Source organism: Hemicordylus capensis, chromosome 1, assembly GCF_027244095.1.
Source record: "Hemicordylus capensis ecotype Gifberg chromosome 1, rHemCap1.1.pri, whole genome shotgun sequence".
Classification (NCBI taxonomy): domain Eukaryota; kingdom Metazoa; phylum Chordata; class Lepidosauria; order Squamata; family Cordylidae; genus Hemicordylus; species Hemicordylus capensis.
The window spans coordinates 99212499-99356677 of record NC_069657.1 but is presented as its reverse complement, the minus strand read 5'-3'; the positions used below and the strand labels follow the sequence as shown (position 1 = coordinate 99356677).

Genomic DNA, 144179 nt, shown 5'->3' with positions numbered 1-144179 from the left:
CAGGGGTGTAGCAAGCTTCCCAGGGAATGGGAGACTCATCACACTGCAAAGCTGGGGGCTGTGTAGCTGGGGGCTCCATCGCACTGCAAAGCGTGTGCACCCCAGCACCCCAAGAGCTTTTATCACAAATAAAAGAGCTCAAACGGTGGGAAGAGGTGGAGGCATGGGCTCTTGCTGCGGGGTGAGAGAGGCTGTGAAGGGGGGAGCCCAGAAGGGCTGTGAGGATGGCAGGGCAGGGGGAGGAAGGGATGCCCCCATTGCAGCAGCTGGTTCAGCATGCCCTCCTGCTTTGCACTGACCCAGCCCACACACCAGTCAAAGCTGCCCAAATGGTGGGGGGAGGTGGAGGTGTGGGCTTTTGCCAGGGCAAGATTGCTTTTGCTCTGGCAGAGCCCACCTACAGGTGGAGGCAGCAAATGGGACTGGGAGGGAGCCAACTCAGCCAAGCTGATTCCGATCCCCGTACAAGAGCCCAAGCGGCGGGGAATGGAGGAGGCGGAGGGGGTGGGTGGGAACTTGGGAAGCCACTGAGAGACAGCCAAGCCAACCAAGGAGCAATACCAGGCAAGAAGGAAAGCCGGCAGGGGGGATCCACCACCGCAGAGGAAGCGGCACTTTCTGGGAGGAGGGGAGCAGCAGCCAGCGGCGGCAAGAGGGCGAGTGAGTGTGCGATCGTGAGGGCGATTCGTGAGGGAAAGTGGGGACTGGCCTTGGGGGCCCCTCAGACCCTGTGGGCCAGGGGACAGTTGTCCAATGGATGCTACGCCTTGTCCAATGGATGCTATGCCTATGATAGGAGGGGTATACTCTGCAGGGCCATGTAAGGGAAGGTCCCAGAGAGATCACTTCCTATTGCCATCACCATACTCCAACACCTCTTTGTCAGGAATGAGCACTCATTCTCAAAGTGTCTGCTAATTTCCTTATTTTTGCCCATTCCCCATTCCTTTTGTTTCTTATGCATTTGTTTAGATTGCAAACTTATTTGGATGAAGAACTATTTAGTTTACCTTCTGTAAAACACACAATAGATTTGAGGTGATAAATGAATAGCAAACATAAAAATAACCATTGTATGCTTGTTCTTGGCTCCTTCTCCACATTATTCACCTTCTGTCTCTAGCCACTGCTATTTTGTCCATGTTGACAATTCTTCATCTCATACCTATATGACCACTTCCTTTCCAATATTCTATTGCAATCTGTACAGTGTGCAAAGAGTAGTCCCTTGATGAGTCAGACTCTCTTTGTGTGTCAGCTTTGGAACACCCTTCCCCTAGATGCCTGCCAAAACCCTACTGGAGTGTTTCTGGAAGCAACACAAGCCTTTTTTAAAAAATCAATTAAAAAGCATTTGGTAGCCAGGAACAAGCAGATCATTATTTTCAGAAGCCATTTTCAATATATGTATACATTTTATCATGCTAAATCATTTAACTACCTCTAAAGGCACAAGACAGGGGAATCTGTTTAGATTTAAAAAATGAAACTCCCCCATTCCAGATCATGATCTTCCTGGGTTCTGTCTTTGGTCCTCTGCTTTTCTCAGACTGTGCTTTTTCTCTGCATGGTCTTATTCAGATCTCCGTTCAGCCTTTTGCGGACTTCCAAAAAAGTAGACAGCAAAAGATGCTATGAAAGAGCTGTTTCATTCAATTATTTAATTGTCTGTCCAATTCTCCTAGTGTAAGCTAGAAAAGTCACTGAAATAGTTATGATCAATATTTAAATATTAGGGGGGGAAAGATTTACAGAGAAATATTACAGTGAAACAAATCAAGTGAAAGAGGGTGGTGGGAAGAAAAAGAGAGAGAGAAAACACTTAATGTTGCCTTGCTCCAAAATACCTTTGACTTATATAAAAAGAGGGTTAATAGCAGAATTTACATTTTTAGCCTAAGGCTTATGAGATTATAACGTCTATGTGTGTGTGTGTGTGTGTGTGTGTGTGTGCGTGTGTGTGTCTCCCACTTTCTTTTGTGTTTACAGTTCAATACTGGCCAAATTCATAGAACATGGCAGAGGTCTCAGGATCATTTTTTGGAGCTTGACAGGAACATTTTTTGCCAACCTGCCATCTTGTTTCAAGATGGCAACCAGCACATCCAACAATGTACTGGCAGTTGGATGAAAACCAAGTTTACAGAACATGGGAGGGTGCCAAAGGAGGGATTCCACCCCCCTAATCTGTCATGTTGGTTCAAGATGGCAGCTACTCAACTTCTAGGCAACATCTTTTTGTAACTCACATGCTGACAGCTGCATACAAATAAAATCCACCGCAGCACATGGGAGGGGATTCTAGGGGACCTTGATGAAAGTTTTATTTATTGCTGATCCACCATCTTGGTTCAAAATGGCAGCTGTTCAAATGATAGGCAACAACCCTTTGTAATTCACAGTTGACTACAAACCAGATTCACAGCACCATGGAGGGGGCCCAAGGTAAGAGCAACTGTGTTAAAAAGAAGTGGAAAGTAGGCCTCATACATCCTAATTTGAACTACCTATTAGGTCAGGACATTTGCACTAAGTGTTCAGCTGCAGGCTTCTTTGCTAGTTTTACTTTTGTTGAGCTAGCATACAGTTTTCTATTAAGAATAAAAGAAAGTTATGATTTATTTTTTTAATAGAGAATTTCAAAAGAGATGCGCCATAAAGCACCAACAAATATGAAGAATGTGCTGTGGAGTGAATAAGCAGTTTCTGACAACTGGTTAACTAGAGACACTAATGTTTCTAAAGAACAAAAAGAAGGATATTTTTATATTTATGATGAGAATATAGGTTCAGTGTTTGCTGATTAGAGATCATAGCTTTGGGTAACCTATGACAAAATCTATTGTGTCTTTCATTCCATCCCATTTCCTCTATCTGTTCACATTTTTCAGCCATTTGCAAACTTTTGTTATTGTTAAGCAGTTCTGGACCCTAACCATCCTGGCATTGATTTCTGAGAGGATGGGAAAAAGTGATCCAGCCATTTCCTATTGGCTCAGGAATCTAGAAACACCTGCTCAAATCATGAGTGGCCAGTTGGCTGTGTTGTGCTCTGAAAAAATTCTCTGACCTGCACCTTAATGGAACTAAACACAGATTTACAATGAAAAGTATCAAACTACATGGGAAAAATGCAGTCTCTTAAAATATAGTCATATGAACAGGCCTAATGAGACCTATATAGTTGCAGACTTAAAACTCTTGGAGAAAGAGTAGAAAGAAAGCATAGGAAAAATCTTTAGCTGTGTATCTGGGAAAGCCTTCTGAAGACTATGTGAAAATTTTTATACAGACCACTGAGACCAGGTCTTTTGGTTCTGGTAAGAATCTTTGACATGGTTCGTACAGTCAGTGGCAAATGCACAGACAGGATAAGGATACGCCTTGCAATTCTCTGTATTCCCACACTTCTCATTGCATTGCATGAGAACTATGCAATGCAACTCTACACAATCACTGGGTATGTGACTGCAGCCAATTTCTACAATGGCAACTTTGCTATAAAGGAGTTTCATGAGGCAGAAGCCAGCTACATTTGTGTATACAATGGTTACATATAGGAAAAGTCACATGGCCTGACTTCCATGCAAGCAGCAGGTATGCAGATGCCCCAAGAAACACAATGGACTCTGCCACCGTGCAAAATCTGGCAACGTGTGATTATTTGATTCTGGTCTGACAGAAAAAAAGAAACTTAAAAATCTTCAGAACCTGGAAACTTCGATATAAAAGGAGAAATAAAATTTTCACAAAATTCCTTATAAAATAGGTAGTATAATAAAACATGCTTTACTGTCTCAACTTCTCCTGAACTTCAGGGACACACACACGCCAGGTATGGAATTTTAAGAAACCTCTAATACCGCAGAGGGAAGTGCATCAATATGTGCCAGGGATCACATTCTCCAGTGTTTTAATACCATGAGCGAATTAAGGTAGTGGTGTGGCTGGTCATAGATGTGGCCATCTATAACCATTCTGCCATTCTACATCAAGAATGTGCTGTTCCATGTGCAACCTAGCTTTCTCATACTCCAAGGAAAGGACAGCAAGTGGATGGCTCTAACCCTTGGCCAGAAGCCAAGTGAGATTGCTTGGGTGGGGCAGTAGGAAGGAAGACCAGGGTAACACAACCCCTTTCCACAATTCTGAGACCAAAGGGAAGAGTAACTAGGACTGGGGGCTGATAGAGAGGTTTGACAACGTAAAATAGGGGTTTTCAGTGAAAAATATTTTAAAAGCTAGAAAGATGTAGAAAATCAGTCACATTAACTTTCGCCTTGTTTTAAAATGCAAAATAATGCAAAATAAGTGTCTCTGGGAGCTTGTTGGCATTCCTGGAATCATGCATAATCATTGCTGTCTGATATCCTACATAGCATTACACATATGTAATGCTATGCTACTGCTGAAGCCTTCAAAGGCAGTGGTGGAGCAGCACAAAACAGGCTGTTGCATAAGCAGTGCATTTGCAGATTTCCCTGTTCCTTTGAAGGGCACAGCCCTGCAGCACAGCCTTACAGACAGATAATACTGCACTGGATGTCTGCAACTTAGTTTTAAAAGATACTTTTTAAAATTTAAGGAAAAGGTTGCCAGAAGCATTTTTGATATACAAGAGACCATAGATCATCTCGCTAAATGTCCAGTACTATATACTGAAAATGCAGACTCTTGCAGATGGGGGAGGACATTAATATTCATAAGAGAACATAAGAACAGCCCTGCTGGATGAGGCCCAAGGTTCATCTAGTCCAGCATCCTGTTTCACACAGTGGCCCATCAGATGCCTCTGGGGAGCCTACAGGCACGAAGTATGTGCATGCCCTCTCTCCTGCTGTTACTCCCTGCAACTGGTACTCAGAGGCAGGCTAGCCTGCCTTTGAGACTGGAGGTGGCCCACAGCCCTCCAACTAGTAGCTGTCGATAGACCTCTCCTCCATGAAGTTATCCAAACCCTTCTTAAAGCCATCCAGGTTGTTGGCTGTCACCACATCCTGTGGCAGAGAGTTCCACAAGTGGATCACACGTTGTGTGAAAAAGTACTTCCGTTTGTTGGTCCTAGACCTCCTGGCAATCAATTTCATGGAGTGACCCCTGCTTCTAGTGTTGTGTGAGAGGGAGAAGAATTTCTCTCTATCCACCTTCTCCACAGCACGCATGATGTTATAGACCTCTATCATGTCTCCCCGCAGTCATCTTTTTTCTAAACTAAAAAGCCCCTGGTGTAGTCTTGCCTCATAAGTAAGGTGCTCTAGGCCCCGATCATCTTAGTTGCCCTTTTCTTCACCTTTTCCAGTTCAGAAGAGGGCAATTCACAATGTGGGTCTCATTTGACTTACACATCATTTTAGACGTTTGTCTTTTCAAAATACATGTGACAAGAATGCCAGCTACACGTTATGTTAAATGCATAGTTTGGCCGTGTGTGCAATTTTAAAATACAATTAAATAGCAGGTGCAGGGATGGGAGCTGATCAGGACCACAGGCAGTGGAGCAAAGGTATTTAACCCTTTCCTCTTGTATCACAGTACTGATGAAAATCACCTGCCCACTGCCGATATTTTCCTCAGGAAAGAAGGTGCAATTGGCTTTCTGTGGCTATTTAAGCTTTAAATAATCACACATAAATACCATATCTGCCCAACATATCCCTGTTCTCCCATTCGCCTGAGAGGGAAAATAGGAACATGTTGGCAGGTATGAAATACCTGCAGATCAGTTCCAATGAGATTGACAGTTCTAGTGAAGTGATTCATGGCCCTAAATGCCAGCCTATGGCAAATGGCTCTATATTTTAAGGCTGTATGTTACACAGGTCACAGGACCCTGACTTACAACAGGAATGGGAGGAGAAGAGGCTTGTGCAATTATTTATTTATTATGTATTTATCATATTTCTATACCACCTGATATATACATCTCTAGGCGGTACAAATTAGAAAATACAACAAATATTTTTAAAAAACAGGAGAAGAGTGGTGGGCTAGACTGTCTTCCAGGAGACGCTCTAGCCTACCAATCCTTTCCTCCCAACCACCTTTCCCACTTTGTTCTCTTCTTCCTATTTAAATCCAGGGAATACAGGAGGAGGAAAAGGAGGGACAGGGGCAGAGGGTGGTGGTCCCTCTGTCCCTGCATCAATCATCATTAATAATCTCTTGAATAATGTTGGCTAAAGATCTCCAAGTCTTGTTCAGTTATTCACTGAATGAATGTGTTCGCCTAATGCAGGGATGTGGAGGGATGGTGCATTCTGCAGCATGCATGAAAAAGGCCTTTATATCTATGCAGTTGTAGATGCATAGTCATTTCCATGCAATCAAGTTCTGCAGATTCATGCATGGAAGCCCTGGCATATATACATAGAACTGTATGTATGTAGAAGCATTTTTCTGGCATTTTGCTGAACGTGTGGTGGTTAGGGACAGGTCTGCAATTGCAGTGATGACTGTGACCTGGGGTGCAATCCTGCTTCCCTCTCCTTGTGTTCAGAATACACGTGGGGAATAGCTGAAAATGTGTCCTTTGCTGCAAATAGGTTTGCTGCAAATAATTTGTAATGGAAAGCTTTGAAATTTTAAACCAAAGATGGTTTAAAAGCTACATGATATCTTTCCTAACATACAGTCTCATCAGGACTGGCCCGTCCATGAGGTTGATTGGTACAGTTGCCTTAGCAGCATATTAGTGGTAGCACCTCTGCAAGGACCACCACCCTCTGCCCCTGCCCCTCCTTTTCCTCCTCTTGTGTTCTCTGGATCTAAACAGGAGGAGGAGGAGAACAAAGGAGGTTTGAAAGCAAGGAGTGGTAGGCTAGAGTGTCTCCTGGAAGATAGTCTGGCCCACCACTCTTCTCCTCCACACTTCTCCTCTGTTTCCCTCTTCCTTTTTAACTGTAGGGATCCTGGAAGGAGGGGAAGGAACAGCAGTGGCACTGGATGAAGGAGGGTGGCATTTGGGGTTGGTTGTGTGGCAATACTGCCAGCTGTAGAGGGGCAGATGGTACAATAGTGCCCCCCTCATATGCTAAACAGAACCACTTATTGCTTGTGAAGTACCTTTGGAATTAGTCATGGAAAAGCCAAGCACAAGAGGTTTAGAGGTTCACTCTTCTTTTGAGACATTGTACAACAGAGAGGGAGAGTTAAGTCACTTGATCCAAGGGTGATATATCCTCCTCCTCTTTGGTCACAGGAAACATACTGTGACTAATGTGGGAAGGCTGGCATCTCTACAAAGAAAATTTTTGGGGAAGCTTCAACTCCAATAGTGTATCCATCATTTTTGGTTTTCTGTTCCAAATGTGCTTGACAGGGGTCACTTCCTTGTTGTACGTGACATTATAACTGGGAATTCAGAGCTGGAGATAAGGTGTCCAGTTGATACACAGGGCCAGTGGTGAACTGAAGTCAACAAAATTATTCCAGTTTACTCTAGCCAAGGGTCTGATCAAAAAATGAGAACACATTCATAGTGTTTTTTCCCTAACATCATTTCAGTTGGAAAAGAAGTGATGTAAAACCCCACTCAAGAGGTCTGCAGTTTAAGCCTCACATTTCAGTATAATAAGTTGGTTCCTTTAAGTGAAGCAACCTCTACAGATCTGATCTTGTTTCACACCAATTCAGAAAATGATGTATGCAAGAAGGTACAATCCATATTGACTGCATGCATCCAACACAGCAGGGCTGAAATGATGCCATTTTCAAGTAATCCTATTAGAACCTTTTCCTTTGCAGACATATTCCTTAATAAACATGACCACCCTGGGCACCTTTGGAAAAGTCTGTTCAAAGTTTATTTAACACTGACTTTGGTCAGATTTACAGCTTTTTGGCTTGTTAGCCAGCAAATAACATAAGGGCTTTCAGTGTACAGCTTTTAACATGGTGACATTGCCTTTCATTTAGCATAAGTGATTGTATATGTTAGACTGTCAAATCACTGTATGTAGTTTTTTGTGGTCGGAGACTTGTTTTATCGTAGAATTCTCCTGAACCACTTCCAAACCAGAACTCCCATGTGCCTAATTATATTGTATTTCCATTATATAAACTTTATTTTTTAAAGACCAAAAACAGATGAAATAATGATGGGAATCAGTCTTTCCTACACCACCACCTCTTATTTTGTGGGAAGAAAGGTTTACAAAAAGGACTCAAAGTTGCCATTAAGGCACAGGTAAGATTGCACATCTATCATGTGCCAGGAACTTGGAAGACCTCCTTGACAAAGGGATGAGGCAGAGGCAGAGGCAGAAGCAGATGCAGACAGTATGAGCAAAAGCCAGGAAAAGCTTGCCTGAAATCATTCACTTTCAGCATTTAGCATGATCAACATCTATGCAGGAAATAAATATTTAGGTCAGAACAAGCTCCAGAGCATCATTTTGCAATTATGTGATGACGACAGGAGAAATGTCAACAGAAAAGTTCTATATGTATAAAGTCATATTCATCAAGAGAAAGATGGTGTTCAGCTATGTCTGCATAGACTTTTCTCCTGCTCCCATGCCAATACATTAACACTAAACTGGAAGCCTGGCAGAAGATACCTGTAGAGCAGGCCTGCACAACATACGGCCCGGGGGCCACATGCGGCCCGTGAGGCCTTTTTTCCTGGCTCCCGGGGCCAGGGCCGGCTCTGGGGGATCTGGTGCCCTGATGCAACATTCTGTTGAGCGCCCCCCCCCCCCGCAAGCTATAGTAAAAAATGAAAATTCAAAATAAATACAATTAGTGTGTATTCAAAATTTTACTTAATTATGTACATAATATGTATATAATATAATTATAATTATATTACTCTTATACTTAAAGAGTTATTTGGCTACCAGTATGCTTCTGGGCAAAATACAAGGTGCTGGTTATAACCTATAAAGCCCTACACAGCTTAAGCCCTGGGTATTTAAGATAATGGAGCAGTCTTGGTGAGAGAGAGAGAGAGAGAGCGCGAGAGAGAGAATGAGAATGGAGCAGTCTTGGCGAGAAAAAGAGAGTCCGTTCCCCGTCGTTCCAGAGGTCCCCGTCCTCCTCCTGTCACAGGCAGCCCCCCCCCGCAGAAGTTTCTCTCCCCACCGGGCTCCCTCCTCCCTGCCGTTTTTGCCCGCCTACCGCAGAGCTCCTTGTGGGGCTGCTGGCCACCTCCTCTGTCATCACTGTGTCTGGTGCCATTTTCTTCTCACCGCCTCCCGCCAATTCAAGCTGCCGCATGGCCGAGGGGATAGCTGTGGGGGTGCATGTGTGTCCTTCTACACCCCCGCCCCCGGTAGCGGCAGAAGATATCAGAGCAATGCTGTGGCCTGCTGCTTGGCCTGGTGTCGCTACCTAACTGCGAGATACTTAATAGACTTCACTGCACAGGTGCACCTTGCAACTGGGAAGCGACGCCGGGCCAAACAGCAGGCCATAGCATTGCTCTTGTTCAGTCGCTCCCGCCGCTGGTGGGGAGGTGTAGGTGGTAGCCATCTCCTCAGCCATGCGGTGGCTGGAATTTTATTTTTTTTAAAGGAGATATCATCAGCTCAACGCCCTCCTGCAGACTGCGCCCCGATGTGGCGCATCTTCTGCTTACTGGTAAGAGCCAGACCCCCCTGGGGCTATTTCCCCTCCCCCTGCTGCTTAAACCCCACCCCCACAAATTCCAGCCGCTGCGCGGCTGAGGAGATGGCTGCGAGAGTTCTTCCTTACCCTCCCCCATAGCAGCAGTGGCGCACAGCAGCAGAAATCAGAGTGACACTCGGGCCTGCCATTTGGCCCAGTGTTGCTTCCCAACTGCGAGGTGTGCCTGTGCAGTTAAGTCTCTTAACTGCGCAGGCGTGCCTCGCAGTTGGAAAGCGATGCCAGGCCAAATAGCAGGCCCAAGTGTTGCTCTGAATTCTGTCGCCGTGAGCCTCTGCCACCACTGTGGGGGAGGGTAGGGAAGGACACCCTCACCCCCGCAGCCATCTCCTCGGCCACATGGTGGCTGGAATTTTGGAGGGGGGATTTAAGCACCAGGGGGAGGAAGGGGAAAGAGCCCCAGGGGCATCTCCTCAGCTGCGCGGTGACTGGAATTGGGGGGGGGCAGCGGTGGACAGTGGCCCCACAAGGGAGTCCAGTGGCAGGGGTGGGCAAAAATGGCAGGGATGGAGGGAGCCCAGCAGGGAGAGAAAGCGTTGCTGAGGGATGGGGAGGGAAAGCTGTTAGTGGCGGGAGGAGAATGGGGACCTCCGGAACAACGGGAAACGGACTCTCTCTCACCAAGATTGCTCCATTCATTCTCTCTCTCTCTCTGTACCGTTTCCCCGAAAGTAAGACCTACCCCGAAAGTAAGACCTAGCAGTAATTTCTGATGTACCGCTAATTGCCCTAATGCATTTTTGGGGGCTAAAATTAATATAAGACACTGTCTTATTTTGGGGGAAACACGGTATTTTGTATAGATTGTATAATATTTATATTATTAGAATGAATTTTAATTCAACTTATTTCATATTAATTTAATCAATCTTGGCCTGCCAGAACATCAAAAGTTAAATATTGATTAAATTCATTTTAATTCATTTTTAATTCATGTCACTTTAATTTGTTTGATTGATTATTAAGTGTTACTGTAATAATCAGCACCCTAAGAATTGACCTCGGCCCCAATGAAACAACTCACTGTTGGTTTTGACCCGCCAGGTCATTTGAGTTGTGCAGGCCTGCTGTAGAGGAAGGAAACTGCCTCAACAGCATCACACTTTTGTGGGTACAAAAGTGTTCGCCCTTACTGTGGTACCATTTTGCTGTGCATATTGGGAAGAGGAGCAAGAAAGCGCAGACTCAGGTCAGGATAAAAAACAACAACATCTGATTCAGATGGGCTGAACAAGCCCTGAACAAAATCCTGTGTGGACACAGGAAAAAGACACAGCAGTCTTGGATTTGAGGCCTATCTGGCACCAGTGAGTTAGCCCTCCTGCCCCAAAGGGCAGATATTTTCCTAATTAGATTGTTACAGCTTATATAAATACATTTGATTAAATTAAATTGGTATGTTTCTTTTAGAACATTCTGAACAATATAATCTACCATTGGATTATAATGGTATAACTCGGTCACAATGGTATAACTCGGAACAAAAATGAGCATAAAATTAATGGGATTTCAATGCATAATTTAAAAATAAAGGGCACACTGATGACCCCCCTCCAAAAAAAATCATGGGGTGTGTGTTGCACTAAATTTCATAAGGGAATTAGTTTCACAGGAAGCACATCCTCAAAGGACAAGCTACTTTCTTGACCACCTCCCTGCAAATCTTTAAACTACAAGGGTGGGGGGAGATAGCCTCACAGGTTAAAGGATCCTGGATGGGGGAGAATTGGTTTAGAGGAGGTGCATTCTCTACAACAAATATCCCTCCCTACCAGGATCCTTTAAGTTGAGAGACTTATTCCCCACTCAGTCCTTTAAAGGCAAAGGGTGCTTGGAGGTTGTGTGCCTGAGGACCAATTAAACTCTTCCCAGTCTTTTAAAACTATGTAGGGAAAGTCTGCCTCACATTTAAATGTTTCAGGGGCATTTCTCCTCATAACTTGAATTACTGGGAGGTGAGGGTTCAGACTTGGGCTCAGAGAATTTGTGCTATTTGATCTGGGAAACTGTGGTTTAGGTTTGCAACCCTGGTTTTTTTGCAGGGATTGCTTAAACCATTGTTTCCCAATTTCGACATCATAGGAGAATGAGATTTAACAGACCAAGAATCTTTGATACAACAGAGTAGGCAAGGGGAGAAGGAAATGTAAGAGAGAAGCAAATAGGCACATGGCTGATTTTGCAATCCAACAAGTTGTAGTTTGGTGGATCACCTGAATTGGACCATTCGTTAATTCACATTCTTAGTCCTTTTGAAGCAGGGGCGTAACAAGGTTGGAGTGGGCCCAGAGACAAAATTTTAAAATGGGCTCCCCCATCACTGCCTTTCTCTAAACAAAAAGGGAAAAAAATTCAAGGAAGCTCAGGCGGGCATTGGGTGTGGGATACATGTCTCAGCCCCAAGACAATGGTCTCCCCTTGCTCTATTATAGTTACGCCCCTGCTTTGAAGTCAACCAGACTAAACAGGCTTACATCTGAATAGTTTAGCTTAACTGGTTTAAGGATCAAGCTGCCAAGGATTTAAACAGCATTTCACACACTATTTTTTTCTTATATTGATATCACATGGCAAAAACATAATATGTGCACTTGTCTCCTGTTATGGTGGACAAATAGACACTCATTTATCCATTTGATGGACACTCATGGACACTCAGTTTTGCTACCTGAAAACTCTTGCATGAAGCATCTTTTCGGCATCTCAAGAATGTTTTGTAGATGCAGTGTGGCAAATTTCTATATAACATATTTAGAGCCCTAAGTCTTCAAACTCAACTGCCCTCCATCACAGTTTAGGAACTGATGAATCACCAATGAACACTCCATGTGTTTTTATAACTTGCATTCTGAAGGCTGTCCATTCAATAGGCTCTGCAAACAACCATAGGATAAAGGATCAACTAGAATGCAAATTTCCACATCTGGAGACAGAATGTGATGAAGATGCTTCTTAAGTGTGTTTATGTTTTGGGGAGTTTTATTATGCATGCTGTCTCTCTCTCTCCAAAGTGGCGTGTTTAATGCCACCTTCAGAGGAGCAAAGAGAGAAAGACAAATAAGGAAAGAGAGCCGACAGAGAGTTATACCTCTGAAGATGGAAATATCTGTAAGTGAGAAATTAAGTGGGATCTGTTGAAAAAAATTCAGCAAAACTTGAAAATGGAGGTGAAGGGACAGAATAATGAAATGTCATGCTGCAGCTTGCTTGCCTACTCTCAAAAAGTGTGCATTTCCTTCATTACTTTCCAAAAAGCAGTGTTTTGTAAAGCCATATACACATGTACAAAACGTTAATATTAACCAACAATTCACCTATAGGTCAATATATTAATCATGCTTTGGAGAGATTCTCACAATCGCTAAGAGCCGGGGAGGGGGGGAGGGCTCCAAAAAGCGTACCTTCCCTGCAGATGATTGAGGGCTTGGAGGCGGGAGCATGCTCCATGCTCCCATACCAGCATCCCTGTTCTGTGAAGCACGGAGCAGGACAGAGGGATCCGGGCTGGAACTTGTTGTTCCAGCCTCCGTGAATCCTACAAACATTCTCGTTGAGTGTGGGGGATTTCCCCAAGAGACGGGCACACTAGGCGCCCATCTCTGTGTCCGCTGGAGCTAAACATAGCCCCAGCAAACACAGGAGTAGTTAGCCCGGGGTAAGGGAGAGCTTGGCTAATAGCTGGGGTAAACAGTGGGGCATGATCCTGGTGTTTCTCACGTGCAGCCTAACCCAGGCTGGGTCTCCCTAGCCTGGATTAGACTGTGTGAGAGAACAGCCTCTTTATATTTATAGTGTGATCCTGATGGAATTCATTTCACACTTTCACTATGTTTGCAATGGCTGGATTAAAGAAACCAAATGGTAAACATAAATATTTGACAGCATTTCCATCAAATTTGAGGAAAATTCCATCCTAACTGGATGTGGGACTAGATTATCAAGTTCCAGTTCAGAGAAGCTTGTCTTCAGCCCAGACCTGAACTGATGACCAGTGCACTCTGAGTCTGGTTGGGAAACTACATACAAGGCAAGGTCTGCTACAGTTACATGTTTCCAAGATACTGTACATAATGCATTTAATGCAAAACACTGGGGCACCATAGCATGTAAGACAAGGGCTACCATGGACTGTGGATGTCCACAAGATTTGTTAGTCCCTGCTACATGTGGCTGGAGGCCTCCAATGTATTATTGCAAGATTGAAGATAGTCAATACCACACCAGAGCAAGGTCTTAATGAATGCACAAGGAAGCCTTAAAAGACCTGGGAATATTACCAGGCTATATTAGATCACACTGCTAATGTTTTTAAACATAAGAACAGCCCAGCTGGATCAGGCCCAAGGTCCATCTAGTCCAGCATCCTGTTTCACACAGTTGCCCACCAGGTGCTACTGGGAGCCTACAGGCAGGAATTGAGGGCATGCCCTCTCTCCTGCTGTTACTCCCCTGCAACTGGTACTCAGAGGCATCCTGTCTTTGAGACTGGAGGTGGCCCACAGCCCTCCAACTAGTAGCCATCGATAGACCTCTCCTCCATGAAGTTATCCAAACCCCTTTTAAGGCTTTCCAGGTTGTTGGCTGTCACCACATCTCATGGCAGAGAATTCCATGTTGATTATGCGTTGTGTGAAAAAGTACTTACATTAGCTGGTCCTAAATTTCCTGGCAATCAATTTCATGGGATGACCTCTGGTTCTTATGTGAGAGGGAGAAGAATTTCTCTCTATCCACTTTCTCCACACTATGCATGATTTTATAGACCTCTATCATGTTTCCCCCAGTCGTCTTTTTTCTAAACTAAATAGCCCCAGGTGTTGTAGCCTTGCCTCATAGGAAAGGTTATCTGGGCCCCTAATCATCTTGGTTGCCCTCTTCTGCACCTTTTCCAGTTCTACAATGTTCTTTTTTAGATGTGGTGAGCAGAATTGTATGCAGCTTGGACAGAATTACAATTAGGCAAGGGGAGACAGTTGTCTGGGGGCCCCACTGCCTGGAGGGGGGCCCCCAGAGATAGTTCACATGACTCCCCAGAGATACCTCACATGACTCCCCATTGCCCTCTGCCCAGCCCCAAGGCCCCTCAGCCACTTGCCCTGTTCGCCTGCTCTCCTGCTTGTTCTCCTGGCCAGCAATCTAAGCAGCCTGCAAGCTGCTATAGCTCTTCCACCTCTCAGCTGATCGGCGGGTAGGCGGGGCTTCCAGAGATGCCTCTGTGTAGGCCTTGCTGAAGCCTGAACTTGAGTAGGCCGGCAGGCCCCAAGCAAGCATGGAAGGAGGCAGGCAGAGTGGCCACCACAGTTCTCTGCAGCAGACCCTCTGCCCAGGCCAGCCAGCCCAGCCTTTGCCAGGTAGAATGTGAATTCCTTTTTGTGGTTACCCCACCCCTGCCCGGATATATAGGGAACTGCTTGCCATAGGGCTTTGGTGGCGCAGGGGGGAGACTGAGAAGTCTCTGAATATTTAATTTAAAACAAATTGGAAAATTTGCTGGCTTAAAAAAAACCTATCTAAAAAGTCCTACAAGTAGCTTGTTTCATGGCAGAAAATACAGAAACTTCTGGAACAAACAATATTATATTTATTTATTTATTCACTCATTCATTCACACATTCATTTATAAATGCACTTATGTTCAAGTTGTTTTGCAACCCAGAAGGTCTGAGTGAGAACTGTGAAGCATATGTTGTGCTTTTATTTTATTTTATTTTATTTTATTTTATTTTTCTTGTGTGTGAACTGCTCCCCAATAACTCACAGGGACTTCAGGGTAAGTCTGGCCAACATGTGAATGCAGCTCCTCCGTTCCAGAGATGTGTGTTAAAGGGCTTTAAAAGCCCCGTGTAAAAAAGCACCTGGAATCAAACATTACTGAATTTGTTCAGAATTCTGAGAAAACAAACATAGGCGCACACTGCATGGTTGAAAGTCTCCTTTGCTAATCGTAGCGAGGGGGCCATTTTAATAATTAATGTTTCTAGTGTGTTCTAGGCATTAAAAGTAGCACAAATATATAGTATTCAATGTATATCATTATATATTGTGAAGTGTGTGTGTGTGTATTCAGTGAAATGTATTTCCAGGCAGCATGCTTATTTTGAAATATCAGACTTAAATCCTTGGGGGCCTGGGGTGTGTGGAGGCCCTGAACTTTGGGGGAGGGGGGCCATTTTAAAATCTCATCTCTGGGCCCACTCCAACCTTGCTACACCCCTGGTATGCAGTACTCCAGGTGTGGCCACACCATAGTTTTGAATAAGGGCATTATAATATTAGCAGTTTTATTCTCAGTCCCCTTCCTAATGATCCCTAGCATGGAATTGGCCTTTTTCACAGCTGCTGCACATTGAGTCGACACTTTCAATGAGCTATCCACCATGACACCAAGATCCCTCCCCTGGTCAGTCATCAACAGCTCAGATCCCATCAATGTGTACTTGAAGCTGGGGCTTTTCTTCCCTATGTGCATCATTTTACACTTGCCAACATTGAACTGCATTTGCGATTTTGCCGCCCACTCACCCAGTTTGGAGCTCCTCACAATCTTTTGTGAGGAGCTCCTTTTGGAGCTCCTCACAATCTGTTCTGTATTTTGCTATGTAAAAGAGAGCAAAGACAAATCATCATAAAAACAATTTAAAACCAATCATTTTTCATGATGAAAAGCCTCATTTTTCAAATTAATTACATCAGTAAGGAAACAATATCTAGAACAAGATAAAGCAAAAGAAATTCAGACTCTTAAAATTGTAAAATCTAATCTGATCCGCTTCTTGTAAATTACATATCAAAAACACTATAAGTCAAATCCAGAAAATGGGAACAAAGTTTGACCATAGCAGATATTATAATTTATAAAGGGTTCCCAAACAGACATGAATGATTCAGTAGACATACCATGTACATAAGCCGAGACTTTCGAAATTGAAGCATAATCCCACACTTTCAAAAACCAATCGTTTAAGGAAGGAATTTCCAAACTACCCCAATTAGATGCATATATAATCCTAGCCGCTGTAAGAATAAATAAACACAATTCGTTTGACTTGGCAGGAATATAAGGTTTTATTATACTTAAAAGAAAAATTTCTGGAAAAAAGGGAATCTTAACTTCTAAGCTTTGTTCAATTTTCATATGAATTTGTTTCCAAAACTGTTGAGCTTTATCGCAACATATGGTAGAATGAACCTGAATGTGAATTACATTTTCAACATTTCTTAGAGAAAGAATCATCTATTTTGTTAATAGTCAAAGGAGTTATATACCATCTGAAGAACATCTTATACCAATTTTCCCTTAGATTGGTACACAAAGTAAATTTCACATTCTTTTTCCATTGGTATTCCCAATCAGAGAGATAGATCGATCTTTTAAAGTTCTGCATCCATTTTAACATACATTCTTTTATTTGCTCAGTCTCCGTTTCATACTTCAGTAATAGCTTATAAATTCTGCCTAATAAATTATCAGTGTTTTGGGTGATTAATTCTTCAAATTCAGTCAGATCTCTAAGTTTCCCACCCTGTAACTGTAACTCTTTCCGAACTGTTGAGCTGATCTGAGCTTGTTGGAGCCAGGATGCTTGTTGAGTTATTTGCCCGGAAGAAACTGATTTGTCCAGAGCTAAATATTGGGCCAAACTTTGTAGGGAGTATAGACTACCTCGCCAAAAATTATACTTAGAAGAAAATTCTTCTTCATGGAAATAAACATTCAGTATTGAGGCCAAAGGTGATAATCTAGGACTTATTCTTTTCTGGTATTTATCCCAGACATAAAAAAGACTATGTCGAATAGTATGTTGTTGTATCTCCAGATCTTTCATCGAACCAGAAATCCATAAGTAATTATGCAATCCTCTAGTAAGACCCTCCATTCGAGTAAAACTTCAGTAAGGGGATAAAATCCAATTCAAAATCCAAGTCAAGCTACTAGCATGATAGTAAAGTTTCAAGTTAGGAACTCCAAGACCACTTCTTTCTTTGGAATCTTGCATCCCCTTAAATCTAATCCTGGGTTTTTTATAATTCTCTTCTCCTCTTCTCCCTTTCTGAAAGGAAGTTTAGTTCAACTCCCACTGAATCTCTGTAGCCAGTCAGTGCTTGGAAGGTCCAGCTTTTTAATTACTCTTTGGTCTAGTTCTGCTGTATCACATCACCTGATGTGGATTAGATCAACGTTAATGGTGCTGTTGTTGATTTAAAACAGTGCTTTTTGGGAAAGATGCCTACTGTCAAGGTGTGCAAGAGAACAGCCTCCCCCACCATAATAAGACATCCTGGGGCAGGACAGTTCTGCTGAATCATGTAAGAATGGAACCACAATGAAGGATAGATAAAACTGTCATAGTTTCTAGACTAAAGCGAATCAGTCTTTAACCAGTTTAGTGTCATTTGAGAGTTACAGTTTGCAGTTCTTCAACATGTAGTGGGTTTACAAGATATGCTCCATCACATGCTTGTTGTCAGTCATCCAAGGTTTTAATTCTAGACATTCCCAAGAAATACAAAGCAACTCCCCCCCCCCATTCTCTGGCCAGCTTTAGTGGTTGTTCAGAGCTATGGGAATGAAATATTGAGCAGCATGTCCATGATTAAGAATGCTTTCATGCATCTCCACCTGCTGGTTGGCATTTCATTAATTTTCAGTGATCTGGAGAGATGATAACCATACTGTTTTGAAGTACAGCACTTGTATGGAACGCAAAGATCTGTTAAATAAGGCAGGGAAATAATAATACCATGAAGAGTAGCATTTTAAATTACCACACACAAAAGAATGTAAACACAGTGGACTCTATTTTACTCATAATGGCCATGGCCAAAGTGGACAACCAAATATACTGGACAAAAATCAGAAACCAAACCAAATCCTGAGAATCCTTGTTACAGCTGACTTCTAAAGCAGATCACAGAATGCCTTGCATGCTATCCTGTTTTCCAAGTATTCAGTACACCAGACAGCTGCTCCTATGTCTACTTTTGCAAACTGCATGTTTATTAACAATCTGAAATGCATTTTTTTAGAATCCTTCAATTGAAAGAGCAGGGATGTAACTTTTACTGCAGAGCACACCAGTACAAATTTGTTTACAATATAATTTGTACTTATTTCAGTAAGCAACATTACTATAGGACCACAGATAGATGACCCAGGTCAAATTGGGGACCTCCTCCTGCAACCCTCAAATTCCATCAGTACTAACAATACTTTAGGGTCCTCAACCTTATGGGGGCTCTGGGAAATTTGTCTCCTTTGCCCCTCCTTCCCTGTATTCATCTGTTATTAGAGCTTGTCAACATCAACAATTTTTTATAATGCCCATTTGTTGATGGCAACCATCTAAAGCTATTGCTTACATGTTCTATCTCTTATCCTGAACAAATAGTATGAATAATACTCAGGAAGCATGAGCAGAATTAAGAGTTATTATCTGAACCAGCCCTCAGTATTAAACTGTTAACACCGAATGGGTAGCAAAATCAGGATTGTTGATATAAATATGATTATTTGTGATGTTTATGGTTGCTGGGGAGTATGGAAGAGATTTATTAATGGCCAACCATAAGTCAATGGGTTACACTTTCTAGAAATGTTTTCTTGGCCAATACGACTGAATAAACTATGAACGCTGTAATAAATTCCATCTCTAGAACAGTTTTCTATTGTGAAAGGCTTAACATGGTTACACAGTAGGTAGTTACAAACACCAATAAGAAATATGTACCATTACATGGGTTTTTTTTCCTTATCAAAGAAGAAAGGAGGCAAGCAACTAAACACACAAACATGTTTAACTATTTAACACTGAGCAAATTTGGTCTCATTTGGACACTAAACTGACAGTGACTAACCTGGAAACAGATCTTGGGGTCATGGCAAACAGCTCAATGAAGATGACATCAGCTCAGTGTGTGCCATCATAAAGACAAATTTTATACTAGGACTTATTGGGATTGTGATAGGAAATGAAATTCTAGCATGGTAACCAATGGTGTGACCATATTTGGATTACTTTGTGCCATTCTGGCTGCCTCATCACAATAAGGATAGCGTCAAATTGAAATGGTGCAGAACAGGACAATCCAAAATTCTGGGGGCTGCAGCACCTTTCCTGTGATGATAGACTAATACAGGTGCGGAGCCTGACTGCCAGCAGCCCATGTGCGGCTGCGGTGGCGGCCCCGCTCACCCTGCCCCCCGCGCCTGACATCAGACATGGGGGCTAGCCATGCTTAAAGGCAGGGAATAGCTGCTTCTGGCCATGGTGCAAATGCAGCAGCCATTTAACTCCTGAATCGGGGCCACATGGCCCCTGCTCGGGAGCTAAACCAGCACCCTCGCATCTGATGTCAGACGCGGGGGTGTGTGTTGGGGCTGTGAGGTGTGGCCCCTGATTGGGCGTGGCCCAGGTTCTTTGAACCAGTTCACCCAATGGTGGCTCTGCCCCTGGACTAATAGCATTTGGGGCATTTTAGTTTAGAAAAATGATAGAGATTTATAAAAATTATGGTGCAGGGAAAGTGGATAAAAGGAAGTAGGGGTTGCTTTCTTTCATGCAACACTATATGACTAAAGATGACTGAGAGAAGAGGATGCTGGACCAGGTGGAACAGCATAGCTCTTATGTTTTTATGAATTATATACAGAAGTTTAAAACACAGGGAGCTGCTTTATACAGAGCCACACCATTCATCCATCTAGCTGAGTAACGTCTCTACAATGATTGGCAGCAGTTCTCCAAGGTTTCAGGCAGCAGTCTCTCCCAACCCTACCTGGCAACCATACCTGGAGATGCCAGGGGTTGCACCTGGGGCCTTCTGCATGCAAAGCCGATACTCTGCCACTGAGCTACAGCCCCAACCCAGGCTTGCATGGCTGCAATCATATAGGCATTTAATATAACTGTCTATTCTGACTGTAGTGGAATTTCTTTTTTCAGTAGGTAAAGTGTTACTTTATAGTATTCAGAGTTGTGGTTGAAAGCCTGAAAATGTGCAGTAGTTAAAAGATCAGAAACCAAAAGGGTTTGTGTGGATCTTCTACCAATTACAAGCTCATGGCTTCCTTGGGCTTCCCCTATTTGACAGGCACAAAACTCTCAGTCTTACTAGAGAAAAAGGATCCCACAACTTTCAGTGTCCTTGCTTTGTTCTCTTCACATGTTTTCCTCTGTCAAATGCTGGAAAGAGAGCATGGCCCAATTTCCTTTCACATGCCCCATGTACTTTCTATTCCAACATGTCCTTCCACTTTCATCAGCTCAGTTTCTTCCAAAGCCCCTGTAATTCTGCAGCTCTTCAGTTGTGGACCTGGAATAAATTGAAACGCTTTAGGGAAAGTTATCTTCATTTATTTTATGGTACAATTTATTCTCTCAGACCTCTTGCCAGGCCATGTCCCCCCATCAGGCGTACAACAGTGGCATTCAGCTGTGTTTTTAAGCACATGGCATTTTTTACGTTAGCTTAGTATTTAGTCACCATCCACCACAGAGTTAAGCTGCTTAACTGATTGCAGTAGGACTTAAGTATATAGAACTGTTTGCTGTATTGTAGCATTTGTACTTTTCTTTACAAGGGGAGGTAGATGGCTACACAAAAAGTCATGCTGTATTACTATATTGACCATTAGTAATATAATCAAAAGTAACCTTTAAGCTCTATTGAGATAAAAAGATTAATTCTTGATAGATTACACTTTGATCTCACAAATGTTTACACTGAAGTATAACCAAATAAGTGTGCGTAGGTTGATTATTTTAGAAGATATGTCATTACTATATTGGTAACTTATACCCAAACTAGACATGACATAAGAGATCCATGTACAATACCTCTTACAATTAAAAAGAGAGCTCAAACCAGCCAGAGGTGGGAAGGGCTTATCTAAACAATAGTGTTGGGAGAGGTTTTATAAATGAAATCTATAACCCCTGGTTCACTGTTTTATGGGTGAAATTGCTGCCTTCCTAGAGGCTGCTACTTGGTCTGCATGACAAACATAAGGTATGGTACCTGTAAGTGGCGGATGAATGAAGTAGGACAAGCCCATATGGCCACTTGACAGATGATGGAGAGAGATAGGTTCCTTTTGAAGGTAGTCGAGGTCGAAATAGCTCGAGAGGAGTGAACATGGACTAGATTTTGCATGGGTTTGTCTGCCAACTGACGCAACCTTCAGGAGGAATGCAATATCAGGCTGGAGCCGAACCTTGTCCTTATGGAAAACCAAAAAGGGCAGGTCCACACAGTGCTCGCAACTCCCTTACCCACCTGGCTGATGTGACAGCCACTAGAAAGATAATCTTCCAGGACAGATAATCTTTGAAGCCACAAGTTGCCATGGGTTCAATTGTGCATCAATTGGGAGAGTACAAGAGGTAAGTCCTAAGAAGGTGCCAGGGGAGTCTTGTCCGGGTAAGCATGAGCCAGGTCCTTTAAAACTTGTTTTACAGCCGGGTCTCGCAAGAGTGAGTGGACTGACAAAAGTGAAAGCACCAATGTGATCCATATGGACTCACAAAGTGGAAATGGAAAAGCCTGATTTCTTTAAGCGCAAGAAGTGAGATAGTAGTAATGATGTGGAAGGAGATTTCGGGTCCTGACGGTAGAGATTGCAAAAAGTGTAAACCTTTTCCACTTCAGCCCATATGACTGTTGTGTTGCAGGTTTCCTGACCACCTGCAGAACATTCAGGAGTTCAGCATTCATGGAGGAATGATCAGCCATGCCTTGAGACAAAGCAACCATATGTCCGGATGGAGAATCGATCCATCCTGCTGAAACAGTAGGTGGGGAGACAGAGGTATGTGATTCAAATTGCTGGATGCCACAGAGAGGAGTAGCAGGCAGGAACTAAGGCCCCCTTGGCCACCATGGGGCCATCAGGATCACTCTCACCTTCTCCCTCCAAATCTTCTGGAGGACCTGGGGGAGAAGTGGAATTGGTGGGGAAATGTACATGTAATGGGCACCCCAGTTGAGAGCAAAGGCATCCCCAAGAGAGTGTCTGCCTCTTCCCTCTCTCGAGCACTAAAGAAGGCACTGACAGTTCTCCTCTGTGGTGAAAATGTCGACCTTCATGTGATCCCATATGTGGAATACTTCACGGAGGTAAATTATCCCAAGCTGCCATTCATGGGATGCTACAGCCCTGAGATTGAGAGAATCAGCAACAGAGTTTTTGCTACCCTGGATGTGGTTCTATGTTGTGTACGATTGCCCAGATAGTGAGAGTCAGGAGGGGTCAAGAGCCCATCTCACCCTGTCTGTTCAGGTAGGACTTCATAGTAATGTTGTCTGTCTGGATCCAAATGTGACAACCTGAAATGTGTGGGAGGAAAGCTCTGAGAGCCTTGAAGACTGCCAACAGTGTGAGATATTCTATTCTATTCTATTCTATTCTATTCTATTCTATTCTATTCTATCTATCAAATTTATATACCATCCAAACTTTCATCTCTGGGCGGTTAACATAAAACAATTAAAACACATATAAAAAGTTAAAACAATTCAACAATTGAAAATCAATCACAAAATTAAAACCAACAAATTTTAAAAAGCTGAGAAAGCTGTCAGGCCTTAGGCCTGATCCGGCAGGGTTGTTCTTATGTTCCATGGTCAAGGCCATGAGGCCCAAAATTCTCTGGTGGGTCTTGGCGGAGTGGTCCGTGCAGGCCAGAAGGTGACAGGCCAGAGAAGATAGATTTTGAGCCCGCTCTCTTGGTATGTAAATCTGGTTTGTGACAGAGTTGAATACTATACCGATGAAGTGGATTATCCGAGAGGGGACCAAGTTTGACTTCTTTGACTCAGAGGTCAATGTCCTCGAGAAGCAACAGGGTAGTGTGGAGGTTGTTGGCTAGGGTCTCTGGAGTTTCTGCCACTAGCAGAAATCATCCAGAAACCTTGATATTGTGCTTGTGAAAGAAAGTGATGACTATAGCCATGCACTTTGTAAACACCCTCAGGGCGGAGAAGAGGCCGAAGGGGAGAGTCTTGAATTGGTACTGTTGGGAAGCCAACTTGAAAACACAGGTACTTTTGCTGTTGTGGGCGAATAGTGTCCTTTAGGTCTATCAATGCGAACCAAATTCCCTCTGATAAAAGCTGAGTACTGTTGTTGACAGTGAGCATCCTGAAATGTCTGTATTTGATGAACATGTTGAGGGCTCAGAGATCGAGTTTGGGGTGCAACCCACCAACCAATTTTGGAATCACAAAGTACTGGGAGAATAAACCATCCTTTGACTGAGGGTGAACGGGTTCTATAGCATCATTGTCCAGAAGGGCTCTTACTTCCTCCTACTTACTTCCTACACAGACGTAGGACGTGTGATATGTAGAAGGGACATAGTTATTTATTTATTACATTTATAAACCACCCCATCCAAAGGCTCTGGGCAGTGTACAAGTTTAAAAAGACATAAAACACACACCATTTAAAACACAGTGCTTAAAACAATATAAAAACAATTTTAAAACAATTCAAAATAATTTAAAACCAATTACAATACTTTAAAAAAAATTTTTAAATCCTTGGAAGGCCAGGCCAAACAAGTAAGTTTTTAGGGCTCTCTTAAAGGCCGACAGCAAGCCTAAACTGCTGATATCTGCTGGGAGTGCATTCCATAGGCCAGGAGCAGCTACAGAAAAAGCCCAGTTCTGAGTTGCCACCAGACATACTGGTGGTAACTGGAGATGGATCTCTCCAGATGACCTCAACGTGCGATGGGGAACATACAGAAGAAGGCGCTCTCTAATGTAGCAGGGAGAGTTACCAATTATGTTGTGTATCCTATGTGACTAATAGTGAGTACCCACAAGTCCCATGTAATGGCTCTCCAAGTTGGTAAGAACGGCCTTGGGCAAGTACCACTCAGGCTGATGAAGTCATGTGCATTTTGGAAAAGCCAATGGCTTAGGCTTGGATTGGGTAGGCCGCTGGAGTGAGGGGCTTCTTATAGTGCAATGGCTTCTGTGTATGAAAAGAATGTTTCAAGCCTCGAGATTGCAAGGACAATCTATTTGATGATGGCTTATTCCACTTATACAGCTTGGACAGTTTAGATTGGGTGGAAGTCAGGTTCATTGGGAGTGCAGTGTTCCTTAACTTATGAACACACTCCATTGTCTCATTAGTTTTTGATACAAAGAGTGCCTCGCCATCAAATGGGAGTCTTCAATGAGAGTTTTGGCCTCAGGGATCAATCTAGAAAGACCTCAGATTAGGGCAACAGAGGTTGCCATAGTATGGGCAGCACAACGTCTTGTCCATAGTATGGACAGCACATCTTCCTGATGGCAGAAAGAGTGAAGCTGTTGTTTAGCCAAATGGAAAGCCTCCTTCCTGATGACATAGGCAAGATCCTTCTGAACTTGAGGTAGAAGGTCAATATAGGGACAGTTTTCCTTAGAGAAAATGGTTGTAGGCTTGATAGGCCTGATAGTTAGCCACTTTCAACTGCTGGGCCAAAGTGGAATAGAGTCTACAACCAATAGAGTCTAACTTACATCCTTTCCTGTCAATCAGAGTGGACAGGCACTGGTGCTTGGAATGAGACTGTGCAGCTTCCACCACAATGGAGTTGGGTGTAGGATGTTTTTCCCAAAAGGAGCATTCTTCCAATTGCTCATGGTAAAAGGATTCCGAACATTTGAAGGTCGGTTGGGTAAAAGATGGTTTTCCCCCAACAGGACTTGGTAATGTCCAGGAGAGGCTTAAACATTGGAAGAGCCACTGGAGCATTCACACCTGCCTCAATAAACCCAAAGATGGGATCCTCTGCGGGTTGTACTCGTTGCTTCACTGGGAGCCTAAAGGGAATCACCATGTGTAGGACGTACACTGACTCCACAGGAAAATCAGCTTCCTGAGGTGGGGCAGATGGATGGTCAGTCGGTACAGGCAATGAAGGAACAGGGCCTGATAGTGTCACAGAAGGCTGGGTAGCAGGATGGAGCACAGTTGGAGACTGATGCTAACATTGCATCTATTGGTTGGGGTCCTTAGGCATCTGCAATGGTTGCAGCCCTTCCTCATGAGATGGGGAGTGCAAGCAGTGTCTGTAACATCCCCTTGTATGGCTTCAATGCTGGGATAGTGAAATGTTTCATACTCAAGCACGGGTTCGAAATGGGACTGGGATCACGATCATCCCTGGGTCCAAGAAAGGGACCTGGAACGCCTGGAACAGTCCAGGGATGAGCAGGTATAGTAGACGTAGTGTGGTTGGGAATGAGAAGGATTGTCCCAAGCATGATCATCTCTGTAGTGTGGTGATGGAGACCTCTATCAATGCTGGGATAGTGAAATGTTTCATACTCAAGCACGGGTTCGAAATGGGACTGGGATCACGATCATCCCTGGGTCCAAGAAAGGGACCTGGAATGCCTGGAACAGTCCAGGGATGAGCGGGTATAGTAGACGTAGTGTGGTTGGGAATGAGAAGGATTGTCCCAAGCATGATCATCTCTGTAGTGTGGTGATGAAGACCTCTATTAATGCTGGGATAGTGAAATGTTTCATACTCAAGCACGGGTTCGAAATGGGACTGGGATCACGATCATCCCTGGGTCCAAGAAAGGGACCTGGAATGCCTGGAACAGTCCAGGGATGAGCGGGTATAGTAGACGTAGTGTGGTTGGGAATGAGAAGGATTGTCCCAAGCATGATCATCTCTGTAGTGTGGTGATGGAGACCTCGAATAGACTACATATCTGTCATCCCATGCAGAGTATGGAGAATGGTGTCTGGTATGGGTCCTGCCATAAGAAATAGGGGTGTACTTCAAAGTGCTAGAAGTCACCCTCTGAGCATCACCAGAATAGGCTGAGATCTCCTTGGCTTCTGAACCCAACCAGCCCACACCCGTGGGCATACAGTGTCGTAATCTGCTTAGTCCCAATGTAATGCTTGGTGCTGACAGGGCCGTGGAAGCTGCATGCGCCGGGGAGGCTGATCCTTCCAAGATAGTAATGATCTCCTCCTGAGATGAGAGGATGAGACGTGGCCAATATATGGGATGTCATTTCCTGTCTCACGGGCTGGCCTTGAAAAGATGGCAGCAAGACTGTCGGCTTCTTTTTAGGAATCTTGTAATGGCAGAAGGTGTTGACCGACACTTGCCCCGGTTTTGAAGTGTCAGAAGCAGCCGCTTCTTTTTCTTCTTTTTCTTTTTCTCCTCCTCCTCCTCCTCCTCCTCTTTGGTTTGTGCCAGCGGTTGTGGCTTTATCAAAGACTTTGGGTTCAAGATCGAAGTTGAGGGTTTTCAGCGTCGAGGAAGTCCCCAAAGTAGGTGGTGTGTGCAGAGGTGGAACTTCGTTATTGATAGCTAGGACTGAATGGTCCTTAGGCTGTGAACCAGGCTATGGCATCTACATCAGGGCAAGATCCGACACAGGAGTGCACAGTTCTGAAATGGTTGACATCGAAGCAGGTGCCTCGATGCAGGTCTATTCTCCCAAAGAACAGACCAAAATCGTAGAGCTCTATTTTTTTGAGCCTGCTTTGTGAAGCTAAGGCAACAGTGATAGGAGTCCACTCTATGGGACTCTCCAAGTCACAAGAGACTGCAGGAGTGGCTGTCGATAGATGGTATATTAGCTCGGCAAACTGTGCACCACTTAAAAGTAACCTTGCCAGCCATACAAATACAGACTACGACCGAGAGAGAAAGTCTATGAAGTCCTCTCCTTATCCCACAGTACAACAATCAGAAAGAATTATTGTCCAAAACCCTACAAAAAGGGGAGACAAAAATGGGGGAAAGGGGGGGACCTGAGAAGAAAAACAAAACGCAGAAGGCGGAAGAGAAAAGCAACAATAGAACCCAAGAAAATAATGAGCAATGGAGAAAAGCACAAAAGATAATATCAGGGTTTTGTTTTTTTAATCAGACAATGAAAGCTACCTCACCAAAGAGCTGTTCTTCCATCAACAAAGAACTGAGGGGAAACAGTGGCAATACTGTAGAGAGGGCTGGGCTCTTGCAAAAAAGAAGGGGATACAACTTTGGAAGGTTCCCAAACCAGCTTCTGCACAGGCACGAAACTCATTGGTGTGATAGACAAGAGACCACGCTGAAGAACTAAAAGTAACTTGTGGGGTTTAGAATGAAGATTCATCTTCATTGTCATGCTTCACTTCTCAAAGGTGACAATTTAACAAGTCCTCACTTCCCCCCCCCAACAATAATGACGACTTAGTACATTTTAAGTGCTTCAGATAAGCTCTCTCCTCAGTCCTTGAAAGAACCCTGTAAGGGATCTCAGTATTATATTATTATATTACCGCTGACCTTGCAGTAGCACACATGAATTGTCTCCTTTGCTAAGCAAGGTTCACCTTGGTTTGTATTTGGATGGGTAATTACTTATATCTGTTATAAGATGTATCCCTTAGGACTTAGGCGATGGGGCCATAGCTCTGTGGTAGAGCAGCTGCTTTCTTTGCAGATGGTTCCAGGTTCAATCCCTGGCTTCTCTAGCTAGGGCTGGGAGAGACTCCTGCCTAAAACCTTGGTGAGCCACTGACAGTCAGCACAGACAAACCTAAGCTAGATGGACTGATGGTCTGATTCATTATAAGGCAGCTTCCTATGTTCCTATTATTGATGCCACAGCAAGGAAAGGCTGAGAGAATAAGTGACTTGGCTAGGAGGTGAGATTTGACCAGGGATTTCCTGGTTCACATTCTTGGCCAGTGTGCATCTTTCCTAAACTTAGCAGCCTGCTTCTTGAAAGGATTGCAAGACTCCAAGAAATGCAAGGATCTTGCCGAATCAGACCAAGGATCCTGCTATTCCAGCATCCTATTTCTAACAGTGACCAGCCAGCTGACCATGCAGCTCCACAAGGCAACAGCCCTTCCCTGCTTTGCATAAGCAGAGGAATATTGCCTTTGATAGAAGTACTCAGTCAGCTATCATGACCAATAGCCACTGATATATTTATATTACAGGTATATGAAGAATGCTGGTCTTGTGGTAGCAAGCATGACTTGTCCCCTTAGTTAAGCAGGGTCCAAACTGGTTGCATATGAATAGGAGACTTGATGTGTGAGCACTGTAAGATATTCCCCTTAGGGATGGAGCCGCTCTGGGAAGAGCATATAGGTTCGAAGTTCCCTCCCTGGCATCTCCAAGATAGGGCTGAGAGAGATTCCTGCCTACAACCTTGGAGAAGATGCTTCCAGTCTGTAGGGATATGCGAACTGGTTCGGGGGTTCAGTTTGGGGGTTTGGGGTCAAACCACCCCCCCTCCCCCCAGTTCCGTCCAGACCGGAACCAAACCCCTGCACCAGTTCACAATTTATTTATTTAATTTTTTTTTTTTAAAAAATTAGTACCTCCTAGCCACTTCAGATAACTTCCTAAAGGCTGTGGGTGTGGGTGTGTGTGTTCTACAAAGCTCCCCCCACCAGCCTCATTTTTCACCATCGCAGCCCGTAAAATAATCCTTTTTGGCTGTTTAGGCCTCTGTTATTTGGCGCGGTGATCATTTTGCCTGCTGCCGTGCATGCTCAAATGGCCTCTGTGAGGCCTGGCATGGGCCTCACAGAGGCCATTTGAGCATGCGTGGCAGCAGGCAAAATGACCACTGCGCCAAATAACAGAGGTCTGAATGGGCCAAAAAGGATTATTTTATGGGCCGCGGTGGTGATAAATGAGGCCAGTGTGGTGAGTGGGAACCTTCGTGGAATACCCCCCCTCCCGCTACCATGGCCTTTAGGAAGCTCCCCGAAGGGGCTGGGAGGTACTAATTTTTTTTTTTTTTTAATTAAAAATCCATAAACACACACACACACCCAGACCGGACCAGGGGTGGGTTCGATGGGGGCCGGACTGAACTGGCCCTGTTAGGTTTGAGTGCAATTTGCACTCAAACTGAACCAGGCTAGCCGGATCCGTGCACACCCTTACCAGTCTGTGTAGACAACACCTATGGTCTGACTCAGTATGTGGCAGCTTCCTATGTGCCTATGTAATCTATCTTCCAATAAGATGTGTTCCAGCATGCTAAAGTCTGATTTACAACAAGGCTTTATCAGCTTCCTGACTCCTTCTTCTCTGCTGGCAATATATCACACTTTTGAGATTAGAACTATAAAGTTATTCTGCCATTATTTCACCAGCCTACACCCCCCAATTAAGTAGACTACACCCCACAATTAAGTAGACTGATCAAAGGATCAGTCCTCACTACAATTCAACTCTGTGATGTTAAGAAAGAAAGGGGAGATGTTGTTGTTGTTGATGATGATGATTTATATATCAACAAAAAGAGTTCTCAAAGCAGTTTACAAAACAAGAGGAACAAAAATAAGAAAATGGTTCCCTGTTCCAAAGGGGCTCTCAATCTAAAAAGAAATACTAGATAAGCACCAGTAAAATTCACTGGATGAATGCTGTGCTAGGGTTGAATAGTGACAATTGGTCTCCCCCTGCTAAATATAAGAGAGCCACAGTTTTAAAAAGGTCCCTCTAAGCCCAGTTAGCTTTAAATGTTTATTATGTATAGTTTATTATTATACAGGCAAATCTCGCTATCCATGGATTCTTTCAGCATCCATGGTTTCGCATATCCATGTTTGGGTAATTGAAATCTGACCTCAACATATGCGGGGTAATAATAATCTTTATTTGTTAGCAACCCTATAACAAACTGTTCTCTGGGTGGCTCACAACACAGCATTAAAACATGAAATAAAAACACATAACACATTAAACCATAACAGACCAAAGGGGAGGGGGATACAAAATACAATACAAAGCAATTTAAAAACTCTTTTAAAATCAGCTTTGAAAGTCAAAATTTAAAAGGCCTGAGTGAACCAAAAGGACTTAACCTGGCATCCAAAAGAACACAGCAATGAAGCCAGGTGAACTTCACTGAGGAGGCTAGTCCATAAATGGGGTGCAACCACCGAAAAGGCCCTCTCCCTAGTTGCCACCCACCTCACCTCGTTTGGCAGGGCCCTTTGGAGGAGGGCCTCCGCAGGAGATCTTATATGTTTTTTTAAAACATCCAGATGACAGTAAGAATGGAAAGTGCTTTCATTCCAGAGGGAAGCTTCCCACCCACCAGCCCCACCACCAGTGACACCACAAAACATGGTTTGGAGTTAGTGCTCCATTACAGTAGCTGGAGTTTCCCATGATTAGAAAGTTACATTGTGAGGTCTCCGCAGGCATCACTTGTGCACACACGTACTTCCCTATTCTCTTTACTACCTGTGCACAGTGAAATGGACCAATTAGAACCATGAGGCAGGTTCCCCACTGTCCAGAAATGGGTGGGATGGATCAGGGGGAGCTGGCTGTATGAACAAACCAACATTTGAAAAACTGTAATGAAATGTGATCAATTGTAATTAAAAGCAACTATGTGAATGGCCCTGGTTTACTTTGATTTATGCTTATTTACACTTGTACACACTTATACATGCTTTATATACTCTTGTCCTAGCTTACAGCACTTCCTCCTGCAGTAAAACCCCCATTTTGGGAAATCTCATGGGAAGTCTTGATATGACGACAAAATACTGCCACTGAGAAGGTAAGGCATACCTCTCTTGAAAGGGAATTCTGTTATCTGGGCATGGTCACATAAGGTCCTCTCCCCACCAAATGGACATTAGACACTGGTGGAACATGTAGAAGAGCCTCTTGGGCAGGTTCATATGAGAGAAAGCAGTCCTTTGGGTATCCTGATTCTAGGTCCTTTAGAGCTCTAAATTTGTGCTTCCATTCCCAGAAATGGACTGGAAGCGGCCAATTATTTTTCTCTGCAAATGCACACATTAATTTTACAAGAGATAGTGTAGTGTAGCTTTTATCTGATTGTCCTGGGAGGAATATCCATGATTGGGAGCTGAGTGAAACAAGCAATTGGGGTGGAGAGGCTGAGTAGAGGGGCCTCCTACTGCACAGGTATAATGGTCATTTCATGCGCCTCCAGCTTTGGAGCTGCAGATCTTAATGACAGACCCCAGGAAAAAAGAAAAAATGTGCCACAACCATTACTATATGCCACAACCATTCTTAGTAAAAATGGTTCACCATCAACCAAAGACAAGAGAGAAAGTTTTAGATGATAGCCAGTGCTTTGTAAGTGGCTAGAATGCTGAGTTAGAATTTGAACCTGAATTTCATAATGCCACGCTTTGTTATAGGGTTCCCTGGGTGGTTGTGGACCAGTCATTCAGCCTAACCTCATAGCCTTTCCTAAGATGCTTAGAGGAAAGGTGGAATACAAATGAAATAAATAATTTTTAAAATGTATTGTGCATGTCTGAAAATAATATTAAAGAAAAAATTTAAGGTTATAATATTCTAATGAAATGTAGCATGTGTTCACTGAAGATGACCGAAAAGTGTTGAGCAATATGTTCTATATTCTTTTTTTTTTTAAGCCCACCAAAAGACCTTTAAAGTGTCTTAAGCAGACAGGGAAACAATGAAAGCATTCCAGGCCACCAGTCACTTTTAACTATCTTGGGTTAGTATCGTTACTAAAGAAAGGCTTCAGTTGCATTTTCACTTTATCCACAATAAGCTCTGATTACAATATCGCCCATGGCCATTTGAGTCATTACTGCACACTTCATGAGAAATCGAAGTACTAGTGCTATGGAAATTAAACTCCTTGACCTGTACAACATTTTTCCTCTTTGATGTCAGTCTGAATTGAGTCTATATTCCAGTTTTGACTGGAATATAATGTTATTTTTTAGACACACAAACTCTCATACCCGCTACAACACTTGTCAGAAGAAATCTTATAGCCACATTCACTTTCATGAATGACAGCAAAGTCAGAATATTTATAAACAAGCATTTCATAAAGCTGAGGTTCCTAAAAGCTATTCTTCTCTTATTCTGATCATATTTGTTCCTTAGAGGCAGACAATACTTCCTGTCAATAGCAAGATTTGCCCATCTGTTGCAATAAGGATATTATTATTGTCACTATTAATACAATAAAAGCCATGTCAGAATTGCCTTTGAGGAACAGAATGGTCAAATGTTTCAACCGTTTGTTCCCCTCGGTTTTGACCAGGGTCCTCACACAGGAAGTGTTTTCAGGGCAGATGGGGATGTTTCTGGCAATCTGGATAGGAAGTGGAAACAAACTTGCTTATCAGATCCCTCATGCCACCTGTGGCAGCTGTCACAGACCCCATGAACCTGACAAACAGCAACACAGTTATATTCTCTCTACATGGACTGAAGGGATTGCAATATCCAAGAGTTAAAATAACATGTTTAAGTCTTTCTTAAGGAGCTAAAGAGCTGCCTTATACTGAGCTAGATCACTGATCCATCTACTCAGACTGACAATAGCTCTCAAACATTATCTCTCTTAGCCTTGTGACTGAATTCCTTTAATTTCTTTAAGTGATTTAAAATCTCCTTAAGCGGAGATGCCAGAGACTGAATCAGGTACCTCATGCATCAGAAGGGTGTGTTCCATTCCCACTGAACTATGACCTTCTCAATAAATATACATGGAACTCATGTGTCCTGTGTTGGATGCTATCTAGCTAGTCTCAATGTCTGTGCCAGACATCCACTTCACACTAATAAAGCTGCTGTGGCCTAATACAGATGAAGCTCTCCAAAGTGCCCCCTACCATCATGCTCTCCACAAGTAATATATCAGAGGTACTGATTGAACTTGGAACCTTGGACATGCAGACCATGTCCTCTACCATGTCTTTTCTCTGTCTTCTGGCATATTGTGAACTAACAGAGCAAACAATTCAATCGATCATAAAAATTAAGATGCCAGTTTCCCTTGGAATAGGGTCAGTCTTCCACTGTCCACACACTTTGACATTAAATAGTCAGTCCATGGCACAAGGATGGGCAGCAGCTTTGGCAGCACAATTTCCATCCCACCACCTGGAAAACAGCAAGTTGTATTGCTGTGGATGGGAAACATTTTTGTAAGCAAATAAACGTAGAAAATGTGCACTCCAGAGTCACATAGGATGAGTGAACATTCTCTGAAGGCCCCTGATCCCCCCAGCCCCTGTCGGCTCCATAACGGAGCCGGCAGTCATGTGGGCAGCCAATCCGGCTGCCCAGGGCTGCCTCCCTGCTCATGTGCAGGGACAGTGAGCTAAGCCCACTTTCACCGCTAACGTTTTACGTGTCCTTCAACAAGTGCCCTGCTTCTAACCCATTCTCCCAACTAAGCAGAAGAATTCCAACTCAAGAGACTAGTTCCTTGTGAATGAAAGAACAGACCATTTGGGATCTAAAGACATTCAGATGAAATTGGCAAGACTGGGATATGAATCTTTGGAGGCACTCAACAAAAGCAAATGAAGCTGGCAGCAAAATCATAGGGGGGGGGGAGAAAGAAAAACCCTAAGAGGATATATGGAGCATCAGCACAAATATATGAAGAGTTTAAAAGTATATGTTTATATTGCCTTGTTTTTGCACTATTTCTTGTAAGCTGCTTGGAGTCTCTATGAGAAAAGCAGAGTAAAACCCTTCTAAATAAATAAGTGTGCCATTCATGGTTAAAGCTATGTATTTGCTACCACAAAATGCACGCTTTTAAGAACCACAAAAGATATAATATCCATTTAGGAATTTGCACTTACAGTAATTATCATGGAATCATCATACTACTACTACTTGCATGAGTCACAATTTTTCTTCATTTACTTATAAATCAACACCGCCAAATAAATTAAATGTTGGTGTGCCTAAAGGGTTGTTGAGAAAATAATGTATATTCACAGCAAGTTATTTCCCTCATTCGTCAAGGTGAATCTTTATTTTGATTGTACAGATGATTTGGTGAGGAAACTAAAGTTGTTATTACTTCACAGGGGTGCAGACAGAGGGACAGCTTGATGAACCTGCTTAAATTTTGTGTAGAGAGGGGAAAAACTTTTGGGGGGATTTAGTGAAATGCGGGGGAACTTCTCAATTGCTTAAGAGGGGATCTGTACTCTGTTATTTCAGGCCAGGTTTCTAATATTTATTTATTCTATGTGTGGCCAGTTCAGAGATTTCTATTGCCTGCAAAATATAGAAGCTATTGTTACATACCCCTAATCCTTTCTGTGTCTAGAGTTGCAGCTCCTGAAATAAATAATTCTAGTACCTGGTCTTTTGGGGAGGTGTGGGAGCCCCTAGGGGCAGAACCCAGATGGATCAAGCAGTGGTGCCCAAAATAGTCAGAGGTAGAACCCAATGGGATCTTGAAATGTAGTCCAATGGCAAAGGAATAGAGCCTGCTTTCCCAAGAGCACAGTCACGTCATAAGGGGGTGCGCACCAGCAGTATGAGGCAAACCCCATTCACACAGGTCAGAATCCAGCAATGTAAGTTTGAAACTCACCCCCACCCCAAAAGCTCATGTTAACTTTTCTATTGATGTACAAAACCAGTTCGCCCGGTTCGGTTCAAATTTGAACCGGGAGGGGGAAGTTCAGTTTTGGTTTTGCTCGAAACCTCCCCCACCCCGCCCCGCCTCAGTTCGGTTTGAATTCAAACCTGCAGCTCGAACCTGATGGCTGGTTTGGTTCAAATTTGAACTGGTTCAAATTCAAACCGGTTTGCACATCCCTAGTACAGGTCCTCTCCCCATCAAACAATATATCTATACAAGCAACTAAAAGGGCATAACAAGCAGACTGAGCCCAGATATAGATTACACATTAGCCCTGTTCAGGCATTCAAAAAAAAAGGAAAAAAGGAAAAAAACCCACCTGGATCGCCTAAGGCTGCAAATCACAGAAGTGCCTGCTGCCACCAAAGTAAGGAGCTTCCCTCTCCACAGAAACACTGCTCTTTCCCTAAGCAGTGAAAGGAGGGAAATAGTTGGCATGAGGGGGTGGGACTTTCCAACCACTTTAGGCAGCTGTAATTGCGTTCTTTTGAATGTCTGAACAGGGCTATTATCACATGTGTAACACCCATATGTGCAGCATAATATTGAGAAACTAAACATACAAATGGGGAAACAGTACAGCAGCTGAAAATGTCTAATCTGAAGAGCAATCAATGAATCTGTGGCAGAGAATTCAAAATCCATTTAAAGCTTTTCACTGAAGGAAGTGAGCTAATTTAGCCAGATACTTCAGAGTGATTCATAGCATGTGTGCATGTTCCAGGACGCATTAACCCATTGCACACTCCTGCCCAGGGACAGCGCCCCAAGCCATTTTGCTCCCTGAAGCAAAGGACAACATGACCTCCATCTACCGGGAGGTGCACAGCAATCTCAGGCCATGCTGTTGAGGCAACAGTGGTGGCAAGCGAGGACTCGTAGACTAGGCCACCAAGCCAAGCAGTGGTGGCAAAGGCATTCCTAGATGGCATCAAGGTGGGAGGGGGGACAGGGAGAGGTGCACCCCAGCAGGGCAAGGAAGGGGAAATGAACAGCATCCTCCAGCATAATAACAGTGGGAGCAGGGAGGCCGATGAGGTGGCTGTTGCCTCTGCTCCTCCTTGTGTCCGAGGTGACTGTCTCACCCTGCCGCATGTATGGACCATCCCTACTGTCTCACCTCATATTATCTCTTTTTCTTTCTTTCTTTCTTTCTTTCTTTCTTTCTTTCTTTCTTTCTTTCTTTCTTTCTTTCTTTCTTTCTTTCTTTCTCTCTCTCTCTCTCTTACCCCTGGACTTCAGGGCCAAGGTCCAAGGCCTCCACCAGTGTTCTCTCTAATTTTTCCCATCTGTGTGCGGAATGAATTTGGTTCTGAGCAGAAGTATCAAGGCAGTGTGTGCGCATGTGCATTCAGAATGGGGCCTTCCTGATTCAACCTGAGCAGGAACTAAAATTAACTGAGTGGACAAAAAACTTGTGAGCGTACGCATGTGTACATGTCTTAGAGGGAACACTGGTCTCTACACCTCCTGCCCCCACATCCTCTTTAGACTGTTCTGGGTGTTGTTGTTTGTGCCTACATGTTGTGTCAAGAACCTACATGTTTAAAAATGATGCTTAACTTGTAGTGGGGGGGCCTCCAAAGGCCTTTAGCTCCAGACTCCAAAATTACCTAGGTGCACCTCTGCGCGTGCACACACACACACACACACACACTGTTCTCCTGCTTGCTACAATTGGCAGCTACCTCCTCTCCTCTGGGTTGCATGGCAATCACTTCGAACAAGCAGCTTGGAGACAGGCAGCTGCTGCTACTGCCATAGCTCCTTCCTGAAGAGAGCTCCAAGCCCTGACCAACAACCCTAGGTAGCTTACTAGGTTAGGACCCTACTCAAGCCATGAAGTTCAGAGTTCAAGCCCTGGAAATCCTGAGCATTCTAACCACAAAAAGGTGGGAATCCAGATTGCAGTCAGCCCCCAGACTATGCCCTCTGCCCCGGATGCCCACTCCACTACTCTCAGATTGATATTATACTCAGTTGCTGGAAAGGTACTTTGCATATGTTCAGAAGCACTTTGTTCTTGAACACCAAGTTTAATTTTGCATAGTTCAGACTAACTGTGTTTGTCTTAACCCTGTTTTATGCAATATTCATTTCTCTTCAGAAAGAAAACACATACCTGAGTGAGATACAAACCATCATTCATAACATTTATGTTCCCAAGAACCCTCTGCTTTAATGTTGCCTCAAAGTTACATGTTTTTCAAAAATGTGTCATTTTCCCAGTCCACAAACAACTCGGCAACCTCGAAAGCACAAGGAGACATTACAGCCCTCTAATGCAGATATTCCAAGTAAATGAAACCTTTTTTCAGTGTGGTTGCCTTTGTAATAATAGCCTTCTTATATGGTCAATACTTATATAACAGAAGATGAAAAGGCATTTTATAGCTTTTTGGCGAAAGGACTGAAAATTAACAGCATACCTGTGGCTATTCAAAGCCAGGCAGGGAGTCATTTTCAGGCCATGGGAAACACCAGAAGTTTTGCATCTTCATTCCTGCTTCTTGACTAGTTTCCACTATTTGTATATAGACTTTTTTTTTTCATGAAGCAAGATAAAATTAAAAGCAACAGAAACCCCAAATGTTCAGTTTGGATAATAACATAAAGCTTGAAAAAAACATGACAATCATTTTAATGAATGAACATTCCTCCTAAGTAATGGTGACTTTATTCATTGCTAATTATTCACTGTTAAACGAGTTGCTAATGCCTTTATGGCTTGATAAGATTTCAGTACCTTTGTGGTCTCTATTATACTTTATTTAAATTTATTCACATTTTCTATCATGGACCCTAGGTGATTCACAAGTTAGCCAAAAAAAAAAATGCTGATGAAATAAGCCCCTATTCTCATTGAATGTCTGTCCAAACAAAATGAATCTTAGATCACTGTTGTGAGCCCAGAAAGCACTTCCATGTAGGAAATGGCACAAGATCCACATTTAAATTGTCATGTGTAATGAATCCATATACATGTATTTTACTGCTGCACATTTATACAATCTTAAGTGCTAATAATTATTTTCTAGCATGTGTACACGCAAGTAGAATACATGTATGTGCAATCAATCACACATGATCCTCTACATGCAGTTTGGTTGGGGAAGAGCTGTAAGTTCCAGGTTCAAGACACAGAAAACCCAGTTGCAGATCTCTGCCATTCTTCCACTTTTCCCCACCCTGGTAATGTTTATTAAACCCAAATGTGCGATATGTCATTGCACTGCGAATTTCAACACCTATCTCCACTTCATTGGCTGACATTTGTGAGCATGGAAAAACTCACAATACAGTGACGTCACACTACACATTTGGCATTACTTAACTTTACTAGCGGGGAGAGGAGGCGATGCATGGCTGCCACTTTTTGTGGCAGCCATACACTGACTGTGATGTCTACCTTTGACTTTATTATTATTATTACATTTTATATCCCACTCTTCCTCCAAGGAGCCCAGAGCGGTGTACTACATACTTAAGTTTCTCCTCACAACAACCCTGTAAAGTAGGTTAGGCTGAGAGAGAAGTGACTGGCCCAGAGTCACCCAGCAAGTATCATGACTGAATGGGGATTTGAACTTGGGTCTCCCCGGTCCTAGTCCAGCACTCTAACCACTACACCACGCTGGGTCTCTTTAGGAATGGGAATATTGAGCATTCAGCTTTCAGAGTTTAGCAATTACCTATAAGCAGTTGCACTCTGACCTGGAAAGTAAAGAGATTCTTCTCTGAAAACAATCACCAGTGACCAAGCCCTTCATTTCAAACCTAGAAAAAATTAAAAAAGACTAGTAAGTAAATTGCATCTTCCAATGGCATCAGACTTCTCATTATAATAGTCTCTTGTCACTTCAGTCTGTTCAGACCTTCTTCTCAGGGTCCTAACAATCCTTCTGTGCTACTGTTTAAATTGCTGTTTTAATAGTTTTGTTGTTTTTGATTTTGTGCTGTTAACCGTAAGTTGCTTTGAGCACTTTTTGGCAGGAAAGTGGCCTACAGATATTATAGATAAAACAAACAAACAGCTCTGGAGACTATAGTGATACTGGGGTCAGAAAGACTCACCATTAGGCCAGTTTTCCCAAACAAGAGAAATGCAGTTTAGTGGAGCCTAATCTGTTTCTGTTTGCATTTTCAGTTTCCTTAGGGCAGCAGTTGTATTGGAGTCTATATAACCACATTATCCCCAGTAATGTGACAACCTAATGTGTTTTGCCTTTTGAAAGAAGCATTAGTAAACAGAATTTTAATACTTACCTGTCCACTCTCTGTTTGGGACTATTTTGTTGTTGATTTTGAGTCCTGATGAGCAGATGGCACCATATGACTTAGCAGAATTAAGGAATCCAGCCGTTCTGTCTATCCCTTTATCATGGTTATTTAGGTGTTGCCCATTGTCAGGTATGCAAGGGTCATTGATTCCGCCTTCATTTGAATTCTTTCTCTTTGCTCTACTGGTTCTCTAAAAAATAGAAATGAAATAATATTTATTATTGAAATTTGTTACTGTCTTTCCATCCCAAATGGCTTGCTCAAGGCAGATTACATAATCCAACAAAAAAACAAAGCCGCCTAAAATAAAAAATAGTTCAAGTATGAAAACTGAATATTGACAACGCTAATGCCAGATCTGCAGACAACCTTTCCCAATCCTTTGATGTAGACGTTAAGTAGCATGGGGGACCAAGATGCAGCTCTGCAGGATGCCATAGTAGGAAGGCCATGATGCTTAATGGGTATCCCCAGCACCATCTTCTGAGACCTGCCCTCCAGAAAGGACCATTGCCATTGCAAGTAGCTCCCAAATTCTCCATTTTAGAAGATAGCTTAACATTTTCTTTGCAAGATATTTGTGTTAATTATTTCATTTCCTTAATCTGCATATACAGTAAAAAAAAAAAAAAAAACCTGCACTAGGCAGAATAAGCATGTAATTTTAACTGTTCAGGATGTGTCTCTGGGCAGGGGGATATTTTCATATTAAAATGTGTATCTTATTTTAAAGGTATATACCACATTTGCCCAAATCAAAGATGGCTCTGAATTTAAGATAACCACCTTAAAAAGTAGGAGTTAAATACAGGTTATACCCACATTTACTCAAAAGGAACAGGACTCTGAATTTAAGACAACCTCATGATTCCTAATGTAAAAAAACTGGGCGGAAACATAATCTTGAATTCAAATAAATACAGTAAGTCCTAACAAATGACTATACCTTCCATCTTTCTTGGCCATTCTCCAATACTTCCTCCTCCATTAATGGAGTTTCTGAGGCTATTCCCATGACCAGCCAAAACTGAGCTAAGGGAGCCCAGCCCTGTTTTGGCTGGTCATGAGCTGCCACAGGAGCTGTGCAGCTCCTGATGGCCAGCCCGCTAAAATGCCCCCCCCTTAAATGAGTTTAGTGGAGCAAGCGCTCCGCTAACCCTGTTTTTGTGATTCTGAGTCACCATGAAGTGACTCTGCACTGCACTGACTCATGAGGAGACCCCCGACTGGGAGGCTACAAGCCTCCCGGCATCAGAGGGCCCCCCAGAATGCCTCCCACATTTGTGGGGGGCATTCTTGGATTTCCAGGGGCCAGGAAGCCCCCAATCCCCACCACCCCAACAGGCTCCGTGATGGAGCCGGTAATCATGTGGACGGCTGATCTTGCTGCCCAGGGCAAGCTCCCTGCTCATATTCAGGGAGAGCGGGTCAAGCCCGATCCCCCCGCACAAGCCTTCATGGTACTTCACACTGCAAGTGTGAAGCACCTCTGTTTTTCCCTCTTTCCTTTCCCCGTTTCTTTATCATTTATGCTGAATTTTCTATTTTCATCTGGGTACCCATTCACTACATTTCTTTTAGCAAAGATTAAACATGAATATGTATGGGAAATGTTCAAAAATTAACAATGAGACAGAGAGGGACAAAAATAAAAACAGTGAAAATGCCAAGAGGGTTAGTCTGAATACGGCCTGAGGGCTCCCTTCAGACCATGTGGGTAGGGACTGTATATGTCATCAACCTTTATTGGAAAACAACTCTCATGAGTTTTGTGCAATGTATGATTATGATAGCTTCTGAAAGACTGTATCAGCATCTTGATTTCAAGTTCCACAAAGTCATCAGAGGGTGCAATACATGCAAGTCAGGTGGAGAATCACATTCTGGGATAAATGCATCACTTTTTGATAGGGCGACGAGGCTAAGATAGCAGGCAGGCAAAGAGAGGCACAAGGACACAGTGGGCTCTTACCACTAATCTTCCCCACAGTCTCCATTATTGTTCGGTTGAGTTAGACTGCCTTGGTAGGTTGACACAGATTTATTTAGAAAGGAGATAAGGAACTCTGTTCACATTTGGCTCCCATTTCAACACGTCTGCTGTTTCACTGGTAGTTGAAAATTTTTGCTTAGCCTTTTGGCTCTCCTCAAAAATGTTGCTGCTGTTAGGAGGTAAAGTATGCAAAGGTGTTTAACTGACCCTGATAAACTAAGCTGCGAGAGTGTCTAATCTTCCTCCACTCAATAGTTCCACAGCTAGGAATGTGCCTGCATGACCTCTCAAACCACTTCCACCCCCACCCCATTTGTCTGCTGTTAATCCCATTTGGTGCATTGAAGTTGGGGGGGGGGGGCGTGCATTTTATTTTTCTTTCCCCTGATCTGTCAGAAGGAAAAACAGGAGCTTACAACAGATAAGGAAACAATTCCCCTTCCCATATCTAGGTTCTGCTATACATAAACAAACGGCATCACAAAATTAGCCACGTGTATCGGGAGGGAACTCTTCTCCCCTGAAGCATCATCAGGCTCTAATAGGACCACTTAACCACTCATCTGCTATCCCCCACACCAGAAAGCTCAGGTCACAGTCTAGAAGGATGACATTCTGCAGAGCCAGAGCCATTAGTGAGCCATAGGGGAGATATGAGAGGAGCTCTAGTCAGGTACATGTTTATGAAAGGGCGTAAAGAATTAAATGAATTACTGGAGTTTTTTCATATTAGAGGGAGGTTGGTAGCAGGTGGGACAATGCCTTAATTTGGGCACAATGAAGACAAGGAAAGGGGAGCTCATCATTTGCCACCACTGAACTGACATGGCACGAATTAGTACGTTGGGACACATAGCACTGCATGTCCATAACATTGCCATTTCAAGCTACCCTCACTCCATATCCTATGGAGCTGCAGGTTTGACTGCATTGTCTGGGCCAGCCTTCCCAACTAATCACTCTTGGAGAGGACAACAAGCTTGACTTGATGGAGCTGAGCTGATTTGACAAACGCTTTGGCACTCTTTGCACACACACCATTTTAAATAGTGGGCAGCACACGGATTGACACCTGGGGCATTGCAGCCCACCAGTCCTGGGCTCAGAGCCCCCCCCCCCCTTTATTATTAAACTAAATCATGTACCCACAAGAATAATTAAATCTGACTCCTTCTCAAAGGGAAACTGGATGAGACAAGTACTGTATTGGGGGCTAAAGCATCTGTTTTGTCCCCAGCACAGCACCTCTTAGGGAGGTGACAGAGATGAGACGTGATCATTGCTGATCGAGGAAATCAGCAGCAGCAGAGCACCCAGCCCCCCATTTGAGAAGGAAGTGGCCAATGATATTCAGGGCTCTGAATCAGCTTCCTATGTTCCTATGGCACAGCGAGAATGCCTCTGCTACATAAAATGTAAAGCATAAACACAGTGCGCACACTGCCATACATGGGAGACGTAATGTGTGATGTACATGGGACACATAATGGCCCTTAGACTAAATGCCTTTAATACTCTAGTACTGCTGAATTAAATTTAGGGGGTAGGGGAACAGAGTCAAGTTTTCAATTTTCATACAGAAATGTGAATATGTAAATTTAAGTCCTAAGTAAATGTTTCAGGTTAGAGATGGATTTAGTCTTTTGGATTAACTGTGTGCATATCCAAACTTAAAATAGGACATCAAGAAATCACTTTGTTGAAAAGTGGTATACAATTGTGGAGATGGAATTTTGTTCCAGCATTCTATTATATCCTTTTTTCCTACTATGTCTTTTTCTATGTGCAAATAATACTTCAGGGGTGATATCAAAGTTTCATTTCCCCATATCCATTATATAATGCATTGTTTCTTCCTGCATAATAATAAACCTATATTTGTAATGGTTTTTTGAGTTCCTGCCGAGAAACTGTACAGTACTGCCCAAAAGGGATGTGCCCGAAGCACAGTTCAAGCACTTTGTAGAAAACAAGATTGGGAACTTTATGGAAAAGGCGAGCAGGTGCTGACCTGCTCACCACTGCCCTTTCCAGCTTCCTGCTGAGGCAGCACACATCCCAAAAAGCCCTGCATGCTGCCAGCACGCACATGGCATCCACGCATATGTGGGCACCATTTGCATGGTCAGCAACATGGTGACCACACACATAGTGCCCGTGCATGCGTGGATGCCATGTGCATGCTGACAGTGCGCAGGCCTTTTGAGAGTGTGCGCCGCCCCAGCAGGGAGCTGGAAGGGGTGGCAGTGACCTGTTCTCCTTTTCCTTAAAGTTCCCAATCTTGTTTTCTACAAAGTTCTCAAACTGTGCTTCGAATCCATCCCTACTGCCCAAGATGAGCAGTTAGGATCTAGGATTTGCAAATCCTATAGTTCATGGTTTGCGTGTGATGGAGTTTCAGTAGGCATAAGTGAATGCTATAGAAAGGAAAATAACAGACGTGAAAGTCATTTAGTGAAATATTACACTGAAAAGCATGCTCTCAGCTCCACTTTTCTTTAAAGCATATCAGACACTGGAAGTTAAAGTTTGCACAAACATAACCACACATATACTTCATTTTAAAGTGCAATAAGCAATTATATTCAGAATAAATTGGTGTAATCTTTTCCTTTGTGTACAGAGATGAAGGAAATTTAATCAAACAAGCCTAATTGTATATCAAAGAAAGAGAAAGAAAGAACACACTTTGTTGGAAATGAATTCCACTGAAACAATGATTCTACAAAACACTATGATTCCACAGATATGCCCAACTGACCTGGTAGCAAACAGAAAGGCATCAAACTGCACAGAAAGAGAGGAAGGGTGATAATCCAAATCCAATAATACAAGTATGATAGCCACTTTAATGGCGCAGCGGGGAAATGACTTGACTAGCAAGCCAGAGTTTGCTGGTTCAAATCCCCACCGGTATGTTTCCCATATCGGGCAGCAACAATATAGGAAGATGCTGAAAAGCATCATCTCATACTGCGTGGGAGATGACAATGATAAACTGCCCCTGTATTCTACCAAAAACAACCACAGGGCTCTGTGGGCGCCAAGAGTTGTAAAGGAGTTTACCTTTACAAGTACGATAATATTGATTGGGAAAAGTCTAATGCGTGAATACATATATACACATACACTTATTCATATGCTTTTCTTCATGGAAACGGAAGACTTCAACAAGGCAAAGTGAAAGTTCAGATCTCCTTTTTTAAGTAAAGGTGAAAAGATAAAGTGTGCCATCAATTTGATTTCAACTCCTGGCACTCACAGAGCCCTCTGGTTTTCTTTTGGTAGAATACAGGAGGGGTTTACCATTGCCATCTCCCGCGTTGTATGAGATTATGCTTTTCGGCATCTTCCTATATCGCTGCTGCCCGATATAGTACCAGCGGGGATTCAAACCGGCAACCTTCTGCTTGTTAGTCAAGCATGTTCCTGCTGAGCCTTTAAATAGCAGCACACAAAGCTTCACGCTAGCCTGCCAGTTTAAAACATATACACATTGGACATTTTACAACAAATGCCATTGCTCATACTTGTTACACCCTTGGATTTTCATACTTATATTCTGTTTAAAGCTATGACACTGCAAGTGCCCACACAACACGCGGGAGCATGACATAGCATCAGACTGTGCAGGGCAAGTGATACAAACTCATCATGCTATGCTACTTGTCAACTTCAATCTCTTCATAAAAGTTTGCTTCAGTTTGTTAAACACATAGATTCTGTATTCCTGCCCCACAGTGGCTGGGTGGTACCCAGTGCTTCCCCTAAACTACAGTGCTAGTACTCTTATGGATACACAAGTACTCATCTGCAAAGCCTCAAGAAAAGTCCTGGTCTAACCTCCTTACATAGTCCATGTTTCGAGAGCTGAGGTTACAGGCAACAGCACTAAGCAAGTGTTTGCACTGCGAGGCATGTGCAAAAAATTCTAATTAGTGGCGATCTTCTGTGCCTTCCTGCTTTCATTGCAACAGCAGAAGGCAAAACCAAACCAGCCCGTTTCAGACCATAAATAAAGCCACAGCAAAATCTTACCTCATACTTCAGAGCAAATAATTCCTTTGGGGAAACAAGCTTAAAGCATACGCTGATATCAGAAAGTACAACACCTTGGAGTCCCTTTGTAATAAACTCTCACACTGTAGCTTTAAACCTTAATGGTCTGTGAAAATTATTATTGGATGTTTGGAGCATGACGTTCTATTCTAACTGAAGTTTATGAAGTGTATTAGAGCTCCTTCAAAAGTGACAAAGTTCTATGGAAAGCACTTCTGTGTAGGAATTCGTGGGCAAGCTGGGTATAGAGGTTTGATGGCTGGATATGTGCATATTTTTATTTCTCTTCTTTTAAACTGGAATGAAAACACTGCATGGGCTAAAATTGAGCAACTTTAGTTTTTTTTAGAAAGTCAATGGAGTAGTTTTCTTCACAAAAGTGTATGCATTTACATCTGTGGAAATCCAAGCCTATTAATGTCCGATCTTAAAAACACAGTAGCTCTTCCTCCAATGTTTTGCACAAATTTTACTTGTCCAAAACATATACATTGAAACACCTTTTAAAAGTAATTTCCTCCTGCTGATTCCTCACAGAGATGCATCCAGACCCCCTGAGATATGGGGACAGAAACACCTTTCTGCAGAAGAGACATCCTTGGTTCAGGGGACAGCCATGCTTTTAAAATGGGGAGATTTGTGCACTCAAGCACTTGGGAGGTGAAACATTAAATCATCAATCAATCAATCCTTTATTACAGTCACATACCAGCACAGTTTACAAACAGAAGCCCAGCAAAATAAACCAACAAAGTTATGATATATCTTCTTCTTGTTCTTCTTCTTCTTCTTCTGTCTTTAAGGGAGCTTTGACAATTTCACTTCTTCTACAAACAGGGAAGTGAAACTGGCTCGTGTTTGTAGTTATTTTTGCTGATCTCTGGCTGATGTCTCAGGGCAGTCTTGAGAAGTACCTTAGTGAGACTTTGGGGAGGTGAAACTGGCAAAAAGATTAGAAAAACAGCAACATCAATTTCGCTTTCACTGACCTAGGTGCTCAAGGTGAAACTGAAAGAGGGCTGATACAAATATTACATGGAGGCTGCTGTGAAAGCCTCTGTACTGTAGTCTCCCCACTCTCAGGACTGTAGCACTGAAAGCCACAATAACTTAAATGTGTTAAAATTTATTTAATAGGGGGAAGAGTAACTGGCCCTATCCATCCCCAGGACAGCATCCTTCCAGTGGCTGTTGCTGGTGTCTCTCTTATGTTTCTTTTTTTAGATTATGAACCATTTGGGGACAGGGATCCATCTTTACTCATTCATTCATTCATATCTATGTAAACCACTTTGGGAACTTTTGTTGAAAAGCATTATATAAATATTCATCATATTTGTATTCCACATCCAGCACATTCCCAACAACCTTTAGCCCTATCCAGACATTACGTTGTACGTGTGTTCAGGTGTCTATATAGATGTACATATTTTTGTGTGAATGACTGTACATGTGCTTCTTTTAGAAGTAGTGCCTCCAATGCAGGGCACAGATAGGAAGTGTACTATCATTCATGCCTTGAATATGTGTGAATTACTGTACATGTATACAGATCGACCCTGTGTACATTGTATACAGATTGTATGTGTGTTGAATGTGTTAATAGGGCAATTGTCATTTACCATCATAACAGCCACATGCAGTGTGCTGGTTAGAGCACTGGGACTAGGGAGACCTGTCAAATCTCCATTTCGCCATGACGCTCACTGAGTGACCTTGGGCCAATCACCATCTCTCAACATAGGCTACCGCACAGGTTGGCTGGGAGGATACAATAGCAATAGCAATAGCACTTACATTTATATACCGCTGTATAGCCGGAGCTCTCTAAGCGGTTTACAATGATTTAGCATATTGCCCCCAACATTTCTGGGTACTCATTTTACCGACCTCGGAAGGATGGAAGGCTGAGTCAACCTTGAGCCCCTGGTCAGGATTGAACTTGTAACCTTCTGGTTACAGGGCGGCAGTTTTACCACTGCGCCACCAGGGGCTCCCACCAATGGAGGGAGAATGCCCTGAGCTCCTTGGAGGAAGGGCAGAATAAACATGCAATTACGTGTTTAATAGGTTCCACTGTTCCACTAAGAACCACTCTGTTCTTTTTAACAACACTGACCTTGTTGAGTGACCTTGTTGTTGAGTTGCTGTTGATCTTGTTGTTGACCCTCCTTGATGACCTTGTCGTTGTTGACCACGACCTTGTTGTTGTTGACCTTGTTGTTGTTGTGGTTGACGTTGTCATTGTTGACCTTGTTGTTGGTCTTTGTGGCTTCTTACCCACCACACTGGCCTTTGTGGCTTCTTAACCAATGCTACCCTTCAGCCTGGACACGTTTTCCAGAACAATTAACAAGAATATAGGCTGGTTCTCCCAACCCTAAACTGCATAGGACAAGTGTCCTACCCAGCTTCAGGAGTTGTGTGTGCTCCTGATTTTTGATCATATGTGAGTAAGAACCTCGGTGGAAGGTAGGGGAAGGAATCACATGGAAGCCTCACACTGGGTAGGACAGCTTTTCCTCCTAACTCATTAAATAGCTGAGTACAGGTACTGGGAAGGACAGTGCCATCCTACCCTGTATGAGGCTCCTACGTGTTAACTTCCCCCTCCTCCTACCTAAGGTTTGACTCACATGTGATCAAAAACTAGGAGTGCACAGCTTGTGAAGCTAGGTAGGACACTTGTCCTGCACAATTAATGCTCATGAGAAACAGCCATTTGAAGTTGAAAAGGTATATCCAGACAGAGACAGAACTGTTTAATGTGGCTAGACTCCATGCAATCCAAACCATTTGGACCCACATCACACTTTAAGTGCACATCCGCAAAGCAACCAGTTTCCGTGGGGCGGGGAGGGGGGAGAGACAGAACACAACCTACCTTTCCCCCCACAATCCTCACCAAGATCACTTAAGGGGGAGGGGGAAGTAGGCTACGGCTTTCCTCATCCCACAATGCATCCCTGCTACCAGGTGCTCCTTCCGCCCCACTCAGTGGAAGCTTGGGGTGGAAGCTTGGGCTGCCAGCAGGACAGCTTTTGCTCTGTCTGGGCACAGGCACTGGGTAGGATAGCTACAAAACCCAAGCTACCCAGTTGAGGAGCACCGGGATCAGGACCAATCCCAGAGGTTCTCACAACTAGCCCTATCTAGGCTAGTGCTGCCCTACTTGGGTAGGGCTGGTCATGAGCATGACATCATTGTCTAATCAGACAACATTCAAGTCCCTTCCCTGCCCCTCCTCCCAATATATTGACCCAATATCCTTATTGGCTGAACAATCTGCTCTGGTTATAAAATGGGAATAGCAGCAACCTACCCCTTAGGATTGTTGCACATTATCAGGCAAACAGAAAACGCTGCAGATTTATTATTATTTTAAAAATAGTAACATTTTGTGCATCTCATACACATGTACATCAAAAGTGTTAAGTTGTAATCCATGGAAAACTAGTGAAGAATACCTGTAAAAGGGGATCAGTAATGAGGTTTTTTTTAAATGCACAGTTACATCTGAAAATTAACTGAATTTGAGGACTGTACTGTATGTTGATCTGCCTTTGAGTCAGAAACAGGAGCAAATTCTTTCCAACTTTCCCAGACTATAGCAGTGGCCTTGACAATCAGATAACCCATAGTCCACAAAATCTGAAATATGACATCAAGACTTTATTTTACTGCCTGATGTTCCTTGGCCCTGTTGCTTCTCTCAGACTCCGTTCACCCACACAAAGCTTGCTAGACTACACAAGCAGAACCAAAGCCAATGAGCATAAGGGGTGGGCTAAAGAGCAGGCACATCAAAAGCAGATTTGATGAAGGGGGAAGGCTGCATGGAACAGAACTGAGCCATACAAAACAGAGAAGTAAAGCAAGCAGTAGCAGTTCCCTCCCAATTCCCTGACTGGTGGAAGGTTCAGGGCCAGAAAGTCTGAAGAACGAGAGAGCAGTTGGAGATTGACAGTGGCTTTGTTAAGAATAAAAAATCCATTTATTCACAAAATGACCAGGTTGAGAAAGAATTATAGGAGGTACAGCAGCAAGAATAGGTAGTGCTGGTCTCAGACTACCACCCCCATACCCAGCACTGGCCAAACACTCAAGGATAGCCAGCTCTCTTCAAGCCTCCTTTGCCTGCAGCTTCTGCAGCCAGAACCAAACTACCTCCCAATACACCAGAGGTGGGCATAACTTCCATCAAAGCTCCATGCAATTCATTAGGCTAGTCCAGGGGTTCCCAAAAAGGATGATGGACTACAACTACCATCATCCTTTGCCACAATGGCCAAGGATACTTGGACTTGTAGTCCAACAACATATGGGGGGCTCAGGTTTGGGCATTCCTGGTCGAGCCAGACAATTCAGAAGCCTTTCTGCTTCAATTAATGGCCTGCCTAAATTGTATTGCAACTATTAAGCAATGGATTGACCCTATTCCAGGGAAATGGCAATTGCCCAACATTTTGCATGGTGGATACAGCTTGGCCAGTACAGCATTTTTAATTTCACTTATCAACAGTAAAATTCATCGGCAAAACCATAATCCAAGTATACAGTTAAAGTAACAAATTAACAGGAGCTAGAAATCCCAAATATTATTATTATTATTATTATTATTATCATCAGCAGCAGCAGCAGCAATTTCTTCACTCCTTGGAGCTCACATTGAGCATTATATGGAATCATGCAATTATATATCAGGAGGAAGTTGAAGAATGTCACTTTGTCATCAACTTTTAATTGACAAACTGAAAATCACCCTCTTCCCCACTCCTGATTGCTGTCTCCCTTGACATTGTGATACCAAGGAATTAATGTCCTTGTGCTGAAACTCACAGGAAAGACCTTAGAAGCCTTAACATATTGAAAACTCCTTTACAGATCCTTTCTGAAGTGTGCATATTATAACGACAAGTTATGTCTTAATTACCAACCCGTGCACAGGCAACATATAGCATGTAGATCCTCCAACCAAGACAACCTTGTGCCACTTACAAAGATTTGTCAGACTCATAGGCTGCCACCTTTATACCTAGTCACACCATTTGCCCATCTAGCTCAGGACTGTTACAGGGGCATATCTAGGGAAAATAGCGCCTAGGGCAAGCACTGAAATTGCACCCCTGTCCAAACATCTGACACCCATCTTTCAGATAATTTTACCATAGTATCAGCTCAAAAATACAAGTCTACCCCCACCAGCTTCATGAGAGTCTCTTCCCCTCAGAAGAGGGCTTTGGGAGCATAGGAAGCTGCTGCGGAGAGGAAAGGGCAGGACAATCCCTTGCACAAGCTCTGTCCCACACTTACAGGTTATGATCTAACCCTTTGATGTTAGCATAAAGGGGAATTCTCCAAAACATCTCTGACATAGTAGAGCCTTCATAAGCCAAAGTGGCAGCTGTTGATGCCATGATTAAGCTGGTTATATGAAGACTGTGGCATGCACAGAACTACTAGCAAGTTTGGCCTTTCTAAATAGGCAAAATAAACCAAAACGAACATGTACTAGTATCATCATTCATAGCAATAACAGCAATTTCAATGCGGTTTGTACAGGAAAGTGTTCAGGTGGACTAAACCAGAGAGCTGGTAGGAGGAGAGCTGGTCTTGTGGTAGCAAGCATGACTTGTCCCCTTAGCTAAGCACAATCTGCCCAACCAGAACAAGATGAGCCAAAGAAGGAAGGATGGGTTAGTTAGATCACTGTGAGGAATTACAGCCGTGAGAGAGGGGGCAATTATAGAGGCATTAGCAATTGTAGAAAATGAGAACACGGGAGCCAACAAGGAGCTGTCCCACCATCCAAATGGGCATCAGATGGTTGTGCAGGCGATGGGGGAAGACATATGCTTGGTACTCCTCCAAAGAACAAAAGGGATTTGTTTGGGGGTAGCATAGTATCAAGGGCACACTATATTTCCAAATCCAAATAAGTGCATGTTAAGGTTGCTGCCAGTCAGAATTTGACTATAGGATCTTTTATCCTATAGATAATACCACAAACAAATCCTAGCAAATGGTGCACAGCCAACTCTCTATGTAATAGGCAGCACCCCTTCCTCTGAGCTTCTGCAGTATGTAAAGATCAGCACTGAACACAGCTAGTTTTCCTTTCATTCTAGTGGAAAAGATAGGCTGGCTTCCTCCCTGATAGCAACACACTGCATGAAAGGCAGTCTAACAGCATTGGTGGCTGCTGCCAAGTACAGTGGGGCAAGACCCAGCCTTGGGACAAGACCAACTCTTGTAGCCTCACATTCATCAAAGGTTTCTCAAGCACAATCAATCCTATGAGCATCTGCACCTACACAGTAACTCAAAGGATTCAGCCATTACAGGGTATACAGCTAACACAAATAAAATCAAAAAGTGGGTTGCTAAATTTAAAAAAGGATACATTGTTCAACTTCACATATAATACCAGAACCAGAGGGCACTCAATAAATCCCCACAAAACAAGTTTAAGACCAACGAATTCCCCCCCCCCAGTTCCAAACACCATACAGTGAGTTGATTTATGGAACTGTCTGCTGCTCAGAGTTGCAATGCCCATTAATACAGCAGAGCTGAATAAAGGGCTAGATAATGTCATTGAAGATGGAAATAGCAACAGCTATTACTCACTGTACCCATCCTTACAACTGAAGGCTCCCCTCATGCGTTAGGACCAAACTACACATCACCACACACACATATATGTAAAAATGGTTCTCGTACAGTCTTTTCACCTTTTCAGAACACTCTCAGAAGGGGGGCATTTTGCAGCAGAGAAAATATGGGACGGGGGGAGTTTCTCTTTTTCCACACACATTTATTTTCTCCTGAAATTTCCCACTACCAATCTGCTTTTACTCATGCCTTGGTTCTGGGCCCATCTTTATTTTGACCAGAGATTATTGCTGACACATAACACCCTCGGGAGGCGGGGGCAACCTTAGAATGCAACTCACTTCTCCCTGAAGTCTGCTGCCAAACTCCTTAAACTATTTCCAATTTAAATCACTCTAGAATGCATCCTTATTATCCTGCATTTAATACCACTTCATCTTGAAGCATGTACATTTCATCACTTAACAGGTTTACCAAAACAAAGTCAATATAACATATGTTAAAGCTTTAGTGTAAAAATCAGAAAGAACCCTTTTGCCCTACTTACATTAAAACTGCGGGGGGGGGGAACCCCAAACGATTCAGACTTTCAGGGAATTGAGGGAAAGTGTGTGCTGGCGCTCTGGTGCTCAGCTCGCCAGCGAAGGGGAGGTCGGGGACCGGGGTTCAGTTCTTGGTCACACCGCTCACACTGGTCAGTCTTTTGCTACTTAGTTCTGCCGTCGCCAAAATAGAGCATGTGACGTGCACACGCGTGCTAGGAAAAATCAAACCAGCAGCGTGGGCCTCATAGCTAGTCAGGGCGCTCCATTCTGCCTCCACCACCGGCTGGGAGCTCAGCAGAGCATTCGCACACATAACAGGGAGTTGGGGACGGAGACATACCGACCACACTTCAAAAAGCAAAATAATCCCCTCAAACGGTGGCTGTTTTAATTAACTGTCTGTATCCCTGACTAAATCTATTACAAGGTACAAAGTGAAAAAGGCTTCTGAATTTTGGTTTTATAAATTGGCTGGTGGGGAGAGGCGGAGGGCAAGCTGCTTCGCTTTTCTCATGACAGTGATTGCGACGGACTGGGGCGATATAGGCAGAGCACGCACCCTTCCCGTGGGATGTGTGGCGCTGTCATGCTGAGCAATGAAGACCTTCCTCACAGGAACAGAGTGAGCCCGTGACTGCTTAGAGTTCCTCACCGAGCAGGACAAGGAGCCTTTTCCAACCTGAGGGGAAAGCTGAGCAGAAACCTCCGCAGCCCTCCTTTGCTCTCCGGCAGGCGCTTGGCATGAACAACCAGCCTGAGCCTGCCCACCGTACAGAGTGGAGAGGATCTCGGGGCAGCAACAGGTGCCGGCGCTGAAAAAGTAAACCACGCCTGCCTGCCACCAAGGTGGGAAAGAGCACGGGGGCTCTGCCGAGGCCATGGCTCAGGAGCATAGGGTGTGCCTGGCCCAGAGGGACAGCGGTGAGCAGTGCGGGGTGCCCAGGTCCTGGAGGCAGCGGCGGTGAGTGGCGCAGGGGGGGCACCGGCGGCACCAAGGAAGAAGCAGGCACTGGTGTGGTGCCCCCCTCAAGTGGTGCCCAGGGCACGTGCCATGGCTGCCCCACCTTTGTTACACCACTGACTGCCTACAATGACTTGCAGCAGCTCTCCCAGATTTCAGGCAGGAGTCTTTCCCAGCCCCACCTGAAGATGTCAGAGAGTGAACCTGGGACCTTCTGCATGCAAGCAGATGCTCTGCCACTGAGCTACTACAGTCCCATCCCCTAAAGAGAGTATCTTACAACAGTTGTGCTCACATGTAGTCACCCATTCAAATGCAAACCCTGCTTAGTAAAGGGGGCAAGTAACAGTACTGCAAGATGAGCTCTCCATCCTGTATAGCCCTATAATTCTTCAGTCCTAAGAATCCCCAATTTATTTTAAAGAGTTTCTAGACCTTCTAGTTGCAGAGAAAAATGATTTTAAAGAAAGTATATGCATTATTCCATGCTTGCTATTTCCTTCATCCTAGATATAGGATACAGTTTCTGTCAAATCAAATGACATCAATCCCATTCATGACGAGGGAAGCCTATAAAGAGTGTGTGCCCTTTGGAAGAGGTAGCACTGGTGACATTATGGTACAGAATATTGTGTTCCGAAGGCTATAGGCTGAACAATCATTAGCAAACATAATGATAGCCTGTAGGGGTCACAAACCTATATCCGTCCAACCCTGCAAAATCCTAAACCATCTTTCCCAGGATGTCTGAAAACTGCTTTCTTCTCCAACTCCTTTCAGTTTCTGCCAGACCAGACAAACTTGGTTTGCATTCATGGTGCAACTCAGGGTGCATTCTAAATGCTTAAAACAGTGTAGGGCTAGTTTACACATTCAGATAAACTATCAATTTCTTGGAACCAGGGGGGAATCATGTGCTTTAAATGTTACCCCACCTTAAAAAAATCACCCTGTGCATGGAGAACTAGCATTTCAAAGGTATTTTTAAAGGAGGGGGAGTACATAAAAGTATGCAGCCTCTCCCCCCCCCCCAGTTTGAAATGATACATTCCCAGGAACTCTATATCTTGTAATTTATCGACATGTGCGGATCAGATTCAGGTAGAACCATAGTGCCCCACACCACTAGCAACAGCGCCTTGCCAAGCATAGGGAGACATTTTTCTACTTTGCCCAGCATAACTCAAAGCTGTATGCAAATCAGCTAAATGAGCTTCCCACCTATGTCCTAAAATAATTCTGTGACCAGAATGACTTGGCCAGTCCCAATATACATTTGAGAAACTGCAACATGTTATCAACTCCTAGAAGGCCCATGGGGAATGACTTTGATGCTCTCTTGTGTAGGAGAAAAAGGGTTTAACTACATTCCTCCTACCCATTACGATGTGTCTAGTAAAGGTCTTTGCCTTGCCAGAACCTAGTGTGCCTAACTCTTGGTAACACATTCACAGAGGTCATATCTTGTGCATGGAGAGAGAACTTTTGTGCATGGAAAATGCATGTACCAATAGTTGTGGCTATAGGATAATGCCTCTAAATACCAGCTGGCAGCTGCAGGGGAGCAACAGCAGGAGAGAGGCCAGGCCAGGCCCGTAGTCAGCTGGTGGCATGGTGTGGACCTGCCACACCAAAAAATTCTCTTTCCTCCCCAGCCTCACTGTTTTCACTGAACATTTTATAGCCTGCCTCCCCTGACTTCTGCAATCCCCCACAAAGTTTTTTGAGTCTGGTTGCAGGCCTGGGGCAGGCCACTGTAGGAAACAAGATGCTGGACTAGTAGGCCTGATCCAGCAAGGTGGTTCTTAACATACCTACAGCTGCTTTATTCCTAGTCAGTTGACCCATCTAGGCAAGTGCCACCTTGGGATAATTTTATGAAAGGAGAGAGAGAGAGAGAGAGAGAGAGAGAGAGAGAGAGAGAGATCTAAGAATAAGCAAGAATAAACAAATATTAATTAAGGTTGTCCACACAACTGTGCTGGGAAGTACTGGCAGGGAGATGTGCTCCTACCTGCCTCCCCACGCACAATCTCCCTTCCTCTCAAAGCTCTGTTTGGAGCCAGAAGAGGAAGTCGTCAGTATCCCACAATGCACTGCACCAGAAGCGTGGTGCGCTGGGGGATTTGCCACTTCCGAGCGCTCTTGCCACCCATCCACATAACTAGGGAGTGGGATAGAAGGGCATGCTTGCACCCGTCTACCTCACTATAAGTCCAGGCGCAAAACCCAGGCTACTCTGGTGAAGAGTGCTGGGACTGGGACTGATCCTGGAGCTCCACATGAGCAACTCTAGCCAAGTAGGGCCATGCAAGCCCAGATAGGGCTGCTCATGTGATCAACCTTAAAGTATGGCCTATACTGGCAGAGGCTCTACAAGATTTCAAACAGGGGTGTTTCCCAGCTTTCCCTGGAGGTGATAGTGATTGAACCAGAGACCTTCTGCACACAAAGCAAGTATACTACCACTGAGCTATAGCCCTTGCCTCATGATAAGTCTAAATGTTCAATTTACTTACACATAAACAGTGACACCACCACCCCATGACAACACACATTAGGTTCCTGTGAGCACCTGGTTTTCCCTCTTAGTTTTCTCCAGTAGCGCCTATGCGTTTGGCCAAACTAATCTTTATATCCAAAGCCTTAATGGACGGAGAAGTACATACAGCCAGATGCTGTTATGATGCTGGGCCTTGGACAGCTTCAGGGTATTTTGCCCAATACAGGCTGTTCAAGGGGTTAAGTAACTGTGGAAGTACACATACCATAATGAATTCAGATGTATAGGCCTCTGTACACTGAGCTCAAGGGAAACCAGTTCTGCCAGTTAACAGCAAAAATTGTTTTTGCACGGTACTGACTAGCTAGCACTTGTGATGTCACAAACCCACTTCTCCACCTCCAGAGCAGTTTTGTAGTCACTTTAAAATAGATCTTGCTTTTTAAATATAACTAGTGAATCAACATCTAATATTTGTGCAATGCTTTACTAAAAATGGCGACCGCCACCTGAAAACTGGTGGAAGGAGCAAGACAGAAATTGGGCTGAGATCATTGTGCTGATAAAGTACATCTGTTGAATGTGTTGTGAAAGCAGAGGGAGGGGAGGCAGGCACACTGAGGACTCACAAAAAGACGTTGTGAGTCCTGTATAAAAGGTATTGCATGTATCCTTAGAGAGCAAACAATACGGAGAGCAGGACGGATAAGTCCCCACAACCAGGGTACGGGGTAATCCAGCAAGTGGGCAGGCTAAGAGCCAGAGTTAGAAGCCAGGCAGAGCCAGCGTGGTGTAGTGGTTAGAGTGCTGGACTAGGACCGGGGAGACCCGAGTTCAAATCCCCATTCAGCCATGAAACTAGCTGGGTGACTCTGGGCCAGTCACTTCTCTCTCAGCATAATCTACTTCACAGGGTTGTTGTGAAAGAGAAACTCAAGCATGTAGTACACTGCTCTGGGCTCCTTAGAGGAAGAGCAGGATATAAATGTTAAAAAAAAAAAAATACATACGTAGTTAGGGAAAACCAGTGGACTGGCTGGTGTAGTTTCTCTGGAGCCTGGAAGCTGCCCAGCCTGCAGCATCCTATGGTTCAGCTCATGAAAGTTCTTGGTTCTAGACCTAGAGGCCCAGACCTTTCAAAGCTTTAAGAAGAAATTATCAGCCCATTAAAATGACCCAATACAACTGCTGTCATATGCTCTCTGCTCATCCCATCATTATTAACTGTTGAGCTGCAGTGTGCCACAACATTTTCAACGGTAACCCAATATAAAGTGTATTGCAGTTGCCCTTATCTAGAAACAGTCAATGAAGAGGCAAGACACTTCCACGGGATGACTAAAAGGCCAGTTTCATTGGGTCATATAACATGGGATTTGCAACAAGATTGATGAAGATTGGTGAATCTAAACCTGGGCTGCTCAACTTCGGCCCTCCTGCAGATGTTGGCCTACAACTCCCATAATCCCTGGTTATTGGCCACTGTGGTTTGAGGATTATGGGAGTTGTAGTCCAAAAACAGCTGGGGAGCCTAAGTTGCGAAGGCCTGATCTAAATCCAACCTGGGGAGGGCAGCCAGTTGGGCTGTGATGGCACTACTTGTTGATGCTGTCAACTGCACAAAGCTGAAGGTCCACTCTGGCTCTGGTGGTCAATTACTGCCCTCATCACTAAGTTTCCTGGCCTCATCACTAAGGTGCTTCAAGAGAGTCAGGCCCTCTTCACTCTAGGACCCTCGCCGACAAACTGAGGAAAATCACTCAAAGCAATCCATTAACTTAACTTGTCCTTTTAATTTGAAATGGGACTACTTTGAGTATTTTTCCTCAGTCTGTCAGTCCCTGAATAGGTGAGTCTGATATTCCTCAAGGGACTCCCTTCCAATGGCCTTGAGAGGCTAGGTCTAGGGAAACCATCAAGCAATGCCGCAGAGTGCTTGCCAATTCTGCTGAACCTACGTCCACACTATCCAGCCATTGTGACCTGATTCATTGTCCCTTTGCAGCATACAACACTGCTTCTTGATGGGAAGCCTGCATATTTCTCATTGCTGGCATGGGCCAATGGGCCAAGCCTCCCATCTTTACCACAGCACTGGCCACAGACTTGCCTCTTACAGGAGTGTAAAGGTAAAGTGTGCCATCAAGTCGGTATTGACTCCTGGCGACCACAGAGCCCTATGGTTGTCTTTGGTAGAATACAGGAAGGGTTTACCATTGCCTCCTCCCATGCAGTGTGAGATGATGCCTTTCAGCATCTTCCTATATCTCTGCTGCCCGATATAGGTGCTTCCCATAGTCTGGTAAACATACCAGCGGGGATTCAAACCGGCAACCTCTGGCTTGCTAATCAAGACATTTCTCTGCTGTGCATAGTGATAAAAATGTAAAAAGGCATTAGCAAAGTGCATGTGACAGTGGTCAGTCATGATAACGGAAGGGCCACCACAGCCGAGTCTTATGATAAATGCCAGTAAACAATATTTCAGGTCACTGCTGCGAATACCACCTTCTAAAACTAGCTGCAAAGTGAGACCCAGAAGCAGTCCCAGAATGCACTTTTCATTTGATGATGTGGTCTCTAGTCCATCCAAGCTTCTGCTACATGTGTTAGTCTTTGTGGTTCCAAGAAATTCTGTTTTCACCTCTCAGGGAGAGTGGGATCTCATCCCAGGGTGGGCAGTCCTAACATTTATTTCCTTGCCTAGGACCATTCCTCTTCCAGCCCTACCACCCACAGCAGCCATAAGGTTACTTGACATTCAAAATGACTCTCCCACATTCTTGCTATCCCATTCCTCAACCTTCCTCTACAGTGCTTGCATCAGAAATGGCCAATATGAAACTCAACTCCTGTCACCCCCAGCCATAATTTATTGCTGCTATGGATGATGGGAACTGCAGTCCAACAAAAGCTAGCGAGCATCAGGTTGGCCACTTCTGACTTACATGGCTGTAGCTTCTTGGCCACTTCTGACTTACATGGCTGTAGCTGCCCTTGGTGCTGCCACTCCAGCTCTCCCTTGGTTCTCAGCACAGCACAGAAATAATAATGTCCTATGAATTCAGGATTTACAAAAGGAAGCAATCTAGAGTCTGAAAACATTTATTTAATTCATATATATACTACCTATACCAACAGTCTCAAGGCGGTTCTCAATCAGAGAAAACCACCATGAAAATTTAAAACCAAACATTTAAAACATATATGCAATCTAATTTCAAACAATAAAATTCAGCTAAAGGCTTAACTGAACAGGTGTGTTTTCAGTAACTTCCTAAAAGCCATCAGAGATGGAACACCTCAGTCTAACCAACAGGAAGTCCGTGCTCTAAACTTCAACAGAAACAAACACGAGGGGCACTGTCTAGCTAGTGTACAGCACCTTTAATTCTGCTTGATTTCAGTGGTAGAGATTTAGATGTGCTTAACTGTCCCATTGAACTTTTAAATGTTCTCAACTGTGGCTGGATTGCATCCAATAGATTTGGTTTAGTTAATTCATATTTTTAAAAAACCATGTACTTTGCATGATTAAGTGCTGTTTTCCAGATCAGTTCCATGTACTAATCAGTTTCATTTGTGTTTCTCTGCAGAGTGCATTTATGTACTCACGATTGGGAAATTCAGGTCATTCTACCCTTGGGATCCCATCTGACTCTGTTATCTGTATTCCCTGCCCTCATCAAAGAAAACAGTTGCATTACAAACATATTTAAACAAGTTGTCTGAACTCTAGATGACTGACATTCCATTATAAGGGTAAAGACAGGTCTAGCACTTACCTGAAACTATTTAAAACCCCTCATAAGTTAGTTCAAGAGGAACCTGACCTACATCAAATCTGAGGGAGGGCAATACAGGATTATTCCATTGACTCACTTGGCTTTGAACATATCTGGCTAGGAGGAGAGAGAGAAATCTGATTCAATATCCTCTTGGAAATACCAATTTTCTTATAGATAACTATGACTAGTATATCTGGCCCTTTAAAAATGTTTTGAAAGTAAATGCCACCATCTTGATTTACTTTGGATCAGAAGATAATCAAAACCAACCCTCTTCTTCAGTAGATTTCTCACCCAACAAAGACAATTCACATAAAGATGTTGTGGAACATATTTTTCTTTCTAAAGGAACCATGCTCTAATTCCAGTGACATTTAACATCTGGGGGATGGTGTCTAGCATGTGTTTTGTAGATGTACAAACTTTTAACGCATGTCATCAAAATGGGCAATCCATACAACTTGCTGCTAGGTAACCTTATGACCCATAACAATCCACAAATTGACTCTTAGCTTGTGGAGTGAGTTGCCAGCAAAGAGTTTGATAACAGATGCCAAGAAAGTGTTTTCATATGTATACAGCTATACCAAAGAAACATTTAACATAAAAAGTGGCTCTTGGACAATACTATATAGGTTTAATATTAAAGTCTATTTTGTTTTGCCTTTTGCAAGTACTCAGCCACACCCAACCAGAACCAGAGATTGCAAGATGCTTTGCTTTCTTACTATACCCTTGCTTTCCGCATTTTTGTGCTTAATACATTGCTTCTGTGAAAGAAACCCGGGTAAGACCAACCATGTTTATTCTAGTAAATGCAATCTGTTCCCTCCCTCCCAGGCTGGCTCTACAATTTTATGGGCCTGGTGTGAAAAATGCCCTTGAATCCTTCAAAGTCCACCAAAGGAAAGGGAAGTGCTCTCAGGATAGTAACTGGCATAATAATAGTGTGTCCCTCTAGATAGCATCCTAGAGTAACTGTTGTGTGGTGTGACAAAGATGGAGCCCTCCCCAAGCATCAGCTCTAGGACACTTGCATGCAACACATGTACAGCACCATCTTGGACTCAGAGGGGCAGCCCCTCTGCAAAAACAGAAGATCAGGGATGCAAGGGCAGAGCACAGCTCAAGAGTGGACATATGCAGCTGCCCGGATCTGCCAACAAAGCTGTGATCAATTTTTGTGAACAAAAAGCTGAGAGTTCTCAGGTTGAGAGGATCCAGAAAGAGCTGGGGATGTGCTGATATTTTGCCACACATTCACCTCCTAACTTATGTTTGTCATATCACTACAAAGTGGTCAAAAGAAGATTAAGCCTTAGTCTGGAGAGTGGAGGTTGAGAGGTGAGCTGGAAACACAGAGAAGTGACTGCATGACCTTCGCCATGCACCAGACAATTCCCAGATCCACTTGACCCACATTCTCAACACAGCAGCTTGATGGCTTAAATTTGCGGGCCCCCCCCCGAGTTATCTGTCTGGTCATGTCATATAATATATTTATTTATATTTAAAGGCATTCTATCATAACATTTCACTTGAAAACTTGTTTTGGGTGCCTGGTTAGTCCAATAAAGAAAAGATAACATTTGAATTTGTTTGGAAGCAGCTCCTGGGAAGACAAGGCCCAGACTGGGGGAAGCAGCAAACTTTTGCTTTCTTTCCTAAAGAAGCAAGCAAGCAAGCAAATAAATCAACGAGAAAACAAGGGGGAAATGATAATAAGTCTATTCAGGCTAGTCTTTTGTAAGATCTAGGGGTTTGTTTTTAACAGGGCAGTTTCTGTCTCTCAGTTGTGCCTAGAGAGACAGTGGGTGGGGATTAGCTGCAGGTGAGTCATACAGCTTGTGGGAGGGCCCACATTCCTGAGGCAGCTCAGTTTGGAAGCAGCTCTTGAAAAGACAAGGCTAAGACCAAAAGAGCTTTATGAACAGGAGTTTGCTAACAGATATTAAAGGAGTTTTGTGTGGAGTATAGAGGGGAAATGTGTGGGGAGGTGCACAAGTGGTCCCCCTTCATCACAAAGAAGACACCCAGCATGAGGAGAAGGTGAGTATTACCCCCACTTTTGTAATTTTTTTTTTGGATGACAGAGCTTAAAATCTTTGATTAGCTGACAACTGCAGCTAAGACCTAGCTTTCAAGTTAACAAGCTCTATATATTCTAAACAGCCAATAAAACTAGTTATGAAAGTAGAATGCCAGCAGGGGAGAGGGTGCTTCCCAGTGTATTGCATGGAGTCTTGTATTTCTTTATCATATTTCTATACTGCCTGATATGTACATCTCTAGGCAGTGTACACAATTTAAAATATTTAAAAGCTACGAATTAAAATACATGACAATAAAAACAACAGAATAAAATAGATATTTACATAAGTTTTAAAAATTATTAACATTCATTCTAATTAAAAGTCTGCAAAAACAAGAGAGTCTTGAGGTTCTTCCTGCAAGAAAGACAGGTCTCCACCTCTCTTCCAAGCCCACTTGGCAGAGTGTTGTAATTCACTGGAACAAGTTCTGGATTGCTTGGAGTATTGAGTTTGTATGAAACATCACCAATGGTAACTGTATCACCTTCGGCCGTCCCGGCGCCATGCAATACCCACCCAAGCATGATACCGCAGCAACCGCCCCCCTTCTCCACCGAGAGCTGCTCTTTGCCACGCCATTACCTACGGTAGCAGGAGTTGGACCCTCGTGGCTGCCCCAGTGGCCCCACAAGCACCCCTGTCACTGCTGAGCCATATCACCCTGGATTGCATGACCCAGACTACAGGCAAAGGCAAAGAGGAAGGAAGAGAGCAGCAGTTCACACAGTGTACAACTATCTGGCTAAGGGGCCAGATGTCGTGGGTATGTATGACTATCTGGCTAAGGGACCGACGTCGCGGGTGTGTGCTCAGTGCAGAGAGCTCCTGGCTCTCAGGGAACAAGTTGGTTCCCTTGAAGTCAAAGTGAATAACCTGGAGAAGCTCAGGGAAGTAGATAGGTATGTGGGTGAGACCCTCAGGGATATGATAGAGCAGGGCTGCTCAACTTCGGACATCCTGCAGATGTTGGCCTACAACTCCCATAATCCCTGACTGTTGACCACTGTGGCTGGGGATTATGGGAATTGTAGTCCAAAAACAGCTGGGGAGCCTAAACTGTACAGGCCTGTGCTAGAGGCATCCCACTTCCAAGCTGACCGCTCCTCTGCTGTCATGAAGAATAAAGGTCTCAGGGAAGGAAGATATCCATCTGAGGAAGAGGGGAATGCTACCTTAGAAGGGGCTCCTTCCTTGGGTGATGCGCCCATATCCTCTCTCACAAAGGATACTCCTCTGGGACTTGGGGGCCTCCTAATAGTGGGTGATTCGATATCTAGGGGCATAGAGAGATTATGTATTATTTCTTGTTATCAACATAATCATCATCATCTATATTTTATATCCCACTCTTCCTCCAAGGAGCCCAGAGCGTAAGTTTCTCCTTACAACAACCCTGTGAAGTAGGTTACGCTGAGAGAGAAGTGACTGGCCCAGAGTCACCCAGCAAGTATCATGGCTGAATGGGGTTCTGAACTCTGGTCTCCCCGGTCCTAGTCCAGCACTGTAACATTTCTGTCCTGTATGTTCTGTCCTTTATGTAGGCCGCACAGTGACTTGCCTGCCTGATGCAAAGGTTGCAGATGTCACACAGTATCTAGATAAGCTGTTAGGCAGTGCTGGGGAGGATTCAGCTGTTGTGGTGCATGTTGGCACCAACGATGTGGGGAAATGTAGTCAGGAGGTCCTGGAAGCCAAATTTAGGCTGCTAGGTAGCATATTGAAGTCCAGGACCTCCAGGGTAGCATTCTCTGAGGTGCTACCTGTTCCACGCACAGGGCCAGTGAGACAGGCGGAGCTGAGGGATCTCAATGCGTGGATGAGACAGTGTCTCATGCATGGATGAGACAGTGGTGCCAGGGGAAAGAGTTTAGATTTGTTAGGCAAGCTAAGCATGTACAAAAGGGATGGGCTCCATTTGAGCCAAGATGGAACCAGACTATTGGCACTTAAAATAAAGAAGATCACAGAGCAGCTTTTAATATGATCCCTGGAGGATTGCTAACAGAAACTGGGTGGTGTCTGGTTTGGCAAGCAAAATCCCCTAAGGTGTGAGGGTGCAAACTTTTCAGATAAACTAGAAGGGGACTAAGTAGAACCAAGAGTCAAGCAGACGGAAACACATGACAGCTGGTCAGAAAGGTCAAATGGTGGTAAGGGAGATAGCACACGCCAACACTAGATAAGAGAGACAGCATATAGGAGTTTATATGCCAATGCCAGAAGCCTCCAAGCCAAGATGGGCAAGCTAGAGTGCTTGGTTACTAATGAAAACTGATACAGTGGGCATCACAGAAACCTGGTGAAGTGGTGAAAACCAGTGGAACACTGTTAGTCCTGGATACAAACTGTACAGAAAGGACAGGGAGGGTGGATTGGGGGTGGAGTAGCTTGTATATTAAAGGAGGGATAGAATCCAATCAGCTAGAAAACCTAGGAGGACCAGAATCCTCCACATAATCATTATGGGTAAAAATATGAGGACTGAAAGGAAATGTGTTACTGTGGTCATGCTATCACCCTCTGGATCAAAATGCTAGGAGTGGATTTGGAGAACCAAATCAGAGAGGCTTCAAAGAGAGACAGAGGTGTAATGACTTTGAAAGGGCGACTTTGACTACCCTCATATGGACAAGGCAAATTCACATGCAGGTATTGACAGAGAGGCCAAATTACTAGATATGCTAAATAACTGTGCCTTACAACAGTGGGTCACAGAACCAACTAGAGAGAAGGTGGCCTTGGACTTAATCCTGAGTGGTGTGAGATGTCCGACTTGTAGATCCACTGGGGAACAGAGATCATAATGTGATCTAATTCAGTGTGTGTGTGTGTGTGTGTGTGTGTGTGTGTGTGTGTGTGTGTATGGAACATTGCTAAGGAAGCCAGACACAGATGTGTTAGATTTCAGTAGAAGGAACTACTAAAAAATGAGGGGACAGCTAAAAAGGAAGCTGAAAGGGAAAGTCAGGAGGGTCAAACCACTCCAAAAAGCATGAGATTTATTTAAAACCAGAACAGTAGAAGCTCAGTTGGAATGTATACCAGAAGTAAGAAAGGTATCCCTAAGTTCAGGAGGACACCAGCGTGGTTAACTTCCTTCAGAAATGGGAATCCTGCCCAAATGAAGAGAACAGAGAGGAACTAACTCTGGCAAAAGAAATGCAAGGAGACAATAAGGATGCAAAAAGAGTTTGAGAAGCATCTATCTATCTATCTATCATTTTTTAATACCACCTGATATGTACATCTCTAGGCTACAAGTGTCAAGGGGAATAACAAAAAGCTTCTTTAAATATATCAGTAGCAGAAAACCTGCCAAGGAGGCGGTTGGACCCTTAGGGCGTGAAAGTGATTATTAAGGAGGATAAGGAGATTGCAGAGAAGCTGAATGAGTTCTTTGCATCTGTCTTCACAGCAGAAGATACTGACCATATACCCTCTCCAGAATTGAGCTTCTCAGGCTTGGAGGCTGAAGAACTGTGCAAGTTTGAGGTGATGCGAGAAGATGTTCTAAACTGTCTTTAAAAAATTTTTAAAAATCGCCAGGGCCAGATGACATCCACCCAAGAGTTCTGAAGGAACTCAGATGTTAAATTTCTAATCTCCTAGCAAAAACATGTAACTTGTCCCTGCAATCAGGCTCTGTCCCAGAGGACTGGAAAGTAGCTAATGTAACTTCATTTTTCAAAAAGGGATCCAGTGGGGATCCAGGAAGCTACATCTTAGCTTAACTTCTGTGCTGGGTAAGTTGATGGAAAGCATACTTAAGGACAAAATTGCTAAATATATAGAAGAAAAGGCCTTGCTGAAGGAGAACCAGGATGGCTTCTGCAAGGGCAAATCTTGCCTCACTAACCTTTTGCAGTTCTTTGAGAGTGTCAACAGGCATGTGGATAAAGGTGATCTGGTTGACAGTACACTTGGACGTCCAAAAAGCTTTTGACAAAGTTCCCCACTGAAGGCCTTTGAGTAAACTTAGCAGTCATGGGATAAGAGGACAGGTTCGTGTGTGGATTAGTAACTGGTTGAAGGACAGGAAAGAGAGAGGGGCAGGAAAAAATGGACAGTTTTCCCAATGGAGGAAAATAAGAAGTGGGGTCCCCCAAGGATCTGTACTGGAACCAGTGCTATTGAACGTGTTCATAAATGATCTAGAAGTTGAGGTAGGCAGCAAAGTGGCCAAATTTGCAGATGACATTAACTATTTAGGTTATTGAAATCCACAACAGATTGTGAGGAGCTCCCAAAGGATCTCTCCAAACTGGGTGAGTGGGCGACAAAATGACAAAATGTGGTTAATTGTAAGCAAGTGTAAAGTGATGTATATTGGGGCTAAAAAACCCAACTTCACATATATGCGGATGGGATCTGAGCTGCCAATGACTAACCAGGAAGGAGATTTGGGGTCATTATGGACAGCTTGCTGCAAGTGTTGACTCAGTGTGTGGCTGCTGTGAAAAAGACAAATTCCATACTAAGGATCATTAGGAAGGGGGTTGAAAATAAAAATACTAATACCATGACGCCCTATACAAATCTATGGTGTGGCCTCATTTGGAGTACTGCTTGTCGTTCTAGTCACTGTATCTTAAAAAGGACATTGTAGAACTGGAAAAGGTGCAGAAGAGGGCTACCAAGATTACCAGAGGCTTGGAGCACCTTCCTTATGAGGCTAGACCAGGGATTCTCAACGTTGGGTCCCCAGACGTTTTTTGACTTCAACTCCCATAATCCCCAGCCCCAGTGGCCTCTGGTTGGGGATTCTGGGAACTGAAGTCCAATAACATCTGGGGACCCAACGTTGAGAATCCTTGGGCTAGACTACATTTTCTGGGCCTCTTTACCTTGGAAAAGAGGCGATTAAGGGGAGACATGATAGAGGTGTATACAATGATGCATGGATTAGAGTGAGTAGACAGAGAGAAATTTTTCTCCGTTACTCACAACACTAGACTCAGGTGCCACCCCATGAAACTGAAGGCCAGAAAATTTAGGACCAACAAAAGGAAGTACTTTTTCACACAGCGCATAATTAATGATGGCCACTAGCTTGGAAGGCTTTAAAAAGGGCTTAGACAAATTCATGGAAGACAGGTCTATTAATGGCTACTAGCCTGGCCACCTCCAGCCTCAGAGGCAAGACGTCTCTAAATACCAGTTGCCTCTAAATACCAACTCAGGGGAGCAAGAGCGGAAGAGAGGGCATGCTCAGAAACATCTGGTGGGCCACTGTGTGTAACAGGATGCTGGACCTGATACAGGATGCCTTGGGCCTGATCCAGCAGGGCTGTTCTTTTGTATTGCAATAAATTTCACATATATTCCCATACACTTCCCTTGTGACTCTAAAGAATCTAACCATTCTTTAATGCAGATGTTAATCAAGACTGACACACTCTTTTTCTTCTGACTTTCAGAAATATCCTCTTTTCCTCCCTGCTTTGTCTCCTTAACTGTGCGTTCATTAAGCTCACTGAGAAGTGCCAAGCAAGCAAAAAAGTGTTTCCCTAATTTCCCCCCAGCAAGAAATACCCACAGTTTCAGACTGTAGATCTGACCAATTCAGTAAACAATATAATCCCAAATGAAAATTACTCAACGAAAGAAATTCAATTAGGTCAAATAGGAGGCCATTATCATACCTTACATTCTCTGCTGTCACAAGCTATAGTTCCATGGGCAAATGAGCAGGTAAAACACCCTGGATTGGGAAACAAGGCACATCTTCCAGGCTTGTATTGGAAAACGTGCACAACAGCAAGAGATGAAACAAGAAACAGAATGGAATGCACTTTCTTTGGCTGATGTATAGTTACCAACACACACACACACACACACACACACACACACACACACACTTCACCAAAAACTAACTTCAGTAAAAAATATATATATATTGACCATGGAAAAGGCGGGGCGAGAAGTAACTTAGATGTAAATGCTTCTAGTCCTCCCCAAGACTGCATGTTATCATTTTGTTTTTAGTACACGTTTTCAAAGTTAATTTATTTCATGTGTATCTCACTTTTATTTCATGGTAGCAGGCATGGGGTTCTCAGACAATTAAACCCAAACCAGCTTTGCTTCAGCAAGATTGCTGCATTATATGCCTTCAGACCATGTTCTAGACCTAGAGCAGTGGTTCCCAACCTGTGCTCCACCAACCACTGGTGGTACACAAGCATACTGCAGGTGGCCTTCAGTGGTGGTGCTTTTTTTAAAAGCTGAACACATTTCTACAGGTAGCTTTCCCTTCCATCTAAAATAAAGGTCTATGTAAGAAATAAAGAAAGACAGTCAAAATGTATTGATTACAAAAATAGTACATGCAACCAATCAACATAACCAGATAGATGTGGAAATGCTTAGAGAATATTTTAACCTGCCTTCTAAAAGTCAAAGGGGATGCTGGCAGATCAGTCCAAGAAGAGAGCTTCATGAATGCGGAGCCAGAATAGAAGCAGCCAACAAGAACAACTGGAGGGGAGGTGTCATATTGGCATGGGTAACGTTGGCTTAGGCTGTTTGGAGCTTTAAGAGAGGATAGCCAGAACCTTGAATTTTGCCCAGAAACAAACTGATAAACAATGTAATTGAGCAAGAACCATGTTCTCTATGCTCCAGCCCCGATATCAGTCATTCTGAACAGTCTTCAAGGACAGCCACACAGAGAGTACATTACACTGATCAGTCGAAGAGATTGCTATACCATGAATGATGGTGGCACAGTCCTTATGCATGCCCAGTGAATAAAATGTAACTGATAATACACATCTCTAGACATGCCTGCCACCAGCATCCAAAAGGAAAGCCATTTTCAGAAGCACACCCAGGCTCCATACCAGATTCTCCAGAAAGTGTATGTTCCCATCCTGGACAGCATATTTTGCCCACCCCACAAAGTCATAAGGGTCATCAACCATCAACAAGTTCTCTCTTGTCACTTAATAACATGTCACTTTTCATCAAGAAGAACTGTTATTACGTACCATAATAACCTTCTAGAAGAAGCGCTCCTGGGAGAATTCAAACCATTGGATAACTGTGACCCAGGCTCACAGAAGGTGCTGCAGGCTACCCAGAAGAGTCTGATGGTTAAATAGCATCAGAAGTACTTGAGAAGTTCAGAGAAATCAGCAGGGTCACATTGCCTGCATCTCTCTCCAGACAAAGGTCAACCTAGACCACCAAGGCAGTTTCAGTACCAAATCCAAGTCAGAACTGCACGGGGTTGTGTCTGGATAATCAGCTGTTACAAAGAGTAATTGAAGCCAACCATATGCTTTGTCACCTTGCCCAAGAGCTATGGCCTAAAGGCAACCCTTGTCAGTGCCTGAATGGCAGACTCAGGGATTCTGTGCATGCCATGCTGAGTTCTACTAGAGAAAGGCAAAAAATGTCAAACAACATTCCAACTAAGGTAGATTCAGAAGCTTCTTCAATACCATGTTACCACCGCTTCTTTCAAAGATGAAACTTACCCTCAGTAGTACAGGCTCCATTTATTTTATGGGCTATCAACACTTCTGACTCAGAAGTGTGTTGATGGTCCATAAAATAAATTGAGCCAGTATTCAGCACACAGCTGCACAACTTTGTCTCACCAGATTCTGTTGGACTACAACTCCCATCATCCTGATATTAGCCATTGTGGTAGGGATGATGGGAGTTGTAGTTCAACAACACCAGGAGGGCCAAGTTGTGCAGCCCTGCCTTAGCAGGCTGGAATCAGGCAAGACAGACACACTTCTCAAAGGTATTCGTCCGTCTTCATTCTCTCAGGCAACAAGACCTGAAATCCATCCAAGCAATTACAATAAACAGGCGTGAAGGCAACCCCTTGGCACAAACCTTGCTACAATGGTGGGGTCCAAGTCATATCACACACAGGCTGTTTTGTTTGTTAAGTGCCTTCAGACTGGGCACAGCAGGTTATCAAACTCACATCAACAGCAGCAGCACCAAGATTAAAAGCATACAGGAAAAGACAAGCTGCCCATTTATTTTTGACACATTGCTAAGGTAACTTTTTCTCAACAAGTACAAACTTGACAGATCTAAAGCTGGTAGTGTTTGTGTTTATATAAACAAATGTTATACATCTGCCCCCAGACACTTTGTAGCTGCTTGATGCTCCTCATTAGCCAAGATACTATTTATTTATTATTTCTCTGTGTAAACCACCCTGAGCCATTTTTGGGTGGAATAGAAATTGAATAAATAAATAAATAAATAAATAAATAAAAGCCCCCTTGACCAAAACAGCTGCACTAAGTGGCACTGCACACACACGAGTTGTGGAGGAGAAAGTCGTAGCTGTGGCATAGGCCTTCAATGGGTTCTATACCATATTTGGTCAGAACCAGAGGTTTTCAGTTACCTGTGTTCCGGTGGATATTCAGACAGGTTCATAACCCTGAACTTCTCAGTGAAAGAAACAAAAAAGCACGTTGCTAAAATGATCAAGAGGGCAAAACTACAAGCAACCTCATTGAGAAAGCTCCTCATTTGAAAACTCAACCAAATTCTTGCATGAATAGCTCTCTCCTCATCAAAGATTCTTGAGAAAACTTAGCAGTCATGGGATAAGGGGACAAGTACATGTGTGGATTGGTAACTGTTTGAAGGACAGGAAACAGAGGGTAGGGATAAATGGAGAGTTTTCACAATGGAGGGAAGAAAGAAGTGAGGTCCCCCAGAGATCTGTGCTGAAACCGTGCTTTTTAATTTATTCATAAATGATCTAGAAATTGGGGTAAGGTGGCCAAATTTGCAGATGATACCAAACTATTTAGGATAGTGAAATCCAAAAGAGATTATGAGGTGCTCCAAAAGGATCTCACCAAACTGGGTGAGTGGGTGACAAAATGGCAATTGTGGTTCAGTTTTGGCAAGTGTAAAGTGATGCACATTGTGACAAAAAAAACCCCAACTTCAAGTATACGCTGATGGAATCTGAACTGTCAGTGACTGACCAGGAGAGGGATCTTGGGGTCATGGTGGACAGCTCATTGAAAGTGTCAGTCCAATGTGCAGCAGCTGTGAAAAAGGCCAATTCCATGCTAGGGATCATCATTAGGAAGGGGATTGGAAATAAAACTGGTAATATTCTAATGCCCTTATACAAAACTATGGTGCGGCCACACCTGGAGTACTGTGTACAATTCTGGTCACCACATCTAAAAAATGACATTGTAGAACTGGAAAAGGTGCAGAAGAGAGCAACCAAGACGATCAGGGGCTAGAGCATCCTTCTTATGAGGCAAGGCAACAACATTTGGGGCTGTGGCAAGGTTGGAGTGGGGCTGTTTTGGTCAAGGGGGCTTTTATTTATTTATTTATTTATTTATTTATTCAATTTCTATTCCGCCCTTCCAAAAATGGCTCAGGGTGGTTTACACAGAGAAATAATAAATAAATAGTATCTTGGCTAATGAGGAGCATCAAGCAGCTACAAAGTGTTTGGGGGCAGATGTATAACATTTGTTTATATAAACACAAACACTACCAGCTTTAGATCTGTCAAGTTTGTACTTGTTGAGAAAAAGTTACCTTAGCAATGTGTCAAAAATAAATGGGCAGCTTGTCTTTTCCTGTATGCTTTTAATCTTGATTTTAATCAGAATTCGCAGCCTCCCTTCAGAGGAAAAAAAAAGCCCTGACTGTCCTGGTCCCTGATAGCCCTCAGGGAGATCGGTTAAATCCAGCGAATATGTGGACTGGCACACTCCAATCAGGAGTGGATTTGCAGGGGAAGCCCTGACTCTAAAACCTCCTGCTGTTGCTCCCCTGCAACTGGTATTTAGAGGCATTCTGCCTCTGAGGCTGGAGGTGGCCTGTAGCCCTCAGACACTAGTAGCCATTGATAGACCTCTCCTCCATGAAGTTATCCAAACACCACTTAAAGCTATCCAAACTAGTAAACACCAAATTTGTGGCAGAGAATTCCACGATTTGATTATGCATTGTGTGAAAAAGTACTTCCTTTTTTTGGAAACTAAATTTCTTGGCAATCAATTTCATGAGATGACCACTCTTTCTAATGTTATGTGTGTGTCAGAAAAATTTCTCTCTATCCACTTTCTCTACACACCATGCATGATTTTATATACCTCTATCATATCTCCCTGCAGTCGTCTTCTGGCTTAGCCTGAGTTATGTCCATGGTAAAAAAAAATCCTCTATTTCCAGCAGCTTTTTAAAAAAACTCCTGGGCTTCTGCTGCCAAGCAGATTCGCTCTTTAGATACCCCGAGGCAAAGAGCCATGTGTGAAAAACCTCAACTCCTGCCTGTAGGCTTCCAGCAGCATCTGGTGGGCCACTGTGTGAAACAGGATGCTGAACTAGATGGGCCTTGGGCCTGATCCAGGAGGGCTGTTCTTATTTTCTTAAGCAGGAATAATTCCCATAAAGCTCTGAAATCCAATTCAGCCCATAAGTCTCTAGGATCAGCATTCTAATCTATGGCAAAATGAAGTGACAATTACTGACCAGTGCTTTTGCAGGTCAATGAGTGTTCCTTCAGAAGCACAGAAGAGCATGTATTCAACTGATCATTTACATTCAATAGCCACATTCTAGCAATTATCATTTGCATTAACAACGAATGTTTCCCCATGTAGTATATTTAATGCCAGTCATATTCCATGTTCTGTGTGGGACAAAAATGCATTCTTTCTATCACTTGTTAAAGCATCTCACAGTCTAAATAAGACCTTATCAGTCCAGATGAAGCCAAAACTTTCCTTTCTTCATTCAAATAAGTGATTCTGAAGTGTTCTTCAGAAGATAACAAAACCCAAGGTACTCTCCACTGCAGTGTCCTTGAAAACAAGTGCTGAGTCACTTTAACTATTAACATCCTGGCCTGTATTTGTTGTTATTTACATCAAGGAATCACAATGCCATTAATGACTCTGCAATGGTGTCCAAGTGCCCTCCTTCTATAACTGGATGTCTGTCTTTTGAAGCATTCATATGCTAAAGTCCTTAACAGAAAGTGACTATTGTTCCTCTTTGGCCTTCCTTCATCTCCACTCAGGCTAGTCTATTTAAATGGCAACATTCAAAAGGTTAACCAAGCCACCCAAGTGCCTTTCAAAAAGAAAAAGAGGGGGGAAAGGAAAATAAAGGAAAAAGAGTGGGGAAAGGAAATCCAAGTCTGGTAAAGGCAGAGTAAATTGTAGCTGGATACAACTACAGATGAAAAATTAGGAAGGAAATTTTGATAACCAAGTTCCAGTAAAGACTACAAAATGGAGGCACAAGAGAAGAAGAAAGAGGAGATGAGATCTCTCTCTGTTACATACACACACACACACACACACACACACACACACACACACACCCCACAGAATATCTATGAAGGAACTGAGGGGGATACTAGCCCAGAAGGAAGAGGACAATTAAAAAGAACACAGTATTCCAGAATGAACCTAAGAAGAGAAGATTCTGATGTGTTATCTCCCTTCAATAATTCTCACTTACTTACTCACAATCTTCCCAAACTTATACTATATCCTAAGCACTTCATCCAATACTAATGCAAATACTATGTCTTCTGAAATCTTCCATCTATAGTACAGCACACAGAATATTCTGTTGTTATCAGTATGGTAGAAGGGGAAATGTTACTTCTTCATTCTTCTGCTGTACAAGCGAGGCTTGATTCTGCAGTCTCCAATTCACACCAGATAATTAGTTGCACATTTGCTACACTTCTATTTTATCCAACGTGATCATGCCACTTCATTGCTGGTTCCAGCTGCATAAAACCTGGGAAGTATTCACAAATTCACTAAACACAAATTAATTGTCCCTTATTGCTATTTAATAATTTCTATTCAGATAGAACCAGTCAGGAAACTTAAAACTGAGTCTAATTTAAGGCGGAACACATTTCCTAATTTGTGTTAGTGATTTAAGAGAACAATCTGATATTAAAATCTGTAGTGAAAGAATTGAATCTTCACTCATGTTTTTTTACTTCTTTATTATACGAGGAATGATTAACATGGGGCTACAGATAGTCTTGGAAAATTGCCACAGAAGATGGAACAGGCTCAAACTATCATACTTCAGATACATTATGCAAAAACCCAGCTCGCTTGAGAAGTCCATAATGCTGGGAAAAGTTGAAGCTGGTCTTGTGGTAGCAAGCATGACTTGTCCTCTTAGCTGAGCAGGGTCCACCCTGGTTGCATATGAATGAGAGACTTGATGTGTGAACACTGTAAGATATTCCCCTCAGGGGATGGAGCCGTTCTGGGAAGAGCAGGTTTCAAGTTCCCTCCCTGGCTTCTCCAAAATAGGGCTGAGAGAAATTCCTGCCTGTAAATTTGAAGAAGCCACTGCCAGTCTGTGAAGACAACACTGGGCAAGATAGACCAATGGTCTGACTCAGTATATGGCAGTATCCTGTGTTCTTATGAAAGAGAAGAAGAGGACGACCAGCAGCAAGGTGGATGGACTCAATTATGACAACAACGAATGTACCACTAGAGACCTTAAAGGCCAAGCTGAAGACAGATCATCCTGGAGAGAATCTATCTATGTGGTCGCTAAGAGTCAACACCAACTTGACGGCACTTGATCAATCAATATTAGGAATTCAGGTTACTCAGAGAGAATAGTTAATGGATAAAAGAGAATGGTTACAATCCACTTCCTGTAGAAGCACTATTGACATGAATGGGAACCATGCAAAAAGATGGTAGCATCCTTACACATTTCTCATGCGGTTTGTGCAGGAGAACTTTCCAGTGGGGTACACTTTGACTAAGGATGCAATTTTATTACATCAATATAAGTTCTGAGGCATTTCTAGATTACACTCCTGTCATGGTACCTAACAAGTCATACAGCATGGTGCATACCTAATTTACAATGGGATTGGAGGGTGTGGAATATTATTAAATTCTTCATATTATGCTACATGAAATTCACACATTTAATCACTCAAATACTGCAACATCAAGTGACAACATGTATGTGTGAACAGCCATTATAAACAAAACACCGGGGGTGGGGGTGGAATTAATCTCACCTCCAATGCTTTTTCCATAGTGGGAGTTCACATGTTCAGTTATGAGTCATTGAATGATGCGATATCATTACATGTGTGAATCAGCCCTTTATTGAAGGCATTTCTAGTTCATGCTTCCTCCAAGAAGTTAAGCATCGTCTCCTCCTATAATGTACGTTAGATATGAGTGTTTTAATCTTTTGGGAATTGACATTTGGTGGTAGGGCTGTAGATCTGGCAAGGGGCAACAACAATAAGCAATGAGCTGAGATTTAACTCCCAAAAAGTTAAATCTCTAGACTTCTAAAAAGCTTTTGACAAAGTTCCCCACTAAAGGCTCTTAAGAATATTCAGCAGTCATGGAATAAGGGGACAGGTTCATGTGTAGATTGGTAACTGGTTGAAGGACAGGAAAGAGAGAGCAGGTATAAATGGGCAGTTTCTAAATGGAGGAGAGTAAGAAGTGAGGGCCCGCAGGAATAAATACTGAGATCCCTGGGGGATCTATGATGTGGACACATTTTGAGTACTGTGTACAATTACAATCTGATCACCATACCTCAGAAAGGCCATTATAGAATAGGAAAAGGTGCAGAAGAGGGTAACCAAGATGATCAGGGGTCTAGAGCAGGGATTCTCAACGTGTGGGTCCCCAGATGTAATTGGACTTCAACTCCCATAATTCCCAACCAAAGGCCACTGGGGCTGGGGATTATGGGAGTTGAAGTCCAATAACATCTGGGGACCCACACGTTGAGAAACTCTGGTCTAGAGCACCTTTCTTATGAGGCAAGCCTACAAAACCTGTGGCTTTTTAGTTAAGAAACATTCAACTGAGGGGAGACATAATTGAGGTCTATAAAATCATGCACTGTGTGGAGAAAGTTGATAGAGAGAAAAAATTATCCCTCTTGCATAACACTGAACCAGGGGTTATCCCATGAAACTGATTGCCAAGAAATTTAGGTCCAAAAATCGGCTCAAGATGTGGGGTGTAATATAGAAATGGCAGCCTGGGATAAATTATGGAAAACTGATTTAAAATTTACTGCAAGTTATGCTTTAAAAGAAAATTATTATAAAATGATGTATAGATGGTATTTGACTCCAAAAAATTGGCATTAATGTATAAAAATGTTTCAAACAAATGTTGGAAATGTGGACACTCTGAAGGTACTTTTTTCCATATGTGGTGGACCTGTAGGAAGGCCAAGGCCTATTGGGACATGATACATAATGAATTAAAGAAAATATTTAAAATGACATTCCCTAAGAAGCCAGAATCCTTCCTGCTGGGAATAACACAAGGAGTAATTTCTACAACTAATTTAACATTTTTCTTTTATGCTTCTACGGCGGCCAGAATAATATAAGCACAGAAATGGAAGAGTAATGAACTGCCTTCAAAAGAAGATTGGCTGATAAAATTTTTGGAATATGCGGAGATGGCAAAACTTACAATATTGATAAGAGACCAAAATTTAGAATGCTTTAAAGAAGATTGGAAACCATTCTTGTTGTATCTAAAGAACTATTTTCCTACTATGGATCTTCCAGCAGGGTTTGAAATCTAGTAATAATTGCAGGTTGGGTAGATTAAAATCGTGTTTGTAAGGTTTAAATTTATGTTTTGAATTATTATTATAGCAAGGGTAAATTTCATAGCTGATGATTCACGAAGAGGTGTGAGTGGGAAGTCCATATTTGTTTATCTGTTGTGAATGTTAATTATAAGATTATTGTTAAAATTAATAAAAATTGAATTGAGGAGAAAAAAAGAAATTTAGGACCAAAAAAAGGAAGTACTTTCCCCACACAATGCATAATTAACTGATAGAATTCTCTGCTACAAGATGTGGTGACAACCAACAACCTAGACGGCTTTAAGAAGGGTTTATAAATTCATGGAGGACAAGTCTATCTCTGAGGGTATTCTCATGATCTGTGGAAAGTGGGCTAAGGGAGCTTAGCCCGCTTTCCACAGATTGTGGGAACCACCAGGCTCACAGGTGAGCCTGGTTTCCCCAAAGTGGGTCACCTGCTTAACTACCCCTCCCCTTAGCCCAGGTTAGCGGAGCGAGCACTCTAACCCTGGTTTTTTTAGTTGTGTATTGCTGTGGCGTGGCTCTACACCGCAGCAACACATGAGGAGACCCCCAGCCAAGAGGCTGCAAGCAGCCTCCCGGGCTTGGAGGTCTCTCCAGCATGCCCCGCTCACTTTTGCGGGGCATCCTGGAACTTCTGGGAGCCACACAACCCCCAATCCCTGTAGCCCCCGCCGGCTCCATTATGGAGCCAGCAGTTGTGTGGGCGGCTGATCCGGCCTCCCAGGGCTGTCTGAGGATTGTCTGCAGGGAGAGTGGACTATGCCCGCTCTCTCCACAAACCCTCAAGGCAGGTCTTATTGATCGTGAGACTCACCTGAATGGCTAGTCTGAGGTCTATAGGCCATCTCCACTCTCAGAGGCCTCTAAATACCAGTTGCAAGGGAGCAACAGCAGGAGAGAGGGCATGCCCTCAGCTCTTGCCTGTGTGCTTCGCAGAGGCATCTGGTGGACCACTGTGTGAAACAGGATGCTGAACTAGATGGGCCTTGGGTCTGATCTAGCAGGTCTGTTCTTATGAGGCTGGCACACAGGTATACCTAGCACACAAGCAATGCTAAATAAATATTAAGTAAACACAGCTATTGTGACTAAGGCTACAATCCTGAACATTCTTACTAGGTTGTAAAGTATTATATTCTATCCAGTAATCTGTATTTCTATCCAGTAATCTATCCAGTAATCAGTATTTAGTTGTTGTGAGGATCCTGTAGATAGTGGGGGGAAGAGTCAGAAAGGAAAAGGGAGGGAAAGGAGAAGGAAAAATTGTGTTGTTGCTAGTTAAATCTACATAAGATTTCTTTATGTAGGAGGGAAGCAGCTATAAAACATAAAGCCCATTGAACACAGAGAAGTTTAGTTCCAAGGTAACATGCACAGGGTTGTAATGTAAGCCTGGCATTTCTGAATACTTGAGATTTGTATATTATACATACACTCACCTCTATACATTTTATCTGGAAGATGCAAACTTAAAAAAAGAATCAACATTTTGAAGACTTGATGTTATCAATTCCTGGAACAGCTGAGTCATAGCCGGGTGCTTGACTGATTGTAAATACTTCAGATAGCTAAGAAGAGTCAATATGTGTCATCAAGCTGGTTCTATTCTTAATGCCAATTATCCTGGTGGGTTCCTGTTGTTCCTCTCTCCACTGGAATCTCTTATTGCTTGCTTGATGGCCTTTTGGTCTTTGCCACCAATGGGATATATATCATTCCAGATCTCGTACTTCTTCAACATCTGGAGTTGCCAGGCAAAAATTATAAAAAATGTTCTGAACCAGTTGCCTTTGGGGGGGGTAGGGGAGAAAGGATGAGAGAAATGAATGGATGCAGATCCATGGTACTTTAGAAAGGCCTGAAAGGGATTCGGGAAGCATATGGTCAAACTCCAGAAGAATCAAGACTATCCCCCCAGGAAGAGAACTTTTTTAAAACAACAACAACAACAACTTACCATTCAGCTTATTGATGTGGAAACAGCAAAAAGTGTCACTTATAAAAATGGCCCCAGGGAACACCTGTACCTGAGCTGGCGCTTCAGCACAACATCAGAAGTTAAGGAACCTTACCTGAGATTATGAAGATATACCATAGGAATAACTGTGGCCCTCACAGAGTCCTCACAGCAAAGAGCATAAGAACAATTTTGCTCAATCAGACCTAGTTCTAGTTCAGACCTATCTAGTTCAGCACCTTATTTCACACAGCAGGCTGCCCTGGGAAGCCACACAACCAAGAGATGAAGGCATGCTTTCCCTCCTGCCACTGCTCCTCTGTACCAATATCTGGAGGCACCCTGCCTCTGGACATGGAGGTAGCCTTTAGCCATAAGACTAGTAGCCATTGATAGATCTGCAAGAAAATAAGAATGGGCCATTTAATTTTTCTGCTATCTGAGTAACATTGCCAAGCATAGAGCTGGTGTAGGGGTGGAGGAGGGCATAGAAATGAATAGCAGCCATTTATACATCTGGGTAAAGGACCCCTGTGGTTCAGGGACACCACTGACCCTACGGACAGGAGTAGTACTAGTGCCAAAACCTACCCCTGGCTACTCCACTTTCTATTGGAAGCAGGAGATTAGGTAGCTCTTGACCTTCCACCAGCAGTCTTGCCCACTGCATTCAATTTACTTTCTACCATAGTAGTTAATGGGAGCCACTGACAATTGAGCCTGTTTCCACCCTGGGTTCAATTTATTGATTTTTTTTTTTTAATATGTCAGAGACACCCCAGGAACATATATTATATGTAAATCACTTCCTTTTTACCCCAATACCCATTCACACCCTCTCTGTAAGAATAAGTCAGCCACTTTTGGGAGATGGACAAACCTGCCAGTATGGGTGGGAAGGGAAACTCACTGACAACTAGTTTATGTCACTGGATAAGAATATTATATATTTCCCCTCCATTTCTCCGATCTTATTCTGTGAAGATCCCCCACCCCCGCCCCATCCAATTCTTAAACTAATATTTTTAAAATAAATATGAGTCTACTTCTCACATATGGGCCTTACTTCTCATGGGAAAATGAATTCACCCTTCTTTTTGTTCCTTTTTTGCACACCATTATTTAGAGACACCAAGTTTTTCCAAGTTTTGCAAACGGTGAAGAGAAAGCAGAGATATCCCTTTCACAGTTCAGACGGGTCCGCCTTTTAGAGACATTACGGTGCGCGTTGGTGATAAGAGAAACCATGTGGGCTTGTTAACTTAGGCAAAGGCAGGAATGATAGGAATTCGCTGCGCTTCCATTTAATGATCAGAAGACAGAAGCCTCAATTAAAGCGATATCGTACTATATTTCTTCCAGCTTCGGGTTTGCCTTGCTTACCTATGAGTTTTGGCGTTTATTTTAAACACGCATAAGATTTTTCGGGTTGGCGTGGGGGGAAAACAGGAGAACCGGCGCATTAAATGGCAGTATCTTTTCTTATTAAAATACAGATGCCATTCACACACACACAACACACACACCTCTCTCCAAATAAAGCACACAAAAGGAATAATAAACTAGAGACGCGCCGCCCCTTAAACATTTCAAAATGTAGTTAGAAACGGGTAACCCCGCCCCTCCACTGTGATCCTAACCCTCTCGCGGTTTGGGTTTGGGAAACATTCGAAGAGCTCGGATCTCAGAAATCATGATCATTTGCATTATGATCCACCTCTTTCAGGCAAATACAATGTAGTCAATGGCCCTTACGTAAGGGGGAAGCCTTGCGATTTTGCTGTTTTAAATAAGAATGCATAATCCCATGATTATTACTTCGTTCCCCAGACGGGCTAGTTCGAGGAGGCTTCGAGAGGAAGTCTTCTGACCACACCTCTCCAGCATAGCAACAGATAACTTCTAGTTTCTGACGTCCCCCATTTGGAAGAAGTTCAAATGACATTTTTGGAAGGTGGGGGGAGAGAGGGGAAGAACGCTGATAATTGCATCATGAGAAACTACTCGCAAAAGTGCTCCACACACACACACAGAGGCGCTCATGACTTTCAACTTCTCGAAGTTGCTATCCAATCCGTGCATGATCGAAAGCAAGATCAAGTAGAATTTCTCGCAGGGATGGGGTGGGGGGGGGGAACGGGGATGTTCCAAAAGGCGAAAAGTTGAGGATTCCACGCATTAAACACGTCGTTGGAATCCGCCTTAAGTCAATGACTGAGAAAAGCGTGGCCGGCTAGGAACACCACGCTTTAAAACAATTGAAGGCAAGCGAGACACAGCAAGACCTTAGAAACCATGCGCGCCGCGGTGTGGTAGGTCACCTCACGCAGCCCGCTCAAGGTAGAACAACTCATGCTGATTTGTATGCCGACAGACACAGATCTAACCACAGGCCTTTCCAAGTGTGTGTCTGCTTTCTTGTATTGAAGGTCTTTGAGAGCCAGCGAGCAGGGGGATATCCATGATCTGTTGAGCGAACCAGCCTGAGTAGTTTCTGTGTTCCGTGTATCATTTGCCAGGGTTGCAACCCTACCCACACTCTTTGAGAAAGCCCCATTGGGCACAACGGAACTTACTGCCAAGTAAGCATGCATAATAGTAATAATAATAAGTTTAAGCGGGCCCCTTCTTCAGATGCGACATGTTGAAAAAAAGAAAAGAGCGTATACCTCTTCTCACGACTGAAGGGGGGGGGAGAAAGAAGGGGGCGGGCAGCCTGCCGGCTTTTTGGAAGTGGGGTGTGGGTGTATGTGATCGCCCGTAGTTCCCGAGTAGACGGCGAATGTAGGACTCTCTAACTCCTATGCAAACCCTCTTTCCAAGGCTATCCGGAGGAGAAAATTTCCTCTTAAGTTTTAATCTGAAAGAGATTCATTGATTGCAACTAATAATTTGGGGAGGGCATATTGACAGAGCGAAAGGGTTCATTCCTATCGCTCCAGTTGCAACCATGAAGTATTCCTTTTCTGAACTTGTTGGTAAACCTGCCGGAACAAACCGGGGGCAAAAATCACGCATCATTTGTCTTCTAGCTTAAAAAAAAAAGAAAATCGCAGGTGAAAAATGAAGTGGGTGCGTGCTTTAGAAACCCCATGTGAAAACCGAACGTGAGACCTGAAGGAGCTGCATATTTTTTAATGAGACTTGGAAATATTTAACAATGGAAAACATTGACTGAGTCGAGGAGGAGGGGGAGCGCAGAGAAAAAAGAACGCCTTTAAAGTTGCCGATCAGGTATCTAGCTCAAGGTGAGATTCCACCTACACATGTGGGAAGTGGTTTGTTTAATTTATGGCATTCTTACAAACAAAAGAAGGCTGGTTCCCGGTGTTGGGGATCGAGGGAAAAGTGCGCGCCTCTAACTGGCAGAAATGAGAAGGCATGCTTGAGCGCCGATGAGAATCTGACATACCTGATGCTTCTGCAGCGGAAATAGAAAAACTAACCTCAGAAGATGGGAAAACAAGATCACCCCCCTCCCGAGTAACCGCAAGTCCTTTACTCCAATAGGCAAAAAGCCAATAGCCAAGTACGAATTTATATTCATTTCTAAAACACCAGTTCCACACACAAACATGGCAAAACTGCAGGTTTAAACAGATCTACACATTTATTTCACTTCTGATCTCCAAACCGCAGGTCAAGAGGACACGTGGACTGCGAAGGGCTTAGACTCAACTACTGTAAAATGCCAGCTGATTTCCAATTATTCTTTAAAATGAAATAAAGAGTATCTTCAATCTACCATTGTTTCGCTTTTCAGTGATCTCACTCGTGCAATATTGCCACAGTGAAAAGCGAAACAATACACCTTTTTAACAAGGTGGGCGCGAGAGCAGTGCCATCGTGAACGTGAGAAGGTTCATCAAAGGTTTCCCCGCCCCGCCACTCCCTTGTGCAAGTAAAGCTTCACGTTTTTCTACAGCTCACGAACTTTTGACCAAACCCCTCTGTCTTGTCAGAGAGAAATCAAACAAGTTCCTAGTTCAGGATCTGCCTGATCCGCCTGGTAACAGATCTATTCCCCTATTGGCTTATGCTAATTCCAGTTTCCTCTTGTATTGGAGCCCAGTTGCGGGGTGGGGGGGAGCGTTCCCTCCAGGAATTAGAGCCAATTTTGTTTTAAGTGGGCGATCTCACTCATGCAATATTGCCACACGCAGCAGAAGCCGGTCTTTCTGTGCAGCCGTCTCAGCTGGAGAGTGGTGGTAATAGGGGGGCTCCGGAAAAGCTGTAGCTGATACCACTCCGTCTCATAAATCAAGGGCTCCTGCCACACCGACGCGGATTTTTATGAATGAAAAAACATTGCTCTCATCGTGCTCTTAAAAAAAAGAAAGAAAAACAAACGCACTGGAAAGGGGAACCGATTTTATAAAGCAAATACTGTATATGAGAGAGAGTGAGAGTATGTTCAGCTGGCTATTGGCCGACTTTATTTGCTAAAAGCAAATTAAGAAATAAATCGAGTCACAAATAACATATCTAAGCGCTCCTGCAGTGGGGACATACTCCTTTCCCGGAATGTTTTAGAATAGAACAGAGGTGGTGGTGGGGGAGGGGTGGGAGAGCTTTCTCAGACTTGGAGATTCAGGAATTATTATGCAAAAACATATCTTTTAAGTTTGCATATCAAGGCGTGCCTGGAATTTGTTGGAGTTTACTTAACGTTCCACAATGCCAGGCTGCGCTTCAATTAGAAGGCACCCTGCCGACGGAGGAACTGCACAGGAAGTCATCGTGCTGTCTTGGAATAGCGCATATATAGATGTGGACATGCGCAGGAGATTCAGGCTGCAATTCTACGCGCGCGCGCTTACTAGGAGTAAACCTTTCTGTCTGCAGTGGGGCTTACTTCCGAGTAAACAGGACTGGTCTGTCAGATTCCTGCTTCCCGTGCAGATCCCACGATTTATAAATCTATAGAACCATGCCTGACTATTTGAGAGTAAGCCCCTTGAACTTAGTAGGGCTTACTTCCAAGTATGCATAGGACCGGGGGAAGAATCTTTTGCAAAGAAAACAGCACATTTCTCTTTCCCCCAAACATAAAGAAGACTTGGAGCCTGGCTCTTCATGAATTTTAAATAAAATGATCAGCCAAATTCTTGAGACATTTCTGAAAAGCTAGCTTTAACCGAACGTATTTTGAGAACAGACGCATTTTCAGTATTTGAGGCGTTCATTATCTTCGACTTCTGCTAGAAATGGGAGACAAGACCCTACATTTCTCCCCAATAGATTTGATTACTTCTGCCAGGGAACAAAATGAAGCCCATGTCCGTAACTCCTTAAAAGACTAGGACATGTCTTGCGTTTAGAGAAAAAGGCTTATCTGTTGCTTTAAATAAACAAATAAACAAATAAAATAAAATTAGATTACACCTTTTTTTTTTTTTGGTGGGATGGTATCTGGGAACTTCACATACGAAGAGCTAGCAAACCCATCCACCCCTACCATTAAAAAAAATAAATCTGCGAGATTTATCCGCGTATACAATCGACAGTAGAACTGTATTCTGAGAAGCAGTGCTTCATGCCGAAATCAGTGTCTCTATAACTTTAACTACGAACCTGAATTTATTTTGATATCCAGAGCGATGAGCGAAGGCCACGTGCACTTCCGCTTCCTCTTAGCTTTCGAACTGAACACGCGGAAGGAAATGCTCGCCACCATCTTGCAAAGCCGCACTTATTGGGTGCTTGTCGTGTGGTGTGTTGCATCTTTAGGGTTAATGGCTTATACTTTGATGCAAAAATACATTCACCTAGAAACCCCATTGGCTCTGGCTTCTCAGATAAGGCATTAAAAAGGGAATATTGCTATGTTATGCGAAAGTTATCTTTGTTTCTCTAGTTTGCAGAGTAACATCCCGATCTTGGAAGTAAACCTCGTTGAAATTGCCGGGGCATTCCTGCATAAATTGCGTTTAGGACCGTGTTGGTAGACTTCAAAGTAGAAAGAAAGAAAGAGAAAGTGACACACAATGTGGATATGTAATATTATCCAAAGGAGTTGAAGATGAGGTTCAGTGACAGTAACTTTAGCCCTGGGGCTAAAATGTTATTTTCTGTACCTATCCTGAAAATAGTTGAGAGTGGCATAATGATAATGATAATAATTAATGCTGGTTTCATAGACTGATAACTAATGATGGTGATCGTCTGATCATTTGGTGGTGGTGCTCTTTCCTTCTGAGGGCATCCGAAGCTCGTCTCCCAGCCCTTTCCACCCACAACGTGTCTGTGTGTGGCCTAGTCTCATTCATCATTCGGCTCCCGGAGCCCTCTCCATTTTTAAAATTCTGCCTGATCCAGTGGAAAGACAATTTGGGCTTCCCCCACCACCTCGCTCCTTCCCCCGAAAAAGAAAGCAAGCCCTTGTCCTCATTTGCATTTGCATCAAAAGCCCTGCTTCTGTCGAAGCTAAGCAAAGGGGAAGGACTTGAAGCCTATGGGATGGCTTAAGGGCTCTGCCCCTTGCTTTTGGCTTCTTTCCCTCTCCCTCTCTTTCGCATTCTCTCTGCGGGCTTTGATCTCTGCTTAACAACAGTAACGTCACGGGGACCCATACAGGAGAGTTTTGTTGGAAGTTAGAAAGTTTTGCAGCCTCCAGAGGGCTGTAGCAGCAGTAGCAGCAAGCAGCATCTAAGGGACTCCTGGAAGGGGAAGAGCCAGAGACTGACTCAGTCCTTGGAGCAAAGCTGCCTGCAGAAGACGGAGGAGGAGGAGGAGGCGGCGGCGGCGGAGAGGAGGAGGAGGCGGCGGCGGCAGCAGCGGCAGACATGGAACATCAGCTGCTCTGCTGTGAAGTGGAGACCATCAGGAGAGCCTATCAAGATGCCAGCCTTCTCAATGACAGGGTCTTGCAGACTATGCTGAAAGCAGAGGAGACCTGCTCGCCCTCGGTCTCCTACTTCAAGTGCGTGCAGAAGGAAATCTTACCATATATGAGGAAAGTAGTGGCCACTTGGATGTTGGAGGTTGGTAACGTGCTTTGCACAAGCTTGTCCCTTTTACGAATAAAACCATTCCTGTGTCCCAGTGTCTCCCCCCCCGCCCCATTTCCTGCACCCTAAAACATATTGCTAGCGGTAGAGCCTTCTCTTCCCCCACCCAACCATCCAGCGCCTTGCCTCTTCTCTTTAGACTTTTGCTAAGCTTTGCCGGAACACGGATTGTCTAGTGTCACTAAGAAGTGGGGGCCTCTTACTCCATATAGCACGAGTTCGGGCAACGAGAGGGGGTCCCGAAAGTAGTTTGGGAAGTTCCCAAACGCGCCCCCTTCCTTGTGCCTCGGGGGGATCTCTGGATCCCAGGAGCCTAGAATGCTCTCTCCGAGTTCTTGGGCAACCCCTAATGCTTGCTATGCATTTGATTGGGATTTTATTTTAAATTAATATCCATGGACACGTATGCAAGTGTTCCCCGTGCCAGTATTATGCGCCATCTTTGTTCTTTTATTGTAAAGGCCAAGTGTTTATTAATAATTGGGAAGGCAGAAGCCCCGCCGGAGGCAAGTGAGGGCCTCGTGGGGCCACAGATCACAGGGTCCTCGGGCTCCTGGCGGGGCTGTCTTGGGGAGTCTCTGCTAGATACTTTTCTTTGTTCCGAGCAGAGTCTCCTCTGGTCTTCCCCCCTGGAAGACATGCTTCTGCTCCAGAAACTTGTCGGCAAGGGCGCCCGGCAAAAACCAGTGGGGATTTCCCTCCCCCCCGGCGAGACATGCTCCAGGGGCCCCCCAGAAGGACGAGGGGAGCCTGGGCTACATTTTCAGCCCTTTTCCGAAGCGCTGCGTGCCTGCGATCTATTTTTAATTAATTTTTGAAAGCCCACCCTGCCGCCCCGGCGCTGGGAAATGTCGCACGTTGCTTCTCACGGGGGAGAGAGAGGAGTGGAATGGGGAGCCCCGAAGTTTGACTTCGGGGTGTCCCTCTGGAACGTCCCCCGTGCTCTTTCGCAGTGGAGACCAGTAAAGGACCCTCCGGGGGGTGTTTTCAGACGCTTTGGGGGCGGCTGCTGATTTTTTAAATATTTTTAAATATTTTTTGAAAAGATGACGTCTGGGGAAAAAGCTTGCAGCTGCCTCTGGACGCCACCTTTGTGTCTCGAGCAAAGAGGGGGATCGGCAGCACCCAAGCAAACTGGAACCAATAGGGGGCACCTAGGCCCCCCCTTCTGCATTTTGAAACCAATTTGCCCATTTGGGGTGCTTGTCGAAGGCTCTTGGGGCTAGTAAGCCTGTTTTCTTTTCTGCCAGTCATCAGCCACGTTTTTTTAACTCCACTTGCAACTTTCTCTTTCAGTTTTTCACACCTCTGTTTCTTCAACTTTTAATGAAATTCATTGTATTTTATTCTTCTCAACGATATCTCATCTGCTGAAAGCATTTTGTTGCGGGAAGGGGAGAAGAACCCCCCATGATTAAAGGAATAACTTCTTTCAACAATCTTGCTTTCCTTTTCCTGCAGGTTTGCGAGGAACAGAAATGCGAAGAGGAGGTTTTCCCTTTGGCTATGAATTATTTGGACCGATATCTGTCTTTTGAACCCCTCAAGAAAAGCCATTTGCAGCTACTGGGAGCTACCTGTATGTTTGTGGCTTCAAAAATGAAGGAAACTATTCCTCTAACAGCAGAAAAACTATGTATTTACACTGATAACTCCATTAGACCCAACGAATTACTGGTAATTTCATATTTCTCTCAACAGGGAAACAAATAAGAAACCAAACTAAGAAAAGTATAGGTCATGTTCTTCAGGTCTTCCTATCCTCACCCCCTCCTGCTGATATATACACATATTTATTTAATAACTGCATGTGGTTTGCCTACTCAAACTGTTCCCATTTGATCTATACAGCTTCTAGACTGCCTCAATAGAAAGAAGAAATATAATTGTATATGACAAGTGTTGTACAAATCATCCTATTCTGAATGTTTCTGCAATAGAAAGGAGGGATGTTCCACTAAACCTGCAATCCTATGCCCATTCCTTGGGAGTAAATCCCATTTAACCCAGATTTATTTTCAAATTAAAAGATGATCCCGCACGCACCAGGATCAGACTATTCAGCTGCCATCATAAGCATACTTACTTGGGGGGAAAGTGCATACATGTTTTTAGTATGAGAGTATTAGTCAACTTCATGCCTGCTGCAGCTCACATTGTGCAGTAGATTAATTGAATGAAAATTCCCTAATATGTTAAATCCTTGTTAGCTTGCAACAAGGGGAAAATACAGTAACAAGATGGGAGGAAAAGTGGGTGGTTGGCGCCCTCTTGTGTTAGCTCAAGCTACATGCTTGGTTAATGGAGCACTTTTGGTTTCCAGCAGCTGTGGGTGATGATGGCGCTGAGAAAGGGGGAGGGAAGAGAATTATGTAATTTTCATGTAGAAAGGCGCCTTTCCCGCCATGCTTCTGTACTCTGGTGGCATTATGGCTGCTGCTGTGTTTGGCACACATACCGTTTCTGTTGGTGAGATTTGCCACCATGCAAGAGCAAAGCACCAAAAAGAAAGCATCTATAGTATCCAGTCCTAAAGCAGCTACTTCAGAAGTAAATGCTTCATTTCCAGCTATTTATAAAGGGAACTTTGTAACCACATTTTTCTCTCTTCCTCCTCTCCCCCCCCCCCCATGCCCCCTTCCTCCTGTAGCATATGGAACTTCTTCTGGTGAATAAGCTGAAATGGAATCTGGCTGCAATGACCCCTCATGATTTTATTGAACATTTTCTAACTAAAATGCCTGTGGCTGAGGACAGCAAGCAGATCATCCGTAAACACGCCCAGACTTTTGTGGCTCTATGCGCTACAGGTATGAGCCTCGCACCCTTGGAAGGCGTGTCGTGTGTCTGTGTCCCCCAGCAAACACATCCTCTTCCCTTACCCACTGCCCAGAATTTGGTAGGGGCGCCCTCTAAATCAGGCACTAAGCTTCAGCATAGCTAATGCCTGCGCTAAGCATTGTCTCGTTTGCAGAACATGGATGACTTTGCCAAAGGTGAGTTTGCCCAAAGAAAGCATTTCCTGTGAGCTTCAAGGTGAAATAAACTCTTTGTGGAAAGTGGCAAAATAATGTGGTGTTTGTAGCTCAGCTGAAAAAATGGCTAGATGGTTTCCCACAGCAGAGCGAGGTCTCGGAAAGACTTCCAAAGAGCTCCTGGATTGGAAGGTGAAATGCCTTTAAAGCCTCCCCCTTCTCTCCAGAGTTTTTGGGCTGAAGGATTTATGTCTGCTTTCCCTGGAACATTTCAGATTGCACCTTTTCCTGCCTCTTCCCCAGAATTGCTGGCAAAGGGCAGGAGGAGAAACAAGAAGCATGTGCAACTAACTAAGGTTCTCTGGCCAAGAGCTTAGCCTCTGCAGTCCACTCACAGCTGACCACGTGCTGTGCTGAACGCATGTGGTCATGAAACCCCAGGAGGACCCAGAAACACGGATGATGAAATCTTCTTTGTAGAGGCCTGGCTTTTGGCTTCAAGGGCATTCACTGTGGGTGTGCATAGCTCCGCATACTTTCCTTTCTACCATTTCATTTCCTTCATTCCCTGTCCCTCCCCCAGTCCTCAAGCAAGCAGGAGTGTGGGGTCAGGAATGTAACATTGCATTCCTTGTGCCCAGGTAGCACTGTTGATGCTTTATTTGAGGGGGGTAGAAGGCCAAGAAGAAAATGGGAAAGGTAGAGGGAAAATGGATGTCTGCCAGTGTGGCAAGAAAGATCTGGAATGGCAAAAGAACAAGGAAGCGAATGTTGCCAAAGCACATTTCCCTTCCAATGGAAGCCTGCAGTGTTGACTCTCAAGGATCTGACTGATGCTTTCAAAAGCAATATATACCAGGACTGTATATCTTGATCTTGTGAGATATGGTTTGTCAGATGAAGCGATCCCAAATGGACATGGAACATGTAGATGTAAATAGACTTTTCTAAGCTCAGAAAACTGAATTGCCTTTAAAATTCATGGGTCAAGTTGATGCCCAAGGTAACTCGCAGCAGAGGTAGTGATGTCACACCTGAGATCCTTGGCGAAAGGACTCAAGAAAAATAACAAGCAGAAACCTTTTTCATACTGGTTTCACACAGTCCCTCCTACTGCAAGCTCTGGCTTGGAGAGGCAGCCGCAGAATCTCCAAAGAAAATATGTAAATATTGGCAGTTTTCAGGCTTGCCTTTCATCCTGAACCTAACTTTAGAAAAATAGGCAGTTTAGGATTTTCTGTAAAATGCATTCCTTGCCAAGCCCTTAAAAACAATTAGAACATTTTCAAAATAGTTTCTAACTAAACTAGCAATATCTACAGTTTGGGAGAGCCAAGAGTTACAGCAGGCTAGTGAACCCGAATGGTGGGGCAGCCTAGATTGTAGCCACATAGTGACGTTAATAGCCGTTGGCGTCTCTTTCTTATATCCATCCAGCCTCCTCTTTTGGATATGGGGATGTTTAACCTGGGTTGTTGCTCTGGCAGAAACAGTTCCACAGTGATGAAAACAAGAATAGTTCAAAGGTTGGAGGCTCGCAAAGAGCCAAGTACTTTGATCTGCTGTCAGTGTTGTTATGTTTCTTTTTAGAAGGCACGTCTAGAGGCCTATCTTAAACATTGTTCTAAATGCCATACGTAGAACCGGAAAATGAATTGGTGAATGCAAACCTTGTCCAGAAATTTTTTACACAGGCTTAAAGGAAGCGTGGAGGTCAACAAGGGAGCCCCCAACCCCAGTGAAGTCAGTGGGAATTTTGCCTAAGTAAACACTGTTTAATAGGGTTTTATGTTGGTGAATTTATCCTTAAAAGCCATGTTGTTGTTGTTTTTTAGTTAATTGACTAGGGATGCCTAGACAGAGAGCAAGGAAAGAAGAAAGGATGCAAGCTCTGCAATTGAGAGGATTGATTTTGTCAGTTCTGAGTTGTGCTATTTGGATTTGCCAAACTTCATTTGGATGAATTACAAACTCATTTTATTAACCCCAAACACCCAGTGAGACTTGATCCAAAGCTCATTAAAGTCAAGGTCCATTTGGCCTATTGAACATTGTCTGTAGCACAACCTGGGCTTTTTCTACTAAATAAAGGGAGATCGGCACTTGGGAGATTGGCATTGTAACTACTTGCCTTAAATAAAGCAAGAAAACAAATTGAACAAGGTGAAGGTGCAGGAAAAAGGGTTGAATGTGGTTTTGTTTTAGATATAAAGAAGATTAAAAGCAAAGGTGATGCTAAAAGGAATTCCTTTTATGCTCCGGCTTCAATTCTTTGCTAAGCCAAAATGGATTTGCTTTGCCAGTTTTGTTTGTTTGTTTTGAATATATTTCCACTGAAGACTCCTTTTTTTTGGTGGGAGGTTGAGGAAGGGAGGGGGAGAAATACTAAGAGTTATTTAGCTTAATGAATAGGGTCCTGGCATAGCCAGCAAGGGAGGGATAAACTCAAATGAAGGAAGCTTCATTGATCCAAGCTGAAATGAGTTCTTCTCTAGCCCTATGGAAGCAAAGCAATTAATAGGAACAATATTGGGAGATGCAGTATTTCCTTCCCTACCTCTGATTGTCTAAACATCCTCGGTCCCTTTGGGAGGATTATGATCATTCTCTAATGTGATTTTTACTGGAGCAAAGCCCTTCCTTTGAAACAAGCTTGCCACAATTCCTCTATTCTTTGCGCCTTTCTAAAATTGGAAGTCTCAAGGTATGTGACCAGTTGGAACCTGTTGCATCTTGCAGCCAGTGATTTATGTTCAGAGTTTTGATTTGCCTCAATGAAAAGATTTTCATTCATAGCCTCCAGCTCTCCAGACGGATGGAATTGCTGCTCCATTTAAAAAGGAAAAGGGGTGACTTGCCTTGTGAGGAATTTTTTTTAAAGCGCTACAGCGCCTCGATGCCTGCTTTGTCCTCCCTTCAGGGTGGCTGGCATTCTTCTCTCTCCTCTCCCCCCCACTCCCTCCTCTCTTTTTAACAACACTGAAGTTGTTTATTCTTTTTGGATGAAGTCTCAGATAGGCTACTGGGGATGTGTGCTTCAATTGAGGGGCCCCCTTCCCCATTGTTGCTGTGTCAGGTCTAATTCATCTCACCGAAGCCCCCTTGTTCCTGAGCGCTCAATAGCGCAAGATGAGGCAATGGAGGCTGACAATGATGCCACACTCTTCACTTGGGGGCATCCAATTACAGCCGAGAGGGGCCCCCTGATTAATATGCTGAAATTAGTGGTCTCTGCCACAAATAATTCCTTGTTGTGTCGCAACAAAAAGTCTGTCCATGCTGCTTGTCTGGAGTGGTTATGGGGACAGACACAAACTGGTCATTTAAACTTCATTATCACTTTTCCTCCGAGGAGAGAAAGAGGGTGTGACTAGGAATTCGTGTTCCTGTTTATCACCACTTTAAGAGGAAACACTTTCTGGATTCCCAAACTGGCTGCTATCTGAATGATCTCCTGAATCCTGCCCATTTGGGGCCTGGTTATTAAGCACAGGCCACTTGTTCCAGATTGGAAAGCGTGTTAATTTGCCCAGTAATTGGGCACCTGTGGGAGATCAAATTTTGGGGAGCTGCAGAGTCAAACGTTTGACAGGCACAATGTTGCCTTAATTTCTTCAAACTCTTTTTGAAACGGTACACCAGTAATTTCTTTGATCGGTTTGATCTGGTTTATTCACCCAGTGAGACTTTCATATTGACTGAGACCTATCCCTTTTATATCTTTCAATAAATATTAAAGGCTGTTATAAAATGTGAATGGGTAGAAAGGTCATCGCAAGCATAGCATAGTGGCTGCATAACACTACATATAGACCAAGTCCTAGAGGTTCATTTCAAATGTGATTCCTTGACCACTTCCTGTGTGTAGTTCTCCATTGTTATCTGCAAGAGCTACTCAGCTGTGAGTAGCCTCCCCCCTGCTAAAAGGAGTAAATTTCCCCATTTAAAATAGGTGCATTGCTCTTTTGTCTACATTTTAAAATGGAAGTAAGGTGCCTATAATTAAGGTATAACACAGAAATAAAGGATTTTTGCATAGTCTTAATATTATTTCATTGATAAAGTATATTAACAGTATGGGTTTTGTGTCCATAAATTATATGTTCAGGGGGGACCTGTTTTCTGGGGAGGAATGGAATTGCCCCCCATTAAGTGAGAAAGTTTATTGGAAATAGGCTCCTGTATTTCCTAAGCTGAATGTGTACAAATTGACATTTTCCATCTTCCTCCTAACAATTGGATATTGTCATATTTCCCTTCTCTTAATGATCATGAATCTAGTGTTCCTGCTTTGAAGCAGCCTAAAACTGCAGATCACTACCTTAAAAAAAGGAATGACATTATAAATGGCAGTTAAAGGTCCTCGATCCTCGGATGTTGTTGGACTACAACTCCCATCATCCATGGCAAAGGCCATTGTGGCTTGGGATGGTGGGAGTTGTAGTCAACAACACCTAGGGGCCCAAGTTTGAGAATCCCTGGACTAAGCAGTCATGGGAGTGGCTTTGTAGCTAGACCTACAGCAATGCGGTCTGGAAATGGGCCCAGGCTCTTGTCAGCGTGGTGTCACATCAGAATGTCTCTGAATGTTTGCCAGTTCTTGGGACCCCCTTATGCCACATTTACATGAGATCCCTGTTGCTAGGATGGAAGGCGGTCACTGATCTAGAGAACAGTTTGAGGCAAAACACTTGCAGGAGGAAACGTTCCTTTACAACGACTTGCTCGTTGGAAGATCTCAACTAAAGTATATAGGAGTTCCATTTCACCAAAAAACCCCAAAGGTGTGGGGTTTCCAGCCCAAGTGTGGTTAATCAGAAGTAAGTTCCACTAGGTTCAAGGGAGCAGATTTCCTGATGAGGATGCCTAGGATTGCAGTCTTGGGTGGCAATCACATGCTCATTCACTTCTGAATAAGTTCCACTGAACTCAGTGACTTCCTACTTCCAAGTAAATGAGTCTATTGGATTGTTAGATGCTGTTTTGTGTTGAGTTCATTGTTGAAGATCACATGTGTTTGAACAGAAAGCAAAATGAGAAAGCTCCCTAAAACATGCAATTCACATTATGTTGAAACTGGGGTGGGGTGGGGGTTTCTATGCTGGTCTCATCAGCAGGCTATCACCAGGCAGTATATGCCTCTTTTTCAGGTGCCAGAGACTGAATCAGTAGAGTGCAAGACTCAGGCTAGATTTGAAAAGAACCGCTCCAGTTTGGGGCACAATAAAGCCACTAAACTAATAAAGCCTCCCATTTGTCTAACTATCTACCACTGCTGGAAAAATGATCACATCAAAGAATCTACCTCAATGAGTAGGTTGGCTTGCATGGAATCAGAATAGTAGTATGTTTTCAGGAACTTGCTTCAGATTTAAGCTGCATTGGACAGCCCCTTTATGTTGTCAGGCATTCATCCCTTCATTACTTCTGTCCCACCCCCGATAGGCCAAGCCTCTTTTACTTGCATCCATAAGAGTGGTATGTATAAACTCCCTTGCGTTTCTTTTTGCTTTCTCCCACAGATGTTAAGTTTATTTCCAATCCACCTTCCATGATTGCAGCTGGTAGTGTGGTAGCCGCTGTGCAAGGCCTTCACCTTGGAAACACCAACGCTTTCCTCTCATATCAATGCCTCACACATTTCCTATCAAAAGTCATCAGATGTGATCCGGTAAGTGAGTCTGCTAGCCCTGAATGAAACCTTCCCCACCCCTCCTTTTCTTGGCTATTATGAAGTATGTTGGCATTAGATCTGTGTGCATCGATTCTGTTGATCAGTTCTCGCTAAAGAGTCCAAAGTTGTTTTGCATTTGTCTTCTTGGCCAGTCACTATTCTGTAGATTAGCCCCTGGAAATCCCATTGCTGCAATGTCTGGGCTGCATGCTGCCAGCAGTTCTAAGCCACCTAGTGAAGAAACACCAAGAACAGAGAGAGGATACTCTTAAAGCAATTTAAGAGGCCAATTGCAGAGGCTCTAGTTATTTGGTCTATAGATAATTAAACAGTGTAGAAGAGAGCCCTTTAAACTAAGTCAAGGAAATAGTGACTGCAATAAACAGACCTAATGGTGTCCTTTGCCTTCGTTTGACCACTCCTGAGACTCTTTATGCTGTTAAAGGGCATGAAAAAAACATTCTTAAAGGGGTTCTAATTGTCTAATTTGGTTTACTGTAAGGCAGACCTGCACAGCAGAGAATACTGATGGTTTCTTTTTTCCCCTTTCCCCTTTTTTGAACCATGCCCATCCCACAGTTTTGTGAAAAGGTGGATGGTCCTCATAGGACTCTCCTTTTCTTGCCCTGCAGCTTCCTGGAGCTGCTCATCAGTAACTAGTGAGCAATAAACCTTTCATGAATGAATGGGCAGGAAGGGAGCCTACAAGGAGGACCTAAAGTCAATGATCCATGCCCTAATGGTGTGTGAAGTTGGGGCAGAGTTTAGCTTTGTGTTGGAACAATGTGGAAGCCCAATAAATAGATGCTTAAAACAGTTCTTGTGAGGTCTCCCAAGTACCAACAATAAGTCAAATAAAGTCAGCCCTCTGGTTTGCAACCAAAGAGGCATGGCTAGAGCCTTCATTTCGTGTGTCCATAAATATCCAAAGTGGAAGAATACCAGAACAAGATTTGTCAAAACGTAACATCTAAGTCGTTACATGAACCAAGAATTCATAATTAATGGAATATTATTATATTTTGATAGCTAATGCTTTGCCCATTATGTTCTTTTTGCTTTTCTTAGTAACATATGTTTATGAACTTGGGGCAGGTCTATGGAAACATTTAGGATCAGGTGTACACCATCAGTGTAAGCAACATATACCATAAGCTGTGCCTGTGTCCATCACCTACAGAAGGGAGACTATATCAGAGCCAGCCTAGAGAAGCGGTCTACATAAACCAAGATGCCATGTCAGCACAAGGGTCTGCTATCTGTTTTGGTAGGGGGACAGCTCCTGAACTTTCAGTTTGGTGCTAACGGTCCAAATCAAAAGAAAGAGCAAGCCCCATGAAGACACATTTTGTAACTTGTTCCTAAATTATTATTATTATTATTATTATTATTATTATTATTATTATTATTATTATTAAAACTTTTATACCGCCCTTCCAAAAGGCTCAGGGAGGTTTAAATTCATTTTGTAGAAATGTGTTCTGTAGAAAGCAGTGTGACCTGCTTCTGTGATTCATTCTTAGGGTCAGGTTGTTCAGCTGCAGTTCACCAAGCACTACTAGGCATCTCCTTTATTTGCTTCCCAGACTCTGGGAAACACCTATATTGGGCTGCAGCGATATAAGAAGATGCTGAAAGGCATCATCTCATAATGCATAGGAGATGGCAATGCTAAACCCCCGCTGTATGCTACCAAAGAAAAACCAGAGGGCTCTGTGGTCGCCAGGAGTCGACACCGACTCAATGGCACACTTTACCTTCCCAGATGAACCCTGTTGCTTTGAATGGAGAATGTGCAGTGATTGTGCTTGGTGTGTCGACTTCTTACTCTGCAATCCTAAAAGCGACTTCTGAACAGTCTTATTTCTAGAGTAATTTCATTGGTTTCAGAGGAATAATTTCAGAACAAACAGTTTGAGGATTTCATCTTAAGTGCCTTGAAGACAATAGCCTAAATTCATGGCTGAAGTCTTGGCTATTTCATATGCTATACATATTGAAATAAGATGCTGTGTATACCAGCACTAAACTGATGTGTATTCCAATCTGTTGGGGAGCAGCATAGGTTCTTTTCTGTGCACTTGGCCTCTATCCAATGCAAGGCATTAGTTAGTGGCAAATAAGTGTGGATACTGAATGAGGCTGTTCTGACAATCAGCCAAAACTGGGCTAAGGAAGCCAAGCCTGGTCTTAGCTGAACATCAGAACTGCTGGGCCGGGAGCCACGTGACTCCCTCTGGCAAACCCACCTCCAGAGTCTGCTTTTAAAACAGGGGTGGGGAACCTTGGCCCTCCAGCTGTTGTTGAACTGCAACTCCAATCATCCCTAGCCAATTGTGGCTGGGGATGGTGGGAGTTGTAGTTCAAAAACAGCTGGAGGGTCAAGGTCCCCCACTCCTGCTTTAAAATGAGGTTGGGAGCATGCGCTCCCTTAGCCCCATTTTTCTTAGCATCTGCCAGCTCTGGCTGCTTGGAGTAGGGGCTGGGTGACTGTGAGGCTCCCGGCTGGTAGGGATGTGCACGGAACCGGCACTTGCACATATGGCATTCACATGTGCACTGGGAACTTCCGGTTTGAGGATGCAACAGGGCGGCAGGGAGGTACAACACTGGCCCGTTTGAATACACAGCGCTGGTGGGGGAAATGCGGCAGGAGGGCTGAGAGCACTCTCCCCTACCCTTAAAGTTATCCACACACACTCCACTTCTGAACTGGCTTGAACTTGTCCACGGAACTGGTTCAGCGCTCCTGGAATGGAGCGCCCAATGGTTGTGTGCACATCCCTACCAGCTGGTGTCGGAGGAATCCCCATAATGCACTGCACACTCACATTGTGGGAGTTCTGGGGGCATTCTGGCCCCCAAACCTCCCTGCTGCCAGCAGCAGCTGCAGCCGTGTGGTCGAACGGTCTGCCTGCCCAGCAAAGCGATGGACATTGTCTGCGGGGAAAGTAAGCTCTTGGAGGCGTCCTCCTCTGCCACTTCAAGCTCCTTCTCACAGATCGTGAGAAAGAGCTCCACATCTGAGTCAAAAGAAAATAATATTTGATCACTTAGGATACATAACAATGAATTGGATTCTATCACATTGCAGTAGGTCAATGGCAAGAGTTTGTTTTGCTGTTGGTTTTTAAGAGAAAGGTCTAGTTTGGATGTTATGTTCATGCCATTAAGAACATAGGAACAGCCCTGTTAGATCATGCCCAAGGCCCATCTAGTGCAGCATCCTGTTTCGCACAGTGGCCCACCAGATGCCGCTGGAAGCCTACAGGCAGGAGTTGAGGTCATGCCCTCCCTCCTGCTGTTACTCCCCGGCAACTGGTACTCAGAGGCATCCTGCCTTTGAGGCTGGAGGTCGCCCACAGCACTCCAGCTAGTAGCCGTTGATAGACCTCTCCTCCATGAAGTTATCCAAATCCCTCTTAAAGCCATCCAGGTTGTTGGCTGTCACCACATCTTGTGGCAGAGAATTCCATAAGTTGATTATGCGTTGGATGAGAAAGTACCTCCGTTTGTTGGTCCTAGATTTCCTGGCAATCAATTTCATGGGATGATCCCTGGTTCTAGTGTTATGTGAGAGGGAATTCCTCTCTATCCACTTTCTCTACACCATGCATAACTTTATAGACCTCTATCATGTCTCCCCACAGTCATCTTTTTTTCTAAACTAGCCCCAGGTGTTGTAGCCTTGCCTCATTAGGAAGGTGCTCTAGGCCCCTGATCATCTTGGTTGCCCTCTTCTACACCATTCTTGCTCATCTTGTGGAGCTGTGGGTATGCTTATCTTCCCGGTGTACCACCTCTAAAAGCCCTGCAGGAATGGCACATCCTGATTCGCATAGACCTCATATGCACAGTCAATTCACTCGATATATTCTAGAGAATCAACCACACAGTGAAGTTGTCTGTGCATTGTATGACACGTATTGGCCAATTTTTGACATGGCATTTTCATGTGAAAGTGGGAAGGACAGATGTTCCCTCACTCCACTCCATGCAGTGGGCCAGATCAGCCCGAAAGTATTGTCCAAAGCAGCCCAAGAAGAGTTATGGTTGAAAATAAGAAGTTGAATCCAAAAGTGCACTTCCACATATGGAAGATGTCTTCTACTCATAGAAGGGCTGTTTTACAGCCTGCATTGGTGGGTTGAATGAGAAAAACCTAAATGAAACCTGAAGATGTTTACTGGCTTGTACAGGCTCTACTAGAAGTGTAAGTGTGAGAAACCTACATACAGAACATATACATCATAACACAGTGCAAACTGTTTCACTGGCATTTGTGCAAACATTTGTAAACTGATTCATTCATTCATTCATTCATTCTATAGCAGTTGCTCTCCTGACACTCAAAATACTTTGGATCCCACCCATTAACATTTGGGAGGTTGTATGAGGTGTGTTGTGATAGATTATTTGAATCATAATTTTTTGGAGTTGTTTTTTAGCTGTCCCTAACAAACAACAGGGTCTGTTCAAAATGCATTAGGCAACAAATTGGAGTGCTTGTGTAAATGCATACTTTTCTTTTAGTGCCTTTTGAGATTTACCTACTTTCTTTGTTCTGGAGATTGACACTGCCCCCAAAAGCTGCTTCTGCACGAAATTAGGCCACCTTTTTGAAGCTCCCCCCAAGTTTTATTGGCAGGGGGACAGTGTTCTCTCTAGCAGGGATTTCCAGATGTTGTTCAGTACAACTCCCAGCATCGCCAGCTGTGGTGGCCTTTGGCTGGGGATTATGGGAGTTGTAGTTAACAACATTAGAGGGAACACTGCAGGGGGAAACAAGGAGCTGGTATTGGCTATAGAACTCTGAATACCCAATGCATCCGGCATGGCTCTCTGGATGTGGCCATTTGGTCTGAAGTCTCAAGAGCCAAACCTGGTGAGAGGACGAAGTAAAAAGAGATGAGGGAGAATCTCAAATACAAACAGAACACTTGAGTACCTTTAAAAATGGCTCCCCTGTGAATATTATTTGCACTTACTCCTTATTTTTCTTTGTAGGTGTGCTTGTTAAAAATTTTTTTGCTTTTCCTCTGATTTTTATTAGGCTAGATATGCTAGATCTTTTAGCATAGAACTTGATGACCATCTTTTGCAAAATGCGTCAGGTTGCTTGCTGAGTACCATGAATGCAACAGCACTGGTGCAAGCAGTCCTTTGCCTCTTCTTCACCACTGTAACCACCAGAGCCCCACAAAAGACAAGGATGCAGTCAAGCGAGTCTCTCACAACGTGCCTACATCTACTTTCTAGGGATTTTCCTCTCCCATTCCTGCCACCATGCTGCACCCCACGCGATTTATTTATTTATTTGATTTATATACCGCCCTTCCAAAAATGATTCATGGCGGTTTACATATCAAGAGGCTCGCTGTCCCTTAGGGGTGACTCAGGGAACTGCAGGAAAGGATGGAGAAGATTGCTTATTTGAGCACAAACACTACATAGGATACAGCCCATTGATTTTAGTTGCCCATGTGCTCTGCAGTGGTCCACTGGTGTTTCCGATCGGCCCACATTGCTGTGGGTGTCACATTGCTGATGAAATGCCAGTGGTCTTCCATGAGAGTGTGGACAGTTAAAGATGTGCACTGGCACTTCAGGAGCACAACTTACATTGTTTCAAATGTAAGTTGTGCTCACAAAGTGTGGGTGTGCAACTTTAAGTGTTTGTGCTCTTGCACAAGACTACTGGTGCTTCCTTAGTAGCCCATAAGAGCATGGGCCAATTGGAAACACCGGCATAACACATGCAGAGCATGTGAGCCACTGATATTAGTCATACAGTTGTGGTCTTAAAAGCCCGCATAGCAACTTTGCTTGAAAACCAAAGGCATCATCCTTTCATTCCATCTGAACATTTTTAAACATATTTACCATTCTTGGCTGAAATAGATGACCTAGAGGATTTGATATTTTATTATTAAATTTACCTTAAGCACATGATGTGATATTTTATTATTAAATTTACCTTAAGCACATACTTACCATTCTTGGCTGGAATAGATGACCTAGAGAATTTGATATTTTGTTATTAAATTTACCTTAAGCGCACATGAAAGTATAAGCTAAAATTAAGATCACCTGATTGAAATTCCTTTATGGTTCATAAACATGAACCATAAACATGTTGGTGGGAGTCCAATTTCCCATTTTGCTTTTGATCAGTGGTAATTAGAAGTCAGAGAACCACAGTTAGAACTGTTGGGCTGTCTTCCATTAGGCTGTTCCTGACCCCATCAGCCAAACACACTGAATTTCATCTGACATTCATTTTGAGCCCAGAAAATTGCTACATTTGATTGGGTTTCCGTGTTAACTGATAATACATTAGAATTCATTTCTGAGGCCTCTTCACAATAGGAGCACCTTGTCTGTAATGCACAGTGGATCAAGCAATAAATATCAAGGGTGCACCCTACCCCCACCCTTAAAGACTTACCCCCTACCCCTTTAAGCCATCCCTGCCTGCTTCCGTGCACATCCCTACAAGAGACCATCACTGTCATCCTCCCAAGACCTCTGGCATGCACAGAGAACTTGGAGAGGAGAGGACTTGTGACACCCTGTGCTGTGCTTTGAAGGCATGGGAAAGAGGCATTGCTTTTAAGATGCTCTGAGTGCCTCAGAAGTTCAATGTGACTAGGAAATTGTTGTTTGTTATTTATTTATTTTAAATATTTATATCCCGCTCATCCTCCAAAGAGCCCAGCGTGGTATACATGGTTATGTTTCTTCTCACAACAAGCCTGTGAGGTAGGTTAGACTGAGAGAGAAATGAATGGCCCAGAGTTACCCAGTGAGTTTCATGACTGAATGGGTCATGAAACTTAGTCCCCAGTCTTAGTCCAACACTCTAACCACTACCCCACACTGGCCAGCAGTTATGTTGTGCTTTGGAGGAAGGGCAGCTCTGAGGGGGGCGGGGAGCAAGTGCCCCCCAGACAAGTGGTCTGCTCTACCTACCCCACACCCCCCCCGCAATTTTTGTTCCAGAAATCAATGCACTTTCCCCCTTTGTTGCCTCTCCTCCATTTTTTTTTCCTGGTGCCACCACTCCTTGGGTGGCTGGGATGTATCTGTGTTACCCCTTCAAGCTCAGGGAACAAGCTGGGGCCATTCTGTTGCACTTATTGGTGGTGGGTGTTTTTTTGTTTGTTTGAGGCATTTTTAGTACCTTAGGAGTGTAATATGGAAGAAATGAAGTCCAGCTTTCCTCCAAAGCTTGGAGCTGGGAAGAGGAACAGGGTTTTGTACCTGACTGAACTTTCAAATGTGCAGTGCAAGGTCAAGGAAACCTCCAGCCCTTGAGGGGAGAGGCAGAGGCCTGGCAACCAGAAATTTTTGATTGGCTACCAAGACCATCCATTGCTGTGGACCCTGGAAGTCTTATTATTTTTTAGTGGAACTGAGATTTGAGAACGCCTCAGTTGTTTATTAAACGTATATGTTTTCATCTTTATTTAATGTTATAGGTAAATCTAGCTCATCAGTTCAAATTGCTGAATCCCAGTGAGATTGTAGGTGATAATGTTTCACGCGTGCACATCCAGAAATTGAAGCACGATGAGTCAAATATGAATTTGTTTATTTCGGAGTAGAGCTCTTGACTGTACTTCATAGTTGCAATATCAACCACAAAAAGTTCCCAAACTTTCTGGTAGTGAAAGAACTGTTTAAAACTTTTATGTAAATCTAATTTTTGTATTATTTCTGAGGTGAATAGTTTCTGGGAATGTAATAAATATGTGAATGAATTTAAGAATGTGTGAGGTCAGAGAAGATATTCCATATCATGGATTCACCATTGTAGTGTCTTTACTGGGAAAGGCCAGTGGTATGTAAAGAGCCTAATGTATAATGGCTTTAGGATACAGGGTGTTTCTTTTTGCTGTTTGAAATACTGTGTCTCTGTCAAGAGGAAATATTACACTAGAGTTTAAACCAGTAAAGGTCAAAGGTTATTTGTTTTCAGTGAGCTGTAACTGATGGTCTGATCTGCTTAGAGGTAGGATTAACCTCCCTCCCTCTCAGAAGGGACTTGCAGAGAATTGTTTGCTTGGGTTCTTAATCTTATTTTGCCCCCAATGCCATGTGGTAGAGAAGGTTCTTGTGGTAGTGGAGTCAGTGAAAAGCTGGTAGATCACACAAGAAGCCTCTGAATGAAGGCAGAATTGAAACAGGAAAATAAAGAAAACAGCAGGCAGGTCACCATCTCAGGAAAACAACATTCATTCTCAGTCATGCACATCCTAACACTTTTGACGGCAATTTATCATGGAAGACTGGGTTCACCGCAAGGGCTAGCACATGTCATAGGTTAAATCAGAAAAGGCAATCCCAAAAGGAAACTTCAAAGTTCTTAACACACAAGAGTTAAACATGTTGAGAAAAGCTTTACGATGTTTGTTAGAAAGATGGGAGTAAACAGCGAGCTACAGCACACTACTGTGGAATTGTTTGTTTTGCCTCTTTAAGGCGACTTGTTCCCTGTTGTTGCAGTGGCTGCAGACTTGGCACTGAAGAAGGCGTCATATTGATGTACAGGAATACGTGCGTTGGTGATCTACCAGGTCTCTTTCCATTTTGAATTTCTGTGACTCAATTTGGCATGCCTGTTCCTATTAGGACAAATTCCAGAAGAGTAGCCATGCTTTTTACAGAATCAACAAGAAAGAGTCCTGTGGCACCTTAAAGGCTAACAGATGTATTACAAAAGCTCATGCCAGAAGAGATTTGGCTCACGCCAGAAGAGATTTGGCACCACTTTTTGTGGTCCTAATTTATCTTTTACATTCACGAGACATTTTTGCTCAAGACACTTCTGATGAATACTAAGCATCTCAATATAAAATACAGTATGATGCACTTGGTAGTATTTAAGCTAGAAAAAGCAGCTGTACTTTCAAAATATGGCTACAGGCTAGCTGTGCCATTGGTCTATTAGATTAGGACTTTCAGGTTCTTATACTCTTACACAATTAGAAATCGGTTGTGCTCATTTTGAATAGTAATGGGTTAGGGTTAAATATGAACACTTGCCATTAAATCTGGGCAGCTGAATGTCTTTAAACATTTAGCCTCCCTTCACATTGTATATATTATCGATTACATCAAGATAATATATGTGAAGTGCTTTGAAAACTCAAAAAGCACTGTACACATATTAACTATTGTTATCTGTGATTGTTATTAAATTGGAATCAAAATATTCTAATTTTGATATTCGAATCACATATTCTAGTTTTTGGGGTATTTGCAGAAGTGTTTAATGACACACGTTTCGTGGGGTTAAACTTCAGGACACTTTTATCTGATTTAGCCTACCTCTAGAGTGTACCAAACACAGACTGTTTTTGGTCCCTCACCTGCATAATGGCAAGAGTCCTGGCCATTATGTTCCATCAGGCACAGGTAGACTACACATGAATAGGTTTCCTTATTCATTCAAAAGTGGGACAGTTCTGAGGGTTCAAAGGAATGGTGCTCTCCATTGAAGTAGATGGAGAAGTCCTGGTATATGCAGAAGTTCCATTTGTGCATCAGAACTCGCATGCCTCTTTCTCTGCATACCCTCAGAGCCTATCTGTATAGCACTCCCTGGGCTTTGTGGTTTGCCTTGATTTTCCTCAGCACTGACCATGCAGTGCTGTGTGTAATGTTTGGGTTTGTGTAAATAAGAGACTAAAGGTGGGTGAAGCCACCATAGATTTTATGGTAAATCTGCAACTTGCTCTTACCACTAGGTAGAGAGTGGCTGAGCAGGTCACATACAAAATGTTGCCTTCCTTTAGTCTAGCTGTGTTCAGTTTACAGCCATTAATAATAATATCTTTTTCAAAAGTGTTGCACAGAAATGCCTGATCATGATAGAGGTCAATTTGCTTCTAAGATGCAAGTCATTGTTCAGGAAGTAGGGGTGTAAAAATATTAAATGACTAAATCTTTATCTTGTTAAGATTTGACATACTGTTTAGACAGTGCAGAAAATGTTTTGACCTCATTCTTCCCGGGAGGTTGGTTTGCTCCCCCAACTTGCAGGAAATGGGTGGGGGTGGTGGGGAAGGAAGGTGATACAAGGTGACAAGCACTGGGAGGGGAGGGGTGAGAGGCAGGCGGATCATTGGGATCCAGTGGGAAATGTATGGAGGCTGCAGCCATGTTCTCAGACATGGAGAAGTTGCCTGGGGTTTGGAGCGGCCTCTGCCAAAGAAGCCTGCCTTTCTCCTGCCTCACCCCAGGGACCTCTCAGACTGGGAGGGGAGTGCCTTGTGTGTTACCTTGTTTCCTCCTCTGTTCAGCCAGCTTGCAGAAACTAGCCCTGCAGAGGGCCTTTTTGGTGGTTGCACCCAATTTATGGAATAGCCTCCCCAGGGAGGTTCACGTGGCTTCATCACTTTGCTCTTTTAGACGCCAGCTAAAGATGGTTTTGTTCACGCAGGCCTTTTAAATTCAGGTTTTTCAGATTTGATTCTGATTTTTAACTAATTTTAAAATGAGTTTTTAAGCTTTGTATTGTATTTTGCATTTTCTATTCACCTTTTTTGCTTCCCATTAATATGATTTAATGTGTTATATGTTTTTACTGTATTTTTTAATTCTCGATTGTAAGCCACCCAGAGAACAATTTGTTATGGGGCATCTAACAAATAAAGATGATGATGGTTATGATTAGCCCCTCTCTGGGGGCCAAGCCACCAGCCACATTGTGTTCCTCCTCTATCTCACTTGTATCCATCCTGAAAAGCCACCCACATTCTCTGCAGCCTTCCGAGAACTCCTGTGGCTCTCTCAGCTGTTCTCGCAGCTCTTCTGAGGTTTCTGCTGCTGGGAACTGTACCTGTGGTATCTGAGTTGCTCTAGTAACACTGTTTGCGTCTGCTTGTCTTGGCGCACTTGTGTGTGTGTGTAGTGGCTGCCGGCAATGGTGACTGAAGATGGTCTAGGTCTTGCCCCTGTAGGAATGGGGGTGAGTGAGCCCTGCTTGCCCGTAGGGCTGGCACAACAGTCAGGTGGCAGCATCATTTAACCAGATCATTTCTTGTGCGATTTTTATATAACAAACCCGTGGTAATCTCACAGGTAGATATTACTGAGGCTTCAGTACGATAAGACTAGAAGCAGTGGAACTTAAGCATGATGGACTTACTCCCTTAGTTCTGGCCCTTATTGGCATTTCATGTAAGAACAGGGGCAAGGGCCCTCCTCGGAGCTTGTTGATTGCCTTTTATTGAAGGATTCTCCCTCCCTCCCCCCTCCTCTGATTTTTGGCTTTGCCATTTTTTTCAGTTTTTTGCATTTTGTATTTATTGTTTTAATGAATGTTCTGAGAGGCCCTTTGGGGGCGAAAAGGCAGAATTTAAGTATCTTAATAAACGCACACACTAAACTCATGTAAATTCAACACACATCTAGAAAAGACTCTGTGACAAAATATCTACATCTCTGAACTAAGTTAAATTCATAGTAGTAACCTGGGGCAGGAGCACCTTCCTTCTTGACCTTTCTTAGCGTGGGTTCACATGACCAGCAGCAGTCTGGAAGTGGGGGAAATGTTAGGACACAAGAGCACACATCCCCCATTGGGCGTAACATCTGAACCCACCCAAGTGCCAGATTCCAATAATAATAATAATTCTTCGATTTCTATACCGCCCTTCCAAAAATGGCTCAGGGCGGTTTACAAAGAGAAATAACAAACAAATATGACGGCTCCCTGTCCCCAAAGGGCTCACATTCTAAAAAGAAACATAAGACACACACCAGCAACAGTCACTGGAAGTACTGTGCTGGGGGTAGATAGGGCCAAATCATCCGCATTTGAATTTGGGTGAATACGGGGAATCCAGGACATGCAGTGAACATAGATGCACATATGTAGCTGAGCGGAAGCTCAAAGTCGCTCAATCCATTGCTCTCGGTTCACTTGCACAGATGTCATGCTTATGCAACAAGGAAAGCTGATAGCTTTGCACTATTCCCTGCAAAGTGTATGGACTGAGGAAGAGGCTTCCCAGGAGGAGGCGTGGCACAAATTAAGTAAGCACACCCTGTTGCACTAGTACAACACTAGTCTGGAACACAAGCTCCCACTTTAGCAGCTAGTACTAACTCATCATTAGACTGAATATGTGGATGGGCTCTCCCCACACAACTGGATATCTTGCATTTTTCAGGGTGCCTGAACATGGCTCTGTTCACAGCTTCGCATCAACAGATGGAAGTCAGCAGTGGGGCAGTGGACACAACTGTTTCTCCCACACACATGTATCTTCTGAACATTGCTGGTCAGGTGACTTGGCATTGTATATTAGTTTCTAAAACTAAAGCAAGGATTCTCAAACTTGGGTCCTCAGATGCTGATGGACTACGATTTTCATCAGCCTCCAAAGGCCATTTTGGCTAGAGATGATGGGCGTTGTTGCCTAACAACATCTGAGGACCCAAGTTTGAGAACCCCTGGATTAAGGCATTTGGTTTTACATGTTTGTCTCTATTTTCTAAAGAGTTTTCCCCTTCTTTTGAACTTTCTTAGGATTGTTTACGAGCTTGCCAAGAACAGATTGAATCCCTGCTTGAATCTAGTCTACGCCAGGCACAGCAACACAACATCTCTTCAGAAACAAAGACTGTGGAAGATGAAGCAGACCTTTCCTGCACACCCACTGATGTTAGAGATGTGAATATTTAAAGAGGACTTCAACAATTGGGGTTTGCTTGGCAGCACCAGCAAACAAAGAAAGGGCATCTGAGAAGGAATTGGCATCAGGATCGTCGCCCCCAAGAAACCCAGGACTTTTTATACCAGAAGGGAAAATGTCATTCATTCTTTTCTTCACTATTCCTTCCTTGCCTTCGTGACTTTAACAGACAACTCCCCCACCCCACCCTACCCCCAACTGTCTTAAAAAGGAAAAAAAAAAGTATTTGCATGATCTCCAGGGGTTCGCGCTACAAAAATAGAAGATTTTATACAATAATAATCAACTAGTTTTTATATTAAAGTGTTTTTGTCTGTATGTTGTAAAAATAGGCATTAACACATACACACAAATGTCTCCAGGGGAGGTATTAGATTTGATTCTTGCATTTTAAAGAAGCCAACCATTTTTAAAGTAGAAGAGGGTGTGTTTTTTTAGATAGAATACGTATGTTTTTGGGGGTGTTTTCCTTTAAAAAGCATAGCTTTAATGCAGTTCTAGGCTTTTCTGTATCTTGCTTGCTTATGCATTTAGTCACTTTATAATTCATCTGTAAATGTTTATTTTATTCCCTTAGGTTTTTTTTTTATCCTCTTCACCTTATAAATGGTTAATGTAACCTTTACATTAGTATATGTTAGCTTACAGCATTATTATATGTTAATCTTCTGTGCCTGTGGATTACCTGTGCATAAAGCCTCTAGGATTCCAGCTTAGCATGGCCAGGGAACGACCCAACATTCTGTTCCAACAATAAAGAGAAATTGCAATAGTGACATAATATATTTTTGTAATCTTCCTATTTTTGTAGTTACCTGTGTATACAAATACAAAAACGTTGGTTTTTACACAAAAGATACACAGCCTAATTATGTCCAGGTTGAATCCACAGCTTATCTTTTTGTTTTTGTTATTGTTTTAAAACCATTCCATTTCAAAGCACTTTCAGTTCATTAGGTATAGGAAATACTTTCTTTTTATTGTGTGGGAATTTTTTTTCTCTTCAAATGGAATGGTTTGGAAATTATATATATAAATATATAAATATATATATAAAGTGCTTGTGTGCAAACTTGGAATTGCAGAGCAAGTGCATTTAACTATGGTGTTGAGGAAAGGTGGGTTTTTCTTTTCTGAAGGTTGTGTTCCAGACAGTGAGAAAAATTGCATACACAAAATTGCCAGGATATCTTCCTAATGTTTTCAATAGAAAAGATATTTAGAAATCTTTTGGTGCCAATTCGTTTTTTTAAAAATATAAAATTTAGGGGCCTGAAAGGTTTACCTATAGGACACATATTATGAGAATTGTCTCTAGATGTTGTACAACTGAAGGCTTTTAAACACTAAAATATATAATTTATAGTTAAGGCTAAAAAGAATATTTATTGCAGAGGATGTTCATAAGGCCAGTATAATTTGTAAAATAAATCACCCCTTGATTCCAGGAAAAAAGATCTTTCTGCCCTTGATGTTGCAATTCTAACGCATCTTCCTAAGAAATGAGGACATTTCAAGACAGTACTCCATTTGGCCCATATATTTCCAAAACAATGTTAACCATGAGAAGGCGCCATAGTTAAACGTGTAGAATTGGTGTACTTGAAAAAAGAAGTTCTTAATCCAGTGTATTGCCCCTCCTTTTTTAATTTAGCAACAAATAGAAAATTTGCACATCTTGGCTATGTATCTTTTTTATTATTATTGTAGAAAGTAGCTGAAGGGACGTGGACATAGCTGTTGAAGTTGATGCTTGAGGAGAATGTGATGGCAAAATGTATGTGAGAAACTACCGCTTAAGGTGTTGATTGTAAAAAAAATGTTTTTAAAAAGGAAAAAAAAAGGGAGCACATGCTCCCATTTTTTTAAAGAGCTGCTATGGATAAATTCCCAGCATGAATTGAAAAAAAAAATAACATTGCTTTTCTGTATCTGTTGTGTTTTGCTGCTATTTTGTGGTCTTTTTTTTGTTTGTTTATACAATGTCATATACTGCCATGTTATAGGTTTTAAATTTTCTCATAGAAAATTATATTATTGACATCATTTTTGGTAGATTTTTTTAATGTGATCAGTTTTACTTAATGTGATTACTGCTCTATTCCAAAAAAGGTTCCTGTTTCACAATACCTCATACTTCAGTTAACCATGTTTAGATCAGGTTTTAATGTTCGTTCACAGTGCCTCATAGTTCTACTGCAAGCTGAAATGCATTGGACATTATTCTGAATGGGCCTCGCGATTTGCAACTAGTTTGTGCTAATTTTAAAACAGACATTTCAGAAGATTGAGTAATGTCAGGTTCTTTTGTTATGTGTTTTTATAAAGTGGATTCTTTTTCTGATCTGGGGTTTATTATCATAGTAGTTTTAAGCTGTGTTATTAGCCACATTTGATATACGAAAGGTGCATTATAATATAACTCTTGTATGCCCTTCGATGTTTTCCATCAGTGGAGAATCATCATGCGGTATGATAGGTTATCTTCTGGAATTTAAGTATTTTGTGTGTTTAATCTGTTATGATATATTAGGGGTTTTTTTTGTTGATGATGTTAATTATAGCATAATGCTAATTTAAAAAGAAACAAGAAACCGGTAAATCTCACAAGTAAGTCAGCTAACAAAGTTATATGGTGAATAATCTAGTTGCCTGTATGCTGCTAAACCAAAACAGAATTAGAACTTCATTTTGAGGGCTAATGCAGTTAAGATCCTACCTAAGCTTATTCAAACAGAAAAGAAAACCTTGTAATGCTACTAGCAGTCGCAGGACCCAGGAGGACTGGATACACTCTGTCCAAATTTCAGGAACATTTCTTACTGCTTACCTCATAGACATTTCTGTTTGTGGCATCTCTGTGTCTCTGAACCAAACAAGATTATTGAGTTTGTGGTTGTTGGTTATATTATGTGTTTCACTGAGAAATGGCAGCGTGTACTGCAAATTTCTTTTAAGTATTGTATGTACAAAAAGGCCAAATGCTAATAAGCGGGTTCACGTGCCAACAGAGATGCTTTATTTGTCACATTGTTATAACGATCTATAGAAAGCAAAGCAATTCAAAGCAATTGTACTTTTTTATATATATTGTACTTATTGGCATCACTGGTCTGAAATGCACATTTTCACCAACAGACCTGTAACAGATAAGTTTCCAGAAAAAAAAAAACTTCCCCTAAAATCTAGAAATAAATTTGTAAAACCCAGTGCCTGCATTCTTTGTTGTTTTTATTAAATACTAAGGCTACAAAGAACCACATCGCACTCTCTCTGTGTGCGTTCTCTAACACAAAAGTAATTTGGCTTCAATGTTACAAAATGGCAGGTCTTACTTTTACACATTTCCAGAATAAAGGTAAATTTCCTTCTAAATTTAAGAACATAAATTCTGGGAGTGCAATTTTTCTGAGACCTAACTGACACAAACTAGAATGTGCAAATCTCCTGTATAACAATTTTTTGTCATATATAATGCAGCAGATGTTCCTAGTTTATTGTGTCCCTGTCTGCCATCTTGCACATACTGCTACTTTTGGATAGAAGGAACAATATATTTCACTAACTGCAGTAGCAAAGAACATACTAACACAGGAATGTAAAATAACGAGGCTTGGATTAAAACATGGTCTATGACAGAGCTTTTATGGAGAGTATTTATGCTTCACCACACGTCCCTTACAGTTTATTTTTTAATTATCAGAATCAAGCAATGGGTGGTGGGATGATGCAAAAGAGTGAACATTGAAGCAAAGGGGCCAGTCATTCTTATGTACTAAGGGCACCTTCCCATATTACCATTTTAATTGCCCATTTTTTAAAAAATGTTCTCTTGCTTGCCTAGTCCTGTGAGTTACAATATATTCTATTTTCCCCCTCAAAACCCTTGGCAGATTAATTTGGTTAAGGGCACTTGGTGAAAACAAAGGAGGTGTAGGGCTTTGAACCTAAGGCTCTCATATCTAGACCCAATACACCTGATACCTGGTTTTTTTTTTAACATACCAATACTATAAATCCTCATGTTCTAGTTTTGAACATGGAGTGATATACAGGGACTCATGACCTCTCAGTATCAGCTGTAGCCTAGATCTGGTGCAAGATGGGTAAGTAGTGAACAGTCTTGTGCACAATTTAATCTATAGCTCAACCAAATTAAGTAAAGTCCTGTTGATTTCAATGGGAGAGATTTGTGTATGTGCTTAATGTTCCCACTGAAATCAATAGGACTTGAAAGTTCCTAACATTGGCTGGATTGTGCTTGCAATGTTTGGAAATGTGATGGTTGAAATCAGCCACACAGCAGGGACAAAGGTCATTTTCTGTGTTGTTTTTTGCACTATTTTGAGTGGTAAGGAATTAAAAAATCACATGCAAGGAGTAGTAAATTATTTGTGGTCTCTGCTTAGGTTCTATATTTGTACTTGTGCAGGCTGAATTCAGAACTTTCTGAAACTTTAGTCAAGGGGCTTTAGCTTTGCCCCTCTTTGGGCATGGAAGTAAGCCTTTCTGAGCATCCTCTGAAGGGGCAGGGATCATGCTTTCCTGCTCAGTTCTCTTCAAATCTCTACACAAATGAAAAGCTCAAAGAAGTTTCCCACTTCTATAAAAACTGTAATACATTCTTTACTTAAAGGGAACTGCACAATAAGTGTTTCTAATAGATTCCACTTGGCAAGGTAGCGGACACTGACCTCTCATACAGCTAAATCAAATGTCTTAGAAGAGAAGCGATAATTTACTGCTTTGAAATAAGGGTTTATAATTTAGAAAACTGAAAATGGTAAGAGGCAGCAAAACACTACATCTGATAAGATTTCATGTGCACTGAGACCTACTCTACTATATTTGGGTGCCAAAACCCTGTTCCACCATGCTCTCAGTGATGCACAATTATTCACAGAGGTCATTCATACAATCAAAAACTTCTACCCAGGTTTAGGAGCTGTGTGCGCTCCCAATTTTGAGTTGTGGAAGCAAGGTTGGAGGAAAAGTTACCCAGGTCACTTTTACCAACTACCCAGTTCATATTCTTACCTTGTTTCCACACAACTGAAAACTAGGAGCATACAAAGCTCCTAGAACATAGAACACAGTGAGCCCTTTTTCACGACCAGTGAGAAAGGGCTACCTGATTTGCAGGGAGGAAGCTCTCGGAAGTGCTTATCTCCCTGCACATGAGCAGGCTGCTTTGGGTGGGCTGACTGCCCGCCCAGACGAGCATAAGCTCCTGCCGGTAGCTCTGAGAGTCAGGGTGCTGGGACACCACCCCACATTGTCCTGCCCCGCCCCTTGTAGCTCCAGTAATCCACCGCTTGAGTGTATGCACCCTCCCCTCCCCGAGCCTGCCAGCCGTGGCAGACACATGATCAAATAATTTATAAACAGGATTAGGAGAGTGCTTGCTCTCTTAACCCCGTTTATAAGGGAGGCTTCATAGGTGGGTTTGCTGCTGCGGTGCCGCTGGGATCGGGCCCAATCCTGGCAGTTCACACATACGTACAAAAACAGGCTGGGCTCCCTTCGCCTGGTTTTGCACACGTGTGTGAATAGCCTCCATTTTTGACTGTGTGGATGACCTCCCAGTCTTTTTAATGTCTTCCAGCAGGCATCTCCTACCTTTTGAGAAGCAAAAACTAGAATCTTGCCTGCTACACATTTTCCCCATGTATCCACACTGATTAGTTCTTCCAGTTCTTTTTCACATCTCACTGTAGTCATCCTCACTGTTGACTAGTGTGCCAGCCAAGCTCCACCGCAATGGCAACAGTTGTCCCACATCCCAAACTCCTCCACATCTGAAGCCATAGGCTAGTCCAGGAGTGGGGAGGTCTCAGAAGGCCGGCATTCTGGATCCTGGTTGACTTTCCAAGCATATCAATGTGCAGCTTTACCTTGCAGTTGGATTGGTAGGCCATTAAACACAGATGTTAACTCTGTCTCTGGACAGGTCAACTGACTGGCCATTGTTTGTATAGTCCTTTCTTGGCTTGCTTCATGATATCAGGAAGAGAGGTAGAAGCACAGACCTACTAGCATTTGCCATTGTTGCTATCATTACTGTGAATTTCTTTACAAGCTAGCTTATGGGTGGCATATCTGAGGCATTTGTTCATCCTGCTTCACACCAACATAATTCATAAAATAACAGTATTATTTGCCCACCACCACCACCACCTCTGTTCTCCGAGGGGCAGAAGAATTATAGTAGCCTTTTCAGAGTGATATTTCTTCAGAGAAGAAAATATTGGCATATTTGGATAAACATATTTTTCATCCATCTGCAATTAAGAAGGAATGGATGGGAATCAGCAAGCTGCATAGACAATACTGTCCCACATGAATAGGCAACTTCAGTTAGGATTTGGTGGGTAGCAAACAGAGCACCACAGGCCCCTGTCCATACACTACACCTAGTTCATGACAGGCAAATCTTGTTTAATTCTTTTCATGCATAACCATATCTACAGTCCCAGCATTTTAAGAATCTCTGTACACCCCATATGTCTAGTTATTAAAGCAAGGCTAGTGGATCTAGATTTTACGCTGATTGGGCCAGGAACTGTCTTTTTTTTTTTGCTTTCTCTGTAAAGTTCTGTATATAATGATGATGCATTGCAGGTGGAAGGGGGGATTAGTTTCCCTAGAATGGGCCACTTTTATTCTGGGAGTATTCATTACAATGATTGACATGAGGGCAATTACTCAAAGAAGTCCTTTTAAAATTAAAAGGACAAGTTAGGCAATGCCATGTCAGCAAATGAATTAATTAGTTGCAGCTTAAGAGATAGACTGAAAAAAAGAGGCTGATTCTGGACATCATAATCATATGCATTTTGTTGCAATTATAGAATAAAAAGCTGTTACCAAACCATCCAGGTTGCCTGCAGAGGCAGCAGTAAAAATGTTTGATACTGATATTGAAGCTATTCACACACGCACCTAAACCTGGCTAAGGAAGCCCAGCCCAGTTTGGGGAGCATGTGTGTCCTGCCAGGAGCTGTGCAGCTCTGGGCGGCACCAGTGTGGTGGCAAGCCTGCTTAGAGAGCTTGCCGCTTAGCTCAGGTTTTGGGTGCGAGGGCACCCAAAAAGTGGGCTAAATGCTTGTGTGTCGGTGCCACATGGAGGCTTCCCATAATACACCATGCACTCATACGGTGCATTATGGAAGTTCTGGGGGTCTCCTGGCCTGCTCCCTCCCTGCTACCGACAGAAGCTGGCAACTGTCTGTCAGGCCAATCCGGCTGCCCAGCAACATGTTTGGAATCATTTGCAGGGAAAGTAAGCTTTTCGTGGTTTCCTCCCCTCGCCCCATCAGAGCCCATTCTCCAATCATGAGAATGGGTTCATTATATCAAAATAGTGAACCTATTCAGACATTATTTTATTTTATTTTTATTTTTATTATTTATTTATTTAACATTTTTATACCGCCCAGAACTTATGTCTCTGGGCAGTTTACAACAAAATAAAAACATTAAAACATTAGTTAGAAACAAAAACAAGAAATTTAAAATATGACAATTTTTAAAATTTAAAACAATATTCTAAAACATTAAAAAAAAATTAAAACAGTATCAGTTAAAAGCCTGGATGAACAGGTGTGTCTTTAAAGACTTTTTAAAAATTGTCAGAGATGGGGAGGCTCTTATTTCACTAGGGAGCGCATTCCAAAGCTTCAAGGCAGCAACAGAGAAGGCCCGTCCCTGAGTAGCCACCAGACGAGCCGGTGGCAAATGCAAACAGACCTCTCCATCAGATAATGGGTCTGAATCTTGGATTCACATACGCCTTCCTCAGTTCCAGTTTCCTTCCTTGCTTCACTGTGGTTACACCCTGATGTCTCTAAAATAAAGATGAGGATGCAAAGGAGCAGATGGGTGACCACTGAGTGGAGTTCTCCACCCTGGAGTACAATTATATACTTGTACTTAAGTACAAAGCCACCGGCACAGTGCAGAAATGACTTATCAAGCCAGAGGTTGCTGGTTCGAATCCTCGCTGGTATATTTTCCAGACTACGGGAAACACCTATATCGGGTAGCAGCGATACAGGAAGATGCTGAAAGGCATCACTTCATACTGCGCGGAGACGGCCATGGTAAACCCCTCCTGCATTCTACCAAAGACAACCACAGGGCTCTGTGGTTGCCAGGAGTCATGATTGACTCGATGGCACACTTTACCTTTACTTAAGTACAATTTTACTTTAACAAACTTTCTGAGTTTTATTTCCTTAACCAATTAACCTTATTAATTAATCCTCCATATAATTGATAAAATTATACAAAAAACAGACCCGTTAACTGTAGTAATTATGATAAGCTCAGTCCAGGTCATTCTCAGTCAAAAGGCTGAGAACTGTTTCAATACCTTTCTCAATACCCCATTTCCAGCCTTCTATTCCCTGTCTTCAGGTTCTCTTCCTCAGTGCCTTGTCTGCAACCATCTGCCTTCTTTCTCAGTTTCTCTCTTCAACCAGCAACTCATAGGACCAGTTAGGATGATTCTTTGCCGGGCAACCACACACGATTAGGATGCATGCATGCCATAACAGGGCACATCCTCCCCCGCCCATCCCTGTGTTATGGAGGTCTCTTGCTAATCGCATGTCGGGGTGGCTGAGAGTTTCATCCAAACCACTCCTCTACATGTGGCCCCAGTACTAATATCTGTGGCACTGTGGGCGATGTGTTGTCCACTGGCTCGACCCAATGAGATGACATGTGTGCCCACCACACACATGTTCAGTGACTAGTATCTCTGCACTCATGGCACACACATGTTCTTATCCCTTGGAATCAGACAGGGAGAATGCTGAACCGGCCCTTAGATATTAGTATTTTTGGGCTCCACTAGAGAAGTGGTTGGGATGAACTGTCCCCCCACCCCAATGCAATTAGGGAAAGATGGTCCAGTGCTATAGGGGGTGGGGGAAGGACATGCATGCTCATGCATGCAAATATCCTAATCACATGGAGTGGATGAAGCTTTGACCAAACCAGCCCCACCTATCTTATTTTCCCTCCACCCTGACAACATTTATTGCCTGTCCTTTTCTGCTTCTGCGGAAGCAGGCAGACATGAATGCACACCCATCCAAACATATGTAGACTCCTGTGTGAGTGATCCATAACCATGCATGTAGGCTTTGTGCAAATGGGACCCTTAAACATTTATAAGTTGGAGTGCAAGGCCAGAGGGCATAATCCCTTAGCCCCATCCCCCACCAATGTTCTCTCTAATTTATTTTCTTCATCTGTGTATGGAGTGAGTTTTGTTCTGGGCAGCAGTATCAAGGCAGTGTGTGTGTGTACACACACATTCAGAATGGGACCTTCTTAATTAAACCTGAGTGGGATCTAAAATTTACTGAGCAGACATTTTTTAAAAACATGCGAGTGCGTGCACACATGCATGCCTTAGAGGGAACACGGTCCCACACCCACTGAGTGTGTACCTAAACAGGGCTATTGTCTCTTTTGCATGCCTTTCTAGGGCTGATGGAAACATCATTCGCTTTCTCTCTCCATCTCTTCCCTCCTGCTCCAAACTTCTCCACTTTGTCTCAGACGCATATGGTGCTGGACAGGAGAGACAGCGGGAGAGGGAGAGAGAAATGGTGCTGGCACAGCAGCGGACATAGCAACCAGGCGAGGCCAGTGGCCAAAACTGCCACCAGATATGTGCTTCCTTGCCAATCTACAAAAGCAAGCAGGAGCAGTGCACCTCAGAAGGTGAGGCTGGCCAGGGAGAAGAGAGGCAGTGTCATGGCAGGTTAGGTGGGGGTCAGACTGGCAAGGGAGGTGGAGGAGAGGCCAGTGAGGGGTGAGGCTAGCAAGCGGTGAAATGGGGAGGTGAGTACAGGCTCCTACCCCCCACCATAGGCATCACCCCATCTATGGGAGGGGGTGGAGAGGAGGAGGTGGTGGCAGGCAGGTGGGGTGATGCTTTTGGTGGGAGTAGAAGCCTGTACTCACCTCCCCATGTAGCATTTGCTGCCTGAAACTGTCACTTCACGTAGCCTCATGAGAGCCACCACTTCCTGTCACCTCATGTAGCCTTCCTGAGATCACCTCACACAGGCAGAAGTGGTCTTATGGATGGCAGTAGATTGCTAAGGGTCCCCTAAAACTTGGAGTCAGCCCTGAACTATTAATTTTGTCCTGTTCTCCTTCCATGGCAATTGTTGTGGGTGTGCGAGTTCATACAACAATTTTTATGAGAAAACATCTCCACAGGGTGACATCTCCCTTTTCTCTTTGCAGTTATTTAGAAATATGCACCAATGTATTGAAACGAAGATGCTGCTATGGGAAATGCAATATTACGGTTCAGTAATTTAATTTGATATTATTGTGTCTTGATTTTACCTTGTGGAGTAAAATCAAAACATTTCTTGTTTTTGCCTTCATAAAAACAAGAAACCATAGAAGAATGAAGAGGAGAAATTGTCATAAATTAATTTCCCCCTGTAAAATGGATCATAGATTCACTGAAACTCTTGGATATATTTTATCCATGTTTAAGATCTTCCATATTGTATCATATTGAAAAGCTTTTGCAGAAAAAAGATATATTGGAGACATTGGCTGACATTCTGCGCAGTGGGACGCTGGTGTTTGGGACCCACTGGGCAGCCCCACTGTGTTGTGCCAAACTGTCATCTGCACAATGATTTACAATACCATCTTCCAAATGGAAGTAATGCCACACAACTATGGGGATACTGGTTTAAGTCACTGCACAGCTGATTTCTTGCGCAACGCTGTGGGGCTGTTTTCCAAATGTGAAAGAGCCTCAGTGGGTCCCAAGCAGTACAGTGGCATTCTGCTGTGCAGCATGTCAGCCAACATTAATAAGCCAAAGAAGCCATTGTTACTATTTTCTATTATTGTCAGTTCTATGTTGCACTGGCTATATAAAAATGCAGTCTTCCATTATTTTTAATTGGGGGGAAGGAAAAAAAGCCCTCTGTTTACCATGATCAGATTGTATATGTAGAGCTATTTGTTTGTAACAATGATAAATTGGAGATTAATTTTTTTAAATGTGTCTGTACTAAATTGTTAAAAAAAAATAAAAATTCAGTTAGAGAAACAATGTAGGCATGTGTTTTTAAACTACTGTTCGTGCAGTCTGGTCAGGACTGTGTGACACAGTATACAGTGTTTTGTCATCCAAGGAATGTCTTTGATCAAGAGTTTATGCAAGAAGGGGGAAAAAAGCCATGAAACCCTAATCCGTTCCCACAGTCCAGTAAACGTGAGCTGGACAAACACTGGACAATAGTGGTAAAGCTTGCTGTTGGAACAATAGCAGCAACTAAAAAAATTAAAGAGCTGCTGACTCACAGTTCTTACATTCAAGAAAGATTCCATGCAATATTGATTAGGCCCTGGATCCTGAGGGGGGCTGGAGATTATACACTTAAATTATACCTTCAGAGTGTTTAAAGAAAGCATTCATTTATGCTTCTAACAGAATGAAAGACAACAAAAGTTATTGATCCCCACTTTGTACAAATGGTAGTTGAGGAAGCTATCTAGGCATCATATACCTCTCTTTCCTGTTCCCAAAAACAGGCAGCCCCACTTGTAACTCTCACTGTTGTCTGCTATATTTTTGGGTCCCCAGACTGAACTCATCATTGCAGTGTTGCTATGTAGCTCAGTGCGTGGTAAGGAGGATGGAGAAACTATTTTGATTGCTCTCCCCTCTCTGCCAAGGCCCTGTTTGCTGCCACAAATATGTCTTTGAGGACTGTGTAGCCCTCAGGGACACATTCCTGGCAACGAACAGAGTTTTTGTGGGGTGGGTGGAGAAACAAAAATTGCTTCCTAATCCTGCTCTCCATGCAATGGGCTGTAGAGCAATGCTCCAATGGAGCTACTGTCCTGGCCCACTGAGATCTGTCTTCATAAAGGGAAACAATGTGGGCCATTATGTTTACATATTATCATGATCATTATTGATTTGTATCTGTGCTTTCTACAGTGCATTCAAAGTGTACAATAACAATTACAATAACAGCTTGTACAATATAAGATAATCATTCATAAAAGAACTAAGAAGTTACAATATCAGTACTACCATAGTAGCATGAAAACATAAGGAACATAGCCAGGGCTTCCTTATGGCATGGCAAGCAGGACAACTGCCCTGGACCCTGCTCTTTTAACTCCTATTAGAATTAACTGGAAGTGGGCCCTGCACTGGCTGATTTGCCCCAGGCTCCACACCCCGCCAGGGCTCTCTAAGGACAGCCCTGAACATAGCACCAAATAAGCAGTAGCAATAATATCAGTCCTGGGAAAATAACTGGGGGCCCCTCACCAGTAACTGCATCTGTTCACCCCACCATTTGTTGCCGTCGCTGCCACTCCTGCTACCTGTGCAGTTGCCCCTGCTGCCTGCTGCCGCTTGGGAGCTGGATCACAAGCCAATCAAAAGCTGGAGGTCCCATTCCATGCAGAAGTGGGAAGGCCTCATTCCTGTCTGGGACTGAGAGTACCACCGATGATGAGCAGGAAGGCCACCCATGTTGATTCACTGAACACGGGTCCCCACTGCTCTTGTGATGCCACTGTTTGGAAACATGGGTCTTTTGCATCCAAATTGCAATCAGAGCAATGAGGGTTCAAAGTATTCTGATGGATACGACTGTACTAAAATTTCCATTCTGTACTACCATGTTGACACTATTTGGACTTAAGTATAATCAAAAGTGCAAGCTGGGTGTCAACCCATAAAAATGTCTATTCAGTTCCAAGAACTGGAAACATGCTATAGCAAAAATTACAAACTCCAGAAGTATGGATAGTTGCTATGGTCTGCTCTCATTTGGACCAGATTTTATCTCATGGTATTGCAGGCATAAGAACTGATGAATGTATCACCTAGCATACATATAAGATACAGATGGGTGCCACACAAGCAATATTAATAGCAACATGCTAGATACTGATTTTGCTGGAGATATTTCATTTAAATGACAGTTAAATCTATTGGTGTTATTTCTGTTGTTGATTTTATTGTTGTAGTATTAGTAGTAGAAGTGTTAGCAATGCCAGCCAATATCCAGATTAATCAAGTGCTGGTGCAGTGACGCTGTGCTGGTGCTACGTGGGAGGGGTGGGTTTCATTTATTTCCTCTTCCTTCTGAAGCCCATTGCGATTCCTGAAAATAAGTCCCTAAGGATTGTACAGCTCCCAGGGACATATTTTTGGTAGGCACAGTGGGTTTCAGAGGCAAGGTGAGATGGTGAAAATCATACCTCTCCCCCTCATGCAATAGCACAGCATTAGTCTGGATGTCAGCCACTGTTGAACCAATGCAGTGCTAGTCTGGATGTCAACCACCATGAACAGTTGTACTGATGAGGGCAGGAGAGTACTGTGGCAGTGCTGCTGTGGACACAGAAGCAATGGCACTATTGGAGAGAAAGTTGAGGGCATTTCTGGACACCAAGGAAAACTATGAGAGCAATTGTGACCTACTAATTGTTGTTGGCTTTCATATTATCAATATCTTTAGTATATTTATTGTTGTCTTACACTTTCATAATCTTTCATCTAATGTTCTTTTTTTAAAAGATAGATAAACTTTATTGCGATTGTAGATCAGACAGTACAACGGGGGGGGGGGACCATTACATAAGACTAGAGCGTATAATACAAACAATGTAGCAAAACCTAGCCACATTGAAAGTGATCTCTTTACAAAAATTAGATAGCAAAAACTCTAAGTAAAATTCATCAGAGTGACCTGGAAACTTCCCCAAGAGAGGAGAAATTAGTTTTAAACGAGCATCACTATAAAATTTACAATATAAAATAACATGAGGGGTAGTTTCTACAGTACCCATTCCACAGGGGCAGATCCTTAAATTAAACAGAATCCCTTTATAGCTACCATCCCTAACAGCCGTCAGAAGGGCATTTAGGCGGGCAAGAGTAAATGGGCGCCTAAATTTAGGGATACGAATATTATCTAAATATGCTGCCGGTTTGGAATTAAGAACTTGTTTCCCCAGATAGATACCACTCCTTAGTCAGGTTGTATCCACGTGTAATTCTGTATCAGCAATACGCTGCTTAATAACCTGCCAGGCCTGATCATGTCCTAATCTAAGAATTTCCTCATGGGAGAATCCAAACTGAAGAAGTTTATTTTTAACCAAGGTCTTCCATTTATGGTTAAAGTCATCAGTCATTACCAAGGAAGCCAGACCTACACTGGCAAAAATCAGTTTTAACCAAAACTTTATAATACAGGTCCAGTAACCCGATTCAACCCTAGCAAGACCTACTTCTCGTCTGGTAAGAGAATTGGGAACACAGGGGGGAACTTGAAGAATAGCTCTAATAAATTTAGACTGTATAGCTTCCAGTGGGCCAAAATTACTTGGGGGCCCCAAATGGGCACCATAAAAAAAAAGGGATAAATTTTAGCAACAAATAACTTAATCGGCACTGGGATAAATGAGGCCCTTCTCGTATAATAGAATGATTTTATTTTGTTTGTATAAATTTGAGCATTTTGTATGGTCAAATTTAAGTGGGCATTTCGTGAGCCAGAAGACTGGAAGACAACTCCAAGATATTTAAACGAGTTGACCTCCTCGATTTTGTGCCCCTGCATAACCAATTGTGATATCTTGGACGTTTGGCAAACACTAAGATTTTCCTTTTGTGGTACTTGACCGCAATGGATTCCTCCCTACAAAAATCATATAATATACCAAGGGCACGTTTTAATCCTATGGGGGTCTGAGTCATGATGGCCATATCATCTGCGTATAGAAGAATGGGAACATGTCTATTGGCCAGTTTTGGAGGGTGAATAACAGGAGTCGAAAGACGGGACACTACAGAATTGATATAAATGTTAAATAAAATAGGCCTCTAAAGGTGGAGATTTTTGAGGATAAATGACCTCTTGGGGTATATCAAACCTTTAGACAAGAATTATTGTGTCGATTAATAATTAATAGCAGAAGGCAGGTGTCAATTGATAGTTCTTTCAATTTCATCCAAAGTCTTTCCCTAGAGATGTAGTCAAAAGCTGACTTTAAATCAATAAAGGCTACGTAGACAGCAGAGCCAGGATTTTGTGTATATTTGGCTGCTAAAAATTGGAAGGTAAAAGCATGCTCTGTGGTGGACCGGCCCATTCTAAAGCCTGCCTGTTCAGAAGCTAAAACATTGTTAGATTCCATCCACTCAGTCAGTTTGCCTAATAGATGTTTGGCGTATAGTTTGCTGATTATGCTTAGGAGGCTTATGGGTCGATAATTAGCAGGATCATCACGTTTCCCTTTTTTATAAATGGGGATTAAGATAGCTACTCGCCAATCCTTCGGTATTTTAGCAGTTAAATCTATGTACGTGAAGAGAGAAGTTAGCATTGGAACCCACCAATCCAAATTTGCTAGCAAAATTTCAATGGAAATACAGTCGATTCCCGGGGCTTCGCCTTTTTAAAATTGTTTAATGAGATTTTCAACTTCCATGCAGGAGACAGGCTCCCAGGGAGGCAGATCATCAATATTTAAATCAATGTAACACACTGCTGCATCTGATTTCTTATACAAATTGGAAAAATGACGTTCCCACACCTCTGTAGATATAATAAACGGGGGAGGTGTAGGAGCTCTATTTAAAACAGGTGAGGCTAGCCTCCAGGATATGGTGGAGCTTTTGGATTTAGCGGCCTCTGTTAGTTCAGCCCAGTTGCGTTTAACTAACTGGAATCTCTTAAATTTTAATAGTTGCTTATATTGTAATTTCTTCGTGAGAAGCTCCTGCGTAGTAATGTTAGATGTGCCCTCGGCATAACACTTGAGAGCACTAAGTAAGTTTCTTTTTCCAACTACACACTCCCTGTCAAACCATGGACGGGAGGAGAACTTTAAACGATTAGTGGAGGGAGGAGACAAATTAACAAGAACAGGGAGCAACAGAGACAAAATGCTCTCATAGCAGTCTAGCACAGATCTCGTTAGAGAAGTGGCAGACCCTGTAATGATTATGTCGCAAAAATGGGAAAGATTAGTTGAATTAAGTGCGTCAATAAGTTGCCTAGCTTGAGCCTCAGACCATCTTACCTTCTGGGGAACCCAGCCCTGGTCTGGGCACGGCTCCTGAGTACCCACTGGTTGTGCCCTGCCCTTCAACCCGAGAGTCAAAAGCATCGGGAAGTGATCACTCTCAGAGTGGGGGAGAACTCGAAAATTACTCACCCACGAGGCCAAGCTATAGGTAATAGCTACATAGTCAAGCAGTGAGGGTTTCGGACCCGACCAATGAGTAAATTCCACAGGAAAGTCAGACGAGACCGCACCATTAAGTAGAAATAATTCTCTCTTATAACGTAATAACAAAAGGTCTAAACCACAAGCATTGCATATTACATCTTTGGACTGTCTCACGAGGAATGGGGAGGGGACAGGTAGAGATGGAGGAAACTGGTGAAATTTTCTAAATAAAGTGAAATCATCTGGGCCAGCCCGAGCATTGAAATCACCAGCCAGCCACAATCAAGTGTGCATGCAGATGTCTGGCGCGCATTTCTAGAACAAAACTCTCCAGTCTTGGCCACATCCCCTTCTCATAGATTCGTGAACCAGCAGGAAGAATATAAACATTAACTAAAATAAGATTACAATCATCAAGAGTAATTAGCACAGCAATTGTGAAGGGATCTAACTTTCCCAGTATGACAACTTTGGCAAAGAGGGAAGTAGATATCAGAACTGCGGCTCCCCCCGTCGCCCTTCCCCTTCCTGAGCCAGGCAAAGCACTGAGCATGCAGGGAGAGTAGCTCAGGAAATGAATATCACCAGTTTGCCATGTTTCCTGTATTGCCAGAATATCAAAACCTGAAATGAAAATCGAGAAATCAGGGTCATGAGTCTTAGATGACCAGCCATTCACGTTCCAAACTAGGAGCGAGACCTGGTGTGAATAATCCATAAGTCAATCAGTATCAACCCACTGTCTTGGAGTCAGTGGGGAAGAATGAAGGTTAGGGTCCAAAGGAGAGGAGATGGTGTTGTTGCCCTATTTATTGTCAGATGTACCCTCCTGTTGAGTATTCTGAATTTGGCCATTCTCTTGCAAGGCCAGGGTAAGCTGCTTAAGTAAATTTTTAAGAAAGGTCTTTGTAAATTATTCTGATATTTATATGGATTATGTGAATGTGTTAAGTCAAACCAATCAACTGGGCCAGTCGGTTCGATGAACCTGCTTGAACCGGTTTGCGATCAAACCACTCTAACTGGCCTGGTTTACGGTGGTCCAGATCTCAATCAAGCCAGTTCTGCACATCCCTTCCATGCCCTGTTAGCACTGCTCATCATGTCAGCCACTATTAATAATAAAATAAGAATAATAGTGTTCAGTGAGGCTTACTTACATAGGCTGCCTTTGTGTGTGCTTTTCAAAGATTTCACACCCATAGGTCAAGATAGGAGTGGTAGTTAAGTTCAAGTTATTATTTCATCTATGCATAAAGGTAAAGTGCGCCATCAAGTCGATTTTGACTCCTGCCGCTCACAGAGTCCTGTGGTTTTCTTTGGTAGAATACAGGAAGGGTTTACCATTGCCTCCTTCCTCACAGTATAAGATGATGACTTTCAACATTTTCCTATATCGCTGCTGCCAGATATAGTACCACTGGGGATTAGAACCACAACCTTCTGCTTGTTAGTCAAGCATTTCTCCACTGCGCCATTAGGTGACTTTTCATCCATGCATAGATTTTTAAAAATCTAGATATCTGAAATATTTAAACTAGTGAATAGAGCTGCTGTCTTCTTAGCTGATGCTGAACACCTATCTTCTTGTAGAATATTAATTTTACTGAGACATGTAAATAGTCTCATAACATTTTCAATCCAAAGTGGTGCTTGCGACAAAAAGTTGAAACCTGTTATCAGATGTTTGTACAACTCATGCCCATCATTTTTGTATAACTGGCAAGTTTCATTAAATTTTTTCAAGCTTTTTTGTAATGTTGGACAACAGTAAAAAAAAAAAAAAGTGAGCTCTTTCACCTGCATAGTTGGTTCCCTCACTTCAGAACTACCACTTCATTCCCACCTCATTCTGCTGAATGTGTAGACCAAGCCTTGCATCACTGTCTTCCTGCAGTCTTCTTTACATTTCCCCAGCTTACAAGGGCCAGCCTTTCCTATTCTTTATCACCACTACTTCTGAAGTTGAACAATTCATAACCACTGTCACACTGCAACTACGAAAAGGACTTTACGTCCATATTATCAGTAATCCTTACAACATCACTACAAGGTGGGCTAGTAGTCTTATTCACATACAGCAGATGGGTGCAGAGGCAAAAGAAACAGTAGCTTACCTAGGGCCATGCCTTGTGGCTAAGGAAAGATTTGAACTTCCTCATCCGTACACCTCATTCTCTTAACCACTACTCTACAGCAGTCTCTTACCCAGCCTTCTAACTTTAGTCATCTTCTACCATCCTTTTTACTCTCTTTCAAATGCCACCATTATCACCCTTTCTAATCAGGAGTCCAAACTACTAAAACCTTAAGGCTATTCACACACACATGCAAAACCAGGCTAAGAGAGATCAGCCCAGTTTTGCACGCGCGTGTGGGCCGCTGGGTTCACATCCAATCTCGGCGGCTCCACTGCAGCAAACCTGCTGTGTAGCCTCCCCTCAAAACGGGGTTAGGAGAGGCTTAACCAGCCTTCCCTGCAGTGGCCCTCTAGCCCTTTTTGCTGGTCGTGAGAAGAGGCTCCTTGCTTATTTCATGTTTATTTGGACACAAGCCTCCATTCCATCACATCTCTTCACTTCCAGTATTGTGTGCACACAGCCACTCTTGCTAATTTATCATCTTTCCTCCTGACAGCAGAATACCATAGTGTTATTCTGTACAACTGTTTAAGTGTAATCATTTCTGTCATACAACCTGCCAGGTAACGGCCTACATTTGGACCATGCCTTTTCAGCCTCCCTCACTACTGCATTGGTTGTACTCAGGGGCATATCTAGGGTAGGGCAGGCAGGGCATGTGCCCCGGGTGCCACTTGAAGGGGGGCGCCATTTTAAAAAAATACAAAAAATGGCCACTGAAAACAAAATGGCCACTGTGCATACTCAAATGGCCTCACAGAGGCCCTAGGCCATGCTAGGCCTCACAGAGGCCATTTGAGCATGCATGGCAGCCATTTTGTTTTCAGCAGCCATATCTATATATCTATATCTATATCTATATCTATATTTATATATTTATTTATCATCATCAATTTTATTACAGCCATTGACCAGCAGAAATAGAAATAACAAACATATCCAATACAACAATACTAAAACACAGTAGAACAAAATGCAGTCATTCATAAAAAAATAGTTTAAAAAGCATAAACAGCTCCCACAATTAGCCCCCAAAGGGGCTACAGGTATTTTTTTAAATTTAATATAATATGTCACTGTACACATATTCAGTTTGGCACTATGTACAGAGAATCAGGGCTTGTGAATAATGAGCTGAAGCTTATGAACTGGGATTGTATTCATTTGCTCTTACTTTGCTTCTTGTGATAAGTGAGTTAAATGTGATGTCTTAATAATATGGCTATTAATGGTGAGTTTGTTTTTGAATCAGTGTGAAATCCTTAGTATTAAGGCCCACTAGGAGTTTCTTGCTCTCTTTCTCTCATTTTAACTGTCTTTCTGAAAGTCTAGAATATATTCCAAGCAGTGACACAGTTTACTATGCATATCCTTTAGTTATTTTCAGAGTATCTGGGAAAAGTCAAATTCTCCATTTATTTTTAAAACTTATGTAATAGTGATGCTAGTAGATGCATAGTAGAGAATTAGACATTAGTTTTCCAAGTACACCTCCACATAGTATATGGGTATTTTATGAGCCCCAGCATACTGAAATTTATAGTTTTCCAGCATTATTTGGTCTGGCTACGTCCACAGCTAAATAGTTTTTGACATACTAAGATTAATGAGCTTGACTTGTATTTTTCAGCTGATATTATGGTAAAGTTATCTGAAAGATAGGTGTTGGATGTTTGGACAGGGGGCGTAATTTCAGTGCTTGCCCTCGGTGCTATTTTCCCTAGATATGCCTCTGGTTGCACTGCAGGCTCAGGATTATTTTTATTTAGGTTTGGGATTTAAAGGGGAAAAGTGGGGGTTTCCATTTATATCCCAAGCAACGCCAAAAGGCAGGTGGCTTGTGGGATAGCGATAGGAAGTGTATTACTGCACATGTATTGGATATAGTGAGCTGTATAATCTGGTGTAACACTGGGCTGGTTCTGATGCATAGCAACCCACAACAGCCGCTACATATGACATTGGAGCCATGATGAGAATGTGCCTGCCCTGCTGTGTTGCTCAAGAAGGTGCCGACACCATCTCGGCACATCATGTGTGAGGAGTGATGATCCAAATTGTCCCTCTACCCATGCTAAAAAACCTTGTTTAAACCGCTTGTAGAGGGGCAATTTGGATTATCACCCCGCACACATGATTAAAGGACACGGCAAGATTGTATCAGCACATCCTTGAGTGACATTGGGATATGCATGTTCTCGCCATGAACTTATTTTATTTTATTTGATTGATTGACTGATATGCCGCCCTTCCAAAATGGCTCAGGGCGGTTTACAATTAAAACAAACCACTAAAACAATAGAGCTAAAAAAATTAAAAACAATATAACAATTAACAATTTAAAAACATTTTAAAACAACAATTAAACAATTACAGTGATTAAAAGCCCCCAAATCGGGTTAGAATATTAGAACAGATTTAAAAACCCTGGAAAGCCAGACCAAACAAATACGTTTTAAGGGCTCTCCTGAAGGCTAATAGAGAATTCAAATTGTGGATTTCCGCAGGGAGTGCATTCCACAGCCCCGGAGCAGCTATAGAGAAGGCCCGCCTCCAAGTCGCCACCAGACGAGCTGGTGGTAACTGGATACGAACCTCCTCAGATGACCTTAATGTGCGGTGGGGATCACGCAGAAGAAGGCTCTCTCTAAGGTAACTCGGGCCTAAGCCGTTCAGGGCTTTAAAGGTAATAAACAGCACTTTGTATTTTGCCCGGAAACATATCGGCAGCCAGTGCAATTGTTTCAGAATAGGCATAATATGATCTCTCCGGGTTGCCCCAGAGACCAATCTGGCTGCCGCATTCTGAACTAATTGAAGTTTCCGAACTACGTACAAAGGCAGCACCACGTAGAGCGCATTGCAATAGTCAAGTTATCGCATGTAGGAGCTGCCACAGATTGCTATTCATCTGAACTGACTCATCATGAGCCAAGGTCACTCTCACTGGGCACTCATAAAGGGTTCAGGACCCTTAGAAGGACCCACTGTGAATCCCCGAAACCATCTTTGTGCTCTTTAGCTTTTGTATGGATATGGTGAAGTGATTCTTTTGGGGCCTAGCAAGGTTGGAAGGGGCCCATGTAGAGCAGTTTGCCAAAGGCTCCCTGAAGCATGGAACCAGCCCTGCCATGAATGATGCAGAACTGAATTTTGTAATATTTTAGAAAAAGTTGTTTCATTTCTTACCTACTAGCTATGTGATCAATGAGGGTATGTGTCAGCTGTAGCCAGCAGTAGGGGCAGGGGCAGAAAAACAGCACAATCCTAAATATAGGTAACTGCATATATTTAAAATAAAACTATTTAAAATGTCAAAACATTTAAACATTTAGTTCTTGTCAAAACAAGAACTAAGTTATCACCCATTGTCTGTGCATATAAGCTGAAACACCAAAAGTTGGCATAAATGTCTGAGCAATTTAGTAGAATATTGCCCGCACAGTTTTCCTGATATCTCTATGTAAAAGAGTTAAGAGGATTACTTTAAAGAAAGCAAGAAGCTGAATATTCATGGAAGAGGCTGGATAATTGCTGAAAGAGAGAATGGCCTCCCATAGGCTCTGTTGAAGGTAATTCTGTTCTGATGAACACTTTGAGATCCTAATTTCTTCCTCCCCACCCCTCTAGATTTTACTAGGATTTTTTTCAGGTGCCAGAGATTCTTATTATTGTAGACTTGTTTCATATTTTTTTATGTTTTAACAACCTATAGGGCTATATTGAGCTATGTTGGCAGGGCATGCATTGTAAAAAAATTAATCAGAAATACCTGTTAGGGATCCTACTTTTGAACAAGTAGTCAAGCAAGTTCCCACTTCAGCAATAGTGACTTCAGGTCAAAAATGGTACATGTCCTAATGCAGTTTTCCTCTCTCTCCACGGAATATTAGTGATATTCAGATATCATATTAATGATACTAAACAAATACCTTCATTTAATCTTGTTGCACATACTAATGTTTTATTTACAGATATCCTCATATTTTGTTTCACTATGTATCTAATAAATGTTACATCAATATAAAGATCCCAGACATATTTGCAATATATTACGTTGATAGTCAAAAAGATAATTCAACACTGGGCTCTACATCTGTCTTTCCAAAAACATCTTCCGACCTTTAAGATATTCTGATCTAATGTGCTTGTAATAATCAACATAGCTATTTGTCAGAATGGATAGTAGACATGAGAACATAAAAGGCAACATGCTACTTAGGATCAAAGCATACAGGTCATTTTTGTCTGTGTCAAAGATCAGTGTAAGATCTTGTACAAGTGAGACATTTTTTTAATGCATTTTAAAAGTCCAGGTTGTGTTACTCCAAAGCATAGAGACTTTGATATAATTAAATCTTTACCTTAAAAGCTGCCGCCTGGGAAAAGACATTCCACACTTGGCATGGTGTATATTTAATTTGGTAGCACCGAGAACAATAGGCATTGACATAAAAGAATTTGTGGATCTTAGGTTTCAAAAACCTTGCAAATTGAGATTACTCTAATCTCTGGTGTAAATCAAATCCCATATAAAGGAATCAATGCCTTTCTAAACTAGTCTGTAATATTAGGGTGCAGACAGATTTATTTGTAATATACCTCAATTCCTCCCACAGTGGACACAATATATACAGCTGGGCTATATGGGATACACCAAAAATCTTTTTTTAAAAAAGCAACCTAAGCATTGGTTCTTAGTTAAACCCAATATAAAGTCTCAATAGACAAGTTTTTAGAAATCAAATGCTCATGTAACCTGACTCAAGGTTTCCAGATATGTAGAAACAGACATCCATATGTGAACTACCTTTCAAGAGCCTTTTAAAAAATTATCTCCAAAATGAATGTGGGTTATCAACTTTACAGCATGAACCAAAGCAAATTCTACAACCTGGAACTCTTTTATTCTCTCCTCCCCCCTTGATAATAGTTTTTGCTGTATAAGGTGTGCCTGTTTAAGGTGGGGTGGCAGCAGCTGATAGGGAAAGCATTGGATCCCTCCTCCCACCTCTTTTCCCACTTTGGAGTTTCCAAACTGCTGCCTCTCTCCTTCAATTAGTACAAACGTGGAAGGCTGGGTACCCAGCCCCTTGCCTTGATTCTTTGTGATTCACCTGCAACCCTGTTGTGTGTCCCTGCTCTCTCATTTGCCCTCTGAGCTGTTCATTCACTGGATGAAGACAAACAAGTTTTCAGTGCTAGACAAGCTATGAGTAACAGTGGTTCACCCATTTGTTTTTTAAAAAGTCAGGTCTGACCCATTTGTTTATAAAATGAAGTGGATGATCAATTTTTAGACCCAAAATGGCATATGGGTGAAAGGAGGAAAATTCTCCCTTGTCCTCCTAAACCCTCCTCTGTAGGCAGCTTAGATCCCTGCAGCATCTCTCCTAATATCACTTTTCCCTCAACTGACCTCTGATGCCAAAGTGACCTTGTCTGGGAGGACAGCGCTTGGGAAAAGAGTCTATGGAGAGGTAAGCAGGCACAGGGGGTGTGTCATCTCCTTTATATGTCCCTCTGCTCTAAAAATCAGACTCCTGCATATGCACATACCTGTGTGTGCATATGCACATATGCTTATCTACATAGTTTACCTAATCAAGCATCTAGTTTTTGCTGAATATCTTTGCCTCAAATCACTTAGCACATATATTTTTTCCATGTTTTAATTTGAGCATTTTTTGCTTTAATTGTCATATCTTAGATCTTTTAAAGATAATGATTTCCATATTTTTATTGTATCAAATATAATTGTTCTTGCATTTTCTCATATTTGCATACATATTTCATGTCTTAGGACAACATACTGATTAAAATGTTCTTTTTTTCTGGTAAACCACATCATTTTAACAATGTACCTTCCGAGATGACATTTGTGAAAACAAACAATATATACATGGATAAAATCTATTCTATAGAATGGTGTAGTGTGTTTTCCTTGCACTAACATAGTGAAATCTCTCTTTACAGTCATATTTCCAAAATCATGTCCATTTTATGAATGAAACTCTTAAGGGTTAACAAAACGTGCCTGAAAACTTTAACCCTTTTCAAGTAACTCACTTAATAAAAATGTAGATTAACAACCCATTGTTTTTGTAGTCCAGCTATGTTGTCTCAGATACAGCTACTTCCCAGGACTTTAACTGAAAAGAATCACCATGGATCATTGCCTTCTTCGGTGGGAGCACTGGCACTGCAACTCAAGTAACACAAGAATGGCATGCTGAAGAACAGGAGGACTTTCCAATTTCACTGCAGAAGCTCCTCTTGATGAGAAAAAAGCCTTAATGTGCCCTTTCTTTTAAGATGTAGACACTTACTTAAAGCCTGTTAAAGTTCTCCTCTGCTCATATCACATTCAGAATGTAAGTGCAGATCCTTCAGCGCAAAATCTAAAATCAGATGGAATATGCAGCAACGAGCACACCTAAAAACGAAGAGAAAAGCTGTGTTGATTTTTATTAAGTTTATAGTACATCCCACCCTTGTCTGTCTATAGCACTCAGCCATGTTAGTATTCCATTTGAACAGTACTCAGTTAACTCAATTAATGATGGGCTCTGGACTGGTGGTAACTAACCACGGAAGATCTTGGAATCATGATGGATAGTTCAACAAAGGGTGTCAATTTAGTGTGCAGCAGCTGTGAGAAGGATACAGTCTATGTTAGAGATTATTAGTGAAATGAGAAAATAAATGTCAAGAGCACCTAGATTTATATTGTGGCAACATCTGAACTGCTATACATACACAGTTCTGGTCACCACATGTCAAAGAAAAGGTGTAGAGCTTCAAGGGGTGCAGAAAAGGGCAGCTAAAATTATTAGAGGGTTTGAGCAACACCCCTGCGAGTATGGGTTGAAATGCTTCTGGCTTTTTTGTTTAGAGAGAAGGGGAGGGGGACATGAGAGAGGCTTGTGGAATTGTGTGTGGTATGGATAGAGAAAAGTTGATGGGTCATCCAATGAGATTTATTGATAGGACAGACGAAATAGAGTACTCCTTCAGACAAAGCAGGATTAATTTATAGAATTTGTGGCCACAATATGGCATGATAGCTGCTAGCCTAGACACCTTTAAAAGTGACGCAGACAGACGAATTCACAGAGAAGGTCTATCAGTGGCTATAGTCACAACGGCTATATGGAGCTCCAGATTCAGAAATAGCATGGCACTGAATATCAGTTGTTGGGGAGCAGCAGTGGAAGAGGGTGCCCCGGCTGGTTGGCTTCCTGGAGGCATCGGAACATTTGCTAAGAGAGGCAAGCGGCTGGACTAGATGGACCTTTGATCTGATCAAGCAAGCTTCTTACGATGTTCTGAAAACACCTTTTGTTCCAATGATAGAACCAGTTACCTACCTGCTTAAATCGTCCTCTGATTTTCTCCAGGTCTTCGTGAAGTTTTTCATAGGTAGGGTTATCGCAAGGAAATTCCTGAATCATCTTTATTAACGACTCTAGGGCTTTTATCTTTTTACTGCAAAACAACAAAGACACACACATATATATTAGGGATGTGCATAAAACAGATTTTGTGTTTTGTTTCGAGCTCAAAATAAAACGCAGACAGCCAAAATATTTCATCAAAACAGTGGCCGACCCGGTTGTTTTGACGTTAACAAAACTCAAAATGTTTTGAGTGTTTCGGCCATAGAGAACAATGGGGAAACTTGAAACACCTAATTGTTCCCCATGGGTAGCTCCTAGGGACAACAAAATGTGTTGGGTGGTAGGGCATGATGGGTGCTATCTACCACCCAAGCCAAAGCCAGAAAACAATCAGCAAGGGCCTTCAAAATGGCGTTTGAAATGTTTTGAATGGAAACGGGGTTGTTTTCTTCCGAGCTCAAAATGGGCCCTTTATTTAAAGGGCATTTTGTTTCAGGCTTGAAACACTTGAAATGATCCATGTTGAGCTGAAACGTTTTGCACATCCATCTCTCTCTCTCTCTCACACACACACACACACACACACACACATTAATCATAAGAAGAAAGACTCACTGAACATCTAGTATATATCTATAATTTTTTGAAGCTTCAGCCACACAGCCTCCTACAGCTATTCATTTCAATATCACACTTTATAGTGGTCAATGTGAAAATCAACTCCATTCACACACACAAAAATATCTTCATGGATATTTTGGCCAAATGCCTGTTGCCACTGCAATATGAGAGCCACTTTCACTTAGCCAATTATGATGTGGCATCAAAACACCTATCAGGTCAGGAGAATGCTACCTAGAGACCACCACCGCCCATTTGTAAAGGGTAGCATTATTCTGACTTGATAGGCTATTAGTACCACATCACAATGGGTTCCTCTTTAGCTCCCTTGGTGCCAGCAAGGCTGAAAGGAGCACAAGAGTCATGCTCAATAAGACCACTCAGCCACCTCTGAGTACTGTCACATTTTCTTTGCTATTAATGCTTATCAGAAGCTAACAGAACCTTTTACCTTCCAGCTCTGATCAAATACAGTAGGAACTTGTGAGGCGATGGAGAACTAAGTAGGCTTCCCAAAAGCATATGGCTGGCCACTAGCGGGGGTCATTTATTTGTTATATTATTATGTATTACATTACTAATACTTAAAATTTAGCATAAATCTTAATTTATATATATGCAAATATATGCATATTTAATCCTGATCTACTAGATCAGGATTAGACTAGATCTCAGGTGACTAATCATCTAAGGACTGAAAGACTCAGTTGAGGGACAGCTCTGGAAATTCCCCACTGTGTACAAGGGAAGTTAACAAGATGTAACTAAGCATGACCTATGATGAACTCCATTAACAAAAGGAATTTGAACACTGATGATCCATGCCAGATCCTCAATCTGCACGCAGAACTACAGTAGATCAAACAAACTAATTTTGTGTAACTGCATTCATGTAAGTGCATGTTTTTCAACATAAGATCCGTACTAAATGCTTAGTTACTTAATTTACATTTTAGTAGTAGTAGTAGTAGTTTTAATTCCAGCATGTTCTATTTCGTCACTGGTTGTCTAAGACAACAGTTCATATTTCTTGCATGCTTACTACAAGTAATTCAGCTCGTACTTATGTGTGAGTCAAAAACTAACAAAGGCTATGGCCACAGCTTAAATAATGTCTTACATCAGACAAAACAAATGTGCATTACCACATTTGGACTGCACTATATTTTTATTGTTTTATTACAGCACTGACTAGCAAAAAGAGGCTATATAACCGCAGCGTATAGGTTAATACTCCTGTTTAGCAACTTGGCACTTACCAGAAGAAGCAGACATCTATTTGCTAGGTAGTGAGCCCAGAAGAAGCACTGATATTATTTCCTACATGACCTCACCTCTTAATGTCTACCCGTGGATTCCTGCCAATTACGAATTCCCTCTGTATTTCCACCCATATGAAATTTATGGAAACTGTATCCATTCAGTATTTTTGGCAGTTAGTTCCAAAAAAATCCAAACATGCTCAGGTAGTTTGGTCAGACCAGCATGAAGGCATGCATAACAAAATGGGAGGGAGATGATGATTATTTATTTATTTATTTATTTGATTTGATTTGTATACCACCCTTCCAAAATGGCTCAGGGCGGTTTACAATTAAAATGACGTACGTGGGACCCTCTTATCTGTAGCAATAATGATACCACAAACATTGATATCTTGCTAATTTTATTAGTAACTTTTATGCATTAAGACCAAGAGTGATACTGATTATTTATTTATCTATTCAATTTATATACCACCCTTCCAAAAATAACTCAGCAAAAATACACTCTTTTGCTTAGAAAACTATACCTAGAATGCTACTTTTTCAGCTTCATGTATTGAATATCAGCATAAGCGCAATGCTGCCAGAACACCACTATAATGATATAATTTCTGACACTGCTGCCATAATTACTGATATGATCCTCAAATGCTGGTACCATAGACTCTGGTGAATCATGTTGCTACTTTTTCCTCGTAAGCAATACGGCTTCTTTACTGTATGTGTGGCAGAGCAAACCTATACATGTTCGCTCAGAAGTAAATCCCACTGTGTTCAATAGGGCTTATTCTCCAGCAAATGTGTTTGGGATTGAGGTTGTTACTGCCTCACTCTTTGAGGCTATTCACACGCGAATGCACAACTGTGCTGAGGGAGCCCAGCCCAGTTTTGCACACACGTGTGAACCTCTGGGATTGGGCCCGATTCTGGTGGCAACTCCACCTATGTAGCCACCCTTGAAAATGAGGTTAAGGAAGCAAGCACTCCCTCAACCCTGTTTTCTTGATCATGTGGCAGCCATGGCTGCCACACTGCCGGGAGCCCGGAGAGGGGGGATGCCCACGATACACCACGCACTCGCGCGGTACATCAGTGTATTTCCAGGGGCTGGGATGACACATCTCAGCCCCCGATCCTCCGCTGCCTTGGGGAATCATCTGGGAGCGTGGGGAGCGCACCCAGCAATGCCGGCTCGATCAACTGCGGGGAAGGTAAGTTTAACCCGCCTTTCCCGCAGATCGCCCTCTAGCCCTTCTCAATGATCATGAGAAGAGGCTCTTTATCTTTTTTTCTGATATAGCTGTTTCATTGTAGAAGTTGTATTTTATGTTTTTATCCGAAGAAAAAGCATTGCTTTTCTAGGAAACTAACTGAACCAGACTTATGAAACTGCAGGCAAAGCACTGGCGAGGTAAGCACTGGCTTCTTCTTTTTTAATCCTACCTCTGTTTTCCATCGGAGCATTTGTAAAGCAACTTCTGCCATGTCACTGCAAAACCAAGGTATGAGCCCATCTATAAAGTTTGGAAAGAGATCATTTAGTTTGTTTTTAAGCCTATCAGATGATTTCCTCTTAGACAATATCAGACATGCATTTTAAAGAACTTCCAAGGAGCCTGTCAGAGATAGGTAGGCTGCAGACTTACTCAAGAATCTTAACTGCAAATGCTTAACTCACTCTAGAAGAACTTGTTTAATATGGGGTTGTCACTGCAAAACATATCTTACATCAAACTTATAGACTGTCCAGCTACAGAACTGCAGAACCAATGACATTAGGAATATAGGATCATAGGAAGTTGCCTTATACTGTGTCAGACAGACCATTGGTCCATCTAGTTCAGTATTGTCTACACAGACTGGCAGCGGCTTCTCCAAGGTTGCAGGCAGGAGTCTCTCTCAGCCCTATCTTGGAGAAGCCGGGGAGGGAACTTGGAACATTCTGCATGCAAGCATGCAGATGCTCTTCCCAGAGCGGCCCCATTCATTGAGAATATCTTACAGTGCTCACAACATATAGTCTCCCATTCAAATGCAAAACAGGGTGGACCCTGCTTAGCAGAAGGGACAATTCATGCTTGCTACCACAAGAACAGCTCTTAATTTATGATTAATTCAATTTATATATAAATGTATGTGTTTAGACCCTATTGAACATAATCAATCATTGTGCCATTACTGCACCCTCCTAGTGGCTGACATCCTGACTAAATTACTCAAAAGAAACCCCATTGAAATTAATAGGACAAATTAGTCATGATTAAATTTCTCTACCAATAATTTCTATTAAACTTCTGTTGAGTTATTTATTTATTCGATTTCTATACCGCCCTTCCAAAAAATGGCTCAGGGCAGTTTACACAGAGAAATAATAAATAAATAAGATGGATCCCTGTCCCCAAAGAGCTCACAATCTAAAAAGAAACATAAGATAGGCACCAGCAACAGTCACTGGAGGTACTGTGCAGGGGGTGGATAGGGCCCGTGACTCTCCCCCTGCTAAATAAAGAGCATCACCACATTAAAACATGCCTCTTTGCCAAGTTAGCAGGGGTTATGTATGTATGTATTTATTAAAATTTTTATACCGCCCTTCCAAAAGGCTCAGTCAGCTAGTCAGAATGTCAGCTAGTAACGGGATATAAATACAGGCTCACATAGAGTGCAATGGTGAGTGAATTTAGTACTGTTGTGGGCGTGCTAGCTGTACTGCGAAAATGCTGTTACATGAGAGTAAGCCCATTAGGCTTACTCTCATGTAACAGCATTTTCATGTTTTTCGCAGTTGCACAACTAACATGCCCACAGTGGTACTAGGCTCACGTATCATTGTGCTGTCTGTAAGTCACAGATCTTAAATACTGTCATATACTTCTAAACCAATGTTGGCACCCTGCTGTACTCCATATTGCCTTCCTTCAATGACACCAGCATCAGTTCCTTCAGCATAACCTTCTTGATAACCTTCACCATGAAATCTGAAATAAGACAAATGGAAAAAGTAGCCATTTTAATCTGAAGCAGCAAAAAGGGTGCTCCTGCAACAGAGATGAATCACCCAGTCTTATGCATGTTAATCTGAATGAAAATCCTGCCATTCAACCTAACAGTATCAATGGGATTTGAGCAGTTTAACTGGAAGCAGGGCAGCATTCTAGCTGGCTTACAATGGTATGAGCATTCCTCACTTCATCAGATGTGTGCTCGAAAAGCAGAGATATACAAAAAGATTCCTTCTAAATATATGCGTAGTCATACTTAGAAGTTCAGGAATAAAGCAGTGTTGAATCTCAACTAATTCTTTCAAAAATGGAAGTTCTGCTTATGCAAAGGAAAAAAATTGCCAGCTCCTCCTTCTCTCTGCAACCCATGTACTCCCTGAAAATATGTCAGTGAGAGTTGGGGACTTGTGTGAACGGAATTACTTCTGTTCGCAGAAGTACTAGTTGGGATCCAACCCCTAATTTTGCTTAAAACCTGTTAAAACTAGATACACTTCAAAAGGATCTAGCAGCAATAGTTTTTAAGTTGAAGCAATCCCTGAAGTAAACAAATTACATTGGAATTAAATTTACTTGGCTTATAGCAAGTATTTATTTCACTCCCAGTCTATGGTGCAATGGAATCACTTCAGTTATTATTTATTGTATTCATTACATTTTTGTATTATAAAATCTCTAGACACTGTCCTGTATCCTGCAAGGACTTGTGCATGTAACTTGGGATTTGTTATGGTCTATCACATTACATTTTACACAGTACAATTTATATAAAAACCACAGAACAAAGCCATAAGACTCTTGCTCCTGACCCCCACCCCCCGCCTGCACCAGGAAAGGACAGAACACCATGATAGTGCCCCGTTCCCCAGGGTACTGTGAGCCAATTGCTGTGGGGAAAGATGGCATTTTAAAGCATTGCCACTGTCCAAAAGGCAGTCAATTTCTAGTTAGGAGCTAGAAGGGAGCCTGCTGCTTGGATTCAGGTAAGCCCCCCACTGATACACTTTGATATGATACAATCCAAGCAGTACAATATTCTACTGAATTTTTTATTGGACAGATTTTTATCAGAGTATCAAATGAAAAATTCTCCAATAAGGCTTGCATTGCATTAGTTTCAATTATCAGCCCAATGAACTCTCTCTCTCTCTCTCTCTCTCACACACACACACACACACACACACACACACACACGTAACAACATAAATGTTCATAGGCTGGTGCCCACTTCATGAGATGCATGCCCCGGATAGATTGGTATATATAGGTCCACATGGATATGGGTTTGGGTTTTTTTACAAAATGTGTTCAAAAGGCAAAACAACAAATAAACAGAACACTACACAATAAAGACACTCTAAAGGCTATTATAGCATAAGCTTTCATGAACTGGTGTCCACTGTGTCTTTTGCAAGGCACTAGATAGGAGACAAACATGACATTACCAATTACACAGCGCTGTGTTGTATTTGTGAGGCAACTCGATTATTCACATTTTATATCCTGGGGGGAAATGGGGACGGGGGGGGGGGGAATAGTGCAGGACACCCATAAGCTCTGAACATAGGAAATTGCCATATACTGAGTCTATCTAATTCCGTATTGTCTTCACAGACTGGCAGCGGCTTCTCCAAGGTTGCAGGCAGGAACCTCTCTTTGCCCTATCTTGGAGAAGTCAGGGAGGGAACTTGAAACCTTCTGCTCTTCCCAGAGCGGCTTCATCCCCTGATTGGAATATCTTGCAGTGCTCACACATCAAGTCTCCCATTCATATGCAACCAGGGCGGACCCTGCTTAGCTATGGGGACAAGTCATGCTTGCTACCACAAGACCAGCTCTCCTGGCTTGCCAACTTTTCTTTCCTCAGACAGGCACCTTTTTTTCTGGACTGAACCACAAGCAGAAATCCTACAAGTTAGACTTTCCTCTCCCACTGCATCTCTGTGTCAGGGAAGGGGGAGGATCTTCACCCATAATTTCTAGCATGCAGCTGCGGATGCCACAAGAGCCGGGCAGCAGAAAGAGAACAATGAGTGTCGGCCGTAATTGGAACCCAGACGATCTCCCAGGGAAGCGTATGCATACGTAGCTATTCTGCCTGGCCGCAGAGAAAAAGCGGCCTCCGCCAGCCATGGATTCCTCTCGCTTCTTGGGTGTGATGCCCTAAAGTACGGCCAGCTTTTCATCACACGAGTTAAGCGACGCTCATCTACCGGCGGCCAACCCGAGTCTCTCCAGCTGTTGCGGCTGAGGATGGTGGGAGTGGTAATAAATGGCGTCGAGGGTGGATGGTGAGTGTTGCTGCCCAACAAGGGCTGGAGAGCCTCAGGTGGGCTGGCTGCCCGCACGCACTGCAGACACACACGCAGCACGCCTCCTCCCCGCAGAGAAGCGGCGGGTCCCTCCTCTGTTCTCTGCCGGGCTACAAAAGACCACGAGCGAGCCGAGGCCCGCATCGGGCCGTACCTCGTCTCCGCCATGACAATAGCATCGAAGGCATCCGGCGCATCAGCCGCTTCCATACTAGCTCAGCTCCCTTCTCCCGTCACTACCCGCTCCCCAACTTCTCCGCCTCCCATCTTGCGCGCTGCGTGATAGCGGACGGCAAGCCGCAAGGATCAATCTCGAACGGCGTCGTTGCGCAGGCTCCAAAGGAGAGCTCTCCCTTGTGACGTCCACAGACGACTCAATTGCCCGCTAGGCGGCGCTTTCCGCTAGGGTTGAGTACAGGCTGCACTTCTTTTCTTCCTAGGTTACGCCGCTAGATGGAGGCAGTATTCTTTAAAAAAACGGCGAAAATATTCTGAGCTCAAATCCTTGAATTCTCCCCCCCACCCCCGTTGTTGAAAATTTACAGACTAGGAGTTACTTAAATATGTTGCTTGTGAGAAAATTGAAGGGGGTTACTTTCACAGGATAGTACTGAGGAGAAAGCATGGTGTGGATTAGCAGATTTTTCTTGCTTTTTTTGCTGTCCAGATCTTTCTTTCTTTCTTTCTTTCTTTCTTTCTTTCTTTCTTTCTTTCTTTCTTTCTTTCTTTCTCTATCTATCTATCATATTTTTATACTGCCCAAAACTTGCTTCTGCGGGTGGTTTACAATTAAAATCAGTTGAGCATTAAAACCATTAACATTAAAATCATTTAAAACCAACATTAAAAATTAAAACCATAAATCTAATTAAAAGCCTGGGTGAATAAATGTGCCTTTAAAAAAGTTGCCAGAGATGGGGAAGCTCTTATTTCATCAGAGAGCACATACCAAAGTCCAGGGGCAACTACAGAGAAGGCCTGTCCCTAAGTAGCCACCAAACGAGTTGGCGGCAACTGAAGAGGAACCTCTCCAGATGATCTCAACAGGCGGAGGGGCTCATGGTGAAGAAGATGTTCTCTTAAAAACCCAGGGCCTAAGCTGTTTAAGGCTTTATAGGTAATAACCAGCACCTTGTATTTTGCCTGGAAATGTATAGGCAGCAGGTGCAGTTCTTTCAACACAGGAGTAAGATGGTCTTTCCTAAAGACCAACCTGGCTGCCACGTCCTGAACCAACTGCAGTTTCCGGACTACGTACAAAGACAGCCCCCACATAGAGCACATTCCAGTAATCCAGCAGCATATGTACCACTGTTTTGAGGTTGTTCATCTCAAGAAACAGATGCAGCTGGCGTATTAGCTGAAGCTGATAAAAAGCACCTGGGACACCAGGGAGAGGTTTGGATCCAGAAGCACCCCCAGACTGTGTACCTGTCCTTCCAGGGGAGCGTGACCCCATCCAGAACCGGCAGATCAAAATCATCTCCCAAGTTCCGACCCCGCACAATAAGTATTCTGTCTTATCTGGATTCAGTCTCAGTTTGTTATCCCTCATCCAGCCCATTACTGCAGGCAGGCGTTTAGGGAGGTTATGCCTTCTCCTGAGGATATTGACATGGAGAAATAGATTTGAGTGTCATCAGCATATTGATAACATCCTGCACATATTGATAACATCCTGCATCCTGATGATCTCTCCCAGTGGTTTCATGTAGATGTTAAACAACATCAGAGACAATACGGAGCCCTGAGGGACACCAAACGGAAGTTCAGATTTTGAACCGCAGTCTCCAGGAGACACCATCTGGAATCTGTTCATGAAGTAAGAGTGGAACCACTGCAAAACAGTGCCTCCCACTCCCAATCCCCTCAGATGTTCCAGAAGGATACTATGGTCAATAGTACCGAAAGCCACCAAAAGGACCAACAGAATCTCCACCCCATAGCCCGCCCGAAAGCCAGTTTGAAATGGGTCTAGATAATCAATTTCCTGCAAGACTGCCTGGAGCTGGGCGGCCACCTTGCCCAGCCATAGAAGGTAGGAGACAGGCCTCTAGTTGCTCAACTCTGAGGGATCCAAGGCAGGCTTCTTCAGAAGCTGTCTAATGATTGCTTCCTTCAGACAAGAAGGCATCCTGCCCTCCCTCAGAGAAGCATTTATAATCTCTACCAGGGCCTCTACAACAGCCTCCCTGCCAGATAGTATAAGCCATGTCAGATATGGATCAAGAGGGCAGGTGGTAGGCCGCACCATTCCAAGCAACTTGTCCACATCCTCAGGAGTCACAAACTGGAATTGATCCAGGGTCATCACATTAGACGAGCTGCTGTACACCTTGGCATCAGACTCTGTAACAATTGTGGAGTTTGAATCTAAGTCGGCCCAAATATGAGAGATTTTGTCCACAAAAAAACTCATTTAAAATGTCACAGCAAGTAATTTTTGGTTCCAAGTCCTGATTCAAGGGGGAAGGGGTGCACATTAACTCCTTCACAACCCTGAATAACTCTGCCGGATTTGAACTTGAGGCCGTGATAGGGAGGAAAAGAATTGCTTCTTTGCCACACGTATAGCCTGAGCATAGATCTTCAAATGCGCTCTCTGTAGTAATCTGTTTGATTCGAGTTGAGTGTTTCTCCATTTGCACTCTAGTCGTCTCCCTCACCACTTCAGCCCCGGTAGTTCTTCCGTATACCAAGGGGCCAGTTTCAAAGTGGGTCGGAGAGGACGCTTAGGAACGATTGTGTCCACTGCCCTGGTGAGTTGATTATTCCAATTCTCCACCAGAGTGTAGACAGGTTCACCAGCAGAGTGAACACTAAATCCAGATTGTGAGCCCTTTGGGGACAGAGATCCATCTTATTTATTTGTTATTTTCTCTGAGCCATTTTTGGAAGCGCAGTATAGAAATCGAATGAATGAATGAATGAAATCCCAATAGGGATCCAATGAATTGGATCCCTATTGGATCCAATAACCTTCTCAGGCAGACCATCCTAATGGGCCCCTCGCCCCTGCGGAGGTGGGACGTGGTCATGAGTCCAGCCTTAACCAGATGGTGGTCTGTCCATGACAATGGGGAAATCACAGGAGCCCCACCCATGGAACACCACTCTGTTCAGAGTGAAAGACCAGATCAAGTGTGTGACCAGCAATATGTATCCATCTCGAGACCACTTGAGATAGGCCCATAGTTGTCATGGCCGCTATGAACTCCTGAGCCTCCCTGGACAAATTGGTCCTAAAGTGAACATTGAAGTCCCTTAGCATCACAAGCCGAGGAGACTTCAACACCAAGCCTGAGACCAAGTCCGTCAGCTCAGTTAGGGACTCCATTGGGCAGCGGGGCAATTGGTACTCCAAGAGAAGTCCCAGTCTATCCCTGGTCCCCAAACTAATATGGTCAGACACTTTGACAGGGATCCTGGCAAAGAAGATATTGTTCTTATAGACCACAGCCACTCCACCTCCCCGCCCACTTGCCCTCCCCTGCTCCTCAACAGAGGACCCTGGAGCGAGAAGCTGGGACTAGACTGGGCCACCAACCACTCCCAACCAAGTGTCTGTAATACATACCAGATTGGCCCCTTCATCCAGAAACAAATCATAGATGATTTCAGATTTATTCTGGACTGACCTGGCATTACAAAGGAGCAAAATGAGGCTCTGTGGGTGGTTGGCATTGCTTTCCAAGCTCAAAGAACTGGCAGGACAGCCAGAAGGGGAAACAGCCATTAAGATTCTGCTTTCCCTTCCCCTGCAATGGCCTGCTGACCTGTCAACATTACTACTTCTATTCCCCACCACCACTGGAATAGCTGCCCCATAATCAGTGGATACACCCCCTGTCTCCCCATCTCCAGACAGACCCAGACACATTAAAACTCAACTCACCCAGGATTTCAGAAAGAAGCCGAATTAAAATGCCCACCCATCTTTACACACCCACAAGGGATTTTGAGCCAAACAACCTGGCCCTCACCCTTGTTATCCCCCAAAGTGGCAGGCCTGCTGCCACAGGCAGCGCTCCTATAAAGGCCCAGAGCTGGGCAGGTGACCCCAGGAACTGCTGAGTCACTCAGGAACTGGCCCCAGTCCTGCACACTCTCTGTTGGAGATGAACTTCCAGTGCATCGACCTTTTGCACCTACTGTCCTAATGACCACTAGGGGCATTGGGAGTAGAGACAGTGAGTCAGGGTCTCCCTATCTGTCCCTACTCTATGACCCCTGAACTGACTCTGCAGCACTTCCTGTGAGTCACAATCATTCCTTTCCTCCTAGAGAGCAGATGGAAATCTCTCTCTCTCTCTCTCTCTCTCCTTACCTATCCATTATGTAGT

At 43.0% G+C, this 144179-nt stretch overlaps 2 protein-coding genes and 2 long non-coding RNA genes across 8 annotated transcripts; 2 read left to right on the top strand and 2 right to left on the bottom strand.

Moving 5' to 3' along the window:
* Positions 1-14816: 14816 nt before the first annotated feature.
* On the top strand, positions 14817-37621 carry LOC128339434 (uncharacterized). Of its 2 annotated transcripts, none has more exons than XR_008313033.1 (4): positions 14817-14975; positions 22296-22432; positions 31096-31185; positions 31802-37621. It is a non-coding gene; the product is annotated as an uncharacterized LOC128339434 (long non-coding RNA). The 2 variants fall into 2 exon arrangements; XR_008313032.1 differs by having other exon boundaries at positions 14818-14975; positions 37151-37621.
* A 40134-nt stretch (positions 37622-77755) lies between these two features.
* Positions 77756-79664, bottom strand: LOC128339435 (uncharacterized). The gene is made up of 3 exons (XR_008313034.1): positions 79536-79664; positions 78585-78867; positions 77756-78300 (listed from the first exon to the last, which is right to left on the bottom strand). It is a non-coding gene; the product is annotated as an uncharacterized LOC128339435 (long non-coding RNA).
* Positions 79665-84114: 4450 nt separating this feature from the next.
* CCND1 (cyclin D1) lies at positions 84115-110044 on the top strand. The gene is made up of 5 exons (XM_053283348.1): positions 84115-85452; positions 86941-87156; positions 88130-88289; positions 93977-94125; positions 106670-110044. Exons 1-5 carry the CDS (start codon positions 85255-85257, stop codon positions 106823-106825), a joined length of 879 nt encoding a protein of 292 aa, XP_053139323.1. The 5' UTR covers positions 84115-85254; the 3' UTR covers positions 106826-110044.
* A 16055-nt stretch (positions 110045-126099) lies between these two features.
* LTO1 (LTO1 maturation factor of ABCE1) lies at positions 126100-140157 on the bottom strand. Of its 4 annotated transcripts, none has more exons than XM_053282893.1 (5): positions 139991-140157; positions 137395-137500; positions 135966-136036; positions 132607-132724; positions 126100-131672 (listed from the first exon to the last, which is right to left on the bottom strand). In XM_053282893.1, exons 1-5 carry the CDS (start codon positions 140044-140046, stop codon positions 131604-131606), a joined length of 420 nt encoding a protein of 139 aa, XP_053138868.1. In that variant the 5' UTR covers positions 140047-140157; the 3' UTR covers positions 126100-131603. The 4 variants fall into 4 exon arrangements, with proteins under 4 accessions (XP_053138868.1, XP_053138869.1, XP_053138866.1 ...); XM_053282894.1 differs by having other exon boundaries at positions 137415-137500; positions 139991-140153; XM_053282891.1 differs by lacking the exon at positions 139991-140157 and adding an exon at positions 139610-139984.
* Positions 140158-144179: the final 4022 nt, after the last annotated feature.

Bases quoted from the DNA above. Each gene is read 5' to 3' on its own strand.
- CCND1 (XM_053283348.1), top strand. From the start codon at position 85,255: ATGGAACATCAGCTGCTCTGCTGTGAAGTGGAGACCATCAGGAGAGCC. The intron at 85,453-86,940 runs GTTGGTAACGTG...CTTTTCCTGCAG, and splicing joins TGGCCACTTGGATGTTGGAG to GTTTGCGAGGAACAGAAATG. The intron at 87,157-88,129 runs GTAATTTCATAT...TTCCTCCTGTAG, and splicing joins TTAGACCCAACGAATTACTG to CATATGGAACTTCTTCTGGT.
- LTO1 (XM_053282891.1), bottom strand. From the start codon at position 139,980: ATGCGGGCCTCGGCTCGCTCGTGGTCTTTTGTAGCCCGGCAGAGAACA. The intron at 137,501-139,609 runs GTATGCATACGC...GTCTTATTTCAG, and splicing joins CGGCCAGGCAGAATAGCTAC to ATTTCATGGTGAAGGTTATC. The intron at 132,725-135,965 runs GTAGGATTAAAA...GTTGTTTTGCAG, and splicing joins TGCTCCGATGGAAAACAGAG to TAAAAAGATAAAAGCCCTAG.